At 43.2% G+C, this 144179-nt stretch overlaps 2 protein-coding genes, 1 long non-coding RNA gene and 2 pseudogenes across 16 annotated transcripts in view; 2 read left to right on the top strand and 3 right to left on the bottom strand.

Moving 5' to 3' along the window:
* Nucleotides 1-29684, top strand: part of NEXMIF (neurite extension and migration factor) — a 194663-nt gene extending 164979 nt beyond the window's left edge. For 5 of the 6 annotated variants that reach the window (XM_074200053.1, XM_074200052.1, XM_074200051.1 and 2 more), the window contains 2 exons: nucleotides 13986-14111; nucleotides 18238-29684. In XM_074200053.1, the coding sequence (XP_074056154.1) occupies nucleotides 14036-14111; nucleotides 18238-22586 (4425 nt within the window). In that variant the 5' untranslated portion in view covers nucleotides 13986-14035 and the 3' untranslated portion in view covers nucleotides 22587-29684. Of the gene's footprint in view, nucleotides 1-1647; nucleotides 1746-13985; nucleotides 14112-18237 lie in introns of those variants that run through there. The other variant, XM_074200056.1, reaches the window with a different exon arrangement.
* Nucleotides 29685-46782: 17098 nt separating this feature from the next.
* Nucleotides 46783-106219, bottom strand: LOC141497361 (uncharacterized). Of its 8 annotated transcripts, none has more exons than XR_012471309.1 (12): nucleotides 105496-106219; nucleotides 103925-103960; nucleotides 86894-87061; nucleotides 71245-71400; nucleotides 69236-69369; nucleotides 69003-69162; nucleotides 68324-68425; nucleotides 56631-65680; nucleotides 55973-56062; nucleotides 53671-53725; nucleotides 52638-52833; nucleotides 46783-52103 (listed from the first exon to the last, which is right to left on the bottom strand). It is a non-coding gene; the product is annotated as an uncharacterized LOC141497361 (long non-coding RNA). The 8 variants fall into 8 exon arrangements; XR_012471311.1 differs by lacking the exon at nucleotides 55973-56062 and having other exon boundaries at nucleotides 56631-63928; nucleotides 64058-65680; XR_012471310.1 differs by lacking the exon at nucleotides 55973-56062 and having other exon boundaries at nucleotides 56631-64230; nucleotides 65524-65680.
* LOC141497360 (COMM domain-containing protein 8 pseudogene) lies at nucleotides 54635-55652 on the bottom strand (annotated as a pseudogene).
* A 1864-nt stretch (nucleotides 106220-108083) lies between the features above and the next one.
* On the bottom strand, nucleotides 108084-108495 carry LOC141503294 (peptidyl-prolyl cis-trans isomerase FKBP14 pseudogene; annotated as a pseudogene).
* Nucleotides 108496-113331: 4836 nt separating this feature from the next.
* RLIM (ring finger protein, LIM domain interacting) lies at nucleotides 113332-141390 on the top strand. Of its 2 annotated transcripts, none has more exons than XM_074207771.1 (6): nucleotides 113332-113503; nucleotides 126585-126675; nucleotides 126801-126942; nucleotides 132714-132908; nucleotides 133951-134034; nucleotides 134662-141390. In XM_074207771.1, the coding sequence occupies exons 4-6, from the start codon at nucleotides 132740-132742 to the stop codon at nucleotides 136245-136247; spliced, it is 1839 nt and encodes a 612-aa protein (XP_074063872.1). In that variant the 5' UTR covers nucleotides 113332-113503; nucleotides 126585-126675; nucleotides 126801-126942; nucleotides 132714-132739; the 3' UTR covers nucleotides 136248-141390. The 2 variants fall into 2 exon arrangements, with proteins under 2 accessions (XP_074063872.1, XP_074063873.1); XM_074207772.1 differs by lacking the exon at nucleotides 113332-113503 and adding an exon at nucleotides 114216-114352.
* The last annotated feature ends 2789 nt before the right edge of the window (nucleotides 141391-144179 follow it).

Raw genomic sequence — 144179 nt, 5'->3', positions numbered from 1 at the left:
TCTTAGAATCAGGAAATCAGGATTTGAATGCTGTCTTTAATACTAGCTTTGTGACCCTGGGCAAGTCACATTGCTTTCTCTGAGCCTCAGTTCCCTCATCTGTAAAATGTGGACAATGATACTTCTAACACTTTCCCCCACTAGAATAGTTGGGCAAGAACATGCTTTTGCCTTTAGGAGTGATATTACTATCAAGGCTGGCGGTCTCCTATAAAAGGACAAACTATGAAACAATTAGGATCATGGAATCCAAGCCAAAAGTGATCCTAAAAGTTACCTAGGCATAGTCCCTCTCATTTTTACAAATGAAAAGACTGAGGCTCAGTGACCTACTCAATGTCATACAGGTAGCCTGGCAGACCCAGGACTGGACTCCAGGGTCTTTGACTCCATAGACAGTCCTCTTACTACTGCACTGCCTCTTCAAAAGCTTAAGACTTTGGAGATTCATTCTGGGACCCAGATCTCCGTGTCATACAACTCGAGGTCCCCTTGGCAGTTTAGCAAAAAGGTGGTTTTCAGAAAACAAGGTGGAAAACTCATTCTGCACAGCAGAGAGTGAACCTTGGGAGCATCTGGCGGCGATAGAGGGGCTAAACTGATGAATACCGATCCTTTCAACGACAATTTTTGGTTGTTGAATTATGGGTTATCAAAGAACAAACCTTTCCTTTAAGTAGTCACACTTACACACGAAATGATATGTACACATATACTCAGCACACTTAAAATTGAATTTGATTCATAGAAAATCACAGATTTTCCAAAATGTCGGAGCTGGAAGGGCCTCCCCTGGTAGAACTTGACTGTTGACTGTTGCTAAAGATGGGAAGAGCCCTCTCAATTTTGCAAACTGGATGACCACTTGTTGAGGTTACTCAAGGAGGGATTCCTGTTCAGCATACGGGGTCCCTTAAGTCTCTGAGATTCTGGGATTCTCTGTGATCACCAAAGAGACCCCAAAGCCAGGAGGCAGGTTGGACGGGACTTGCTCAAGGTCGCACAGCCCCTCGGGTGCAGAGCTGGACCGGAAGCCCCGATTTCTGACTTCTTCTAATCCTGGATTCTTTCTACAATACGCCACTTGCATGTGACTTGGCAGCACCTGAGTGATCTTGGACAAGTCAGGTCCCCTTCTCGGGGCCTCCGTCCTCCCTTCCCCCATAAACTAAGGGGGACACACTAGGTGAGCCAAGTCTGTGGCCTCTTAGAACTCAAAAAGGCTGTGATCCTGTTGGAGATGTAAAGCAAGGGTCACTGGGTTCCTGAAATGTGCTTCTACTGGGGACTGTCTGTTGGCTCTCCTTTTCTCCTGCTCACCCTGAGGTGCTGGGCCTGCCTTGCAATCTTCCCCCACCCTCCTCCTCCTCCCCTTCCTCATCTTCCTCCCCCTTCCCCTCATCTTCCTCCTCCTCCTCATCTTTCTCCTCATCCCCCCTTTCATTTTTCTCCCCCCCCACAACCCCCTTCCCTATCTTCCCCTCACTCACCCTTGGCAACCTTTCCCACTGCTGTTGCCCAGGGCCCTCCCCAGGTGCTGAGAGCCCCGCCCACTCGGGGCGGGGCGGAGGGGACGGATCTCTGCCTCTGCTGCCCCCACAGGCAGGTCGGGGTTTTTCCTTTCTTTTCTTTTCTTATCTTCTTTCAACTAGATTAACCAGAAGTAAGTTTCAGGCTCTCTGGGGCTGAGGAAGCAGCGTGGACCCGGCCACGACCACAGGTTTCTGCCGCTCGGCCTGGCCCAGGTATTTTTTCTTCCTAATAATTGGAGCTCTTCTTTCTCTAGTCCTTAAGGTTTACAAAGCATTTTCTCCCAACTGTCTCCCGGGAGGGGCAGTGATGCTGTGGGTAGGGCACTGGCCGGGAAGGCAGGTGGATGGGGCTGCAGATTCCCCACCCCCCGCCCAAGACCCTTTGAGCTGCGACATCAGCCCCACTTTTCTCATCTGCAACATCAGGTCCCTAGCCTGTTCCCCTGAAATGGTACTTTCCTTCCAGTACTATTAGAAGATCCCATTGAGATAATGTCCATAAAGCCCTTGACACGGTTACCTTTCTAGGAAGATGAAACAGAGCATGAATATTATAAGGATTCTCATCCCCAGGTTCTCAATGGGAGAACTGAAGTTCCTATAGGACAAAGGACTTGGTCAGGGTCACACACCTGTGGAGATGAACCCAGATCTCTCAACTTTCCCCAGTGCTCTGGCCATTCTGCCACTATCAAGGAGTATGAGTTTGCCTGGTTTCCACATAAGGAAATTGAAATGGTAAAGCCAGGACTTAGAGCCCACTTCTTCTGGCTTCAGGGCTCTCCCCCATTGTACTCCTGTGGTAACTTCAAGCTATCAGAACAGCCTGGCCCCAGATCCACCTTAGAGAGGAGGCAGGGAATGCTAGCCCCAAAGATCATTTCATTGCTTAGCTTCCCATCTTCCCCCATCCAAGCTCTCTTAGCCCTTGGTTTGTCTCTCTGTAGCGCCCTTGGTCTAGTCTGCTCTATCCTGGAGCTGTCCACTGTTTGTTGCTGATCCGCTTACACAGTAAGCACACAGTAGGTGTTAATTAGTGTTTGTTGATTGAATGGAGAACTCCATGCCTATGGCTGAGTTATGGTTACTTCAAGGCCCTTCCTGGCTTGATTTATCAGGATTAGTGATTTAGCCACTTTAAAGTGGCCTCTTCTACAAGTACTAAGCACTTTCAACTCAAACCAACTACAGACTCTGTCACTACTTTCTGAAAAGCTTCTGGTTTAGGAGAGATCTGAAGCAGGCCCCAAACCGTCCACCCTGAGATGCTGTTTCTGGGCAACTTCTATGCTTCTCCCCATTTCCTGTCTGACCTTTTACATAGCAAACTTCATATTGGATGGAGTACCCTGAATCTTGTCCCACATATTTGTTGGTGAGGTGATCCTGGGAGTTGCACTGTCTGACCTTGTCACTGTCTCCAGCACCACCCCACAGTTTCCCTTAGAAGGTTCAAAGTGGAATGAGGACACCTACCTCAGACCTGAGTCTTTCCAAGATCTCAGGACACAAGACTTCTTTTTAGGGACCCTTGCGCCGGCAGTTTCCACACTAGCCAGCCTGTCCCTCCTCACACTTACATAGCCTCAGTTTGTGCACATGCAATGAGCTAACTATCTAATCTCTATCTCCCTAAGTGCCATCGCAAATCATTCCAAGTCCCATTCTCCACACTTCAGACTTCTCTCTGAACATACCCTGGCCCTAACACCCAAGGGCCAGTTCCTAACCAGGCCTTTTCCCTCCATAGATTATTTCATGACCTCATGAGACCCACACTGACACTTTGTAGTCACATAAAAAATGTGCAGCTGTGGGTACCTGTGAGCCCTTGGTTCACAGCTGCCAGTCCCTTCAAAGTCTATCAGTGTGTGACCATGGGTAGGTCCTTTCCCCTCCTGGAGTCGTGGCTTCCTACTCACTGAAAGAACAGAACAAGACTAGGATCGCCAAAGTCATTTCCAGCCCCAAGTCCTGAGAGATAGCTTGTAATAATTTAAGTTAGGCCAAATAGAAATGAACAGGTTCAGAGACTGAGGAGGATGGGACTCAATTACCTGATTCAAGAGAACAAATAAATCATTTCCACAAACCACATATAAAAGCTAAGCATTCATTGGACAAATCTAAATTCCTGCTTATGTACTTGGACTGGGGGCACTGAAATGAATAAGGTACAGACTCTGGCCTTTAGGAATTTCTAGTCCAGCAGGGGAGATTCCACATGAATGATACAGAGAGAAGTTGCTTCCACTTGGGGTAACCTGGGAAGCCTACACAAGGGAGGTAGCATTTAAATTGAGCTTTGAAGATGGTGCAGTGGAAAGAGTGGATAGAGCACTAGTCTTGGAGTCAAGAAGATGAGAGTTTAAATCCAGCCTCAAATGCTTGATACTAACTATGACCTTGGGCAAGTCACTTAGTCCTGATGCCTCATATCCAGGGCCATTTCCAGTCATCCCTGATTCCTATCTGGCCACTGGACCCAGATAGCTCCAGAGGAAGAAAGTGAGGCTGGTGACTTAGCACAGCCCCTTCCTCCCCTCAGATCCAGTTCATGTGCTTGTCATGGCATCATCTCCCTGATGTTGTGGTCTTCTTCGAGAAAAAAGGACAAACATCATATCACAGAATTTTTGAGAGATAAAGTGGGCATTTCAGAAAAAAAGAGTGGGTATTGAGGTAAAGACCCAGAGGTGAGGAAGCACAAGGTGTGTTAAAGGAATAGTAAATTGTACTGTCTGGTTGAAAAAAGAATAGTGAGGAGGTAATACTGGAATGGTGGGGGACCTTGGCATGCCAGTCCACAGAATTAAACTGTCATCTTGACTGCTATTAGACTTTTCCTGTCTAGGTCCAAAAGGCAGAGTTAGAACCATGTTAGCAGGGGGCAGATTTTAACTCAGAATGAAGAATTTTGTAAATACTATATTGTATTATATTTATATTATATTATAATTTATATTATATTATATTATTATATTATATTATATTATCAAGACAATACTCTTCTTTGTGAGTTAGTAAGCTCCCATTCCTGGAAGTATGAAGGTCAAGGGAAGCTGAATAGTCAACTGTCAGGGATGCCATATTGGACTATATACCCGCCTTCTTAGAACACTCAGTTCTGAAAATTCTGCAAACAAATGAGGTGTGAAAGAGACACAAAGAAGACAACCAGGGAATTGTTAACTAAATTGTGCCCCTAAAAGAGTAAAATATAAAGGCTACTAAGAACCCCAGAAAGATTTCTCCAAAATGATGCAAAAGAGCCTTGATAAAGTCAAAAACCCAACCTTCATATCGATTATGGTCATCTAAAACTACCATTTCATGAAGTTGTAGAGATCAGAATGGGGCCCAACCGAGCACCAGTTATTGTTCCTGTTTTCTTAATAGCTTGGTTTTATTCACATATTTGGGATATAATGCCATGGTCTGTTTCGGTACCTTTTGGTTGTAGAGCCTTGCCTTCTACTTCCCAAACAGTAAGGACTTAGGGCAGCCTGCCCCATGGGAGGGAAACAATCCCACCTCTTGTCCCAAATATTAAGGACTTGGACAACCTGCCCCATGGGAGGGAAACAATCCCACCTCTCACTACTGCTGGGAGATGGGCCTGGGGACCAGCAACCGACAAGTAGGCAGCCTGTTCCTTCACCTTCACTGAATGGTCTCTTGGGCCTACATGGGAGTCATCATCTAACATTTTATTAATGTGGGACAGGAAATCCATTTTGCAAGTGTATTCTATCAGTTATGACCTGACAATGTTGACATTCCGGCTTTGAACATTAACAATCTGATGATTAATTGTGTTCCTGAAATCAGTGACGTTAGCTTGGAGGCTCATGGCTCAGCGCTCACTGTCAGTAGGCCTCAGGAGCTATGGAGTTGCCCATTGACTTTTGGTAGGATAGATCTTTTGGGTATAGGGCTTTCATGTTAATGTAGTTCAATTTAACAAACTGTTTCAAACAAACCCCAACTATTCTGATGCTCCCACTGGGCCCTTAAGACTTCAATCCAAGTCCCTTCCCTCAAGGAATTATGATGAAGTGAGGGGAAGAGATGTCCAACATGTACTCACATAAGTAAGTTACAGTTTAGCATCTTGATGAAGCAAAGAGATCCAGATAGAATCCTCTTAGGAATCAGAAAAGGCTTCCTGGAAGATCCCAACAAGCACAGAGAGAGGAGGAGACTGGCTGGTCCAGGCATAGGGGCAGGAGAGGACAAAAGGGCTTCAGGGAATAGCTGGTAGATACAATTGGCTACAAGGGAGAGAGTTTGAGCAAGAACAATGTGTGAGCAGTTAGGTGGTGCAGTGGATAGAGCACTGGAGTCAAGAGGACCCAAGTTTAAATCCAGTCTCTTAATAATTATCTAACTGTGTGACCCTTGGGCAAGTCACTTAACCCCATTGCCTTGCCAAAAAAACGAAGAGCAATATGAAATAAAACTGGGAAGGTAGTTTGGAGCCTGTCAGTAGCTAGTATTTTGCTGAATAACAAACATGCAAGTGATTCATGCCCTTAAGAAGTTACCATTTGAGTCAGTCTAAAAGTGCTAGACAGTTCATTTCACTTGTCCTCATAATGTCCTTGGAAGGAGTTGTCCCCATTTCACAGATGGAGAAACTGAGGCACGAAGAGTCCCTGTCTCCTAACTCAATGGAGCATGTTATGTCAAAACCAGCCCCACCTGGTGGACTCTGAGGAGAAGATAGTCTTGCTCTCTTGAGGTGACATAACCTGCCTAGGAGGAGGTGATAGATTTCTCCAGGCGTCCAGAGTAGGCAACCTGAGTGGTTGTAATATCTCCCATGAAAGAGCCCATGTGAGGACTGCCAGGCTGGTTGCCATCCCTCAGTTATGGTATACCATGTGGTATAGTCTGAAGAACCCCAGATTTAGAACTAGCCTCGTTTATCTCATTTCTAAAATGGTCTCTCTGCCCCAGGAAGGTTAGACAGAAGGAGCTATGGACCAACTGGTATTCTAAGCATGGAGTGAGTTACACAGCTGGGTACATATTCAATTCAGGAAGCATTTTAGTAAATGCCTACTATGTGGCAGCTAGCTGATGGAGTGGCTAAAACACTAGGCTTGGAGTCAGGAAGGTCAGAATTCAAATGCAGCCTCTGATACTTAGTAGCTGGGCAAGTCACTTCATCTGCCTGCCTCAGTTTCTTCATCTGTAAAATGGGGATAATAACAGGCCTGCCTCTTCCAAGGTGTTTGAATGATAACTGTAAAGTAGTCAGCACAGTGTTTGGCAGACAGTAAGCACTTTCCGATGTTAGCTCTTTTCCCTCTTCGGCCTCCTCCTGTTGCTGATCCCAGCTCTGCAGGCACTGTGCATGAGACAAAAGGGAAAGCAGGCTCTGCCCTGAAAGAGCTCCCATTGGACACAGAGGAAGAAACAGCACGTACAAAAGTGTTTAGATGGAAGCTGGACATAAGTAAACCCTAATAGCTCATATTATATGGTACTTTGCTAAATGCTTTGCATTCATCATTTCCATCAGTTCCTCACAACAGTCAGATGCTTTCATCATCTCTATCTTCCAGATGGGGAAATTGAGGCAGCCAAGTTTTATTATTTACTTAGAGTCACTCTATTGCATTAGTGTCTGAAGTATGATTCCAATGCCTCAAGACCAACCCTCCACCCTCAGGACTTTCTGAGAGAGCTGTACCAGTTAGAGATAGCCGCAGACACTTCTTTTAGAAGGGGGCACTAGAGCTAGAGTCCAAGAGGGAGGGATGAGAAGGGAGTGCACCCTAGGCAGAGAACAAGTCTGTGTGGCAAAGTCATGGAGGTGAGATAGGAATGGTGTGTGTGTGTGTAGAAACCAGCAAATAGGCCAGTTTGGTCAGAATGAAGGACAGTAATGTTAAATCAGTCTGGAAAAATGGAACAAGGAGCCAACCTCTAAATGCCAACTAGGGAGTTCCTATTTTCTTTTAGAAGCAGGGAAGAGGATCTGTATGATGTCCTGGAAAGGGAAGAGGGACTGGCTGCAGGAGATCCCTTAGGAAGAGATTGTCATAGTCCAGGTGACTGGTGATGAAAGCCTCAGCTTGGGGGTGGCCATGTGACCACATGTTACTCAAGTTCAGTATAATGTGTGATAAGTGCATAAGAGTCTAAGACACTATGGCCATTGGGAAGAGTGAGTTCCTTGGCACTGGAAGTGTTCAAACAGAAATTGGATTTCTGTTTCTTGGGGGGGGGGGGTCATAGGTTCATAGACTTAGAGATTTAGGACTAGACTCATCAATGACTTTAGGCCTCATTTTAGACATGGGGAAAGTGAGGCCCAGAGAATTTAAGTAATTTGCCCAAAGTCACACAGAATGTAAGTGGACAGATTCCCATTTCAGGGGATGTCCCTTCCAGCTCTGAAATTCTGTGGTTTTGTCTCTATTCAGAAGCCAATTTCTGAGCTGAGGAGAAGACCAAGCATATTTCCAATGAGGTGAATCTATTTCAGAGAGCAATGCCTTTTGCAGCCAAGATAAGAAATATGACTCAGAAAGGGCATTATGGAACTCTTTTTCCCTGTTATAATGGTAGTTCAGTTGGCTCAGAGGCTTCCCATTTTACTTCAACAACCTTCCTATATGACTTATTTCAGAGAACACCCAAGTATATCCAGTCACCACCAGTTGAGGTGATGTTGACCCTATTAGTGCGGCCCTCTGGGTCAACTTTCCACTACGAGCAGTCCCAAACTGAGTAGCTCAGATGGCGCCATTCTTCACTATACTTCCCCATTGCCTTTTCCTTGCAGAGAAAAAGGGCAAGCAGGTGTCCAAACCTTGCAACTCCCTTTGGTAGAGATCAGCAGACTTCTCCTGAAACACAGATGGAAGGCAGCAATTATCTTCCTTTAGAACTCTTGAGAGGGCACATTGTCTCCTTGAAGAAGGAGAAATTTGGTCCATACATACGGTTCTTTCTAATCATCAGTCAAAGATTTGTTCAGCTTCTGGTAGGTACACAGCACTGGGATCCAAGGTAAAGTCTAGTCTCTTCAGTTGCTGCCATCAGGGAGCTTACTGTTTAGGTGATAAGCCTTCCATCTGTACTGTCCCCCAACTCCACTGATAAAAATGTTGAGGAGGATGAGGCCAAAGTTAGATCCCTGGTGCTCTTGGATGAAGTCATTCTGGGTTTTAATGATCACTGTTCTCCTTTCAAAATGTTCACTATCCCGGCGGCTAGGTGGTGCAGTGGATAGAGCACCAGCCCTGGAGTCAGGAGTACCTGAGTTCAAATTCAACCTCAGACACTTGATAATTACCTAGCTGTGTGGCCTTGGGCAAGCCACTTAACCCCATTTGCCTTGCAAAAACCTAAAAAAAATGTTCACTACCCCCTGGATACTTTTAGACACCCCCCCCCAAGAATTAAAGTCAAGTCTACAGCTACCGATTCTGCCCTTTTCTATTTTTTTTTTTGAAAAAACAGACATTTGTCCTGTAGGACCTCCCTTGTTCTCAAAAGTCTTATCAAAGATCACCCATAGTAGTTCAGAGCCCATCATCCTTTAGTCCTCAACCCCAATCCAGAAATCCCAATTCCATTAGCATCACAGATAAATTTGTTTCATTGTTATTGTTCATAATCTTTCTATGCCTTTGGCAAATGAAATACAGCCAACTTCCAATCAGAGAACCAAAATCACAGGTTTCCACACAGGACCAGAAGTCCTCATTTCAACTGCTATTTTCATGTCCTTCATTTACCCAGTGACCAGAGCCTTCATAGAATAATGAAAAGAACACTGAATTTTGAGTCGGAAATTCTGGGTTCAAATTCAGACTCCATTGCTTAATATCTGTGTGACTATTTAAGATTTAATTTCTCTGCACCTCAGTTTTTTATTCTGTTCAGGTCAGACCAAATGACCTTGGAGGTGTCTTCTGAAGTCTTTAAATTCTAGCGTCTCTGGCCTCTTGTTAGAAAAGGACTAGGGAAGTAAATGGTAGATGATACATTGGGTGTAATCCAATCTCTACCTTCTGGAGAGGAGGAGACAGGCCCAGAGAGGTTAGAGGACTGTCTCAAGATTGACAGAGTAAATTAGCAATTCCTAATTATGACCTGATGACTAATTTCCTATCACCGAAGGGCTTCTCAGCCTTAGGGACTAGATTTTCTTCCACACATCATTCTGCAGAAGTCACTTTGATTTTTCCTAGAACTGTCTATCATATTTGGTTTGAACCTTTCTAATAGGCCTACCTTATATTGTTAGAGCTGTATCTGTTTGTACCCAGTCCTGCACTAGACTGTTAGGACAGGAAGCCCATGTCATCTAAGGACATTGGACATAGTAAATGCTTAACTCATTAGATTCTTTGAAGTCCAGCTGCCTGAGGGTGATAAGATCTGTGCTGCTTTCAGGGAAGGCTTATAGAGAGGATACCACTGACTGGCTGGGCAGAGCCAGAGAAGATGGTAGGCCTGATTCCTACCTGTTTTCCAGGCTTGACAGAGATGCCAAGGTGTGATTCTGACAGGTCTCCTCCTCCTTCCCTTCCTCCCCCCAAGCCCTGCGACATGGCACATAGTGGAAAGGGTACTGGATTGAATTCAGCAGCCCTAAGTTCAAATCCCAGCATGGTCACAAAGTATGTATCCTTGGGCTCACTTGACCTTTAGCCTCTCTCAAACTCAGTTCTGCATCTGCAAAGTGAAGGTTTGGGAGTAATTTCACCTAAAAGATGGGGATAAAACTTAGATCATATACTGCCACCAAATTGTCGGATTGTTGAGAAGAAAATGCTTTGTAAGCTTTAAGACCCCAAATCAGTGGGAATCATTGCTATTGCCACCTTCTTGCCTTGCTGAGTCATTCATTTCCTGTTTCTCCCTCTGTCTTAATGGTCCTTCTCACACTGCAGGCCAGCTCTGAGTCATTTTGTCATCTGCTTTCCTCCCTCCCACCTCCTTCCACCAGCCTCCATGGCCCCCTCCGCTTGAGTATCATGGGCAGAGGCAGCAGAGGCCACAGGCTCCTTCCACTGGTGCAGCTGCCTGTGACCAGTGGGAGTATAAGAAGTAAACTCTTGCTGCCTTGAGATCTTACTAAGACTGGAGCTATCTGGCAAGCCCATTGGTGGATTTGACCATTCCAATGTGAATTTGCAAAGACATAAATAGAATTCCCAATGGAGAAACTAAAAAACAAGGGAGATTCTGCCCTCTACTTTCATTCTTAGCATTGGTTCTGCCACTGTCTATGCATCTCCTCAGATAGCCTCGGGTTTTTCTTCTTTGTCCCTTATCCCCATCCTGCTCCTCTTCCTGACTTCATTATTGCTTTCTTTGAAAAATTGTCATAGAATTCATATGCCAGAGATTATTTCATAATACCAAGGACCTAGGCATGTGGCAGGGTCTTTTTTCACTCTATTGATTATAGGCCTGCCCCCACCCAAAACAACCCAAATAACAAAACACCTGGAACAATTCAGGCATGAGGTCTCCAGTATTCTAAGATCCATTTGTAAACACACAGTTCTTAGTATTAGAAACGAGAGTTTTACTGAGAGGAGGAAAACAAAAGAAGATTCAGCCCCCAAAACTGAGTCCCAAATATGGACACCTTTATCAAAGACTCCACCAAGACTGCTGTCTTGTCTCCCTGCTCTGTGGTTTAAGGGAGTGGTTTTTATTCTCTCTCTTTCTCTCTGTCTGTCTGTCTGTCTCTCTTTCCTTCTTTTTTTCCTCCTCCTCCTCCTGCTCTCTCTTCCCATTCCAGCTCTGTCATATTGCCAGCTAGATCTAATACCATAAAGACCTTGCAACATACTTTGTTTCCTCCAATTACTAAAGTGGAGGAGAAAGAGGGGAAAGGGAAAACATTCCAGCCTTCCATCACATTGATCAATTAACCCATGAACATAAGTGACTTAGGGAAGGACTCCCTTATTTGACAGTCACTGTTGGGGAAACTGGAAGGCAGCTTAGCAGAAATGTACCTTCTGCTATATATCATAATGAATTCCAAATGGATATGTGATCTAGATAGTTCATTAATTTTTTTTTAGTTTTTGCTAGGCAATGGGGTTAAGTGACTTGCCCAAGGCCACACAGCTAGGTAATCATTAAGTGTCTGAGGCCGGATTTGAACTCAGGTCCTCCTGACTCCAGGGCCGCTGCTTTATTCACTGTGCCACCTAGCCACTGGGCTATGTGATCTAAATAGAAAAAGTCACAGCAAAAATTTTTAAAAATACAGAGTAAAAGAAACAGGTGCCTTTCCCATCCAAGGAAAGGAGGAGGAAAATTCTTAATCCAATAAGGGATAGTAGTAATCATAACAGAGGAAAGGGGCAACTCCAACAGCAGAAAGCTAAAAAGCTCTTGTATGTATAAAATAATTGCAGGTAACATAAAAAAGAAAATTTTCAGTTGAGGAAAAAAATATTTGCACCAAATACTGCTAGAAAAAAAAAAGTCTGGTATGCAAAATATCCAGATACATTTAGCCAAAGGTAAACATTCCCCAGTAGGTAAAGTAGTCAAAGGGTATAAAGTTCTCAAAAGTATTATAAACTTTATTTTATTTTTTTTTAGGTTTTTGCAAGGCAAATGGGGTTAAGTGGCTTGCCCAAGGCCACACAGCTAGGTCATTATTAAGTGTCTGAGGCTGGATTTGAACTCAGATCCTCCTGACTCCAGGTCCAGTGCTCTATCCACTGCGCCACCTACCCACCCCCATTGTAAATTTTAAACTACTACATTAAAGATTGCTCAGAATCACTTATAAAATAAAAGCAAATTAAACAAATTCTAAAATTTCTCTCCCTACCCAGCAAATTGTCAAAGATGATAAGATTGCTATAGACAATGCTGACTGGAATGTAGAAAGACAGGTACAGTAAAGCATCATGGGTAGAGCTATGAATTGGTTCATAAATTCTGGAAAATCATATGCAAGTTACCAAGTCCTTTCTGTTCTGGGATATAGCCATTCCTTTCTCTTTGTTCTTATTTCTATCTGCTTTGACTGTTCTAATATCTCTTCTAATCTGTACCCTTTCCCACTTCCAGTCTGCCCTTCATGCTGCTGCCAAAATCAGCTTTTTTAAGCATAGGGTCAAAAACCTTCAGTGAGTCCCCATTTCCTCTCAAGTAAAGCATACCCTCCTTAAGTTGGTACAGACTCTCCATATTCTGGTACCACCCTGCTTTCTAATTTTTGATATTATTCCCTTCCCTACACTCTACTCTTCAGTACAAATCTGGGCTATTCTCTGCCTGTCCCAACACCAACACTCTCTGAACTCTCACAATTCTTTCTTTGCTCACACTGTTCTCCATGCTTGGGACATCCTCTCTTGCTCTCTTTGCCCCCTAGATTCCTGCCCATCCTTCTGAAACCTAACTTAAATGCCATCCTTCCTGGGAAGCCTCCTTTGATTTCATTCTACCTGACTTAGGACCTTGCTTTGCACCTCTCTGCTGCCTTTGTCATGTATTATATTATCTTAGTTATCTATGTTTGTATGTCCTACCTTTTCCCCTACTCTATTGGATCCATGGGGGCGGAGACCATGTCTTAGCTAAATTTTGCATCTTTCTCATATGTAAGAACATAGTAGGTATTTCACAAATACTTTTGGAGGCTGAGTTCATTTAATTGGGCCTCTGACCATCTGATTTGAATAGGGGGTTTGAACAAGTACATGTTCACTCTATTTCATCCCCATGATCCCTTGAGCTGATTAATTCTCCCTCAGGAAAGTCCTTGAACTGGGTTAACCTGGATCCTGCTTTCCCTTCCCTTCCTCATTAGGAACTTGATGAACCAGGAAGTTTCTCTTTCCCCAAGGCTAGAATAAAGAGCTGACCATTAGAAGCCATGACTAAGAAATTCCCTCTCTCTGGAGACCCATCAGAGCTTGGGGCTATCATTAATTAGGGCATAAGGTCTCCCCAGGCTTGAACTTAGGTTGAAGGATAGTACAATATTGTGGAAAGGCCAATGGACTGGAAGTCAGAAGACCTAGATCTTTTGGGTCTAGCTCTGCCACTAACTCAGTGTGTGACCTTGGATAAGTCCTTTCCCCTCTCTGAACCTCCACTTCCTAGAAAGAATGATACCTTCTCTACTTCCCTTACAAGGACTGTGAGGAACATCGAGAGAAAACATTCTTGTCAACTGTAACATGATAGCAACACTTGAACCCTAACCCAAGTTTGGGCAGGTTGCATCAGGCCTTGGAATATGAGTGGGAAGGGCATTGAATTACTAGCTTGATTTAATGGACCTACTATGGTATAGGAATCTGAAAGCACAATGATACTGAGACCCAATATGAAGGGGGGGGGGTTCCAGGTTTTATATAGAATTTTTTGTTTTCTTTTAAGCTTTGTGAGCTTCTTGCAGTCAATTTGAATGACTTTAATTTCTTGTTTGGAAACATGCAGGTTGGACAGAAGCAGCAGGTTATGGATTGAGACAATAAAAGGTTAAATTGATGGATGACCAACAAGATAAGGAATCTGCCTCAGAGGACGGAGGAACCAGGCTGATTAATGGGATGAAAGAAAACGGTAAGGAGACCTTATGAACTGCCCATCCCCATTCCTCCCCAATGCATTTTTTTCACTTCTCACCTTTTAATTCTCATGGGGCTTTTTGTCATCATGCAGTCCTGCAGAGCTGAGAAGGGGATAGGCCAGTACTGCTAATTGGGACTAGAAGGCCAAGATGTCACTGACTAGAGGCAGCATGGTTTTTGGGGAAGGATCAGGAGAGCTGGATTTAGCAATTGGAACTGGATTTGAATCCCAGCTTTGGTATTTACTAGTTGTGTGACCATGTGTCCACAGCTGAAAATAGAGATAATAATACTTGTACTAATATATGTTATAAGCTTAACAAGATATGTGAATGTGAGGAGTTGTTAGGGTGATGGTTGACAACCCTGCCCTGCAATTTCTTTTTCTCCAAATTCATGGAGTTTCTAGGTCCATTTTGGTAGTACTGAGTTCTTGATGAAAATTTTCCCAAGAAGAGAGAAACAGGTAAATTTACATTTAATTTTCAGCTAAATCCCATGACTTATACTCTATTCTTAGGCAACTTTGAAATCAAGGTTTATTATAGTTCCTTTAAAGGGTATTTATTGGTCCCAAATGAAGATAGTACCTTCTCACACACTTTCATTGATCCTAATCACTCTTCTACTTACTATCTATGGAATCTTAGGCAAATTACTCACCTAAATGGACCAAATGTGCTCTAAAATCCCTTCTAGCTTAAAAAAAAACTACAAAAACAAACCACCTCTGTGGTTGTCTTTTCTCTCATGTGCTGCCTCTCAACCTATTTTTTCATCCCTAGTTTCTTAGAGAAGCAGAGAATATGTGACTAACTGCTGAACCTCCTCATTAAGCTTACTATTGACATAATTTGCCCACCCTGTTGGTAGGATTCAGCTCAATTTTCTTTTATTCACTGTCCTGTAGTCCTTAGCAGTTGCATCTCAGAAGATATAGAGAAAGGTGTGCCGTAAGGAGAAGAAACACATATTTGGATCAGCCCTGTCAATTCTGGCCAATTCTGGCATGTGATCCATGCAGACAGACAGTCTGATTCAGTAATTGGAGGGGGGAAGGTACGAGGTTAATTTGTAATGTAGCAGAAGATCTCCTAGTGGTCCTGCCCTTTGCTAATTTACTCTAGTCAAGCAGAATTGATAGCCACCTTGTCAGTGGGGATAATTTTTCCTTGAGTATTTGATGCAGTTGCTGGGAAATATATTTTGCCAGCAAAACAAGTTTGCTGCATTGATTTTGTTTGCAAAACAAACCAACGTGTTGAGCATGTATGATGGTGCATACCTCATTACACACCTGTAATCCACCACCTCACTGCTGAAAGTATAGGAGATTTGTTTCATCAGCACTCTGGAATCAAAATTAATTTTTGTGTTGATGTGCATTTTGATATTTTCATGTCATTTCCCTTTATGTTTTTGAGAAAATATTGTGATGTTATACATAGCATTCTCTTAGTTCTTATTTTACTCTGCATCAGTTCATATAAGTCTTCTCAAGTTTCTCTGAGTTCTTCATAATTGTTGTATCTTACAGTGCAATAATCTTCTATCATTGTTCATATCCCACAATTTGTTCGGCAGTTCCCTAATCAATGGGCACTCGTTTTGACTTCAGTTTTTTGCTATAGATATTTTCGAGTGTGTGAAACACTTCCCTTTTTCTTTAATCTCCCTAGAGTCTGCAAGGCTGGTTTTGCTTTCTTTTTTGCAGACTCCTCTCTGTATGCCCAAGTAGATTCAGTGATTTGCTCAAGATTACACAAGTCAAATCCCCTGACTCAATTCACCAGTCTACTTACTCTAATGAATTTTCTAGCTATGATGATAATTCAAAGATTCATAGACCTTTATGGACGTTAGAAACCATCTGGTCCTACCTCTTTGTTTTATAGATGGGGGAATAATTTAAGGCCTAGGTCAAGATCATATCCAGTAAGTAGCAAAATCACTCCACTCCTTCCATTTACTTTTCATTACCAAGGATACCCTCTTAGCTCCTCTCCATTTATTCAAATCTTCCATTACCTTCAGGGACTATTTCTAGTTCAGCAAACATGTATCTACAAGGCTCCTCAATACTGTATGTTGAAGATTCAAAGATAGATATGAAATAGACCCTGCTCTCAAGGAACTTAAGTTCTAACTAGGAGGGCAAATACAAATATAAGGACAAGTCTGAGAAGTGCAAAGAAAAAGGACAGGCAAAATGCTCTTTGAAAGATCTAGCAGGGGCAGAAAGACCATAGGAAGAAGATGATTCCTGAATTGGGCCTTGAAGAGAGGGAAGGACTTAAAGAGTCAGAAATGATCTAGGAGAGACAAGATGAACAAAGACAGAGAAAGAGGCGAGGGCACAGGGAGAAGAGAAGCTAGCAAATAGCCCAATTTGGCTAGAATGTATTAAGTAGAACAGTCCATGATAAGTCTAGACATGTAAATGAGAGACAAATTATGGAGGTCATTGAATGCTAAAAGTTTATAACAGAGAGACACAGGAGAAACAGTGACTTGCCTGGAATTAATAGCTGGATGTCAGAGCAAATACGCAAACTTGATTTTCTGGCTCTAAATCTGTTCATTTTCCCATCATATCACAGCTATCATTTTTAGTACTTTTCTTTTACTCATAATTGTCATCCATTTTAAGTCAAGGATCAATACACATTTATTCATAGGATTAGGTATAGGAATTGGAGCTGTGTGTTCATTGGTCTGAGGAATTCTTGGATGTGGCAAACCTTTCTCCCCTACCAGTGAGGGGCAGCACTTGCTCTGCAACTTCTAGTCTTAAAGAGCAAAGTGAAGCAACTTGTCCAGAGTCACATGGCTTCTGTGTGTCTGAAGTAAGACTCAAACCCATGACCTCAGGCTTCTGAGGCCAGCTCTCTAGCTGTTATTTTGACTCCAATTAAAGAGGTCAAATGCAGTCTTTGGATTTTTTTTCCAACCATGAGTCTTTCTTCTTAGAGGGATAAAAGGCATTGAAGAGAGCAGACTGGAAAAAACATTTAGAGATCATTCAGTCCTATCCCCTGCCTTCTCAGACCCTCCTTGATGGAAGGGATATTGTTCTTCCAAACTGATGATAGTGGTTGTCCAAAACAGCCAGATTGGACAACTCTGTGGCCTTCGTCTTATTCAGATGGAATGGAAAAGCTCTCAGAGGGAGGAACCTGTTTTATCATCGCCTTTGTATCCCCAGCACCAAATAAAGACATTTCAGTCTATTGAACTTGTCAGATAGAACTAAAGTACTGCCTTCAGTCACCTAGCTTGATTTGACAGTCTGGAATACATTTGGTGGCGTACTATGCCACGAGGGTGAGGGGAGAGACTGGAGGCAGGGAGACTAGTCAAGAGGCCATTATGATAAGTCCAGGGGAAAGATAATAAGGGACTGAACCTGGATGGTTGCAGTAGGAATAGAAAGAAGAGGACAGAGGTTAGAAATATTTCAGAGATAAAATTCAATATGACTTGGCCACCAGGAGTGTGGGGGGAGAGAAAGAGAATGAGGATATCAAAGATGGCTTTGTGGTCAGGAACCTAGGAAACTTTGAAGATGGTGGTGTACTCAATTGATGTAGAGAAGTTTTGAGGAAGGGTGTGTGTGAGGGGGAGCAGGGTTAAGGGCAAAAGGTGACAATTTCCATTATTGGACATGTTAAAATGGAGGTCCTGGTGTAACATGCAGGTAGTGATGTTCAGCGCGCATTTGGAAATGCTCTAGCCTCAGGCCATAGGAGTGAAGTGATGGGACAGAGGCTCATGTTTCCAAAGGACAAGGAAGACCATCTGACTCTCCCTGTGCTGAAACTCTGGTCTTGTCATTGTTCGTGAAGATCTAGCTGCCCCTAGAAGAAGATGAAACTGAACTTCAACAAGGGTCAGATTTTATTATTAGGAGTTTTCGAAATGAATTTGAATGACTGCTCTTTAGGACTCTGGTTTCTGCTTTGAGGTATAAAAAAGCTAAGGATGACTGGATTTCTGCAGGTCAAGGACTAGATATGCTACCAGAAGGAAGCAAAGGAGACAGAAAATGAACTGAAATCATTAACTGTGTCTCTGTCTTCTTCTATGTCCATTCTCTTACCCCTACCCCATCCCCCCAGGCACAAATGACCAGGATCTGATGGTGAAGTTGGCAGCGACAACATTGCAGACCCTGACCCTGACCCCCAAAGAGAGTCTGGTGTCTACCCGGGGCCTTCTGCCTCTGACATCTAAGAAGCCCTGCCTTCCAAGTCCTCCATCTCCCCTGAGGCTGACCGATGCACCTGAGCATTCTTCTAATGACTCTTCTGTGCATGCTATTGCCCTGACATCTGGGGTAACCAAGGGCCTGAACACATGGTCACTGCCAGGGGACTGTGAGAAAGCTCCACTCACCATCATGGAACCCGGAGGCATGTCGGCCCTCACTGGCGACTGTCTTATGCAACCAAGTCGGACTTGCCTGGGCTGCTTCATTGAGTCCAAGGATGGAATTGATGCTGAACCAGGTATCAGCTTGAAGCCGGGTGATATAAATAGAGATTATGACACCTGTTCTGTCTCTGATATAGGGATTCATTGTATGAACACAGGTGAAACCATGAGATATGGGGACGAGCTGCTTTCGGACCAGCTCCTAGGCTTCCCTCTGCATAAATCCAGGGCAGGAGACAAAAGAGACCCAGAGAAATCAGACAGCGACTCAGAGGACCCCACTCAGAAAAATTACTATGATGGCCTGCTCTTAGATAAATGCAATGGCGAGGAAACTCTGCTTTCAAATACTAATCAGGAATGGGGCTACTTTGAATCTTTCATCAGTGAGAGCAAGATTGAGCTCCTTGATCTGTGCTCAAAAAATGAACTGTCGGTCAACCTGTTTTCAGAGGAAGATGTAGACAACTATATGTTTGACGATGATGACTCAACTCTGGGCAGCGATGTCTGCTCCCTGAAGATCCGCTATGAATCCTTCCAGGACAACGTGCGAGACAAGACCAACGTCCTGCAAGATGATGCCCAGTTCAACTTTTTCCCCAGTGTTTTCACCAGCTGCTCCAAGCGAGAGTCAAAGGGTGGGGGCCTGAAGCGGAGTGGAGATTCCTCCCAGTTCAAAGTTCCTACAGAGAGCATCATCTGGGGGGAGGAGGATGAAGAGGAGGAGGAGAAGAAACGGAGAGACTCAGAAGCTGACATCCAGGTGAACAAAGGGATAGGGGAAGAAGCCAAGGAGTTGGGAGGGGTATCCGCCTTAAGTAAATCATGCAAGGGAAGCGATGTGGTCAAGTATGTGAATTCCAAGCGGAATCCCTTTCTTGACTCTATCAACTCTGCAGAGGATTCTGGGGAGTTCAGCGATGATAGCTCCTGCACTGAGTCCTCATATGATGCCTTGAAGGAGATTAAGGATTGTAGCCGCTATCTTACCCGTGAGGCTCATTCTGGCTCCTCTTCATCCTCTACTACAATCCAGCAGAACTATGGCCTGAGGGCTAAAAGGAAAGTCCGGTACAGTGAAGACTACCTATATGATGTCGATTCCATAGACAGCGAGAGGATGTGTGAGAAAAAGGAGTGGCAACCAGATGGACAGAAGGAAGAAGACGATGATGAGTGGTGCCCCAAGAAGAGGCGGAAAGTATCCCGTAAGGAGCCTCCGGTCATCATCAAATATATTATTATCAATCGGTTCAAGGGTGAGAAGCACATGCTGGTGAAGCTAAGTAAGGTAGATGCCAGTGAGATGACAGTAACATTGAGTGAGGACCTTCTCCACAAGTATGCCAGGCTGGCCCCCCTGAAGGGCTTCTGGCAAGAGAAACAGCAGAATCGCCTTGAGTCCCTCAGATCCACCTTCTGCCACAAGCAAAGCTTCCATCTGAATGGTCTCGAGGCCCCTTTCCCACCTCCTCCTCGGAAAAGAAAGTGCAAACTGGCCAACCGGCATAGGATCCAGAGAATCCAAGCCATTGAACAATCAACGAACAAACAGGGCTCCTTGGCCTGTGATCAGAAGCAAGGCAGTGGCAATAAAGAAGATGGAGGCCTCAAAGGCACAGCTCACCTAGGGGCTAAAGCTACCTCCAGCTGCTCCGGGGAGTTGCGTTCAAATGACATGGCAGGTCTTGACTCAGCGAAGAGCCGATCACAAGATCGGAAAGGGGCCGAGAGGAAAGTGCTCCACAGAATCAAATTTAAGAGTGAAGCCAGGTTAAAATGCAAGAAAAACAAAGCTGTGCAAGAAAGCAGTAAGGCGGCTGCTTATCCAGCTCTGGAAGGCCAAGAAGCAGGCTCCAGTCTCAAGAATGAGAACATTCGTCGAGCCCCAGATAGCTCCCATCGATCTGATTGTCGGGAAGATAACACTGCTAAAAATTCTCTCTTCTTACCAGCCACCTGCTCGCCTGACACGCCTCTGCCATCTGCTAATATTGCCACCAATGTACCCGTTATCCCTGGAGGGTATCTGCAGACATTGTTAGATGCATCCGATTTATCAAATGCTGCTGCCATCTCCTACTTCTCCCACCATCCCCCAGGACAGCATTCTGCTGCCCTTGGCCAACCAGAAAAAGCATTCACCTCTCTCCAAACTGGCCAGAGCTGTGTGCTCTCCCCACCTTCTGAATCTGAACTACAGCACTCCCCTCATCCCCTCAAAATGGATGCGAGTCCATTTGGAAGTGTGTGGCCCAACAAGGCGATGACTGGCCCTCAGGATTTTGTGCCTGATGCCCCAGGAGAGGCAACTAGGGTCCTCTCAGGCAAGTTTGGTGGCTCTGAAACCATTCCAGCGGGAGATAGCCTCTCAGTCGCTATGTATAGCCCAATGGGGAGTAGCAAGCACCCATACCCCTCTAAATATATGCAGGACAACCAGCTGCTATCCGATGATGCCTATCAGCCATGCCATTTCAATAATGCAGAAGGCTGCTTCCCTTTCCATCGGGGCACGCTCAACACAGACAATGGCCGGCTCATTAGCTTTGATTCCGTGGGCTCGCTGTCAGTCAGCTCGAGCAATTACAGTTCCTTGAGCTTGAAGTCTTGTGAAAAGGAGGGTGACGAGGACATCAATGATGACTTCTTAGCTCACTGCAGCCCCAAATTGGTGATCCAACAGAGTATCGATGAGATCACCCCACTGAAAGAGTCCAGCGACCTCCTGGACATCTCCAACTTCACCCCAGACAAGTTCCGCCACTCATCTCTCTCAGAGATGTCCCCGCCAGACACCCCAAGCCTTTCCCCACAGATCACAGGCTCAGAGAGTGGCAAGACACTCGGGGTGCTTAAGGTGTTCCCAGAGGGCAACCCAGGCCCTTTGGGTGGTGTAGAGAAGGTCAAGTGGGACTGTGGTAGCCTTCCACACCAAGATGAGACAGGTGATGGATTTACTTTATGTAACCATCAGTTTCAGTTCCATATGTTCAATGATGAGGACTCTGTCGGCCTACTCCAAAAAAACCCTTGCCTGTCAACATTTAATGAGCCATCTGGTCAAATTAGCACCAGTAGCAAAGTGGCAAAATCGAAAAAGAAAAGTTCACCCAGCAAGAGTGGGGCTACGAACCAAAGCTCTTCCCTAAAAGGCACCAGGAAAAAGACTTCTAAAGCCAACAATAAAGGAATTGAAAAGTCATCCAGCAAAGCCTCCCGCCAGACTCCCAAGTCAACAAGGAAAGGAAAGTATGCAGCAGCTATGGCCAGTGGTGAGAAAACTCAAGTTGGAACCATCCGAGGAGGCGCTCAGCTCAACAGTGCCGCCACGGCAAAGTTGCTGGCAGGATGCGTGCACCATAGTAGTCCCATGGCTCCTGTGAAGATGACAGGCCACAAGGAGTTCTCTGGGGAGTGGGCAATGGGGAAGGACAGTAGCACAGGCTGGAATGATGTAGGCATGGGAAATGCCAACAGTCTCCTGGATGATGACCAGAGAGAATTTGAAGAACCTTCTAACATTTTGTCCAACATTGCTTCTGGCATGGCTGATGTACAGAGATTCATGATGGCCTCCATGGAGCCCCTTTGGAGTCCAGTGGGTCATCATGGGGCTCCAAACATATATCGCTCCCCTGAGTCCAACAGCCTGAAATTAAAAACCTTAAAAATCTTGGCTGGGACACCACAAGAGTCCAAGAAAAAGACCAACAGTGGTTCACCGGGAGCCAGTAAGAACCACAGATCAACCAAGAGTTCGAGCAGAAGTGGTGGGAAAGCAGTTGTTGGAGATCCTGGCCAGGCAAACACAGCAGGGTACAATTCAGACATTCACTCTCCCTTCTTGGATAAAAACTATGGTAACCTGAGCACCTTAGGAAATAATGGACCAACACACAAAAAGTTATACCGTCACAAATCCAGCTCAAAAACCCTGAGGGATGAGAATTGTAAGGGAAAACGCCAGGAGCGGGAAGCAGCCCTCAAGGACTCAGCTGGGACATCGACTTTCGAAAAACTGAGGTAATACTACACCAAAATGACTCAAACACACCCTTACCTTTCCTACTACCTGTTAAGCCTGCAGTCCCATATTTTCCCCTTCCCCCAAAACAAGTTTGCATGAAAGAGACCATCCCCTTTCCCCCTCCCACCTTTTGCAAAATTAAAAAGGAAAAGAAAGGGAAAAAGGGCACCAGAAGTACTCATACTTGCAAGCAACCTAGAAAGAATGGAAAAAAAAACAAAAACAAATAAACGAATAAAAAAAAACAAAAAATAAAAAAGCCCAAAAACAAACAAAAAAAATTCTTTTTTTTCTTGACTCAGCTGGTGTTAAACACCAACAAGGCTCCTTTTTTTTTGTCCCCCTCCAGTTTTGGCTTCAGTTTTTATTCTTTATTTCCTGAGGGGACCCCCCCCCCCACACACACACACAGTAATCAGATGTGCTCTTCTTAATGATTTAGAAAAGGGAAAGACTTCAGGGGTGGGGAACCACCTTTTGTAAAAAAAAAACCAAAAGTTTCTGAACACATACAAAAGCCAAAATGGCTTCGATGGAAAGGATCTTTAGTCGGACATTTGAAAGCTCATCCCTCACTGAGCTTCATGTGGCCAAGTTGAGTGCTTTGTGGCCCCCTCTGCTGTTTATATCTTTGCCTGCATCCTTCAGCATCCACCACAGCCGAATTAACATTCATAGATGATCCTGTGGTGGTGGGACAGCCACAAAAGCCAACGAGGATGGCATAAAAAGTTTGATTTTTCTGCAGGGAATTCAGACTATGGTCTTCTTAAAGCAGAAACAGCATTTTGGAGGATTTCCCTGTGTTGGAAGACAAGACTAATTCTTCTCAAAAAAGACATTTGGTGTTTGTTTTCTGTTTTTTTTCAATATCTGCCTTGTGGTATGTTGACATGTAAGTGCTGAAATTGAGTTTGACCTTGTGGGAATACTTCTTTAAGTGCAAGCCCTAACCTGGGATTCTCGATGAAAAACTTTTAACGAGTTAGACAGTTGTATAGTAGTTGATGTACTATGGCCCAAAAGGAAAACAACAGCAGCAAAAACAAAACCACAATTATTGGGTCAAAGTGATGAACAAGTGACTGGACTGGAAACATTTTTCCTTCTTTCTCAGCATTGGGTTATGAGTGTTTGGGGAATTTCACCCCTTCGATTAAACAAGAAACATTCCAGTGGTCTGCTATTAACCAACCCTCCTTCCTTGGGTAGCTTCAGCTCTAGGGGAAAACTGGGTTGTTCATTTACACCAATTTACCAAAACTAATGGACAAAGTTAACAATGTGCCAGATTGACTGACCTCATTTTCACAGATCCACCCCCCCCACAGTTTAGAGCTCAAAAGAATTCTCTCTTACAGACACACACACACACACACACACACACACACACATTTGAGCGTGTACACACACACATACATGCACACATATGCGTGCACACACATATACACACACACATAACACTAAACTGCTAAACACTAAATTCCTGTTTAGAAACAGGATCGAATCGACAAGGCGATGAGATCTTTTTGTTCACTCTCTCCTTGTCGAAGAGTTGAGTTATATTAGAAGAGTATAGAAAACGCACCAGGTAAGTCCAGTATAGGAACTTGAGTGTACACATTTAAAGAACATTTTTCAAAGAAATGAAACAGCTGCTTTGAAAGTTTCTGTTTTCTAAAAGCAAACTCTGTAGCTGATGATTATTTAAAGTGCAAAGTTATATTGCTGATCCTTTGTATCTCTGTTTTATATATTTTTTAAGAACCTGGGGAAAATTCTAAATATTGGCATCAAATCCATGCTAATGATGAACCAAGTGTGTTGATTGTTGCTTAAAAACATTTCATCCTGGTTTGTGTCTTCTCTGGCTTCTATGTTCTTAGAGTATTTAATTTCATAATGCTAATGTCATGTGACCTGTGTTTTGGATTTGATGAATATTTTAGTTTAGTTCTTGCCCTTTGAGTTTATGTCACGGAACACAGAACAGTTGGGGGGATGAGCCAATTAGGGCTGAACAACCTTAATTGGGGGGCAAGCATCAAGTGCTGCCCACTCAACCCAGTCCCAAAAGAAACAAAGTCTCTTTGCTTACAGTGCCACAGTTCACACACCCCCTACTATCAATCCCCTTAACCCCTAGTTTAAAATTGTTCATCTCCTTTACTTGCAGTGGAGAGCCTCCATGTCTGATGCATTCTGATCCAAAATGAGATCATGGGGGTAAAAGTACTATGAAAACTACTGAGCACTATAGAGGGATTGTTATTATTCTTATCGTCATACTTACTATTTATCTTACTGACCTAGGAGCAAGAGGGCTGGGGTGGTGAGAAAGAGGTACAGTGGGTGGGAGAGAAAGCTTAGGAGGCTAGAAAGGACCAGCATACATTTTGAAAGGAAGAATGTGATAGATTAGGAGGAGATAGAAAAGGACATTGCATATTTTGAAAGGAAGAATGTGAGCAAGGGTACCTACCTATAGAGAGGGACTAGTTAGTTGTTGCTTTTCTAACATGTTCACATGGAACTTTCAAAAGGCACTGGAAAAAATATGGAAGGAGAATCATTCAGAAGCATCGAATATCAGAACCGGAAGGGACCTTAGAGATGGCTGAATCCAAATACCTCATTTTACAGATGAGGAAACTGAGGCCCAGAGAGAAGTGAGCTGAGGTTATACCATGAGTAAACTGGCAGGGCCAAGACTCAACCCTAAGCTTCCTGACTCCTGATCTGGGTTCATGATTCATTTCAACAGTCTGCTCTGTTGACAGCTCTACAGCCAGGAAACACACAGGTAGTAAAATGAGTCAAGCCAGCTGTGCCCTCAACGTCAAACTTGATTTTCCCTGGATGAGTGGGCAAGGAGCTATTTGAAAGGCCAATGACAGAATTTAGGCTTTGACAGTCAACAAAAATTGACTCTGCTGTGTAGCTTGGTAACAATGGAATCTTGACACCAAGTGAAGCAGGTCCCTTGCTCCACAACTGTTATCCAAAAGGGGAAAAGCCCAAACTGGGGCACACTCATTCCAGCACTCTGGCAGGCACTGGGCGTGCTGACTGTGTGGAATGCTTGGGGCTGGTTCCTAGAGCTGACCAATTCAAGTTGGGTTAGCAAACTTTTCTTAATCACCTGCTGTGTTGTGAACATTGTGTCTCCCCCCAGAGAAGAGCAGAAAGTTTCACTAAGATGCGCTCTCTTCCGCCATGGAGTTCACAGTCTGGGAGGGAGATAAGACACAAATCCAGATACTATTATGGATGTTAAGAACAAACAAGAGGCTGTATGAGCTTTGATAGAGGAATCATGACCTATGGAAGTTAGCATGGAAGCTTCTTGGAAGAGATCACATTCGAACTGAGTTTCAAAGTCTAGGTAGGAAGTAATCAAGGTAGAAAGAGGTAGGGAGGCCATTCCAAGTCAAAAAGCATGAACAGAGAGCTCCAGATGTGATGGGAGCCTGGGAGAGGAGGGTGGTGGGAGGAGGGTTTGACACAATTCTGAGTCTGATCCAGAGACAGTATTGGAAATTGTTCCATAAGTAGAAAAGATTAGATTAAAAAAGAAAAGTGGATGGTTTGGGAGAATTCTCAGAGAGTTATTGTCAGTTCTACCTTGAAGTGGGGAGGATGAAGATAGGGGTTGGGGTAGCAAGAAATCAATAAATGATGAGAACATTTCCATGTCTCAACTTGTTGTTACCATGTCCTTTGGAAAGGGGTATTTTGATGGTATCTCCTGGGAACCATTGAAGGACTTGGTCTAGGGAATGACATCTCTTTCTCTCCCCAAACCACTGACATTTTAAAGCACCTTTTGCTGGCCTGTAAACTACTGCAGGTCCAAAGGTATTACTGTGACTCAGACTCAGGAAAGACATTGTATTTACCACAAAATGAAGACCTGAACACGGGAGAAAACTGCAGTAGAATTTAGAAGATAAGATTTTAGAGCTGGAAGGGCCCTTTTAGATAATGTAATAATACAACCCCTTTATTGCATAGCTAGCTAGCTAGGTGGCATAGTGGATAGAGTGCTGGACTTGAAGTCAGGGAAGACTTGAGTTCAAATCCTGCTTCAGACCCTTCCAAGCTGTGTGGCCCTGGGCAAGTCACTTATCCTCTCTCAGCCTCAGTTAACTGATCTGTAAAAGGGGAATAATATTAGCACCTACCTCACAGGGTTGTTGTGAGGATCAAATGAGCTAATTGATGTAAAGTGTTGTGCTGGATCATGCAGATTGCCATCTGCATTGTTACAGAGAGGGTAGTTGAAGCCCAGAGCAGTTACACAGCTAGAAAGTGTCCATTAGGAAAGGAACTGAAATCTAGTGTTCTTTCCAGGTGATGCAGCCTAATGTAGTAGAATCAAGCACTGGCTTTGGAGTCAAAGGACCTGGATTCGAATCTTAGCCCTGCTAATTATCAGTTGCATCACCTTGACCAAATTTCTTCCCTCTCTGGGCTGCACTTTCCTCATCTATAAAATGTTGAGAGGGTTGGACTAGCTCCTCCAGCTCCAAATCTATGATCCTATGGTCTCAGAGCTCCTAGCTCTCCATCCTATGATTCTGCATGTGTAGCATGTCTATGCATGGTCCATGCAACGTGGACCCACCAGTAATCTCGAATAGTCTTTAGAAGACCCCAACTTCTCCCATCTAGATCCTTGAAGACAAGACCTATCTTGGAATCCCTGCTAAGAAGTTGCCCACAGCCTAAATCGCAGATGAACCCAAGGGTGGAGAATTGGTTTAGTGACAGAAATAAAGACATCGATTGTATTTCTTAGATCATAGGGTCATTACTTTGGAGATCATCGAGTAACAAACAGCCTGAGCGGTGATCTGAACTTAGGTCCTCTGCCTTCAGAATCAGCACTCTTTCCAGCCCCGCCCCCCCCATGAGGAGAATGGAATACCACCTAGCTCTAGCAGAAACATTTGTGCTCTTCTGTATTCTTGAGAAATTCTCCAATTTAAGGGTTGGGGGTTGGATTCGGTTTGATTTCTCTGGTTCATTGAGGCAGGGAAGGCTATACTCCACTGCAAGTATTATTTCCTTTTTTTTTTTAAAAGAAAGACAAGGTGTTTGAACTGTGTTTTGTTTCTTTTGTTGTTCTTAATGAAGCCCATCGTTAAGAGTGGCTTACCCCTAGATGTACCCAAATAAAAAATTTCGTTAATGGGGAACCTCAAAAAAGCAGACCAGGCTTTTGAGAAGAGTTTCTCAAACAGGGACCTGAAATAAGGGGAAAAGAGAGAACTTACATTAGCTTCAGCTGACTTCAATTTGGGAGGCACCTCATCCCTAGCTGAGATGGTGTCACTTGGGGGATGATGCTCAGTCTGCCTAGTACCAAAGCACAAACCCTTTACAGCACTTACCTGGCTCAGCTGGACAGCTCCTTATATCACTAAAGGAAAATGGCTGGTTTGAGCCTGGGTTGACATTGGGACCACATGCTCAACCCTTGAGATGCATGGGGTCCACAGAGCAAGACTGGGGAAGGTTAGGGGATGCAAAAAAAGCCCACGGGAGGAGAAAAATCATACCAAGATGGTGGTATGGGCAAGACTTTCAAACGTGGTGTCTCAGGTAGACAAGTGACACGAATGGCAGTGGAGAAACAGCCCTGAAAGAAAGTCTATCTAGAAGACAAGGATGGCTACCGGGGCCCAACAAAATGGGATAGGGGCTGCCAGACAGGTTCTTAAGGCTTTGGACGATGCTCTGTTTAAAAGAGAAGACAAATGTATCTTGTTTGAATGACCCTCCCCCCTGGATAGCTAGAAAAACATCAGGTTCTAAAAGCACAATGGAAAGGCCCAAAAGAGAGATCAACCCAGATAGGTCTGGGAAACTACTTTGGTCTTTGTCACATAGTGGCTAGGGAAGAAAAAGGGAAGGAAGCAGGGTGGAGGTGGAAGAAGCTAGGCGCTCTCTTTGGATTGCCTATGGCACACTGGTTGTGCAACTGTGAATGGACCATTGCCGCTGTTCACTTCCTTCCATAGAACTTAACACCTCTGGAGTAAGTTGTTCATGTTTTATGGTGCTCTTGGAAAGGAAATGATGATTTTCAGCCCTGCTCTGACCCCCTAAGCATTCAAGGAAATTTAAAAAAACAAACACAAAAAAAACCTTTAATGGCCCTTTTTATGAATGTAACATAAACATTTCTGTTTGACATATGACACTACAATTTTACCATGTCTGAAAATTATTTGCCTTTTTTCTTTTAGAATAAGCTTTATAAATATTCTGTAGAGTCAATTGAAGTATAATTCTTAAGGATCATTCTAAGACGCCTACAAAATCTTGTATATTTTTAAGTGTGCCAATTTGTAAAATATTTTGTAAGTGTATATTTTTCTTAGGAAAGTGCTGTGAAGTGTCTGTATGTGCGAGGTTTCCTTTTTCTGCACCCCTGGGTGTGAATAAAAGGATATATACTTAAAAGTTCCTGGTTTTAAAAACCAAACTATAAAGAAAAACAATGAAACTTTTGTTGGGAATTTTGTAATAAGAGACATGTTGTGAACGAGTGTAGTGACCTTGTGTAAAGAAAACTGGAACAGTGGTGAACTTGCTGTTTTCTAGAACCTCCTTGTAAATTATTCTTGTAATATTTTTGGTTCTCTTGTTCTTGTTGCGAAGGTTTTAAATATTTGTGACTGTATGGTGAAAATGTCATATTGTTAACTTGCTGAGTTTTGTTATATTGTTTATGGAACAAATAAAAAGTTGAAAATCTTGTTTTAAGATCATATATGAAGAGATCACAGCATTTTTAATTCATTAAACGCTATCTATCTCCTGAATGTAATGAACTTCACTGTTCAGAGTATTATGATATAGGGAAGAGGGGATGCTTTGGCCACGTTCTGGTGGATTGGGGCTGGTAGATGAATAAAGTGGACTTCTTGTATGATTGATGGTCCCCATTGATTCCAGTCCCTTCATCTGCACAGCTCTAGGTCCCCAAAGCACCTAAGCTGTTGCTTCTTGTGAGTAAGGAATGTTTGGTTTATTGTATTTGTATATCCCCAGTGCCTGGATCGGAGGAGGTGCTTAATAAATATTTGTTGATTGGTTGATTGATTTCCTCATGATACTGATTTACAAGAGATTAAAAACTACTACTATCCTACTTCGAATTTCTTTGACATTTTAAGTTTACAGAAGGGACATTCAATCACCCCCAATTCCCCTAGTTCCTCCTCCCTTTCACCCCCAGACACCCCCAGTTCCTACTTTTAACCCAGCTGTCATAGGTTACCTACCTCTGTCATATGTGACCAACTCACTTCACTGCTTCTCTGACCTTCAGTTTTCTCATCCATAAAACATGGATAATATTCTCTATGCTCCTTTAACTCCCATGGGTTTTGTGAGGAAAGTACTTTCATATAAAATGAAACACTCTCAAACCACTAGCTAATTAGATGATTTCATCTTCTCTAGCTGACTCAGTTGTCTCCATATTAGAATTTTTTTTTCTAGTCCAGGCTAGTCTTATCAGACACAGACACAACTGGATGAGTTTTGCCTTCATGTATCTTCCCCTAGCCTCCACTCCCCTGCCAAGTGATCCATTCTCATTTGGAACAAGATAAGAGCTACTCCCATGTGTAGGAGTACATTCAGAGAACTCCAAAAATAAGCCATCCATCTATGAAAAGGGGTCTGCCAACAAGAGAGATGGAGAAGAGCAACATATTTCCTGGAAATCAAACCCTAAAACATGATAACCACTAGTTTAAAAAATACTTATGTTATAAACTTAAGCTCTCAGTAAATACAAACCATTTGGAATTGAACCCCAGATAAAATCAGAAAATTGAGATTTATATTTAAAAAGTAATAGAGACTTTAAAATAATAATTCTTGTATCCCCCTTTCCATCTCCACTCGACTGCATGCATGTAAGTTTTTATTGTCTTGATTTTTAGAAATGTGTTTATAAGATTAGTTGAATAAATTCAATTGAAAAGAAACTCAAGAGTTCACTTAATCCAAACCATACCCCAACAGAGCCAATCGAGCAAAGCAGAACAAGTTGAATCTCTTGCAAATGCCAATTCTTAAAATTGCTGAAGACAGTACCACCATCCTGTCACTTATTCAGCTTCCCAACCAGAGTCAGTCTCGATTCTTCTCCTTCACCTTACATATCCACTTGCTCCAGCACAATGTCTCTAAAACCATCTCCTCTCCACTGGCATGGCTACTTCCCTAGTTCAGATCCTAATAAACTTGTTTCCTGGACTACCGAAACAGCCTTCTAACTTTTCTCTTTGACTGCACCATCCTCACTCAGCTGCCAAAGTGGTCACTCCCTCACCCAAGAAGCATTTTTGGCTCCTTATTCATTCTATGATCAAGTACGAATTTCCCTATTTGACTTAAATCTTGCAAAACCTGGCTTCAACAGAGCTTTCTAGATTGATACTTTCTTCCTCTAATCTTCCTCTGGTTCTGTCCCCCATATTCAGCGTTCCAGCTTCTTAATGAATTCCTTCACATAGCTCATCCCTCAAGTATGGAATGCACTCACACTTCCCCTCTCCTAGAATCTCTGTTAAAGCTTATCTCGGGGCGGCTAGGTGGCGCAGTGGATAGAGCACTGGCCTTGGAGTCAGGAGTACCTGAATTCAAATCCGGCCTCAGACACTTAATAATTACCTAGCCGTGTGGCCTTGGGCAAGCCACTTAACCCCATTGCCTTGCAAAAACTGAAAAAAAAAAAAAAGCTTATCTCACACCATCTCCACATGATGATTTTCCACAACTCCCTGACTGCTCTCACCTCCATCTAAAAAAGTTTTTAATCAACTTTCCATGCATATGATAAACAAATGAGTCATGTAAATATATGTATATGTATATATATATATATAAATATAGACATAAATGTGTATATATCAGTCATACTTATGTGTGTGCACATGGTCACCCCACCCCAATAGAATAGAAGATTCCAGAAGGCAGAGACGTTTTTCCCTGTCTCCAAAGACAGAAAACTCTGCAATTTCACTAATAATCAGGAGATCAATGCACTTATTTCTATCATATCCTTCATGGAATCTTGGATGAGTTTGACATTGCATGGGGGCCATTTTGTTGACGGAGAGTGTTTGAGATGGAGCTTTATTATACCAAATAAAATGTTTTGTCCCAGTCAACAAAACTATGCAACAGGTTATTGTGCCCTCAGTCAATTATATGACTAAAGTTGTGGCCTAAATAAGATCAATGTCACTAGAATAAGAAACTAGTAGGAAAATTTGTTTACCTCAAAAGGATCTGAGAAAAGTCATATATCCAAGATAAAGAAATGACACACATATATGAGATGAAAACCCATTCCCCAATAGATGTCTGTTTGTGTCTCCGTCTCTCCTTTTCTTGAGCCTGGGTCTCCCTATCTTTCCCAACCTGGAAGTGATTCCACTACTGATCAACTGGGAGCTTTGATATACTCTGTTTTTCGGATCTGGCCAGTTGTGTCTCTCCTGAGATGTTCTGGCAGCCCATCATTTCTTGGGGCTCAACATATTAATTCCAGATTTAGTGTTGACATGAGATTGGCTTTAGCCCTACTGCAGCTCAGAACTTCCAAGCAAAGTTGTTCTCAGTAGCTATTTATGGGCTCCTGTGAATTCTTTACATCTTCCACCTTTTCTGCAGAGTGAAATGGTTTTTCTCTTGCTTTGATTAGAGAAATTGGAAAATAATAACTCATATTTGTGGAAACACAGATTCAAGAATATTTGAAGATTCCCAGTGTAGATTATGGTTTAGACATAATAAACCCAAAAGAAAATAACCCTTCTGAGTCTACCTTAAGATCAGACTATAGGGGCAGCTAGGTGGCGCAGTGGATAAAGCACCGGCCCTGGAGTCAGGAGTACCTGGGTTCAAATCCGATCTCAGACACTTAATAATGACCTAGCTGTGTGGCCTTGGGTAAGCCACTTAACCCCATTTGCCTTGCAAAAAAAAAAATCAGACTATGGGGCAGAAGTTACATACACAATGCTACCCAAACTCACCTTCCCTTTACTCTTGGGTTTCATTCTCCTAAATTTCAATGATACCTTTGTGATCTAATTTGCCTCCTCCTTACATTGAGGCCTCTGGTTCTAGAATTCAGAGAGAGACACATAATGAAACTTGTATGAAATGATGCAGAATGAATGAAATAGAACAAAGAAGACAATTTTCACAATGACCCCAGTAATGTAAAGGAAAATGATATCAGAGGATATAAAAATTCCAATTAAATGCAATAGCCAATCTTATTTCCAATAAAACTCTCTAAAAATATAATCTTTGGCGAAACCATTAATATAATCATATTGAAAACAAAAAAAGACATTTGAGGAGATACCTAAAAAATCTTTGAAAGATATACAATACTGATTTATACTTAAAACCCCAAGAAGCCTAAAAAAACCATTTTGAATATGAAAAATGTATATGTCATTCTAAAGCCGCCATTATTTAGAAGGGAGAAACACTGGAAACTTTTCCAATAAATAGGGGGAAGGAGACAAAGATGTCTTCTTTTTCTACTATTAACAGATTGAGAAATGCTGAGGATCACAATAAGACAAGAGAAAGCAATTAAGTAGCTAGGTGGCAGAGTGGATAAAGCAAAGGACTCAGAGTCAGGGAGATCTGAATTTGAATCCTGCCCCAGATCTGTACTAGCTGTGTACTCCTGGGCAAATCACTTAAGATCTTTGGTTTCACTTTCCTCATCTGTAAAATGAGCACCTACCTCATAGGGTTATTGTGAGGATCACATAAGTAACAAGTAAAGTGCTGTGCAAACCTTAAAATGCTTTATAAATATTAGCTATTATTAAAGCAGAAACATTAAGAAAGAGGAGGTGGCAAATACCCCCACTGGCAACCAGAAGCAAATGCAAATTGGAATTTTGGCTCTCAAAACCCTTGGCATCCTAGCTCCTTTCCTACCTTTCCAGACTTCTTACAACCTACTTCCTTACACATAATTCCCTTTTTTTGTTTTGTTGGGTTTTTAAAATTTTTTTAGATTTTTTTTTTTAGATTTTTGCAAGGCAGTGGGGTTAAGTGACTCGCCCAAGGTCACACAGCTAGGTAATTATTAAGTGTCTGAGGTTGGATTTGAACTCAGGTCCTCCTGACTCCAGGGTCTGTGCTCTATTCACTGCGCCACCTAGCTGCCCCCACATACACATAATTCTTGAATCCAGTGCCACTACCCTCCTGGCTGTTCCATAAACAAGACACTATCTTTTGGCTCCCAGCATTCTCTCTGGCTGGCCCCCCATGCCCTCAATTAATTTTAGCAAAATAGTGGCATATAAAATAAATCCACATAAGTCATCAGCACTTCTATGCATCACCAATAAAACCCTGCAAAAGGAGATAAAAAAGATATTCCATTTAAAATGACCCTAGTGGACATTATGTACCTTGGAGTATTCTTATCTAGTAACAGGAAACTATTTCCAGGGGTTCTCCTGCCAGCACACTTCTTTTATACCTACCAACTCTTCTCTTTTGTGGGGAGGTCCTTAAGGCAGGTGAGCAAGTCATCCTAAGGTAGCTAGTAGGGATCAGAGATGGCTCAGAATTGGGGGCACTGTGTGACTTCAGGTTTACTGAGAAATATCCTGGGAAGAGGGGCCAGCTAATTTAGGTCCACTTGGTCCCCTGCTGTTCCCAATCCATTTTGGTGGGTCATCCAGCAAGTAGGAAAGAACTCTCAACTGTCCAAGAGGAATGATGGGATCAGGGATAGATCCCTTCCAGTTTGATGGGAGTCTGAGCCTACAGGATCCCCACCTTTCTGACAGGCAATTCACCAATGGCTTCCCCCCCACTGTGTGACCCCCTGCTATGGGCCATCCCCTCCAGACCTCCTTTTCGGTGGGATGATCCTAAAGAAGGCTGGTCAGAGGTCCCAGTGGGAATCACAGGGTGGCCTGGGTTGGGATACTATTTCATTTTAGATTAGCCAGGAGCTGTCCCAGGAAGAGGGTTCAAGCGGTTTCAGGCCTCTTGAGATCCCCCTGCTCTGTCCCAGCCATCACAGAAGGAAATTCAGCATGGGGGATACAAACTATGGATTGGTTCAAGGGGAGTGATGGGAGCAGAATATCCAACATCATATGTAGTGGGAGTTTGAACTCCCCTTGGACTCTCAGGCCTTCATTGTAAGGAACAAGGTCCCACTGATCTCAAGCCCTTGGAACCCCCCTACTTACCTACCTGTTTTTAGTGGGGCAGGCAGGTGGCAACAACCTAGTGAACTAAGGAAACTGATGGGATCAATGGAATAGCCCCCTTCAGATTTGATGGGAGTTGAGGCCTCCAAGGCTTCCCAACTCTCTGACCTCTGTTCAGAAGAAACTTCAGCAAATCGTCTCCCCTCTTTGAGATGTCCTCATTTTTCTGAGAAATCTGGCTTTTAGGACATAATCCCATATTGGACCAAGAGAAATGATGGGAACTGGGGGATGTTCCCCTTAAGGTAGGATGGGAACTGGGGCCTACAAGGCTTCCCAACTCTGTGATACCTGCTAATACTGTTTGTCCTTCATTCCCAAAGATGATCATGATGTCAGGGAGGTGATGCCATGACAAGCACATGAATTGGATTTGAGTAGGGGAGTGCTATGAGAAGCTACCAGCTTCACTTTCTCCTCCAGAGTCATCTGGGTCCAGTGGCCAGATACTAATCAGGACAACTGGAGATGGCCCCGGATGTGAGGCAATCAGGGTGAAGTGACTTGTCCAAGGTCACACAGCTAGTATCAAGTATCCAAGGTTGAATTGGAACTCCCATCCTCCTGACTCCAAAGCCAGTGCTCTATCCACTGCCCCACCTGCTAATAAGAAACTTTACCAAGTGGCCTCCACTCTCTGGGAACCCCTGATCTGTGTCCCCACCATTTTGACTGTAGTTCCTGCAGAGAGGTCGACCTTGTGTCTCAAGAATCTAGTCTAAAATGGCAATGGTTTGGTTTTGGGAAAGGTCTTTTCCTCTAAGTTCACTGAATTGTGTCCAGGGGAAAAAAATCAGCTTTCCTGGCGATTCTGGGACCCCCCTGCTGTGTCCCATCCATTTTAGGAGGAAATGGGGGGTGTTCTAGGATACAACTACCCCATGGATCATGACGAATTCTGGGATCGGGGAGTTTCCCCTTCTTTGGCTTTCATGTAAGGAAGGGCCAATTCTCTTCAATCTTTCCTCAGAAAAGGCACTAAGCCAACTGAGATGTGGGGATCCCCTGCTGGGCCCCTTTTCCTCCTGACAGGAAATTGGGCATTCAGGTGAGGACTGCCTAGTCTGCCATGAGGAATAATAAGAACAAGGGGATATTCCTCCCTTTCAGGGGGGGCTGCAGTAAGAGCCCTTCTGGTTTACTAAATCTCTGGTCTCTAGTAATGGGAAACTGCCTCTCCTGGCAGATTCCCTGCTGTGGTGTCCATGGCACACCCCCCGCCCAACCCCACTTTGGTCAGAGTTCATGGAGGCAGGTCTGCTGGGATCCCAGAGAGTTAATGTGGATCAAAGTTGGACCAGGGTTAGAATACCTTTGCCCCTTCAAATTGGATGATAGCGGCCAGCTGTCCAAGGGCTCCTGGTATCCCCTATTATGTCCTTCTGATTCTGGTAGGACATAACTACCCAGTGCCCAGTGGGAATGATGAGAACAGGAGAATATCCCACATCCTGTGTTATAGAAGCTTAATCTCCCCTTGGTCTCTCAATGCTCTAGTGGAAAGAGGGTGGTGCCGGTGGTACCAGTGTTACCCCAACTGTTTTTAGCCAGGCAGGCAGATGGCAGTGACCTAGTGAACCAAGGTGATAGAAGCTATAGGTGTGATAGCTCAGGTTAGAGTTAGGGCCTGCAAGACCCTGACATGTGCTAAGAGAAAACTCCACCAAATGACCACTGCCTCAGGGAATCCCTGCTGTGGCTTTACGCCAGCCTCTGACTTTGTTGGTAGAATTTCATGAAGTCTGATTGGCCAGTAGTGTTGAGGACCTAGTGCGCATTGAAGACTGAAGGGGAGGTGGGGCATAAAAGTCCTTCCGGTTAGGGGAGAGGTGACACAGGAATGAGATCCATCAGTCCTGGGGCTACTGGGATCTCCGGCTGTGTTATCTCATTCAGCAGGCAATAACACATTAATAGCGAGGGTGCAGGTAGGCCAAAGAATACGATGACATAAAAGGGCATGTCTTTCTCAGGAATGGCAGGAGCTAAGATGCTCCTCTTTCTGGCCTCATTACCCTCCAGGGAAAGGAAGAGAAGCAAAATGGGCTCTGGTTTCAGGGACCCTCCCACTTTGTGCCCACCTGCCCCCAAACTACTCTTCTTGTTGGAGTCCATGTAGTCTGACTGGCAAGTGGTATTGAGGGCCTAATAATGGGATTGATGACTGAAGAGATTAGGGACAGAGCCTCTTTAGGATTATGGGAGAGGTGTCCCATGAACAGAGTTCCCTTCCTGGGGCCACCTGCTGTTCCCCAGCTATGTTATCCTGGACATGGAGCGGGTAGGATACAACTGCCTAGTGGATCAAGGTGAATGATGCTAAGGAGGGGGTATGCCCCTCTAAGCTTGATGGCAATGGGACTCCTCTGGCTTTTGACCTCTAACTTAGGAAATGGATTCTGAATTCAGCACCCCTACTGTGTGCCCACCCCGTTTACTTGGAGTTCCGGCTGACAGGCCGGAGACCAAGTGTCTCAGGAATCTAATCTGGACCAGAGGATGAATGCTTTTGGATGGGGCATTTCCTGCTTCAATTTTTGTGAGTTGTGTCCAGAGGAATAGAGGTTAGTTGTCCTATAGAATCTGGGACCCCCTGCGGTGCCCCTCCGCCTCCTGGGAGGCAATGGGACATCGGGTGACAACTACCTAGACACCTAAGGGAAATGAAGGGAGTTGGGAGATAGCCCCCTTCAAGTATGATAAGAGTTGGGACCTTCAGCCTTCTGGCCTCAGAAGGAACAAGGTGAGGATGGCCTCAGGACTCAGAACCTGTCTATACTCCAATCCAGTTTGACAGCAAATCTGGGTCTGTAGGATACGACTACCTGTTGGACCCAGGGAAATGGGATCATGAGAATAATAACCCCGTCAGGATCGATGGGAATTGGAGCCTGCTCTCTTCACAGGCCTCTGACATCTAGTAATGGGAAATTGTGCCCAATGGGTTCCCCTCTCTGGGACCAACTATTCCATTTCTATGAGATGTCCTTAAATCAGGTGAGCAAGTTGTCCCCAGGAATCTTGTGGGTAACAGAGCCTGGAAAAATATTTTGCTTCGGTTTTTGCAGACAAATATGACTGGAATTTGGGCTTGCTGACCTGGGCCCAATGAGACCCCCTGATTTGTCTCACCCATTTTATTGGAACCCTCAGCAGATAGGACAGAGCTACCTACTGGGCCAAGAGGAGGGATAGGATCTTGGGAATATCCCTCTTCAAGCGTGATGGGTGTCAGAGCCTGTAGGATTTCTGATCCTTGGATTGAATTCCCCTCACCCAGGATCCACTGCTCTGTTAGCCCTTCACCATCCCTGCCTATCACCTTAGTCTTTCTACTGAACTGTACCAAAGGAAGACTGGCCAGAGGTCCCAGGAATATAGTAGGAATTGGAGCCAGACCCAGATTGGGGTTTTAATCCACTTTGGGTTTCATAAGAGTTGCCCCAGGATGAGGAGCCAAGCCTTCTCAAGCCTCTTGAAACCCCTACTCCGTTCCACCCATTTTGTTTATTTATTTATTTATTCTTATTTATTTATTTATTTGTTTATTCTTATTTTGTACGAATGATGCTTTTTATACATTACTAAAATATTCTTGTTTAAGAGTAAACATAAAACCCCCTCCCCCTGAAAAAATATAGACCCGCATGAGGAATGAAGTAAAGGAGAGAGAAAAAAATTAAGATTAAAATTAAAAATGATAATAATAATAATAATAATAATCGGTGCTGCCAGGTGGAGCAGTGGAGGGAGCACTGGCCCTGGAGCCAGGAGCTCCCGAACCCAAATCTGACCCCAGACACCCAACAATCACCCAGCTGTGTGACCCTGGGCAAGCCACCCCAACCCCACTGCCCTGCAGAAACAAAACAAAACAAAATAAAATAATAATAATAATAATAATAATAATGGCAGCCAGGTGGCACAGCTGTCCCACCCATTTTGCAAGGAAAGCCAGCATGGGGAGACACTACTTTGAATTGGCTCTAGGGGAGTGATGGAAGCATGAGGATATTCCACATCCTGTGAGATGGGAGTTAGATTTCCCATAGGTCTTTCAGTCCTTTCCTGAAAGGAGCAAGGACCAAGTGGTGTCAGGCCTTAGAGTCATGGTACTGCTGCTTACCCCTTTTGAGCTTTACAGGCAGGTGGCACAGCCCAGGTGAACCAAGGAGACTATGGGGTTAATGGATAGCACCTTTCAAATTTGATGGGAGTTGAGACCTACAAGGCTTTTCAACTCTCTGACATCCAGTAATAGACACCTCCACCAAATGACCTCCCCTCTTATTTGGACCCTTTATTATAGGTCTATTCCCATCCCCCTCCATTTTTGAATAGGGGTTTGTGAAGTTACCCTGACCAATGACTTGGACCTAGTGAGCATGGGAAACTGCAGGGAAGGTGGTGGACATCAGCTCTTGAGAATAGGTGACAAGGTGTCCCATGAAGGTGTCCTGGGACCCCTAATGACCACAACTGTGTTTACTTAACATTACCGTAGACCACAGGTCATATGGGAACTGAGTGGATAAAGGGGACTATCCATTCAGGAATGGTGTTATTTGGGGTGTCTCTGATTTTAGGGAAATAAATTGGATCAAAGTGTCCTGTGATCTCAGTGACCCTCTGCAAAGTACACTAAAGCCCCCCTTCTACAATTTCTCTCTTTTGGGGCAGAAATTCCTACAGGCGGACTGGGAGTAGTATCACTCACCTATAGGTGATGGGAAAACGAAGGGGAAGTGGGCCATGAAGGTTAGGAAGGTTAGGCAAGAGGTGACACAGGAATGAGATCCATTAGTCCTGGGGCTACTGGGATCTCTTGCTGTGTCTTCTATCACTCAGCAGGCAATAATAGTACATTGATAACTAGAGTCCAGGTACCTACTGGGCCAAGAAAAATAATAGGATGAAAAGGAATATCTTGGTCAAGAACAGCAGGAGGTCAAATCCTCTTCCTCCTGGCCTTACGGCTGTCCAGGGAAAAGAGAAAGAGCAAAATGGGTTCTGGTCCCTGGGACCCCCTACTGTGCACCCAGCTGCCCGCAGTCCATGCTTGTTCTTAGAGTGAGTTCATAGAGTCTGACTGGACAGTGGTGCTCAGGGCCTAATGGGTATTGAAGACTGAAGAGAAGATGGGGGACAGAGCCCCTTTGGGGTCATAGGAGAGGTGTCCCAAGAACAGATTGCCTTTCCTGGGACCGCCTACTGTTCCCCAGCTATATTGTCCCGGAAATGAAGCCGGTAGGGTATGACTGCCTAGTGGATCAAGGTGAATGATACTAGGGAGAGAATATACTCCTCTAAGCTTGATGGGAACGGACTACTCTGGCTTTTGAGCTCTGACTTGGGAAATGGACTCTGAATTCAGGGTCACCTGTTGAGTGCGCATCCCATTTTACCTGGATTTCCTGCAGGCAGGCTGGTCACGTGTCCCAAGGATCTAATCTGGACCAGTGGGGGACTGTTTATGGAGGGGATATTTTCTGCTTTAATTTTTATGAGTTGTGTCCAGGGGCACAGAGACTAGTTCTCCTACAGAACATGGGGACCCCCTCCAGTGTCCCATTATCTTGGGGAGAAATCGGGCAGTCGAATACAACTATGCAGTGGACCAAGGGGAACGATGGGATTGAGGGGATAGCCCTTCTTTGATGTTCATGAGATGAGGGGTCCATCCTGTTCAATCTTTTCCCAGACAAAAGGAAGAGGTGCTAAGCCAACTGAGCTGTCTGGGCCCCCCTGCGGTGCCCCTTCTCCTCCTGGAAGAATATCGAACATTCAGGTAACAACTACCCAGACAACCAAGGAGAATGATGGGAACAGAGGAATCTCTGCCTTTAGGTGTGATGGAAGATGGATCCCTCAAACTTCTGGCCTCAGAAGGAACAAACTGAAAATGACCTCAGGACTCTGAGAATCCTGGTATATAGGATACAACTACCTATTGGGCCCTGGGAAATAATGGGATTAGGGGAATAGCCCCCTTCAGGATTCATGGGAATTGAAGCCTGGTGGCTTTACAACCCACTGACATCTAGTAACAGGAAACTCTGTTCAATGGGTCTCCCCTCTGACACAAACTATTCCATTTCTGGGGGACCTGCTGAAATCAAATGGGCAAGTGGTCCCCAGGAATCTGGTGGTGATCAGTACCCAATCAAAATGGAGGCTATTTTGTTTCACTTTTATAAGTATCCCTGGAATAAGGGCTGGCTGATCTGAATCCAATGGGACCCCCTGCTGTGACCCACCCATTTTCTTGGGACCTACAGCAGAGAGGACAGAACTAGCTATTGGGCCAAGAGGAAGGATGGGACCTGGGGAATATCCCCCTTCAAGATAGATGGGAGTCTGAGCCTGCAGGATTTCAGACACAGAGTAAAATTCATCCATGGCTTCCCCTGCACAGTGCCCCTTGTGGTGCCTTTCCCCCTGCTCTTAGCCCTTTTCCTGGACTCTCCATTAGGAAGATACGTCAAAGGTCCAAGGGATGCAGAGGGAACTGGAGGTTGACCCAGGTTGGGAGTCTACTCTATTTTGGATTTGCTATGAGTTATCCCAGGAGGAGGGGCCAAATGTTCTCAAGTGCTTTTCACAGTTGGTGGGAGTCGATGCCTACATGGCTTTCCAACTCTCCTAGTTCTACGAAGAGGAAATTCCAGGAAATGGCCTCTTTCTCTGAGAACCCTTGCTTTGACCACCCAATAAGCCACAACCACCTAATGGCCCACTGGAAATAGTAGGAACTTGGGGATATTCCTTTAAGGTTTGATGGGAGTTGGGACCCCCAAGGCTTCCCAATTCTCTGATATCCAGTAATAGGTACCTCCACCAAATGGCTTTCCCCCTTATTGAAGACCCATTATTATTATATTTCTACCTCCATCCCCCTCCATTCTGGGGGTCGATTTTGTGCAATCACCTTGACCAGTGGTGATAGGGACTATTGGACATGGAAGATTGAAGGGAAGGTGGTGTAGGTTAGGTGACAAGGTGTCCCATGAATAGGGCCCAGGTGTCCTGGAGTACCTGATAACTTGTGCTGTGTCTAGTTGGAATTATGACAGGAAATTAGGCAGGTCCCATGAAAAATAATTGGGTAAAGAGAAATATCTCTATTAAGAATGATATAATCTGTTGTCTCTCTGACCTTTAGTAAAATGAATTGGAGTAAAATGAACTATGACCTCAGTGACCCCCTGCTAAGTAGACTACCCCCCCTCCAACAATCTCTCTTATTTTAGGCAGAAATTCCTGTAGTCAGACTGGAAGTTGTATCCCTCACCTATAGGTGATGGGAAAATGAAGGGGAGGTAGAGAATAAAACTTCTTCAGGTTGGATGAGAGGTGACACAGTAATAGGAGCTACCAGTCCTGGGGCTACTGGGATCTCCTGCTGTGTCTTCTGTCATTCAGTAGGAAATGATAACACATTAATAGCTAATGGGCAGGTACCTGGTGGGGCAAGGAAAATGATGGGATGAAAGGGACTATCTCAGTCAAGAATAGCAGGAGGTGAGATGCTCTTCCTTCCGGCCCTCCAGGGAAAGGAACAGTAGCATAATGGCCTCTGGTCGCAGGAACCTCCTACTGAGTGCCCGCCTGCCCCCAAGTCACAAGTTTTTTTGGTGGTAGTTCATATAGTCTGACGGTCCAGTGATTTGGAGGACCTTATAGGTACTGATGACTGAAGAGGTCCCTTAAAGCCCCTTAAAAGTTCGTTGACAGGTGTCCTATGAACAGAGTTCCCCTTTTGGGAGCCCCCTGCTGTTCCCATGCTATTTTGTCTGATAAAAGGAGCTTGGTAGGAGACAATTGTCTATTGAATGATGGAAACAAGGGGGTGTGCCCCTCTAGGCTTGATGGAAAGGGGGCTACTCTTGTCTTTTTATCTCTGAATTGGGAAATGGATTCTGAATTCAGGGACCACCTAAGATGGGGGCCTAGCCCATTTTAGTTAGAGTTCCTACAGGCAGGTTGACCAAGTGTCCTAAGTCTTTAATCTGAACCAAGGGAGGGCTGCATTTGTATGGGGCATTTTCCCCTTTAGTTTTTCTGAGTTGTGCCAAGCATAATAGAAGCCAGTTACCCTATAGAACCTGAGACCACCTGCAGTGCCCCATTCATTCTGAAAGGAAATGGGGCAGTGGGATGCAATTATCCAGTGGACCAAGGGGAATGATGGGATTGAGGGGATAGCCCTTCCTTGATTTTCTTATGAGGAGCACATCTTGTTCAATCTTTCATCAGACCAGAGGAAAAGATACCAAGTCAACTGAGATGTCTGGGAATGGGAGCCCCTGCAGTGCCCCTTTTCCTCCTAGAAGGATATTGGATATTCTGATAACAATTACCGAAACAACCAAAGGGAATGAAGAGAGTTGGGGAATATCTACCTTCAGGTTTGATGGCTTTAGGACCCTTGGCCTCCTGACCTCGGAAGGAATAGTGAGAATGACCTTAAAACTCTGGGCTTCCTGGCCGACCCCATCCAGTTTGGCAGGAAGTCTGGCCTGGAGGCTACCACTACTTACTGGGAGCAGGATGATGGAATGAGGAGAATAGTCTCCTTCATGATGGATGGGAATCTGAGGTTCCTGGTCTTACCACCCTCTGACACCTAGAAACAGAAAACTGTACCCAATGGACTTCCCCCTCTGCCACCAACTATTCCATTTCTGGGGGACCTCCTGAAGTGATTGGCAAGTTGACCCAGGAATATGTCGGAGATCAGAACTCAAGCAGAACGGGGGTTATTTAGCTTCAGTTTTGTAGATAAGTATCTTTGGAATTCAGGCCCGATGAACTAGTTCCAATGAGACCCCCCATTGTGTCCCACCCATTTTGTTTGGACCTACATTAGTCAACACAGAACTATAGACCATGTCAAGAGGAAGCATGGGACCTCGGGAATATCCCCCTTCAAGTTGGATGGGTGTCAGAGCCTGCAAGATTTCAGACATCAACCATGTCTTCCCTCACCCAGTGTCCCCTAATGCATATTACACCCCTCACCATTCCTATCTATCCCCTTAGCCTTTCTACTGAACTGAATACCTAGAAAGGCTGACCAGAGGTCCTAAGGACATAGTGGGAAGGGGAGCTTGACTCAATTTGGAGTTTGAATCCACTTTGGGTTTGCTAAGAGCTACTCAAGGAAGATCCAAGACTTCTTAAAATCTCTGGAAACCCCTACTCTGTTCCACCCATTTTGGAAGGAAATCCATCATGGATTGGTTCTAGGGGAATGTTGGGAACACGTGGATATCGCACATTATGTGAAATGGGATTAGTATCTCAATCCTTTCTTGGAAGGAACAAGGTTCCAGAGGTCTCAAGCCTTTGAGATGCCCCACTTCTGCATGACCCTCTTGAGTCTTCTCAGCAGTTGACAATGCCCAGGTGAACCAACAAGACTGTTGGGTCTGTGGGATAGTGCCTTTCAAATTTGGTGGGAGGCCTACAAGGCTTCCCAACTCTCATACCTCAAGGAAGAGAAAACTTCAGGAAATGGCCTTCTTTTCTGAGAACTCCTGTTTTCCCCACCCATTAGTCCTCAACGACCTAATGGCCCACTGGAAATAATAGGAAATGGGGGATATTCCACTAAAGACTTGAGGGGAGTTGGGGTCCCCAAGGCTTGCCAACACTTTGACATCCAGTAATAAGCACTTCCATCAAATGACCTCCCCCCCTTATACAGATCCCTTGTTAGATATCTAGCCCTAAAGCCCTCCATATATGAGTAGGAATTTGTGCAGTCTCCCTGGTTAGTGGTGACTAGAGCCTAGTGTAGAACCCTGGGTATGGGGGAACTGAAGGGAACATGGTGGGCATCATCTCTCGAGGTTAGGTGCCAAGGGGTCTCATGGACAGGGACCAGGTGTTCTTAGGTCCCTGACAATTGTGGCAGTGTCTCATTGGCATTATTACAGGAAATCAGGCAGGTAGCCCACAGGTCCCATAGGAACAGATTGGATGAAGGGGAATATCTCTATTCCAAAAATGATAGACTTTGGGGTCTCTCTGACCTTTAGTATAATTATAGCAAGTTGACTAATGACCACAGTGACCCCCTGATAAGTAGCCTACTCCCCTCTCCTGCAATCTCCCTTTTTGGGCAAGAAATTCCTATAGTCAGACTGGTAGTAGTATCACTCACCTATAGGTGATGTGACAAGAAGGGAGAGGTGGGGGATAAAAGCCCTTCAGGTTAGGGGAGAGGTGATACAGGAATGAGATTCATCAGTCCTAATAACACATTAATATCTAGGGTGGCCACTGAACCAAGGAAAATGACGGGATGAAAGGGATTATCTTGCTCAGAAATAGCAGGTGGTGAGATGGTCTTCCTTCCGATCTCTCTGCCCTCCAGGGAAAGAAAGAGCAGGAAAAAAGGCAACTGGTCTCAGGGACCCCACTCCTTCGTGTCCACCTGCCTCCCCTTCCTACTCTCTTCTTGTTGGAGTGAGTTCTGACTGACCAGTGGTGATGAAGCCTAATGGGTATTGATGACTGAAGAGATCATGAATAGAACCCCTTTGAGGTTGTGGGAGAGGTGTCCCATGAACAGTGGTCACTTCCTGGGACCCCCTGTTGTGTCCCTGATATAGTATCCAGAAAATGGAGCTGGTGGGATAAAACTGCCTAGTGGTTCAAGGTGAATTGATGGTAAGGAGGGGATATGCCCCATCTAAGTTTGATGTGAACAGGACTACTCTGGCTTTTGACCTCTGACTTGGGAAATGGACTCTGAATTCAGGGTCACCTGCTGAGTGCACATCCCATTTCACTTGGATTTCCTGCAGGCAGACTGGTCACGTGTCCCAAGGATCTAATCTGGACCGGTGGAGGACTGTTTATGGATGGGGCATTTTCTGTTATAATTTTTGTGAGCTGTATCCAGGGGCACAGAGACTAGTTTTCCGACAGAACCTGCGACACCCTCCAGTGCCCGATCTGTCTTGGGGAGAAATCGGGCAGTTGAATACAACTATGCAGTGAACCAAGGGGAATGATGGGATTGAGGGGACAGCCCTTCTTTGATGTTCATGAGATGAGGGGTCCATCCTGTTCAATCTTTTCCCAGATAGAAGGAAGAGGTGCTAAGCCAACTGAGCTGCCTGGGCCCCCCTGCAGTGCCCCTTCTCCTCCTGGAAGAATATTGAACATTCAGATGACAGCTACCCAGACAACCAGAGAATGGTGGAAACAGAAGGATAGCTGCCTTTAGGTGTAATAGGCTCAGGATGACCTCAGGATTCTTGAGAATCCTGGCCCTTCCCACTCATTTTTGGAGGAAATCTGGTATATAGGATACAAATACGTATTGGGCCCAGGAAAATGGCATCAGGGGAATAGCCTCCATCAGGATTGATGGGAATTGAAGTCTGCTGGCTTTACAACCCTGACACCCAGTTACAGGAAATTGTGCCCAATTAGTTTCCCACTCTGACACAAACTATTCCATTTTCAGGGACCTCCTGAAATAAGGTGGGCAAGTGGTCCTCAGGAATCTGGGGGCAATCAATACTCAACCAGAATGGGGACTGTCTTCACCTTGGCAGGTAAATCCTTGGAATAAAGACTGGCTGACCTGGAACCAGTGGGACCCCCTGCTGTGCCCTACCCATTTGGTTGGGACCTAGAGCAGATAGGATAGAACTACTATTGGGCCAAGAGGTCGATGAGATCTTGGGTATATCCCCCTTCAAGGTAGATGGGAGTCTGAGTCTGCTGAATTTCACACCCTCTGACAGTACAATTCCCCCATGGCTTCCCCTCCACAGTGCCCCCTGTAGTTTGCTCCCCATCTCCCCTTACCCCTTTTGCTGGACTCTCCCTAAGGCAGACTGGCCAAAGGTCCCAGGGGTTTAGAGGGAATTGGAGCCTGATCTAGGTTGGGGTTCTATTCTATTTTGGATTTGCTAAGAGCTGTCCCAGGAAGAGGGGCCAGGCCTTCTCAAGTCAATCCAAACCCTCTTCTACTCCAACAATCTTGGAAGGGAATGCAGCATAGGGGGACACTACCATGTCTTGGTTCTAGGGGAATTTGGAGAGCAGGAAGATAGCCCAGATCTTGTGTGATGGCACTTAGATTTCCCATTGGTGTCTTACTCTTTTCCTAGAAGGAACAAGGTTCCAGTGGTATCAGGCCTTTAAAGACATCCTAATCTGTGTGACCCTTTTGAGTCTTACCAGAAGTTGGCAATGCCCAGCTGAACCAGGGAGATTGATGAGGTCAGTGGCATAGCACCTTTCAAATTAGGTTGAAGCTGAGGCCTACAAGGTCTCCCAACTCTTCTACCTCCAGAAAATGACCTGCTTTTCTGAGAAACCATGCTTTTCTTCTCCATTTGGCCTCAACCACATAATAAACCACTGGAAGTGGGGAGATATTCCCCTAAAGGTTTGATGGGAGTTGGGGTCCCCAAGGGTTCCCAACTCTTTCACATCCAGTAATAGGCACCTTCCCCCTTATTCAGACCCATTGTTATATATCTCCCATCATTCCCCTTCGTTTCTGAGTATGGATTTATGTCATTGCCTTGGTCAGTGTTGACTAGGACCTAGTGAGCATGGGAGACTGAAGGGAAGGTGGTGGACACTGACTCTTGAGGTCAGGTGACAAGATATCCCATGAACAGGAACCAGGTGTTCTGGGGCACCTGAGAACCTCTGCTGTGTCTGATGGGAATTATTAGAGGAAATCAGGCAGATGGACTAGAGGTCAAATGGGAGCAGAGTGAATGAAGGGGAATATCTCCATTCAGGAATGATCGAATTTGGGGTCTCTCTGACCTTTAGGATAATGAATTGTAGCAAAGTGCCCTATGACCTCAGTGATCCCCTCCTAAGTAGATTACTGCCGTCTCCTGTAAGGCCCCCTTTTGGGGAGCAGAAATTCCTGTAGGCAGACTGGGAGTTGTATCATTGCCCTATAGGTTATGAGAAAATGAAAGGGAGGTAGGGAATAAAAGTTCTTCAGGTCAGGGGAGAGGTGACACAAGAATGAGATCCATCTGTCCGGGGGATTCTGGGATCTCCTGTGCCTTCTGTCATTTAGCAGGCAAAATCCATTAAATCTGAGGTACAGGTACCCAATGGGCCAATGAAAATGACGTGATGAAAGGGAAATTCTGGCAAGAATAGTAGGAATTGAGATGCTCTTCCTTCTGGCCCCTCTGCCCTCCAGGGAGAAGAGGAGCAGGAAAATGGACTCTGGTCTCTGGGACCCCCTTCTGTGCGCCCACCTGTCCCCAAACCCAATGGGTTCTTAGAGTGAGTTCATGGAGTCTGACTGGCCAGTGGTGCTGAGGCCTAATGGGTATTGATGACTGAAGAGAAGATCGTGGACAGAGCCCCTTTGGGGTTGTGGGTCCCATGAACAGTGGTCACTTCCTGGGACCCCCTGTTGTGTCCTTGCTATAGTATCCAGGAAATGGAGCTGGTGGGATAAAACCGTCTAGTGGTTCAAGGTGAATGATGCTTAGGAGGGGATATGCTCCATCCAAGTTTGATGGGGACAGGACTGGCTTTTGACCTCTGACTTGGGAAATGGACTCTGAATTCAGGGTCACCTGCTGGGTGCCCACCCCATTTTACTTGGATTTCCTGCAGGCAGGCTGGCCACGTTTCCCAAGGATCTAATCCGGACCAGTGGAGGACTGTTTCTGGATGGGGCGTTTCTGCTTTCATTTTTGTCAGTTGTCGGCTGGTTGTCCTATAGCACCTGGGACCAGCTGCTGTGCTCCATTTATTTTGGAGGGAAATTGGGCAGTGAAATACAGCTATGCAGTAGATCAAGGGCAATGATGGAACTGAGGGGATATTCCCCAGGTGGGCAGAGTTGGACCCTTTGACCTTCTAACCTTAGAAGGAGCAAGATGAGTATAACCTCAGGATTCTGAGCTTCCTGGCTGCTCCCACACAGTTTTGGAGAAAATCTGACCTATAATATACAACTACTTATTGGGTGCTGGAAAATATGGGATCGAGGGAATAGCCCCCTCCAGGAATGATGGGAATTGGAGCCTGGTGGCTTTACAACTCTCTGACACCTAGTAACAGGAAATCCTCTCCGGTGGGTTTCCCCCTCTGACCCCATGTATCCCACTTCTGGAGGACCTCCTGAAATGAGGTGGGCAAGTAGTCCCCAGGAATCCGGCGGTGATCAGCAACCAAGCAGAATGAGGACTAACTTCACTTTTGCAGACAAATCCCTGGAGTGAGGGTACACTGACCTGGACCCAATGGGACCCCTGCTGTGCCTCACCCATTTTGTTGGGACCTACAGCAGACAGGACAGAACTACCTTTTGGACCAAGAGGTAGATGGGGCTGGTGGGATAGTGCCTTTCAAATTTGGTGGGAGTTGGGGCCTACAAGACTTCCCAATTCAACATTTAGGAAGAAGGAACTCCAGAAAATGGCCTCCTTCTCTGAGAACCCCTGCCTTGTCCACCCGTTGCACAGAAATCGGGAATTCCCCCTTAAGTGTTTGATGGCTCCCCAACTCTGATATCCAGTCATATGCACCTGTATCAAATGGCTTTGCCTCTACTTCACGAGCCCTTGTTTGATGTTTACCCCATCCCCTCCTTATTTGGGCAGGCGCCTGTGCAGTCACCCCAGCCAGTGGTGACTAAGACCTGGTGGCCATGGAAAAGTGAAGGGAAGGTGGTGGGCCTCAATCCTGATGTCAGGTGGCAAGGTTTCCCAGGAACAGGTACCCAGTGTCTTGGGGACAGTGATAAGAACTGCTGTGTCTGAATGGTGTTATTTCAGGATATCATGCAGGTAGACCACAAGTCCAACAGGAACTGATTGGACAAAGAGGAATATTTCCTTTCTGGAATAATATAGCTTGGAGTCTCTCTGACCTTTAGGATAATGAATTGTAGCAAAGTGCCCTGTGACCTCAGTGACCCCCTGCTAGATAGGCTATTCCCCTCTCCCCCCTCCATCTCCCTTTTTTGGGCAGAAATTCCTCATCATACTGGGCGTATCACCTATAAGTGATGAGAAAATGAAGGGGAGGGGGGATAAAACCCCTTCATATTAGGTGAGAAGTGACACAGCAATGAGATCCATTAGTTCTGGGGCTACTGGGATCTCCTGCTGTGACTTCTGGCATTCAGCAGGCAGTACACATTAAATACACATTAAATAGAGGGGGCAGGTACCTTGTGGGCCAAGGAAAACGGAATGAAAGAGAGGTTCTTGGTCAAGAATAGCAGGAGATAAGATGCTTTTCCTTCTGGCCTCCCTGCCCTCCAGGGACAGGAAAAGCTAGAAAATGGGCACTAGCATCAGGGACTTCCTCCTGTGCCCCCACCTGCCCCCAATCCACTCTTGTTGGAGTGAGTTCATGTAGTCTGATTGGCAAAATGGTGCTGAGGGATGAATGGGTATTGACTGAAGTGATGATCAGGGACAGAACTCCTTGGGGGTAATGGGAGAGTCATCTCATGGACAGAGTTCCTTTCCTGGGACCCCGTGTTCCCCTGCTAAATTGTCCAGGAAATGGAACTGGTTGGATATGACTGCCTAGTAGATCAAGGTGAATGATACTAGGGAGGAGATGTACCCCTCTAAGCTGGATGGGAATGGGTGCCCATCGCATTTTACTTGGATTTCCTGCAGGCAGGCTGGTCACGTGTCCCAAGGATCTAATCTGGACCAGTGGAGGACTGTTTATAGATGGGGCCTTTCTGCAATTTTTGTGAGCTGTATCCAGGGGCACAGAGACTAGTTCTCCTACAGAACATGGGGACCCCCTCCAGTGTCCCATTATCTTGGGGAGAAATCGGGCAGTCGAATACAACTATGCAGTGGACCAAGGGGAACGATGGGATTGAGGGGATAGCCCTTCTTTGATGTTCATGAGATGAGGGGTCCATCCTGTTCAATCTTTTCCCAGACAAAAGGAAGAGGTGCTAAGCCAACTGAGCTGCCTGGGCCCCCCTGTGGTGCCCCTTCTCCTCCTGGAAGAATATCGAACATTCAGGTAACAACTACCCAGACAACCAAGAGAATGATGGGAACAGAGGAATCTCTGCCTTTAGGTGTGATGGGAGATGGATCTCTCAAACTTCTGGCCTCACAAAGAGCAAACTGAAAATGACCTCAGGACTCTGAGAATCCTGGCTGCTCTCACTCTGGCATATAGGATACAACTACCTATTGGGCCCTGGGAAATAATGGGATTAGGGGAATAGCCCCCTTCAGGATTCATGGGAATTGAAGCCTGGTGGCTTTACAACCCTCTGACATCTAGTAACAGGAAACTCTGTTCAATGGGTTTCCCCTCTGACACAAACTATTCCATTTCTGGGGGACCTGATGAAATCAAATGGGCAAGTGGTCCCCAGGAATCTGCTGCTGATCAGTACCCAATCAAAATGGGGGCCATTTTGTTTTTCTTTTATAAGTATCCCTGGAATAAGGGCTGGCTGATCTGAATCCAATGGGACCCCCTGCTGTGACCCACCCATTTTCTTGGGACCTACAGCAGAGAGGACAGAACTAGCTACTGGGCCAAGAGGAAGGATGGGACCTGGGGAATATCCCCCTTCAAGATAGATGGGAGTCTGAGCCTGCTGGATTTCAGACACTGAGAATAAAATTCATCCATGGCTTCCCCTGCACGGTGCCCCTTGTGGTGCCTTTCCCCCTGCTCTTAGCCCTTTTCCTGGACTCTCCATTAGGAAGATAGGCCAAAGGTCCAAGGGATGTAGAGGGAACTGGAACCTGACCCAGATTGAGGTTCTAATCCATTTTGTATTTGCTAGAGCTGCCCAACCCCTGTTGTGTTCCCACCCTTTTGGAAGAAACTCCAGCATGGGGGGACATAATTGTGAATTGATTCTTGGGGAATGTTGGGAGCAGGAGGATATCCCACATCATGTGTGATGGGTGTTAGATTTTTCCACTGGCCTCTCAAACTGTTCCTGGAAAGTAAAATATCCCAGTGATATCAGGCCTTTGAGACACCTTATTCCGTGTGACTGTTGTCTTTCCAGTAGTTGGCAAGCCCAGGTGAATCAAGGAGGCTGATGGGGTCAGTGAGATAGTGACTTTCAAATTTCATGGGAGTTGAGGCTTGCAAGGCTTCCTAATTCACCCATCTCTCAGAAGAACAACCTCCAGGAAATGGCCTCCTTCTCTGAGAACTCCTGCTTTCTCCTCCTCTTAGGCCTCAATCACCTAATGGCCTATTGGAAATAATCGGAAATGGGAGATATTCCCCTAAAGATTTTATGAGAGTTGGGTCCCCCAAGGCTTCCTAATTCTCTGACATCCAATAATTGGCACCTCCACTGAATGGCCTCCCCCCCTTATTCAGATCCTTGTTCTATGTCTATTCCCATACCCTTCCATATTTGGTTAGTAGTTTGTCCAGTCACCCTGGTCAATGTTGGTTAGGACCTAGGGGGCATGGCAGACTAAGGGGAAGATGATGAACATTGACTCTTGAGGATGGTGACAAGGGACCAGGTGTTCTGGGGCATCTAATAACTCCTGCTGTGTTTGGTTGGCATTATTGCAGGTAATCAGACAGGTCCACCACAGGTCCAATGGGAACTGATTGGATGAAGGGGACTTTCTCCATTCAGGAATGATATAGTTCGGGTTAGGACAATGAATTGTAGCAAAATGCCCTATGACCTCAGTGATCCCTTGCTAAGTAGATAGGCTGCAGGTACCTAGTGGGTCAAAAAAAGATAGAATTAAAGGGAATATCTTACTCAGGAATAGCAGGAAGTAAGATGGTCTTCCTTCTGGCCTCTCTGCCCTCCAAGGAAAGGAAGAGAAAGAAATGGCCTCTGGTCTCAGAGACCCCGCTCCTGTGTGTCTACTGGCCCCCAAGGCACAATTCTTATTGATGGTAGTTCATGTAGTCTGACTGACCAGTGGTGTGAAGGACCTAATGCGTGTTGATGACTGAAGAGAAGGTCAAGGACAGAGTTCCTTAGAGTTGAGTTAGTTGAGATTGTCTCATGAACAGTGGCCTCTTCTTGACACCTCCTGCTGTTCCCATACTATTTTGTCCATCTAACATAGCTGGTAGGAATACAACTGCCTAATAGACCAGATGAATGATGGAAACAAGGGGATGTGCCCCTAGACTTGATGGGAAGGGGACTACTCTGCTTTTTGACCTCTGACTTGGGAAATGGATTCTGAATTCAGGGCCCCCCTGCTGAGTGCCCAGCCCATTTTAGTTGGTGTTTCTGCAGGCAGGCAAGTGTCCCATTTGGGACCAGGGGAGTACTGCTTTCAGACTGGGCGTTTTCCCCTTTCGTTTTATGAGTTGTGTTGAGGGGAACAGAGGCTACTTGTCCTTCAAAATCTGGGACTACCTGCAGTGCCCCATCCATTATGGAATGCAAGTAGGATGCAAGGACCCAGTGGATCAAGGGAAATGACGGGATTGATGGGAAATCCCTCTTTGATTTTCATGTAATGAGGGACTCATCTCAGACAAGTGGAAGAGGAACTGAGGCAACCAAGATGTCTGGGACCCCCTGCAGTGCCTCTTCTCCTTCTGGAAGGATATTGGGCATTAAGGTGACAAATACCTAATCAACCAAGGGGAATGAAGGGAGCAGGGGAAATCTGCCTTCAAGTGTGATGGCAGTTGAGACCCTTGGACTCCAGTCTCAGAAGAAATATGGTGGGGGGGGGGGGGCGGCGGCTAGGTGGTGCAGTGGATAAAGCACTGGCCTTGGAGTCAGGAGTACCTGGGTTCAAATCCGGTCTCAGACACTTAATAATTACCTAGCTGTGTGGTCTTGGGCAAGCCACTTAACCCCATTTGCCTTGCAAGAAAAACCTAAAAAAAAAAAGAAATATGGTTAGGGTCACCTCAGTTCTTCTGACTGTATCCACCTAGTTGGGATGGAAAACTGGTCTGTTGGACACCACTATCTACTGGGCCCTGGGAAATAATGGGATCATAGGAAAGCCCCCTTCATAGTTGATGGGAATTGGAGCTAACTTGCTTTAGCACCCTCTGACATTTAGTAACAGAAAACTGTACCCAATGCCCCCCCCCCGACACCAATTATTCTATGTGTCGGAGACCTCCTTAAGGCAATTGTTCTAGGAATATGGTGGGAAGCGGAATTCCACCAAAATGGGGCTATTTTGCTGCACTTTTGCAGACAAAATATCCCTGGAATTCAGGTTTGATGACTTCAACCCAATGGGAACCCCTGCTGTACCCCACCAATTTTGATGAGATCCAAAGCAGAAAGGACAGAATGACCTACTGGGCTAAGACTAAGGATGGTATCTCAGAAATCCCCCTCTGAGTTGGATAGGTGTCAGAGCCTGCAGAATTTTAGACACTTCAACAGGAAACATCACCCATGGCTTTGTCCCACCCACTGCTCCCTACTGGATTTACCCCCCTCACCATCCCTGTCTTTTCCCTTAGCCTTTCTGCTGGACTGTCCCTAAGGAAGGTTAGCCAGACATCCCAGGGATGTGAACAACTGAATTGGAACCTGACTCAGATTGAAGTTCCTTTTTTTATGGTACTAGTTATTCATAAACTTTTTAAAAACTGGTACAATTTGTACTTGGAATGTTTACATTAACTTGATGTATTTAGTATATATAAAATTTAGTATATATAAAACAGACACGTTTCTAAAGATTTTTCTACAAAATAATACATAAAACAAATTTTAAAAATTATAACATTATTATAATCTTTATATTTACTTTTTATGCTTTTCACATCAACCATAGTAGTTTTTCCTAACCAAATAAATACTTTCATCTTTCTAATGTGAGATTACTGTTGCTTGCTTAGATCAGTATACTGGAACAGTGTATCCCCTGGTTCTCTGAGCACACTCCCCTCTTGCTGCCATCTCTGTTGTAACAGTAAGAGGTCGATGGCTCTATCATCCATCATTTCCTGTCACTTCAGTTGCAAGATGACCTTATTAGCTGCTTCCAATGAATTTATTAAGTTCTGCAGTTCTTTATTCATTTCTACAGAATATTGTTTAATGTCACCATTTTCCTTTACATCTGGATCAAGGTTCAGAAGTGGGACTTGCAATGTAGCAATCTTATCACTAGAGAGAGCAAGCTTTAACTGCCAATCAAAATCCTGGAATTGAGTAGAAGAAATGGCAATTATTTCTCCTAAGAGGGCTTTCCTAATTTCATCCTTCCAACTTTTCAAACATTTCATGATTGTCTTCTGATGATCTGAGCTTAAGTGATTCAACTGTTCAATCACCTTTTCAAAATCTTTATTTTTACCAGTGACAGTTTTGAAAAATTTGGAAAGATCCTCCAGGATACTAATCCATTCAGTTGGATCCCAAATAGTGTCATAGTCCTTAGATTGAGGATAGGCCCGTCCACAAATGCCATCAATTACTTTATGAAGAAGCTTGGGCCTGAGTTCCGAGGGCAACTTCTCCAGGCCCCGCAAGGGCAGGTTCTCTCCCGCCTCCATGCTCGGCCAGGGCCCAGAGACCCCCCCAGACTGAAGTTCTAATCCACTTTGGTTTGCTAAGAGTTTCCCAGGGAAGAGGGTTCGAGACTGCTCAAGTGTCTGGAAACTCCTGTTCTGTCCCACCCACTTCAGAAGGAAATACAGCATGGAAGTGAACTACTGTGGCTTAATTCTAAGAGAATGTTGAGAGAAAGGGAATATGCTATATCAGGTGTGATAGGAGTTAGATTGCCCATTGGTCTCTCAATCTTTTCCTGGAAGGAAAAAGTGGTCTCAGGCCTTTGAGATACCCCACTCTGCATGACTCTTTTGAATCTTTTTTTTTTCAGTTTTTGCAAGGTAATGGGGTTAAGTGACTTGCCCAAGGCCACACAGCTAGGTCATTATGAAGTGTCTGAGGTCAGATTTGAACTCAGGTACTCCTGACTCCAGGGCCAGTGCTCTATCCACTGTTCCACCTAGCTTCCCCGAGTCTTTTGAGTCTTACCAGCAGTTGGCAATGCCCAGATGAACCAAGGATACTGATGGGGTCAGTAGTATAGTGCCTTTCAAATTTGGCAGGAGTGGAGACCCACAAGACTTCCCAACTCTCATACATACCTCAAGGAAGAGGAAACTTCAGGAAATAACCTCCTTTTCTGAGAACTCCTGTTTTCCACACCCATTAGACCTCAACCATCTAATGGCTCACTGGAAATAATAGGAAGTGGGGGATATTCCACTAACGGTTTGAGGGGAGTTGGGGTTCCCAATGCTTGCCAACACTTTGACATACAGTAACAATCATTTCCATCAAATGGCCTCCCCCCCCTTATTCAGATCCCTTGTTAGATATCTAGCCCTAAAGCCCTCCATATTTGAGTAGGAGTTTATACAGTCACCCTGGTTAGTGGTGACTAGGGCCTGGTCTAGGACCCTGGGCATGGGGCACTTAAGGGAAGGTGGTGGGCATCACCTTTCAAGGTTAGGTGCCAAGGGACAGGGACCAGGTGTTCTTGGGTCCCTGACAATTGTGGCAGTGTCTCATTGGCATTATTACAGGAAATCAGGCAGGTAGGCAGGTAGCCCACAGGTCCCATAGGAACAGATTGGATGAAGGGGAATATCTCCATTCAAAAATGACAGAATTTGGGGTGTCTCTGACCTTTAGGGTGATGAATTGTAGAAGAGTGCCCTATGATCTCAGGGACCCCCTACTATCTCCCTTTTTTTGAGGACAGAAATTCCTGTAGTCAGATAGGGAAATAGAATCACTCACCTATAGGTGATGCAAAAATGAAGGGGTGGTGAGGAACAAAACCCCTTCAGCTTTGAAGAGAGGTGACACAGGAATGAGATCCATCTATCCAGGGGCTTCTGGGATCTCTTGCTGTGTCTTCTGTCATTCTGCAGGCAATAATAACACATTAATACCTTGCAGGCAGGTACTTAGTGGGTCAAAGAAAATGATAGTATGAAAGGGAATATCTTGTTTAGGCATAGCAGCAGATGAGATGGTCTTCCTTCTGCAGTAAAATGGCCTCCAGTCTCAGGGACCCCCTACTGTGTGTCCACCTGCCCCCAAGTCACAATTCCTCTGATTGATGGTAAACTTACTGGCCAGTGGTGTGGAGGACCTAATGGGTATTGATGAATGAAGAGAATGGTCAAGGACAGAGTCCCTTAGAGAAAGTTGGGAGGTGTCCCATGAACAGAGGCCTCTTTCTGGGACCCCATGCTGTTTTGTCTGTGAAATGGAGCTGGTAGGATACGATTGCCGAGTGGATCAAGGTGAGTGATGGGAACAAAGGGAAATGGCCCTCTAGCTTTGATGGGACGGGGCACTCTGCCTTTTGACCTCTGCCTTGCGCCATAGACTCTGCATTCAGGGAGGCAGAGATTGGCCAAGTGTACCCAGGATCTGTTCTTGATCAGAGGAGGACTGCTTTTGGACAAGATATTTCCCCTATATTTTTTTCTCAGTTGTTTCTAGAGGAACAGAGACTAATTGTCCTGAAAGTTCTGAGCACACCCTTCCATTCTGTATTGAAACAGAGCAATGCGATATAACTACGCAGTGGAGCAAGAAGGATGGGTTCGAGGGGATATCCCTTCTTTGATTTTCATGTAATGAAGGGCCCATCCTTTTCGATTTTTATCTGAGCAGAGGGAGAGGTACCAAGCCAACAAATGTCTGGGACCCCCTATAGTGCCCCTTCTCCTCTTGACATGATACTGGGCATTCGGGTGACAACTACCTAGACAACTAAGGGGAAAGAAGGAAGCTTGGGAATATCTACCTTCAGGTGTAATGGTAGTTGGGATCCCCACCCTTCTAGTCTCAGAAGGAATTACGATGATGACCTCAGGACTCTAGAACTCCTGGCTGTATTCACCCAGTTTAGAAGGCAATCTTGCCTGTAGGATACCACTATCTACTGGGCCTAGGGAATCCTCATTCATGATTGGTGGGAATTGGAGCCTACTGGTTTTAAAAACCTTTGACATCTATTAACAGAAAACTGTGCTCCATGGGTTTCCCCCTCTGACCTCAATTATTCCATTTCTGGCAGAACTCCTGAAATATGGTTGGCAAGTTTTCTCGGGAATCTGGGGGAGTCCAGAATTATACCAGAATGAGAGCTATATGTTTCATTTCTGCAGACAAATATCGCTGGAATTCGGGCTTGATGAGCTAAACGCAGGGGAATTCCATGCTGTGCCCCACCCATTTTTTTGGGACCAAGAGCAGATAGGACAGAACTACCTATTGGATAGAGAAGAAGGGTGGAAACTTGGGAATGTCCCCCTTCAAGATTGACGGGCAGCAGAACCTGCAGGATTTCAGACCCTTTGACAGGAGAAGTCATACATGGCTTCCCCCCACCCCCACCACCACCTCACCATCCCTTAGCCTTTCTGCTGGATTGTCCCTAAGGAAGGCTGACCAGAGATCCTAAAAATGTAGAGCAAATTGGAGCCTAACCCAGATTGGGGTTCTAATCCACTCTGAGTTTACTAAGAGCTGCCTCAGGAAGAGGGTTCAAGACTTCTCAAGTCTCTGGAAACCCTGGCTCTATCCCACCCATTTTGGAAGGAAACCCAGCATGAGGGGGGGGACACTACAGTGAATTTCTTTTAGGGGAATTTTGGGAGCAGGAGGATAGCCTACATCATATGTGATAGACTTGCCATTGGCTTCTCAATCTTTTCCTGGGAGAAACAAGGTCCCAGTGGTCTCAGGCCTATGAGACACCCTACTGTCCTTACCCCTTTTGAGTCTTACAGGCAAGTGGCCATGCCCAGGTAAACCAAGGAGGTTAATGGGGTTAGTGGGATTCTGCCTTTCAAAGTTGGTGGAAATCGAGGCCTATAAGGCTTCCCGACTATTCCACCTCCAGGAAATTCAAAGAAATGGCCTCCTTTTCAGAGAATCCTTACTTGCCCCATCCATTAGGCCAGTTTCACTTAATGGCCCTTGGAAAACAAAGGGAAATAGGGATAGTCCCCTTTAAGGTTTGATGGGTATTGGAGGCTCCAAGGCTTCCCAACTCTCTGACATGCAGTAATAGGCACCTCTATCAAATGGCCTCCCCCCCCCGCCCCCGCTGAGTCTGATTGGCATTATTATAGGAAATCAGGCAGGTAGACCAGAGATCTGACTAGAAATGATTGGATAAAGGAAAATAACTCTATTTATGAATGATATAAGTTGGAGTTCTCTGACCCTTAGGGAAAGGAATTGGAGCAAAGTACCCTAAAAACCTCAGCAACTTCTTAGTAGCTACTCACCCCTCCTGGATCCTCCCTTTTTGGGGGCAGAAATCACTTACCTATAGATGATGGGGAAATTGCAGGTAATTGGGGGATAGGTGAGAGGTGACACAGTAACAGGATCCATCATTCCTGGGGCTACTGCGATGTCCTGCTGTGTCTTCTGACATTCAGCAGGCAATAACAACACATAATACCTTGTGGGCAGGTACATAGTGGGCCAAAGAAAATGATAAGATGAAAGGGATCTTGGTCAGGAATAACAGGAGGTGAGATGCTCATTCTTCTGGCCTCTATTCCCTCCAGGGAAAGAAGAATCAGCAAAATGGGCCCCTGGTCTCAGGGACGCTCTACTATGTGCCCACCCGCCCGCAAGCCATGCTTCTTGTTGCATGGAGTTCATGTAGTATGATTGAACTATAGTTTAGATGACCTAATGGGTATTGATGACAGAAGAGCTTCATGACAGAGTCCATTAGGAGAGGTGTTCCATGAACAGAGGCCTCTTCCTGAGAGCCCCTGCTGGTTCCCCTGCTATTTTGTTTGTGAAATTTAGGCGGTAGTAAACAATTGCCTAGTGGACCAAAGTGAATGATGGCACAAGGGAATATGCCCCTCAAGGCTTGATGAGAATTTTACTACTCTGCATTTTGATATCTCAGTTGGGGAACTGACTCTGAATTCAGGGACCCCCTGCTGGGTACCCACCCCATTTTTACTTGGAGTTCCTGCAGACTGGCTGATCAAGTATCCCAAAGATCTTATCTGGACCAGGGGAAGACTGCTTTTGGATGGGGCAATTTCTATTTTAATTTTTGGGAGTTGTGTCCAGGGGAACACAAGGCCAGTTGTCCCATAGAATCTGGGCCCCCCTGCGGTGCCCCTTCTCCTCCTGGTAGGATACTGAACGTTCAACTGACAGTTACCAAGACAACCAAGGAGAATGATGGGAGTAGAGGGATATCCACCTTCAGGTGTTATGGGAATTGGGACCCTTGCCCTTCTGATCTCAGAAGGAACAAGGTGATGACAGCAGGACTTGGAGACTCCTGTCTATAACCCACTCAGTTTGGAAGCAATTTGGCCTGTAGGATACAACTATCTATTGGGCCCTGGGAAATAATGAGATCAGGGTAATAACACCTTTGAGAACTGGTAGAAATTGGAGTCTGCTGGCTGTACAACACTGACACCTAGTAACAGGAAGCTGTCCAGTGGTTTCCCCCCTAGCAACGACTATTCCATTTCTGGAGGACCTCCTGAAATAAGGTAGGCAAGTGGTCCTCAGGAATCTGGTGGTGATCAGTAACCAAGCAGAATGGGAACAATCTTCACTTTTTCAAACAAATCCCTGGAGTAAGGACTTGCTGAGCAATGGGACCCCCTTCTGTGCCCTACCCAATTTGTTGGGACCTATAGTAGATAGGCCAGAACTACATAATGGGACAAGAGGAAGGATGAGATGTTGAGAATATCCCCCTTCAAATTGGATGGGTGTCACCCTGTACGATTTCAGACAATCTGACAGGAAAATTCACCTATGGCTTCCCCCAACCAAGGCCCCCCTGTGATGTGTTATGCCTGCCTCCAAATTGTTGCCTTACCCTCAGTCTTTTTGCTAGAATGTCCTTAAGGAAGTTTCAACAAAGGTCCCAAGAATGTGGAGAAAATTGGAACCTGACCCTGACTGGGGTTGTATTCCACTTTGGGTTTGCTAAGGGTTGCTCCAGGAAGAGGGGTCAAGTCATCTAAAACCTCTGCAAACCATTGCTCTGCCCCACCCATTTTGACAGGAAATCCAGCATGGAGGAGCACTATGGTGGATTGTTTGTAGGGGAATTTGGGGAACAGGAGGATATCCCTGATATGGTCGTGTGTGATGGGATTTAGTTTTCCCATTGGTCCCTCCATCCTTTTCTGGGAGAAACAAGGTCCCAGTGGTCTTACGTCTTTCAGACATCCTACTCTGCTTACCCCCTGTTGAGTCTTATAGGCAGGTGGCAATGACCAGGTGAAGGAAGGAGGCTGATGGGGTTGGGGAGATTGCTGGGAATTGAGGTCTACATGGTTTCCCAACTCTTCCACCCTTCAAAAGAGGAAACTCCAGGAAATGGTGTCTTTCTGAGAACCCTTGATTTTGCCCCACCCATTAGGCCCCAAGTATCTAATGGCCCATTGGAAATAATAGGAACTGAGGGGATATTCCTCTTAAGATTTGATGGAATTGGGACCCCCAAGGCTTCCCAACTCTTGGACATCCAGTAATAGACACCTCTACCAAATGGCCTCCCCCCTTATTCGGACCCCTTGTTATATGTCTACATCCCGATCCCTCCATTTTGGGGTTGGATTTTGTACAATCACCCTGACCTGTGGTGACTATGACTGAGTGGGCATGGGAGACTGAAGGGAAGGTGATGGACATCAACACTTGAGGTTAGGTGACAAGGTGGCCCATGAACAGAGACCAGGTGTTCTGAGGTCTGTTGATAACTGCTGCTGTGTCTGATTGACATTATTACAGGAAATCAAGCAGGTAGACCTCAGGTCCAGTGTGAAATGATTGGATGATGAGGAATATCTCCATTCAAGAATGATAATTTGAGGTCTCTGCCCTTTAGGAAATTGAATTGGAGCAAACTGATCTATGCCCTCAGTGACGCTCTGCTAAGTAGCTTAGTCTTCCCTCATGCAACCTCCCTTATTTAAGTAGAAATTCCTGTGGTCAGACTGGAAGTAGCATCACTCACCAATATGTGAGGGGAAAGTGGTGGTTATCTTGCAGATGAAACACCATCAGGTTAGGTGAGAAGTGACACAGTAATGGGATCCATCAGTCCTGGGGCGACTGGGATCTCCTGCTCTGTCATCTGTCATTCAGCAGGTAATGATAAGACATTTATAGCTAGTGTGTAGGTACCTTAGTGGGTCAAAGAAAATGATGGGCTGAAAGGGAGTATATTGCTCAGGAATAGGAGGTAAGACAGTCTGCCTTCTGGCCTCTCTGCCCTCCAGGGAGCGAACAAGCTAAAAGTGATCTCAGGTCTCAGGAACTCTCCACTTTCTTATCCATGGTAGTTCATGGAGTCTGACTGGCCAGTGTTGTGGAGGACCTAATGGATATTGGTGACTGAAGAGAGGATCATGATTTGAGCCTCTTAGGGTTAATTGAGAGGTGTCCCAGGAACAGAGGCCCCTTCCTGGGTGGACCCCCTGCTGTTCCCCTGCTTTGTTATCTGTGAAGCAGAGTTGGAGGAGTTGCCTTTTGGACAAATGTAGATGATGTGATTGATAGGGTATGGCTCCTCTATAAAGAGGAGAAGGGGACTTTTTTGCCTTTTGACTTCTGACTTGGGAAATGGATTCTAAATTCAGGGATCATCTGCTGAGCGTCCACCAAATTTTACTTGCCCTTCCTACAGGCAGGCTGGCCAGCCCAGTGTCCCAAGGATTTATTCTAGACTAGGAGATGACTGATTTTGTATGGGGAATTTTCCCCATTCATTTTTCTGAGTTGTGTCGAGGGGAACAGAGGTTTGTTGTCCTTTAAAATTTGGGAAAAACCTGTTGTGCCCCATCCATTCTGGAGGCAAATGGGACAATAGACTGCAATTATGCACTGGATCAAGGGGAACCACGGGATTAAGGGGATATTCCTTCCTTGTTTATCTTGTAACTAGGGGCCCAGTCTCTTCAATCTTTCCTCAAACCAGAGGAAGAGGCACCAAGCCAACTGAAATGTCTGAGACACCCTGCAGTGTCTCCACTCCTCCTGAAAGGATATTGGGCATTCAGGTGACAACTACCAAGACAACCAAGGGAAATGAAAGGAGCTGGGGGAATAGCTGCCTTCAGGTGTGTTGGCAGTTGGGACTCTTGCCTTTCTGGCCTCTTTAGGAATAAAGTGAGAATGACATCAGAATTTTGAAGCTCCTGACAATACCCACCCAGTTTGGCAGGAAAACTGACCAGTAGGGATACTACCTACTTCACCCAAGGTAATAAAGGGATGACAGAAATAGCCCCCTTCAGGATTGATGGGATTTGGAGTCTGCTGGCTTTAGAACCCTTTGACCTCTAGCAACAAAACTGTGCCCAATGGATTTTCCCCTCTGTCACCAACTATTCCATTTCTAGGGGATGTCCTGAAATATGGTTGACAGTTGTCCCAGGAATCTTTTGAGGAACAGATTGGGAGATGTGTCGGTTCGGTTTTGCAGGCAAACATCCCTGGAATCTGGGCTCACTGACCTGGACCAATGGGACCCCCTGCTGTGCCCCAGGCATTTTGTTGGAACCTACAGCAGATAGGACAGAATTGCCTACCATGAGAGGAAGGATGAGCTCTCAGGAATATCATCCTTCAAGTAGGGTGGGTGTCAGAGGCTGCAGAATCCCCTATACCTATGACTTTCCCCTCTCGGTTATCTATCTTCATCTCCCTCCATTTGGGGTTGCAGTTTGTGCAGCCACCGTGATCAGTGATGCCTAGGACTTAAGTGAGCATGGCAGACTGAAGAGAAGGTGGTGGACGTTGACTGTTGAAATCAGGTAATCAGGCAGGTAGACTACAGGTCCCTTGGGAAATGATTCCATTCAGGAATCACACAATTTGTGGTCTCTCTGACTTTTAGGAAAATGAATTAGAACAATGTGACCTACAACCTCCATGACCCCCTACTAAGTAGTTTATTCCCTCCTCCTATAATCTCCCTTTTGGGGGGCAGGAATTTTTGTAGTCAGTTTGTTTAATAATATTACTCACCTGGAGCAGCTAGGTGGCGAGTGGATAGAGCACCGGCCCTAGAGTCAGGAGGACCTGAGTTCAAATGCAGCCTCAGACACTTGATTACCTAGCTGTGTGGCCTTGGGCAAGCCACTTAACCCCGTTGCTTGCAAAAAACCCCCAACTTAAACAATAATATTACTCACTTATAGGTGCTGGTTAAATGGCAGGTAGGTAGGCGATAAAAGCCCTTCATGTTAGGTGAGAGGTAACACAGGAATGGCATCCATCAGTCTGGGACTACTGGGATATGCTGCTATGTCTTTAGTCGTCCAGCAGGCAATAATAAACACATTAATAACTAGGGTGCAGGTACCTACTGGGTCAAAGAAGATGATGGGTAAAAAGGAATATCTTGCTCAGGAGCAGCAGGAGGGGAGATGCTCTTCTTTCTGGCCTCTCTGCCCTCCAGAGAAAGAAAGAGAAGCAAAATGGACTTGTTGGAAGGGGTTCATGTAGTTTTACTGGTCTGTGATGTTGAGGACCTAATGAGTATTGACGACTGAAGAGGTCATTGACCGAGCCCCTTTGGGTCATGGGAGAGGTTTCCCATGAACAGAGGCCTCTTCCTGCATAGTTGGTGTCAGAGGGGAAAACCCACTGGGCACAGTTTTCTGTTACTAGATGTCAGAGGGTTCTAAAGCCAGCAGACTCCAAATCCCATCAATCCTGAAGGGGACTATTTCTGTCATCCCATTATTACCCATCATTCCCCTTCTATTTTGATCATGAAATAGAGGTAGTAGGATACAATTGTATAGTGGATCAAGGTGAATGATGGGAAAAAAGGGGATATACGCCTCTGGACTTGATGAGAATTGGGCTACGCTGTACTATAATGTCTCAGTTGAGAAGTGGACTCTGAATCCATGGACACCCTGCTGTGTGTTCACACCATTTTATTGGAGGTCCTGCAGACTGGGTAGCCAAGAGTTCCAAGGATCTCATCTGGACCAGGGGAGGATTGCTTTTGAATGGGGAACTTTCTGCTTTAATTTTTTTGTGTTGTATCTAGGGGAACAGAGTGCCCAACCCAATAAGTCATAGACACCTAATGGCCCCCTGGATAATCCCTTTAAAGTTTGAGGGAGTTGGGATCCCCAAGGCTTCTCAAACCTTTGATGTCCAGTAATAGACACCACCACCAATGGCCTCCCCCAACATTTGGAACCTTGTTATATGTCTGCCACTGTTCCCCTTCATTTCTGAGTATGAAACTGCGCCACTGCCCCATCAGTGTTGACTAGGACCTAGGGCGCCCCTAGTGAGGGAAGGTGGTGGATATGGACTCTGGAGGAGAGGCGACAAAGTATCCCATGAATAGAAACCAGGTGTTCTGGAGCACCTGAGAAGCCCTGCTGTGTCTGGTGGGAATTATTAGAGGAAATGAGGCAGAAAGACCAGAGATCTGACTGAAAATGATTGCATGAAGGGGAATATCTCTATTCATGAATGGCAAAATTTGGATTTTTTTCTAACCTTTAGGGAAAGGAATTAGAGCTAAGTGCCCTACAACCTCAGTGACCCCATGCTAAGTAGTTTACTCACCCCTCCTGCAAGGTCCCCTTTGGGGCAGAAATTCCTTAGTCAACCTGGGGGTAGTATTACTCACCTGTAAGTGATGGGGAAATTGGGGGTAGGTGGGAGAGAAGTGAGAGGTGACAAAGCAATGGGATCCATCAGTCTTGGGGCTACTGGGATCTCCTGCTGTGTCTCCTTCTATCATTCAGCAGACAATAATAACACATTGATACCTTGAGGGCAGGTACCTGGTGGGTCAAAGAAAAGGAGGGATGAAAGGGAAATCTTGCTCAGGAATAGAAAGAAGTGAGATGTTTTTCCTACATTTCTCTCTGCCCTCCAGGGAATGGAAGAGCAGGAAAATGGCCTCTGGCCTTACAGACCCCTCACTGTGTGCCCATCTGCCCCTCAAGCCACAATTCTTCATTTATTCTGACTAGCCAGTGTTGTGGAGGCCTCAATGGTTATTGATGACTGAAGAGAAGGTGAAGGACAGAGCCCCTTAGTTAGGTGAGAGGTGGCCTGTGAACAGGGGCTGCCCTTGTCATGCTATTAAGTCTATGAAATGGAGCTGGGAGGATACAATTTCCTAGTGGACCGAGGGGATATACCACTCCAGGCTTGATGGGAAGGGGACTCCTCTGCCTTTTGACCTCGAACTTGGGAAATAGACTCCACATTCAGGGATCCCCTGCTGGGTGCCCATTCTCATTCTACTTATGATACCTGCAGGCAGGCTGGCCAAGGTGTGCCAAGGATCACTTCTGGACTGGGGAGGACTGCTTTTGAATAGGGCATTTGCCCCCTTAATTTTTCTGAGTTGTTTTGACAGGAACAGAGTCTAGCTGTCCTGCAAAATCTGGGATCACCTGCAGTGCTGCATCCATTCTGGAGGGAAATGAGGCAGTGGGATACAACTATCCGGTGGACAAAGGGGAATGATGGCATATACCTTCTTTGGTTTTCTTGTAATGAGAGGTGCATCCTGTTCAATCTTTTCTCATACCAGAGGAAGAGGAGGCAACTGAGATCTGTGGGACCCTTGCAATCCCTCTTTTCCTTCTGAAAGGATATTGGGTATTCCAATCACAACAACCTAGACAACTAAGGGCAATGAGGGGAGTTGGGAGAGATCTGCCTCCAGAAGTTATGGCAGTTGGGATACGTGGCCATCTGGCCTCAGAATGAATAAAGTGAGGATGACCTCAGGACTCTGGACCACTTGGCTGCACCCCCAGTTTGACAGGAAATCTGGCCTGAAAGGATAGCAATACCTTCTGAGCCAGGGTGATAATGAGATCATGGGGATCCCATTCAGGATTGATGGGAATCAGACCCTCCTAACCTTGCAACCTTCTGACATCTAACAATAGACACCTGTGCCCAATGGATTTCCCTCTCTGACACAAACTATTCCAATTCTGGGGGGACCTCCTGAAATATGGTTGTCAAGCTGTACCAGGAATCTGTTGGGGAACAGATTGAGAGTTATTTTGGTTCAGTTTTGCAAATATCTCTGGAATTCCAGCTAACTGACCTGGACCAATGGGACCCCCTGCTGTGCCACAGCCATTTTATAGGGACTTAAAGCAGATAGAACAGAACTACCTATTGGACCAAGAAGGATAGGAATTCAGGAATATGCCCCTTCAAGTTGGATAGGTATCAGATTCTGCAGGATTTCATATACTTTCACAGGAAATAACACCCATGACTACCCCCCCCAGTGCCCTCTGCTGTGTTACCCACCCCCACCATCCCTTAACCTTTCTGTTGAACTGTCCCTAAGGAAGGCACGTCAGACATCCAAGGGATGGAGAATGAATTGGAACCTGACCCAGATGAGAGAGTTCTAATCCACTGTGGTTTACTAAGAGTTGTCCCAGGAGGAAGGGCCAAACCTTCTCAAGTCTATGGAGATCTGTACGCTCCCACCCATTTAGGAAGGAAATGCTGAATGGGGGGGGGGGGATTACTGTGGTTCTAGGGGTATGATGAAAGCAGGAGGATATACAAAATCATGTGTGATGGGAATGCGACTTCCCATTGGCTTCTCAGCTAATGAAAGGAACAAGGGCCCAGTGGTCTCGGGCCTTCGAGATTTGCTACTCTGCTTCTCTTTTTTTTTGAGTCTTACAGGAAGGTGGCAATGCCTGGGTGAAATGAGGAGACTGATGGGGTTAGTGGGATGGTGCCTTTCAAATTTTATGAGAGTTGAGGCCTACAAGGTTTCCCAACTCTCCCACCTCTAAGAGGAAGAAATTCCAGGAAATGGACTGAATCTCTGAGAAATCCCACTTTGCCTTACCCATTAGGCCAAAACCACTTAATTGGCCCACTGGAACTAGAACTAGGGGATATTCCCCTTATGATTTGATGAGAATTGGGGCCCTAGGGTTCCCTGACCCTGTGACATACAGTAATAGACACCTTCACTAAATGCCCTCCCAAGTTATTCAGACCCCTTGTTATATGTCTACCCCCATCCCCTCTACTTTTTGGAAAAGAAGTTTGTACAGTTACCCAGACCAGTGGAGACCACAACCTAGTGAGCATGGGAGACTGAAGGGAAGATGGTGGACACTGACTCTTGAGGTTAGATGACACGGTGTTCCATGAACCGGGAACTAGGTGTCCTGGGTTCTGTGCTAACTGCTGCTATGTCGGATTGGCGATATTACAGATAATTAATCAGGTAGACCACAGGTCCCCAATGGGAAATGTTTAGATGAAGGGGAATATCTCCATTGAGGTCTCTGTTACCTTTAGGAAAATGAATTGGTGCAAACTGAACTATGACCTCAGTGACATCTTGCTTAGTTTCCCCTTGAGCAACCTCCCTTTTTTTGGGTAGAAATTCCTGTGGTCAGACTAGAAGTAGTATCACTCACCTAAATGTGATGGGAAAGTTGTAGTTATGTTGGGGATGAAACGCCATCAGGTTAGGTGAGAGGTGACACAGTAGCAGGATCCAGGATCTCTTGCTCTGTCTTCTGTCATTCAGAGGACAATGATAATACATTAATAGTTAGCATGTAGGTACCTAGTGGGTCAAACTAAATGATGGGGTGAAAGGGAATAACTTGCTCATGAACAGCAGGAGGTGAGATGGTCTTCCTTCTGTTCTCCCTGCCCTCTAAGGAAAGGAAGAACAGGAAATGCCCTCTGGTCTCAGGGAACCCTACTGTGTGCCCACCTGCCCCCAAGGCACAGTTCTTCTTATTGGAGCTAGTTCATGTAGCCTGACTGGTTAGTGGTGTGGAGGATCTAATGGGTAGTGATGACTGAAGGAAGGTCAAGGACAGACCATTTAGAGTTAAGCTAATTGAGAGGTGTCCTATGAACAGAGGCCTCTTCTTGGAATCCCCTTCTGTTCCCATGCCATTTTGCCTGTGAAATGGAGTTGGTAGAATATAATTGCCTAGTGGACCAAGGTGAATGATGGCAACAAGGGGATATACCCCTCAAGGCTTTGGGAATTACTCGGCCTTTTGACCTCTGATATGAGAAATGGACTGTTAATTCAGGGATCCCCTGCTGGGTGCCCACCCCCCATTTTACTTGTAATACCTGCAGGCAGACTGGCCAAGTGTCCCAAGGATCCTCTGGACCAGGGGAGGACTGATTTTGGACAGGGCATTTTCCCCTTTAATTTTTCTGAGTTGTGTAGAGGCAAAAGGAGGCTAGTGGTCCTGCAAGATCTGAGACCACCTGCAGCTCCCCATCCTATCTGGAAGGAAATGGGGTAGTATGATACAACTACACAGTGGATGATAGGGAATGTTGGGAATGAGGGGATGTACCTTCTTTGATTTTCTTGTAATGTGGGACCCATTCTGTCCAATCTTTGGTCAGACCAAAGAAAGAGATACCAAGCCAAGTGAATTCTGAGATACTCAGCAGTGTCCCTTCTCCTCCTGGAAGGATATTGGGCATTCTAGAAAAAAAAGGGGGGAAGGAAGGGATATGGGATATATCTGCCTTCAGGTGTATTGGCAGTTGGAAACCTTGACCTTCTGGAATCAAAAAGAATAATATAATGACCTCAAGATTCTAGAACTCCTGGTTGTACCCATCCAGTTTGGAAAGAAATCTGGTCTGTAGATCTGGGGCAATAGCGGCATGAAAGAAATAGCCACTTTCAGGATTGATGGGAATTGGAGGGTGCAGGCATTACAACCATCTGATTTATATTAAAAGAAAACAGTGCCCAAATGGGTTTCCCCCTCTGACAAGAACTGTTGCATTTGGGGGGACCTCCTGAAATATGATTGTGAAATTGTACCAGGAATCTGTTGGGATACAGATTGGGGCTATTTTGGTTTAGTGCTGCAGCCAAATTCGGGCAAGCTGATCTGAACCAATGGGATCCCCCTTCTGTGCCCCAGCCATTTTGTTGGGACCTATAGCAGACAGGACAGAACTACCTCTTGGGTTAAGAGGAACAATAGAATCTCAGAAATATCCCTGTTCAAGTTGGATGGGTGTCAGAGCCTGCAGGATTTCATAGATTTGACAGGAAATGTCACCCATGGCTACCCCCCACCTAGTGCCCCCTGCTGTGTGTTACCCCCTTCACCATCCCTGTCTATGTCTTTAGCCTTTCTGCTGGACTGTCCCTAAGGAAAGCTGGCCATACCTCCTAGGCATGTAAAGTGAATTGAAGCCTGACCCAGACTGAGGGTTCTAATCCACTTTGGTTCTTTTGGGGTTTTTTAGGTTTTTGCAAGGCAAATGGAGTTAAGTGGCTTGCCCAAGGCCACACAGCTAGGCAATTATTAAGTGACTGAGGTCGGATTTGAACTCAGGGACTCCTGACTCCAGGACCAGTGTTCTATCCACTTCACCACCTAGCCGCCCCCCACTTTGGTTTGTTAAGAGCTGTCTCTGGAAGAAAAGTCAAGTTTTCTCAAGCCTGTCTTCTGTCCCAACGATTTAGAAAGGAAATGCAGCATGGGGGGAAACTACTGTGAATTGGTTGTGGGTAAATTTTGGCAGCAGGGGGATCTGCCACATCTTGGTAATGGGAGTTAGATTTCCCACTGGTTTCTCAATCCTTTTGACTCCGTATTCTGCTTACCCCTTTTGAGTCTTATAGGTAGGCAGGTGGCAATGCCCAGGTGAACCGTGAAGCCTGATGGGGTTAGTGGGATAGTACCTTTTAAAATTGGTGGGAGTTGAGGCCTATAAGGCTTCCCATCTCTCCTACCTGTAGGAAGAGGAAACTCCAGGAAATGGCCTCCTTCTCAGAGAACCCCTGCTTTGCCTCACATAATAGGTCACAAACACCTAATGGCCCACTGGAAATTAGAGCAACTGTGGACCTCCAAGGCTTCTCAACTCTGACATCCACCAGAGGCCTCCTCCCTTATTTGAATCCTTGTTATAAATATGTCTACCACCATTCCCCTTCATTTCTAAGTATGAGTTTGTGCAGTTGCCCTGGTCAGTGTTGACTAGAACCTAATGAGCATGGGAGACTGAAGGGAAGGAGGTGGACATTGACTCTTTAGGACAGGTGACAAGGTGTCCCATGAATATGTCCTGGGGCCCCTGAGAACCCCTGCTGTGTCTGGTTGGACACAGGAAGTCAGGCAGATAGACCAGAGATCTGACTGAAAATGATTGCGTGGAGGGAAATAACTATTCATGAAGAAAATAATTTGGAATTTCTCTGAACTTTTGGGAAAGGAATTGGAGCCAAGTGCCCTACACCTCAGTGACCCCCTGCTAAGTTGCCTGCTCACCCCTCCTGCAAGGTCCCTTTATGGGGCAGAAATTCCCATGTCACACTGGGAGTAGTATTACTCACCTGTAAGTGATGGGGAAATTGGGGGTAGGTGGGAGAGAAATGAGAGGTGACAAAGCACCGGATCCATCAGTCCTGGGGCTACTGGGATCTCCTGCTGTGTCTCCTTCTATCATTCAGCAGACAATAATAACACATTAATACCTTGCGGGCAGGTACCTGGTGGGTCAAAGAAAAGGAGGGATGAAAGGGAAATCTTGCTCAGGAATAGAAAGAGGTGAGATGTTTTTCCTACATTTCTCTCTGCCCTCCAGGGAATGGAGGAGCAGGAAAATGGCCTCTGGCCTTACAGACCCCTCACTGTGTGCCCATCTGCCCCCCAAGCCACAATGCTTAATGTGTTTTGACTAGCCAAGGGTGTGGAGATCCTTATGGGTATTGATGACTGAAGAGAAGGTCCAGGACAGAGCTCCTTAGAGTTAGTTGAGAGGTGTCTCATGAACAGAGGCTGATTCCTGGGTCTCCCTGCAGATTCCTGGGCCTGCCTACAGTTCCTGTGTTATTTTTTCTGTCAAATGGAGTTGGTAGGATACAATTTGCTAGTGGACCAAGCCCTCTAGGCTTGATAGGAAGGGGATCACTCTGACTTTTAACCTCTGATGTGGGAAAAGGACTGCATCCAGGGGATCCCCGCTGGGTGCCCACTCCCATCTTACTTGTAATACTGGCAGGCAGACCGGCCAGGTGTCCCAAGGATCTGCTCTGGACTGGGAGAGGATTGCTTTTCCCCTTTAATTGTTTGGAATTGTGTCGAGGAGAGCATAGGGTAGTTGTCCTGCCAAATCTGGGACCACTTGCAGTTGCTCCCCATCCCTTCTGCAGGGAAATGGGGCAGTGGAGCACAACTACTCAGTACACCAAGGGGAATGATGGGATTGAGAGAATCCCCCTTCTTATAATAAGGAGCCCATCCTGGTCAATCTTTCATCAGACCAGAGGAAGAAATAGGAGGCAAGTGGTGTGTCTGGGACCCCCTGCTGTAAGGATCTTGGGCATTCGGATGACAACTCCCTGAACATCCCAGAGGAATGAAGGGAGCTAGGGGATATCTGCATTCAGCTGTTTTGGCCATTGGGACACTTGGTCTTCTGTCCTCATTTAGGAAGAAGGTGAGGATGCCCTCAGGACTCAGGACCTCCTGGAAGTACCCACAGTTTGGTAGGAAATCTGACCCATAGGATACCCCTAGGGCCCAGGGTAATAATGGGATCATGGGAATCCCATTCAGGGGATTTCATCATTGATGAAAATTGTACCCTCCCAGCCAAACAGCCCTCTGACATCTAGTAACAGAAAAACTGTGTGAAACGGGTTTCCCCCTCTGACATAAACTATTCCATTTCAGGAGTTTGACCTGAAATATGGTTGGGAAATTGTAGCAGGAATCTGTGGAGGAAGGGTACACGAACAGAATGGAGGCTATTTTGGAAGTTTTGCAGGAATTCAGGCTACTTGACCTGCACCAAGGGAACCACCTGCTGTGGGACCTCCAGCAGATAGGACAGAGCTACCTACTGGGCCAAGAGGGAGAATAGAATCTCAGGAATATCCACCTTCAAGTTGCTTGAGTGTCAGCCACTGCAGGATTTCCTACACTTTGACAAGAAATGTCACCCACGGCTACCTCCCACCCAGTGACCCCTGCTGTGTCTTACCCCCATCACCATCCTTGTCTATGCCCTTCGCCTCTCTGCCGGACTCGTCCCTATGGAAGGCTGGCCAGACATTCAGGGACAGAGATTGAATTGGAGTTGGAGCCAGATTGGGGCAAGAGCTGTCCCTGGAAGAAGGCGCAATCTCAAGCCTATGAAAACCTGTGCTCTGTCTTACATCCATTTAGGAAGGAAATGCAGCATTGGATGGAAACTACTGTGGATTGGTTATAGGGGAATTTGGGGAGCAGGAGGATATCCCACATCTTATGTGATGGGCGTTAGATTCCCATTGTTCTCTCCATCTTTTCCTGGAAGCTTTTAGATACCCTATTCTGCTTACCCCCTTTTGAGTCTTAGAGACAGGCGGCAACAGCCTAGGTGAACCATGGAGCCTGATGGGGTTAATTAGCACCTTTCAAAATTGCTGGGAATTGAGGCCTACAAGGCTTTCCGACTCTCCCACCTTTAGGAAGAGGAAATTCCAGGAAATGGCCCCCTTCTCTGAAAATCCCTGCTATCCCCCACCCAAGAGGTTACAAACCTAATTGCCCATTGGCAATTAAAGCAATTGAGGAATAATCCGATTAAGTTTTTTTGTTTGTTTGTTTGCTTGGTTGGGTTTTTTAGGTTTTTGCAAGGCAAATGGAGTTAAGTGGATTGCCCAAGGCCACAAAGCTAGGTAATTATTAAGTGTCTGAGATCAGATTTGAATCCAGGTACTCCTGTCTCCAGGGCCCGTGCTTTATCCACTCCGCCACCTAGGCGCCCCAGTATCTAAGTCTTTCACAGATTATCATTGCAATATTGCTGTTACTGATTTATTGATTTACTAACTGATTATTTCATTTGCATCAGTTAATATAAGTCTCAGGATTTTCTGAAAACATTCCTTGAGCTTTTTGTTTTTGTTTTTGTTTTTTTTTTAGTATTTGCAAGGCAATGGAGTTAAGTGGCTTGCTCAAGGCCACACAGCTAGGTAATTATTAAGTGTCTGAGATCAGATTTGATCCCAGGTCCTCCTGATTCCTGGGCCGGTGCTTTATCCACTGAACCACCTAGCCACCGTCCCCTTAAGTTTTGATGAGATTTGGAGCCCCCAAGACTTCTCAACTCTCTCACACACAGTAGTAGGCACCTCCACCAAATGGCCTCCCCTCCTCATTAGGATCCTTGTTGTATGTCTACCACTATTTCTCTTCATTTGAGTATAAATTTGGCCTGTCACCCTGGTCAGTGTTGACTAGCACCTAGTGAACATGGGAGACTGAAGGGAAGGTGGTGGACCTTGACTCTTCTGGTTTTTTTATGTTGTTTTTTTTTTTTTTTTTACAAGGCAGTGGGGTTAAGCGGCTTGCCCGAGGCCACACAGCTAGGTAATTATTAAGTGTCTGAGGCCGGATTTGAACTCAGGTCCTCCTGACTCCAGGGCCAGTGCTCTATCCACTGCGCCACCTAGCCACCCCTGGACATTGGCTCGTGAGGATAAGTGACAAGGTATTCCATGAATAGATACCAGTTATCCTGGGGCACCTGAGGACCTCTACTGTGTCTGGTGGGAATTATTACAGGAAGTTAGGCAGACAGACCAGAGATCTGACTGAAAATGATTGGATGAAGGGGAATATCTCTATTCATGAATGATATAATTTGGGGTTTCACTGACCCTGAGGGAAAGGAATAGGAGCAAAGTGCCCTACAACCTCAGTGACCCCCCCCCAAGCTAAGTAGCCTACTCACCCCTCCTTTTCTGGGGCAGAAATTCTCGAAATCAGACAGGGAAGTGGATCATTCACTAAAGGTGTTGGGAAAATGTAGGAGAGGTGAGGGATAAAACCCATTCAGGTTAGGTGATGAGATCCATCAGTCCTGAGGCTCCTAGTGTCTCCTCTTGTGTCTTCTGTCATTCAGTAGGCAACAAGAACACATTAACAGCAGGTACCTAGTGGGCTAGTAAAAATGAGGTGGCGCAGTGGATAAAGCACCAGCCCTGGAGTCAGGAGGACCTGGGTTCAAATCCGGAATCAGACTCTTAATAATTACCAACCTGTGTGGCCTTGGGCAAGTCACTTAACTCCATTTGCCTTGCAGAAACTTAAAAAATAAAAATAAAAAAAAATGACTGGAAGAAAGGGAATCTCTTGCTCAGGAATAATAGGAGGTGAGATGGTCTTTCTTCTGGCCTCTCTGCTCTCCAGGGAAAGGAAGAGTAGGAAAATGGCCTCTGTTCTCAGGGATCCCTACTGTGTGCCCACCTGCCCCCCAAGTCAAAATTATTCTTATTGATGGTAATTCATGTAGTTTGACTGGCCAGTGGTGTGGAAAATGTAAGGGAGATTGATCACTGAAGAGGTGGTCAGAGACAGGGCCCATTAGAGATACTTGAGACATGTCCTATGAACTTGTTGGAACCCTCTACTGTTTCTCATGGGCATTTATCCATGAAATGGAGTTGGTGGAATACAATTGCCTAGTGGACTAAGTCGAATGATGCAAACAAAGGCATATCCCTCTCTAGGCTTGATGGGAAGGGGATTACACTGACTTTTGACATCTGACTTAGGAAATGGACTCTGAATTCGGGGATGCCCTACTGGGTGCCCACTCCCATTTCACTTGTAATACTGGCAGGCAGGTTGGCCAAGTGTCCCAAGGATCTATTCTGGACCAGAAGACTTCTTTTCCCCTTCAATTGTTCTGAATTCCGTTGAAGAGAACATAAGATGGTAGTCCCTGAAGAATCTGGGACGACCTGCAGTGCCCCATCCATTCTGGAGGGCAATGGGGCAGTGAGATACAACTGTGCAGTAGACCAAGATGGGATTGAGGGGATGTTCATTGTGATGAGGAACACATCCTGTTCGATCTTTCACAGGGCCAGAGGGAGAGGTACCATGACAACCGATGTGTCTAGGGCGCCCTGCAGTGCCTCTTCCCATCCTGCCATCCTGGAAGGATATTGTGTTCCTTGGACATCGCTGATAGGAATTGTACCCCCCTGGCCTTACAGCCCCCTAAGATTTAGTCATAGAAAAACTGTGATAAATGGGTTTACCCTCTGACACGAACTATTCCATACCTGGTGGATCTCCTGAAATATGGACGGGAAATTGGACGAGGAACCCGTTGGGGAAGAGTACACAAACAGAACAGAGGCCATTTGGGTTCAGTTTTGCAGGCAAATATCCCTGGAATTCCAGTTAGCTGACGTAGACCTATGGGACCCCTGCTGTGCCCCAGTCATTTCATTAGAATCCATAGCAGATAGGACAAAACTACCTACTGGGCCAAGAGGAAGGATAGGATCTCAGGAATATTCCTCTTTCAAATTGACTGAATGTCAGAGCCTGCAGGATTTCACACACATTTGATTGAAAATGCCACCCATGGCTACCTCCCACCCAGTGCCCCCTGCTGTGTGTTACACCCCCTCCACAGCATCCTTGGCTATCCCCTTAGCTTTTCTACTGGGCTGTCCCTACAGAATACAGGTATGACATCAAAGAAATGTAGAGTACATTGGAACCTGATCCAGATTGAGGTTCTAATTTACTTTCATTAGTTAGAGTTGTCCCAGGAAGAAAGGTCAAGCCTTCTCAAGTCTGGGGAAACCAGTGCTCTGTCCCACCCAGGAAGGAAATGCAGCATTGGGAAGCAACTACCGTGTATTCATTGTAGGTGAATTTGGGGAGCAGGAGGATATCCCACATCTTGTGTGATGGGAGTTAGATTCCCCCCCCCTTTTGGAGTCTTAGTAGCAGGTGGCAATGCCCTAGTGTACCATGAAGCCTGATGGGGTTAGTGAGATAGCACCTTTCAAAATTTCTGGGAGTTGAGGCCTACAAGGCATCCCAAATCTCCGACCTTTAAGAAGAGGAAACTCTAGGAAATGGCCTCTTTCTCTTGAAAACACCTCATTTGCCCCACCCATTAGGTCACAAACATTAATGGCCCATGGGAAATTATAGCAACTGAGAGATAATCCCCATAAGCTTTTCTGTGAATTTGGACCCCAAAGGCTGCTCAACTCTCTGACATCCAGTACTAAGCCCCACTGTCTAATGGCCTCCCTCTTAATCAGATCCTTGTTATATGTCGGCCACCCTTCCCCTTCATTTCTGAGTATTAATTTGGGTCATCGCCTTGGGCAGTGTCGACTAGGACTAGTGAGCATGGGAGACTGAAGGGAAGGTGGTGGACACTGACTCCTGAGGGCAAGTGACAAGGTATCCCATGAATAGAGACCGGGGCACCTGAGAACCACTGTTATGTCTGGTGGGAATTATTAGAGGAAATGAGGCAGAAAGACCAGAGATCTGACTGAAAATGATTGGATGAAGGGGAATATCTCTATTCATGAACGGCAAAATTTGAACTTTTTCCTAAGCTTTAGGGAAAGGAATTGGAGCAAAGTGTCCTACAATCTCAGTGACCTCCTGCTAAGTAGCCTGCTCACCCCTCCTGCAAGGTCCCTTTTTGGGGGCAGAAAATCCCGTAGTCAGACAGGGAGTAGTATTACACATCTATAAAGGAGGGAGACAAATGAGAGGTCACAGTGACAAAATCCATCTTTTCTGGGGCTACTGGGATCACCTGCTGTGTCTTTGGTCATACAGGAGACAATAATAACACATTAATACCTTGCGGGCAGGTACCTAATCGGCCAAACACCATGATGGGATGAAAGGGAATATCTCGCTCAGGAAGAGGTGAGATGTACTTCCTTCATCCCTTTCTCACCTCCAGGGAAAGGAAGAGAAGGAAAATGGCTTCTGCCATTTGCCCACCAAGCCACAATTCTCCATTTATTCTGACTAGCCAGTGGTGTGGAGGCCCTAATGGGTATTGATGACTGAAGACAAAGTCAAGGACAGAGTCCCTTAAAGTTAATTGAGAGGTGGACGGTGAACAGAGGGCGATTCCTAGGTCTCCCTGTTGCCATGCTTTTTTTTTTATCCATGAACTAAATAGATTGGTTACAATATCCTAATGCACCAAGTTGAATGATGGGAACAAGGGGATATAGCACTCTATACTTGATGGCAAGGGGATGACCCTGACTTTTGATCTCTGACTTGGGAAACTCTGCATTCAGGGATCTTCTGCAGGGTCCCACTCCTATTTTATTTGTGCCACCTGCAGGCAGGCTAAACAAGTGTTCCAAGGAACTATGTCGACCAGGGGAGGACTGCTTCTGGACAGGACACTTACCCCATTTAATCGTTCTCAGTTGTGTCAAAGGAAACAGAGACTAGATGACTGCAAAATCTGAGAACACCAGTGTGGCCCTCTCCATTCTGGAGGGAAATGAGGCAGTGGGTTACAACTATCAAGTGGATGAAGGTGAATGATGGGAAGGAGGGGATGTCCTATCTTTGCTTTTCTGTAACATGAGGCCCATCCTGTTCAATCTTTGATCAGCCCATAGCAAGAGGTACCAAGCCCACTGAGATGTCCAGGGCCACCCGCTGTTCCTTTTTCTCCTCCTTAAAGGAAAGTGGATATTCAGGTCACAGTCACCTAGACAACTAAGGCGAATGTGGGGATCAGGGAGATATCTGCCTCCAGGTGGTATGACAGGTGGCACTCTTGGCCTTTTCTGGGTCAGAAAGATTAAGGTGTTGAGGACCTCAGGATTCTAGTACTCCTGGTTGTACCCACCTAGTGTGGATGGAAATCTGGAGTGAAGGACTCGAATTCAGGCCCTAGGGCAATAATGGGATGACAGAAATAGCACTTTTCAGGAAGGAAGAGAATTGGAGCCTTGCGGGCTTTACAATGATTTGATATATAGTAACAGAAGCCTGTGCCCAACTGGTTTCAACTTGTGACACATACTATTCTATTTCAGGGGGGACCTCCTGAAATATAGTTAGCAAGTTGTGCCAGTAAGCTGTTGGGGAACAGATTGGGGGCAAATATCCCCAGAAATGTGGTGAGCTGCCCAGAACTAATGGGAACCCCTGCTGTCACCTAGTCATCTTATTGTAATCTCTAGCAGATAGGACAGAACTACCTATTGGGCCAGAGGGAGTACAGGATCTCAGAAATAGCCCCCTTCTTGTTCGATATGTGTCAGAGCCTGTAGGATTTCATGCACTTTGGTAGGAAATGTCACCCTTGGTTACCCCCCACCCAGTGCCTGCTGCTGTGTGATACCCCACTCACCATCCTTTTCTATCCCCTTAGTCTTTCTGCTGGATTGTCCCTAAGGACAGCTGGCCAGCCATCCCAAGGATGCAGAATGAATTGGAGCCCTGAGCCAGATTGGGATTCTAATCCACTTTGGTTTGCTAAGAGCTGTCCCTGGAAGAAGGGCCAAGCTTTGCCAAGCCTGTGGATACCTGTGTTCTGTCCCACCCATTTTGGAAGGATCTGTAGCATTGAGAGGCAACTACTGTGTATTAGTTGTTGGTGAATTTTGGGAGCAGGAGGATATCCCACATCTTCTGTGATGGGAGTTAGATTTCCCATTGTTTTCTCCATCCTTTCCTGGCAGCCTTTGAGACACCCTATTCTGCTTACCCCCTTTTGACTCACAGAGGCAGGTGGCAAAGCCCAGGTGAACCATGAAGCCTGATGGAGTTAGTGGGAAAGTGCCTTTCAAAACTGCTGGGAGTTGAGGCCTACGAGGCTTCCCATCTTTCCCACATTCCAGAAGAGGTTATCGTTCTTGGAAAACCCTTGCTTTGCCCCACCCAGTAGGTCACAAACATCTAATGGCCCACTGAAAATTATATCAACTGAGGGATCATCCTCTTAAGCTTTGATGGGAATTGGGGATCCCAAGTCTCATCAACTCTCCAACATCCAGTATTAGACATTTCCACCAAAGGCCTCCCACTAATTTGGTGGCTGGCTGTATGTCTACCCTGAACCCTTCCATCTTTACGTAGGAGTTTTCACAGTTACCCTGGTCAGTGTTGACTAGCACAGAGCGAGCAGGGGAGTTTGAAGGGAAGGTGGTGGACATCGACTCCTGTGGATGGTCACAAGTTGCCCCATTGACAATAACCAGGTGTTCTAGGGCACCTGAGAACTTCTGCTTTATCTGGTTGGCATCATGACTGGAAATCAGGGCAACAGGAAATCATTGGGAGAAGGAGAATACCTCTGTCCTTTAGGGAAAGGAATTGAAGTAGGATTTCCTGATGAGCTCAGGGACCCCCTGCTCAGGATCCTGATACCCCCCCCCCTTCTACCAGCTTCCCTTTTCTGGGAAAAGGAACTGGTAGGATACAAATACTAGTGGACCAAGTTGAATGATGGGCACGAGGAGATATACTCCTTTAGGCTTGATGCAAAGGGGATTACTCTGGTTTTGTCCTCTGACTTGGGAAATGGACTCTGCATTCAGGGATCCCTTGCTGGGTGCCCACTTCTATTCTACTTGTGCCACCTGCAGGCAGGCAAAACAAGTGTCCCAAGGAAGTATTTGGACCAGGGGAGGACTGCTTCTGGACAGGACATTTTCCCCATTAAATGGTTCTCACTTGTGTCGAAGCTAACAGAGGCTAGGTGACCTGCAAAATCTGAGACCACCTGCATGACCCTATCCATTCTGGAGTGAACTGAGGCAGTAGGTTACAACTATCCAGTGGATGAAGGTGAATGATGGGCAGGAGGGGATAGCCTTTCTTTGATTTTCTGTAACATGAGGCCCATCCTGTTTAATCTTTGATCAACCCTTAGGAAGAGGTACCAAGCCCACTGAGATGTCCAGGGCCACCTGCTGTTCCTTTTTCTCCTCCTTAAAGGAAAGTGGATATTCAGGTCACAGTCACCTAGACAACTAAGGCGAATGTGGGGATCAGGGAGATATCTGCCTCCAGGTGGTATGACAGGTGGCACTCTTGGCCTTTTCTGGGTCAGAAAGATTAAGGTGTTGAGGACCTCAGGATTCTAGTACTCCTGGTTGTACCCACCTAGTGTGGATGGAAATCTGGCCTGAAGGACTCGAATTCAGGGCCCAGGGCAATAATGGGATGACAGAAATAGCATCATTAAGGAGGGATGAGAATTGGAGCCTTGCAGGCTTTACAGTGATTTGATATATAGTAATAGAAGCCTGTACCCAATTTGTTTTAACTTGTGACACGTACTATTCTATTTCAGGGGGGACCTCCTGAAATATGGTTGTCAAGTTGTGCCAGTAATCTGTTGGGGAACAGATTGGGGGCAAATATCCCTGGAAATCTTGTGAGCTGACCAGAACTAATGGGAACCCCTGCAGTCCCCTAGTCATTTTATTGTAATCTCTAGCAGATAGGATGGAACTACCTATTGGGTCAGAGGGAGTACAGCATCTCAGAAATAGCCCCCTTCTTGTTCGGTATGTGTCAGAGCCTGTTGGATTTCATGCACTTTGGTAGGAAATGTCATCCTTGGTTACCTCCCACCCAGTGCCTGCTGCTGTGTGATACCCCCCTCACCATCCTTGTCTATCCCCTTAGTCTTTTTTTTTAGGCTTTTGCAAGGCAAACGGGGTTAAGTGGCTTGCCCAAGGCCACACGGCTAGGTAATTAGTAAGTGTCTGAGACCGGATTTGAACCCAGGTACTCCTGACTCCAAGGCCGGTGCTTTATCCAGTACGCCATCTAGCCGCCCCATCCCCTTAGTCTTTCTGCTGGGTTGTCCCTAAGGAAAGCTGGCCAGCCATCCCAAGGATGCAGAATGAATTGGAGCCCTGAGCCAGTTTGGGATTCTAATCCACTTTGGTTTGCTAAGAGCTGTCCCTGGAAGAAGGACCAAGCTTTGCCAAGTCTGTGGATACCTGTGTTCTCTCCCACCCATTTGGGAAGGAATGTAGCATTGTGAGGCAACTACTGTGTATTAGTTGTTGGTGAATTTTGGGAGCAGGAGGATATCCCACATCTTGTGGGATGGGAGTTAGATTTCCCGTTTTTCTCTCCATCCTTTCCTGGCAGCCTTTGAGATACCATGTTCTGCTTACCCCCTTTTGACTCACTGAGGCAGGTGGCAAGGCCCAGGTGAACCATGAAGCCTAATGGAGCTAGTGGGAAAGAGCCTTTCAAAATAGCTGGGAGTTGAGGCCTACGAGGCTTCCCATCTTTCCCACATTCCAGAAGAGGTTATCTTTCTTGGAAAACCCTTGCTTTGCCCCACCCAGTAGGTCACAAACATCTAATGGCCCACTGAAAATTATATTAACAGAGGGATCATCTTCTGAAGCTTTGAAGAGAGTTAGGGACCCCAAGCCTTATCAACTCTCCAACATTCAGTAATAGATACTTCCATCAAAGGCTGCCCCACTCGTTTGGTGCCTTTGCTATATGTCTACCCCCAACCCTTCCATCTTTAGGTAGGAGTTTTCACAGTCACCCTGCTCAGTGTTGGCTAGGGCCGAGTGAGCAGGGGAGTTTGAAGGGAAGGTGGTGGACATCGACTCCTGTGGATGGTGACAAGGTGTCCCATGAACAATGACCAGGTGTTCTCAGGACACCTGACAACCTCTGCTGTCTCTGCTTGGTATTATGACAGGAAATCAGGCAGGTAGATCACAGGGTGAGAGGAAATGATTAGATGAAGGAGAATATCTGCATTCGGGAATGATATAGTTTGGGCTCTCTCTGTCCTTTAGGGAATAGAAATTTAAGTAGGATTGCCCTGTGCCCTCAGGGACCCCCTGCTCAGCATCCTATTAACCCCCCCCCCCCATCTTCCCTATGTCTGGGAAAAGGAACTGGTAGGATATAATTTCTAGTTGACTAAGTTGAATGATGAGAACAAGGAGATGTACCCCTTTAGGCTTGATGGGGAGGGAATGACTCTTGTCTTTTGTCCTCTGACTTGGGAAAAGGACTCTGCATTCAGGGATCCCTTGCTGGGTGCCCACTCCTATTTTACTTGTGATACCAGCAGGCAGACTAAACAAGTGTCCCAAGGAATTATTTGAACCAGGGGAGGACTGCTTCTGCATAGGACATTTTCCCCATTTAATCTTTCTCAGTTGTGTTCAGGCAAACAGAGCCTCGGTGACCTGCAAAATCTGAGACCACCTGAATGGGCCTGTCCATTCGGAAGAGAAATGAGGCAGTGGGTTACAACTATCCAGTGGATGAAGGTGAATGATTGGAAGGAGGGGTTATCCTTTCTTTGATTTTCTTGTAATGTGAGGCCCATCCTATTCAATCTTTGATCAGCCCATAGGAAGAGGTACCAAGCCCACTGAGATGTCCAGGGCCACCTGCTGTTCCTTTTTTCTCCTCCTTAAAGGAAAGTGGATATTCAGGTCACAGTCACCTAGACAACTAAGGCGAATGTGGGGATCAGGGAGATATCTGCCTCCAGGTGGTATGGCAGGTGGCACTCTTGGTCTTTTCTGGGTCAGAAAGATTAAGGTATTGAGGTTCAGTTTTGTATACAAATATCTCTGGAAATCTGGTGAGCTGACCAGAACTACTGGGAACCCCTACTGCCCTCTAGTCATTTTGTTGGAATCTCTAGCAGATAGGACAGAACTACCTATTGGGCCAGGAAGAGGTACAGAATCTCAGAAATAGCCCCCTTCTTCTTCGATGGGTGTCAGAGACTGTCGGATTTCATGCACTTTGGTAGGAAATGTCACCCTTGTTTACCCCCCACCCTGTGCCTGCTGCTGTGTGGTACCCCCTTCACCATCCTTGTCTATCCCGTTCATCTTTCTGCTGGATTGTCCCTAAGGAAAGCTGGCCAGACATCCCAAGGATGCAGAATGAATTGGATCCCTGTCCCAGAATGGGATTTTCATTCACTTTGGTTTGCTAAAAGCTGTCCCTGGAAGAACGACCAAGTTTTCTCAAGCCTGTGGATACCTGTGTTCTGTCTCACACATTTTGGAAGGATCTGTAGCATTGAGAGGCAACTTCTGTGTATTAGTTGTTGCCGAATTTTGGGAACAGGAAGATATCCCACATCTTGTGTGACGGGAGTCAGATTTCCCACTGCTCTCGAAATCCTTTCCTGGTAGCCTTGAAGACATGGTATTCGGCTTACCCCCTTTTGACTCATAGAGGCAGATGGCAAAGCCCAGGTGAACCATGAAACCTGATGGAGCTAGTGGGAAAGTACCTTTCAAATTGCTAGGAGTTGAGGCCTACAAGGCTTCCCATCTTTCCTACATTTAGGAAGAAGCTCTGGTTCTTGCAAAACCCTTGCTTTACCCCACCTAGTAGGTCACAAACCTCTAATGGCCCACTGATAATTATGCCAACTGAGGGATCAACCTTTTAAGCTTTGATGGGAATTGGGGACCCTAAGCCTTATCAACTCTACAACATCCAGTAATAGATACTTCCACCAAAGGCCTCCCACTAATTTGGTGCCTTGCTACGTGTCTACCCCCAACCCTTCCATCTTTAGGTAGGAGTTTTCACAGTCACCCTGCTCAGTGTTGTCTAGGACCTAGTGAGTATGGAAATTTGAAGGGAAGGTGGTGGACATCGACTCCTGTGGATGGTCACAAGGTGTCCCATGAACAATGACTAGGTGTTCCGGGGCAGCTGAGAACCTCTGTTGTCGCTGGTTGGCATTATGACAGGAAATCAGGCAGGTAGATCACAGGGCAACAGGAAATCATTGGATGAAGGAGAATATCTACATTCAGGAATGATATAATTTAGGCTCTCTCTGTCCTTTAGGGAATTGAGCTGAAGTAAGTTTGCCCTATGACCTCAGGAAGCCCCCTCATTAGTATCCTATTACCTCCCCACTCCTACAATGTTCCCTTTATCTAGGAAAAGCAAATGGTAGTATACAATTCCTAGTGAATCAAGTTGAATGATGGGAACAAGGAGATATACTCCTTTAGACTTGATGGGAAGGGGACTACTTTCCCTTTTTACCTCTGACTTCGAAAATGGACTCTGTATTCAGGGACCCCTTCTGGGTGTCCATCCCATTTTACTTGGATTTCCTGCAGGCAAATCTAATCTGGACAGGGGGGATTGCTTTTGGAGGGGGTTTTTTCCCCTCTAATTTTATGAATTGTGTTCAAGGGAAGAGACGCTAGTATTCCTGCAAAATCTGGTACAACCAGCAGTGTTCCATTCATTCTGGAGGTAATGCACACAGTTTACTACAACTACCCCATGGACCAGGGGAATGATGCGATTGAGGGAATATCACTTCTTTAATTTTCACCCAATGAAAATCCCATTCAATCTTTCCACAGAACAGAGGTAGAGGTACTAAGTCAACTGATATGTTTGAGACCCCCTGGAGTGGCCCTTTTCCTCCTGGCATGTAATTGGGCTTTTCAGCTCAGGACTACGTAGACAGCCAAAGGGAATGAGGGGAGTAGGGAGATATTCCCCTTCAGATATTATGGGAGTTGGTGCCCTCGAATTTCTCACCTCAGAAGGAATAATTTGAGGATATCCTCTGAAGTCTGCACTCCTATTTATGCCCCACCCAGTTTGGCAGGAAATCTGGCCTGTAGGATTCAACTACCTATTGGACCAAGGGAAACAGTGGGATCAGGGGAAACCCCCCTTCAGATTGATGAGAATTGGAGCCTGCTGGCTTTACATCCAAACTTCTGACATCTAACAATAGGAATCCAGGCCCAAGCATTAAGTATTCAGTTTATGGGAGATATCTTGGAATAAGGTGAGCGAGGAATCTGGTGGTGATCACATCTCAACCAGAATGGGGGCTCTTTTGTTTCACTGTTGCAGACAAATATCCCTAGAATCCAGGCTCACTGAACTGGACCAATGGGACCCCCTGCTGTGCGCTCCCCATTTGGTTGGGACCTACAGCAGATAGGATAGAACTACTATTGGCCAAGAGGTAGATGGGATCTTGGCTATATCCCCCTTCAAGGTAGATGGGAGTCTGAGTCTGCTGAATTTCCTACACTCTAACAGAAAGTATCACCCATGTTTTCCCCCTACCCAGAGTCCCTTGCTGTGTGTTACCCCCAGTCCCATCACTGACTGTCCCCTTAACCTTACTTCTGGAGTCTCCCTTAGGAAGGCTGATCAAAGATCCCAGGGATATAGATTGAAACCTGACCCAAATTGGAGTTCTATTCTACTTTGGTTTTACTAAGAGTTGCCCTAGGAAGAAGGACCAAACCTTCTCGAGCCTCTTGAAACTCTTCTCTGTTCTACCCATTTTGAAAGGAAATCCAGCAGGGGGGGAAATTACTGTGATTTGATTTTTGGGGTATGATGAAAGTAGGAGGACATAGAACATCATAGGTGATAGAAACGAGATTTTCCAGTGGCCTCTGTCTCAGGCCTTGGAGATTCACTATTCTGGGTGAATCAAGGAGACTGGTGGGGTTAGTGGGATGGTGCCTCAACTTTGATGAAAGTTGATCTCTACAAGCTGTCTCAGCTCTTCCATCTCTAGGAAGAAGAAACTCCAGGAAATGGCCTCCTTCTCTGAGAACCCCTGCTTTGCCTCACCCATTAGGCCCAAACCACCTAATGGCCCACTGGAAATAGTCAGACCTGGCAGATATTCCCCTTGTGATTTGATGAGAATCGGGGTCCCCTAGGCTTCCTGACTCTCTGACATCCTGCAGTATATGTGTCTCCACCAAATGGCCTCCCCCATTATTCAGACCCCTTGTTACATGTCTAGTCCATCCCCTCCATTTTGGGGTAGTAGTTTGTTTAGTCACCCTGGCAAGTGGTGACTAGGACCTAGTAAGCATGGGAGACTCAAGGGAAGATGGTGGACATCTCCTCTTGATTTTAGGTGACAAGGTGTTCCATGAGCAGGAACCAGGGGTCCTGGAGCACCTGAGAACCCCTGCTATGTCTGTTTGGAATTATAACAGGTATTCAGGCAGATAAACCACAGGTCTGACAGAAAATGACTGGATGAAGTGGAATATCTCCTTTATACAATGATCTAATTTGGAGTCTCTTTGATGTTTAGCAAGAGGAATTAGAGAAATGTGCCCTATGACCTCAGTGACCTCTACTAAGTATTCTACTGCCCCTTCCAGCAACCTCCCTTTTTGTGGAAGGACTAAAATAACTCACCTATGGTTGACGGGGAAATGTCAGATAGGCGGGGGATGAAAACCCTTCATGTTAGATGAGAGGTGACACAGGAATGGCATCCATCAGTTCCGGGGTTAGTGGCATCTCCTGCTGTCTTCTGTCATTCACCAGGCAATAGTAATGCATTAATAGCTAGGGTGCAGGTACCTAGAGGGTTAAAGAAAATGATGGCATGAAAGGGAGTATCTCAGTCAGGAAAAGCAAAAGATGAGATGCTCTTCCTTCTGACTTCTCTTCCCTCCAGAGAAAGGAAGAGAAGGAAAATGTTCTCTGGGCTCAGGGACCCTCTACTATATGCCCACCTGCCCCCAAGCCACCCTTCTTCTTGTTAGAGGGAGTTTGACTGACCTGTGTTGTTGTGGCCCTAATGGGTATGGATGACTAAAGAGTTTGGGAATAGAACCCCTTAGGGTTAGGTGAGACCTGTTCCATGAACAGAGGCCTCTTCCTGTAACCCCTTGCTGTTCCCTTGCTATTTTGTCCATGAACTGGAGATGGTAGGATACAACTGCCTAGTGGACCAAGATGGATGATGGGAATAAGGGGATTTGCCCCTCTAGGCTTCTGGAGAATTAGAATATTCTTCATTTTGACCTCTGATTTGGGAAATGAACCCTGAATTCAGGGAGCACCTATTTTAGTTGGAGTTCCTGTAGGCAGGCTGGCAGGGTCCCAAGGATCTAATCTGGACCAGAGGAGGATGTGGCATTTTATCCTTTAACTTTTCTGAGTTATGTCCAAGGGAACAGAGGCTGGTTGTTGTACAGAATCTGAAATCACTTACAGTGCCCCATCCATTCTGCAGAGAAATGGGGCAGTCGGAAACAACTACCTAGTGGACCAAGGAGAAAAATGGGATTGAAGGGATATCCCTGGTTGATTTTCATGTAATGATGCACCCATCCTGTTAAATCTTTCCTCAGATCAGAGAAAGACGAACTAAGCTACCTGAGATGCCTTGGATCCCTTGCAGTGCCCCTTCTCTTCCTAGAAAGATATTGAACATTAAACTGAAAACTATCTAGACAACCAAGGAGAACGATAGGAGCAAGGGGATATCCCCCTTCAGGTATGATGGGAATTGGGCCTCTCAGATTCTGACCTCAGAAGAAACAAGATGAGGATGACCTTAGAACTCTGAGACTCCTGGCTGTACCCACTCAGTTTTGGGGGAAATTTGGCCCATAGGATTCAACTATCTATTGGGCCCTGGGAAATAATGGGATCAGGGGACAAGACCCCTTCAGGATTGATGGGAACTGGGGCCTGCTGGCTTTACAACCTTCTGACATGTAGCTACAAGGAACAGTCCGATGAATTTCCCCTACTGACCCCAATTATTCCATTTCTGGGGGACTTCCTGAAATAAGGTAGATAAGTATTCCCAAGAATCTAGTAGGGATCAGAACCCAACCATAATGGGGGGTGATTTTTCTTCATTTTTGCATAGAAATATCTCTGGAATTTCAGGCTCCCTGACCTGGGCCATAGAGGACTCTTTGCTTTGCCCCACCTATTTTGTTGACCCATCCAGCAGGTAGGACAGAAGTACGTACTGAGCTAAGAGAAAGGATGGGTTTTCAGGAATGTCCCCCTTCAAGATTGATGGGTGTCAGAGCCTGCAGGTTTCCTTACATTTAGCCAGAAAATGTCACCCATGGCTCCCCCCCCCGCTCCAGTGCTATGACTGGTTATGTATGTACATGAAAGGCCAGAAGATAATGACCTTATTTCCTGGGTTCAGTTTTTTCTGTGCCTTTTTCCTGTCCTCTCCAACCATGTGATCTCTTCCAGGTATACAATGTGACCTGTGTTCTTTATATATCTGTCTGTTCAACATGTGTGCCATGGCCACATGTGTTACCTATGTATCTAGCTCTCCATGCATATTTCCTGGTTGTACATGTTTCATGCATTGTGGTTCTCTCCACTTGTGTTCCCTACATAAGACTCTAGTAAATACAGACCCAATTTTGAACCTGGTGCAGACTCTTCTGGAAGACTCACTTTGTGAATTGGGAACTGTATTCAGATGTTAAAACTGAACCTTTGGGGGCTTGAGTTTCCCATAATATGAAAATAATGATTCTTGGACTAGTAATGACACTGAGATTCAGACACATGAGTTATTTTTAGTCACATTTAACCTCAGCTCAGCTCACTCTCAACAAAGTCATGTACTGACTCCATAGATTGGCTTTTCATAGATATAGACAAGTTTCCCTGAACCAAAGGTCAGGGTTTCCTGGTGAACTTAAAACTGGCAAGCCTAAACAACATTCACTCCCTTTAAGGCCACAGAAAAGTTTGCTGCTGTTCAGAATAACTTTCCTCTTATGCCTACTGAATCTCAAAGGCCTTATCTCACTTTCTTTTTCTCTGATAGGCAGGCTAAGACAGAGTAAACTTGTGTAATCTGACCACTAAAAAAAAAAAAACCCAGACAAAAGGAACCTGTAGCCCTTAAGTGGGTTCCTGATTATTGGATAAAAAATGAATTTACTAGGCCTTTGCCCTCAAGGAAAAACAAAATACAACATCCTGTTCCCAGTCCTGAGTCATAACAGGTAGGTTTCTTTTTTCTTTTCTTTTTTTTTTTTTGGTAAGTTTCTTTGACATGCAGTTTCATTTCTGAGATTTTTAGTGTGAAGGAAAAAAAGAAAAGATTTGTGGGTCTGGAGAGACATGATCACTATCTTTAAATATTTAAAAAATGTTCATGTTGAAGAGAGATTAGACAAGATCTGCTCGACTCTAGAGGACAGAAATATTAACAAAGAAGAGAAGTTTCAGGGCCACAGATTAATGTTGCATATGAGGAACAAATTCTCATTAGTACTATTCAAAAGTGTAATTGGTCTGTCTGGGCCCATCACTGAAGCGCTTCAAAGAAAGACTGGACAATCACTTCTTTGAAAGGAAGTTTCTATTCAGTTGTGAGGTGGATTACAAGTCTTGAAACTCCCTTCCAATTGTGAAAATCAGGGAACCTGGGATTTTACCAAGGAGTTTTCAGGCCTTTACACATGTCATAGAGGATGCCTTTTCCAAACAAACAGGATCACCCTTCCCTATAGTGTATATAGTTGTCATGAATGCATGAAAAGTCATTCTCTCCCATCTGGTTTCACTTACATGAAAGTTTTCACTTCTATATGAAAAAAGGCAGGTAAATCATTTCTTTGACTTGCCCAAAACCTAAAATTACATAGTACTCTGAATACTTTCCAAGACCTTTAGAAGGCAAGAGTACAGGAAGCTGTAGACAACTTCTTCAGAAGAGAAAGGGGAAGTAATACATTGGGGAAAACTCCTCTACTAACTGGAATCATTGGAGAACCAATCACTCTAGATGACTGACTTTTCCAGATAATTGAGAGTTTACCTATGTAAGCCACTTAACTTCTTTGACCTTCAGATTCTTCTCCTTAAAATGAGAGTAATAATTCTCATAGGACTGTGGTGGCGAAAATGCTTTGTAGTAGGGGAGGAGAAAGGAATAAATACATTGTACCTATTATGTACCAGCCCTTTGCAAATATTACCTCATTTGATCTCACCACCAGCAAGGTAGGAACTGTTGTTATCCCCATTTTACAGTTGAGAATACTGAGACAAACAGAAGTTAAATAACTTGTCCAGAGTCACATAGCTAGTATCTAAGGCTTTATTTGAGCTTAGCTCTTCCGGACTTCAGGTCCAAAGTTCTCTACCCTCTGCCATCTAGCTCCTTCTGACTCTTTATAATCATTAAAATGCCATAGAAATGGAAGTAATTATTAAGTGGTAAAGTTAAAGATTATTTTAAAAAAACAAATCCTTTGGATGAGGCTTTTTTTCTCAATTATATGTAAAATTTTTAAAAGTTTTTTAGCATTCATTTTTAAAAATTTTGAGTTTTACATACTCTCCCTCTTATCCCTCCACCCCTTGAGAAGACAAGCAATTGGATATAGATTATACATGTGTAGTCGTGCAAAACATATTTCCATTTTAGCCATGTTTCAAAAGAAAACACACAGACCAAAAAACCCCCAAAATCAAAAAAACTCAACCCCAAAGTAAATAAAGTTAAGAAAAAGTCAGCTTCAACTTCCATTCAGATTCCATCAGTCCTCTCTCTAGAAGCAGACAGCACTTTTTTAGCATGAGTTCTTCAGAATTGTCTTATCTCTCGTCTGGGGATTTTCAATTCTTCCCAGATGATATTTTTCTTATGTTTTTTGTTTTGTTTTGCAAGGCAATGGGGTTAAGTGGCTTGCCCAAGGCCACACAGCTAGGTCATTATGAAGTGTCTGAGGCTGGATTTGAACTCAGGTCCTCCTGACTCCAGGGCCAGTGCTCTATCTACTGCGCCACTTAGCCACCCCTCAAGATGATATATTTTAAGAAGAGATATGGTCACTGCTCCTGGGCTGTGCTCTGGTTTGTGAGTGATCATAAGCATTTTTTGCCCCCCTGGAACGCTGACCAGGGTCCCTGCTCCCCTGCAGCTATATGCTCTGATATGCTAGTGCTCTTCCTTGCCCTGGGACTATGACCTGGAACTACATATGGATAATGTGAACAAGTTCTGCTCCCAGTATTGAGAAAGGGTCTCCTATCATCTCCCTCTTACCAGCTGTCCTACCCTCTTACCATCTTTTGTTTGGGAACTCCAGAAGTCACTACTGTCTCTACAGTAACCTTTGCCCTCACCCCCCTACAAGGCCTGCTTCTGGCTTACTGAGGCACTGGCCTGTGCTGTGTTGGATGGTACTCCACTCTCACCTCGGGGAGACAGATCTTTTCCTGCTGACCTTCTAAGTTGTCTTCTGCTGGAAAATTGTTTCATCCCATTCTTTTGTTGGTTCTGCCACTCCAGATTTCATTTTGAGGTAACATTTTATTGGAGGGGCATTTTGGTGCACCTAGACATGTCTCTGCCTTTACTCTGCTATCTTGGCTCCACCCAATGATGAAACTTTTTCTAAAAGCATGTCCTTGATTTCTAAAACATAGAATACTGAGCACAATTTAACTTCTTCCAAATGTTCAAGGTCATTGTAGAAATATTCTAAGACTGAACTGTTATAGTGGAAGATGGTCTCAGGTTCTACTTAGCTATACCAAATCCTTTTACCTTCCCTACATTAAATGACTCTGAAACACTGGGCTTTTAAGATTCATATTTTTTTGTGCATACCCTTTGACCCAGCAATACCACTACTGGGTCTATACCCTAAAGAGATGATGAAAAAGGGTAAATACATCACTTGCACAAAAATATTCATAGCAGCCCTGTTTGTGGTGACAAGGAATTGGAAATCAAGTAAATGTCCTTCAGTTGGGGAATGGCTTAGCAAACTGTGATGTATGTATGTCATGGAACACTATTGTTCTATTAGAAACCAGGAGGGATGGGAATTCAGGGAAGCCTGGAGGGACTTGCATGAACTGAGGCTGAGTGAGATGAGCAGAACCAGAAAAACACTGTATACCCTAAGAGAAACATGGGGGCAATGATCAACCTTGATGGACTCGCTTGTTCCATCAGTGCAATAATCAGGGACAATTTGGGGCTGTCTGTGATAGAGAATACTATCTGTATCCAGAGATGAGCTTAGTTTTGGACATGATGAGATTACAATTTAGGTGAAAAAATCCTATTTTCTTACTATGTAACTTTGCTATTTTTTTTAGGTTTTTGCAAGGCAAATGGGGTTAAGTGGCTTGCCCAAGGCCACACAGCTAGGTAATTATTAAGTGTCTGAGACCGGATTTGAACCCAGGTACTCCTGACTCCATGGCCGGTGCTTTATCCACTACGCCACCTAGCCGCCCTTCTTTGCTATTTCTTATACTTTGTTTCTTTCTAAAGGATATTATTTCTCTCTCATCACATTCAACTTAGATCAATGTATACCAAGGAAACATTGTGAAAACTAACAAACCACACTGGGGGGGGAGGGAAGGAAGATTAGGGGAAAAATTGTAAAACTCAAAATAAATAAAATAAAAAACAAATACAGACTTTACCTTTCAAAAAAAAAGATTCATATTTTTCCCATCTTTCTTCTGTCAGTTGTCACTTCTTACTGATATCAATAGTATGAAGTAAGACCAGAATGCTATAGTTGCCTCCCTTTCGCAGTTTGTTGCATTTAATATGTTATGTGCTTGAAAACCAGATAACCTAGCTTCCTTTATTTATTCAACAAATATTCTTTGTACATGTCCCAATTTTTAGCTATGTTCCAGATAAGGGAGATATTGTAATATATAACATTGTAATATTGTAATATAATATTGTAATATTGTAATATAAAGAATGTTTTCCAGTGTACCTAAAATGGACTATTCCCTGCTTTCCTTTTAGAGCTAGAAAAACTGAGACATGAGTTTGACCACAAATGCACCATTTTGTTGTCAACATGCTTAAGAGTAGTGTCAATGTAAATGTGTCCTCTGCTCAGCTGCTTCTCTCTAGAGGTGTGCTATTCTTCTCTATGCTTCTGTTTCACAGATCATTTTTGTGTTATTCACTGTTTTGCAAACTAGCAAATTCTAATAAAATGAGGGTCAGTGCTAGAACAATAATAGCTCAGATTTCCATAATACTTTTTAGTTTGCAAGGCACTTTCCTCACAATATCAGTGAAGTAGGTAGTGCAAGCATTATTATGCCCATTTTATAGATAAGGATACTCAGAATGATACAAATAGAGCAATTTGTCTATGGGTGCATAGTGCATGAGGCAGCATGGTAGGCACAGCCTCTGAAATGTCTATAACAAACATTGTGGGTCAGCGCCTGCTTACAATGCCCCACTGATATTTGTTTTTACTAAGTCAATCAAAAAAGATATGATTCAAAAGATATTTAATTAGACAGTACAATAAAATTAAGTGAGCATAATAGGATCCCCATATACACAGGGGAATCCTTTTCCACAGGTTAATATACATGGATGAAGAGATATTTGCAGGTGATACATGTCCCACCCTGTGACCACTATGAGTTCACATGTCCATGTGTGGCCAGAGTAATTTGTATCCCTGATACTATAGAATTATTGTTAATCTCTAGGAATGTGCTCTTCTCTCTATTTCTTGTTGGCTATCATGTCTCCATTCTCTGATGAAACATCATACCTCTATTAGGCAACTTCACTGAAAATGTTGACTGACCTACAATGGTTATATGGGAGGACTTGCTCTCTGTTAACATCTGCTAGTCTTCTTATACTTGGGTTCAGTTCCTGGTTACTGCACTTTTAGCATGGAATCTTGGACATGAACATTCAACCAAACAGTTGGCAGAAGCCCTGTGGTTAAGATGAATTTCATCTTTTGACTGACTCTGTTGCTTGAAGTTTTTGACCCATGCCAACAATATAACTTGGGATTAAAAATTCCTTTTAACATTTGTCAAATTCTGCCTGTCAAATTGCCAGCCTATATCCCCTCATAAATTTTAGGGAATGTACTCAACAAAACCACAAAAGAACTGCATAAATATTGGATACTAGGGGCGGCTAGGTGGCCCTGGACTCCTGGCCTGAGGTCAAATTTGACCTGAGGTCAAATCTGGCTTCAGACACTTAATAATTATCTAGCTGTGTGGCCTTGGGCAAGTCACTTAACCTCATTGCCTTGCAAAAAAAACACTAAAAAATAAACAAATAAGTACATATTGGATACTAAATACAATTTAACCTTTTGCTGATGACCAAAGTCATTGTTATTATATTCAACCATTAAGCTAAGCTATAATGCAATAATGACCTCAAGACCTACTAGATATGTTGGGGTTCTTATGTAAGAATAGCAAGGAACTTATATTGTCCTGGGATGGAAATCGAGTGCTTGTGTTGGAGGGCAATGGTAAACAATCTGTACACAGATAAACATAATAAATTACTCATTTAATTGCTTGAACTATCAAAGATAGTTTCTTTTTAAGTAGAGGTTGATGATGTGCACGAATGATTGCAGCCTCCATTTAAACATTAACAACTATACAAAGGAGACACAGTCATTCGTGCACATCATCAACCTCTGCTTCATTATGATTATGAGTCCATACCCTCTAAATGCAAGTCCTCTCTATGTAACAGGGTAGACCTTGTCTACTTCCTGTGCTAGCTCAGTATTTGGGCATTTTGGGGGTGATAAAGTATCTGGCTGCTTTCAGTGATCTTATGATAGCACTAAAGAACTAGTGACTTTGGGGCTCATGGAGCAATCTTGATGGTTCCTGGGTAAGAAGCTCTTTGCTTCCCAACTGCAGATCACAGCAGTCTATTGAAATCTATCTCTGAAAGGGTTGGGGGAAAAGGCAGAGAAATGACTATCATTCCCACATGGCAGCCAGAGTAGACACACAGCTAGATGATTTGAGTCCCAGCCTTAGATCCTTGGCTACCTTTTTTACTTTGTGTTTCCTTTTCTGGGTATAAAAAATTGAACATTGTCCAATTGTGAAAACAACCTTGAGAAATCAAGAGGTCGAGATCCTAGATCCCCAGTTGGTACTGGCTTCCCTTTGGGGAAGTTCCTGGAAACTATTCAAGAGCTCTTGAAGAAGATGACAACTGGCCAGTAAGTGAGCCCAAAGACTGAATACATGGATTTCAATTAATATTAATTTCAATAGCAGTGCTACAAGGTGAAATGGAAAGTGCCTGTTCAGACGTCTCAGTTTTATGCTCTGATGTTCAAGTCTCAGTCTCCTAGGATAATATACCAGATGATCTAAGACCCCTTCAAACTCTAGATTCCATAATTATATATATATATATATATATATATATATATATATACATACATATATATGTATGTATATATATACATATATGTTCAGTGTCTTAGACATAGTCATAAAGGTTTGTTTTATGAATGAATGAATAAATTGTCATTCTCCACTAAAGTTCATTTTAGAAACAGAAAGCGTACCGTAACAAATGTTCTAGAACAGATAGTCAGACAGTAGAAATGAAATTTGTATTGTCTGGTTACTGTATACTCCTTTAAGTCTTTTAATAAAGATGTGCTTCTAGGTCTCATGTGTGTTAAACATTTCTTTAATGTGTAGGAAATAAATAGCTGTCCCATTCCTAATTAATACTTTACACTACATACCTTTCAATACTTCCCTTTGGGGATACCCTAGACTTGAACTAAAACTAAATTTTAAGTTGATCTTCTCAGAGCAGAGGATGGGGAAGGGCGGGGAGGTAATAATGAGCCAAAGAATGTGAGAAAAGGCATTTGATTTCTTTTCTACATGGCCAGTTACTGAACCTGGTCTGGATCATGTCCAGAGCTGAAAAGGGCTCCTTTTTGGAGAGGGAGAAAGAATTCAGTGCCCCAGCAACTTGGGCCCAGCTGTGGTTTATTACTGTTAGATATACCTCTCCCTCCAATTTGTTATAGGGAAGTTTTGTTGTTGTTCAGTAGTTTTTCAGTTGTGTCTGATGCTTCATGATTGCATTGGGATTTTTCTACGCAGAGATACTGGAGGGGTTTGCCATTTCCTTCTCCAACTCATTTTACAGATGTGGAAACTAAGGCAAATTAGGGTGAAATGACTTATCCAGGGTCACACAAAAAATAAGTGCCTGAGGCTGGATTTGAACTCAGGAAAATGAATCTTTTTGACTCCAGACACAGCACTCTCTCCACTGCACCACCTATTTGTTATTATTATAACTATTATTGAAGGAATTGAAATATTGTCCTGTGTGTTCTAAGCCAAAACATTTGAAATCTGAGTTTGGACATGTAAGTCAGGATTGACTTCAATACTCAGAATTGCTTCATTAGCCAGGTTATTTTTATATTCCCAAAAAGAACAGAATGATCTTTAATCTTTAAGGAAGGAATGATACTTAATGATCCATCACTGTTCCTCTAATATCCAAAGCACACACAGTGCAGTAAGTCCTGAGTTCCCCCTGCTCACTGATGTAATTAACCAGACAATACAAATTTCATTTCTACTGTCTGACTATCTGTTCTAGAACATTTGTTACGGTACGCTTTCTGTTTCTAAAATGAACTTTAGTGGAGAATGACAATTTATTCATTCATTCATAAAACAAACCTTTATGGTTATGTCTAAGACACTGAACATTTAATATGTATGTATATATATATATATATATATATATATATATATAAATTTATGGAATTTAGAGTTTGAAGGGACCTTAGATCATCTAGTCCAGCTCTCCATTTCACCTTTGTGGAACCTGAGGCCTGGACAAGCACAAGACCCTAGATTTAGAACTGGAATGGGCATTAGAAGCCAGTAAATTCAGTTCCTTCATTTTAGAAATGAAAAAACTGAGGCAGAAAGATATTATAAGTGGCTTGAACCCCTTCTGAGTCAGGAGCTCAAGCTATGGGCATTTAGGAATATAGGAACCCTAGCTATGTGCTACAAGTAACCTAGAAGTAGTGCCTTGAGGAGCCCTGCTTCAGTGGCTTTGGTGATCAATCTGGTGGGGAACCTTCCCCATTTCCCCACCAAACTGCTATAGGAGAAATTATGCCTCCAAAGTGTTAGGAGAAATAGTTGCATATTTGTTCTGTCTGTTGTATGTTTGTTTACTTAATCTGTGAAGTAAATAGTTCTTTGTAAAAGACAATCTTGTGCATCTTAAAAAATGTTAAATAGTTAAATGGAAATGGGGTTCACCAAATTCCTAAAATGGAAGAGAAATTCCTCAAATCCCTCAGGGTACCCTGGGACTTGAACAGGCCTGGCAGTGAGGAGTGAGACCAGAGTCAACCATATTACACTTATTCCTAAAATGAAAACTTCTTTTAGGTATTGAGGGTGGTGTTTAAGCTAAATAAACTAAGCAGATGCTTAGTGGGTGTTGATTTATAAAGAAAGTACAGCACAGCCTCTTGGAGAAAATGGGACTGTGAATCCTTAAAACACTGAGTTCATCTAAGGAAAAGAGAAAGCATTTAAGGGAATAGAAGCTTTTAAAAATTTTTTTTCCTACTGACCCTGCCAGAGATACAAATGAATCAGCAGTAGCAAACAAGTAAAAAGCAAATTAATTTGGTTTTTTATTAGCGTAATATAAAACATTCAACCCACATGCTTTTAAAATTAATGACAGCAGACCTAAACCTTTATTCAATCAATCAGTCCTTAATATATATAAACAAACTGAAAATGGCAAAGTTTTTTCCTCAGGGATGGTTAAGAGAGAAAGAAGAGAGGGCATAAGAGGAAAAGAGGAAGGGGGGAGAGGCAAAGTAAGCAAAAGAGAGGAAAAGAAAGGGAAATATAAAAAGTACACAAATGAGAATGAAAAGTTTCATTAAATCGTCTTTGATCTTGTCATGTTCACTTGAGTATCCTAATAAATTAGCAGCTGTTAACTCTATAGGGCCACTAGGTGGCATATGGATAGGGCACTGTGCTTTTGATCAGGAAAATTCATCTTTATGAGTTTGAATCCAGCTTCAAACACTTGGCAACTATGTGACCTTGAAAAGACACTTAACCGTTTTTGCCTCAGTTCCTCATCTGTAAAATGAGCCAGAGAAGGAAATAACAAACCTCTCTAATCTGTGCCAAGAAAACCCCAACTGGGGTCATAAAGAATCGGACATGACTGAAATGACTCAACCACAATAAATTATCTCTACCCTTTGACATATAGTTTACATGGTTCATCTATTTGGACTACTTACAATCTCTGTCACCTTGGGCAAATACATAAAACCCTAATTGTACTTGTGAATGTCAGCTCTACGTCTTTAACTCCTTGCTAAGCCATTACCTGGATGTCCTAATGGCACCTCAAACTCAATATGTGCAAAATGAATCAATTACCTTTCCCTCTAAATCCACTTCTTGGGATACGGCAATACTGGTATTCTAATGCATTCCTGGTGGAATTGTGAACTGACCCAAGAGTTTGGAAAGCAATTTTGAATTATGCCTAAAAGGTTATAAAACTGTACATACCCTTTGACTAAGTAATTTTACTACTAGGGCTCTTTCCCAAAGAGACAAAAAAGGAAAAGGACCTCTATGTATAAAAATATTTATAGCTGCTCCTTATGTGATGGCAAAGAACTGGAAACTGAGAGAATGCCCATCAACTGGAGAATGAGTGAACAAGCTGTGGTGTATAATTGTGATGGAATCTTATTGTGCTTTAAGAAGTGATAAGCAGAATGTCTTCAGAAAAACCTGGAAAGACTTACATGAACTGATGTGAAGTGAAATGACGAGAACATTATATACAGTAAGAGCACTATTGTACAAAGGTCAATTGTGAATGACTTCACTATTCTCAGTAAAACAAAAGTGTAAAAACTCTTACTCTTTGCAGATGACATGATGGTATACCTAGAGAATTCCAAAAAATCATCTAAACTAGAAATAATTAGCAACTTTAGCAAAGTCGCAGGATATAAAGTAAAGCCTCATAAATCCTCAGCATTTCTATATATGACTAGCAAAATACAGCAGAAAGAGCTAGAAAAAGAAATCCCATTCAAAGTAACCTCAGAGGGGCGGCTAGGTGGCACAGTGGATAGAGCATCTGCCCTGGAGTCAGGAGTACCTGAGTTCAAATCCGACCTCAGACAATTAACAATCACCTAGCTGTGTGGCCTTGGGCAAGCCACTTAACCCCATTGCCTTGCAAAAAACTAAAAAGAAAAAAAAAGTAACCTCAGACAATAAAAAAGTAACCTCAGACAATAAAAAATAGACTGGGAAGTCTACCTGTGAAGGCAGACTCAGACTCAAAAACTTTTTGAAAACAATTACAAAACACTTCTCACGCAAATAAAATCAGATTTAAATACCTAGACAAACATCAACTGCTCATGGATAGGTTAAGCTAATACAATAAAAATGACAATTTGACCAAAACTAAATTACCTGTTTAGTGACATGCCAATCAAAATTCCAGAAACTTACTTTAATGATTTAGGAGAAAATGTAAGTAAATTCATATGGAGAAATAAAAAGTCAAGAATTTCCAGGGATTCAAGGTAGCTGGTGGCACAGTGGATAAAGTACTGGCCCTGGAGTCAGGAGTACCTGAGTTCAAAAGTGACCTCAGACAATTAACAATTACCTAGCTGTGTGGCCTTGGGCAAGCCACTTAACCGCATTTGCCTTGCAAAAAGAAACAAACAAACCTAAATTCCTCCTTATTAGAGAAATAAATATTAAAGCTTTTCTGAGATACCACCTAACACCTCTCAGACTGGTCAATATGACCAGAAAGAACAATGATCAAAGTTGGAAGGGATGTGGGAAATCTGGGACGCTAATACATTGCTGGTGGAGCTGTGAACTCATTCAACTTTTCTGGAGAGCAATTTGGAATTACGCCCAAAGGGCAACAAAAATGTGCATCCCCTTTGATCCAGCAATACCACTACTGGGTCTGTACCCTGGAGACATGCTGAAAAAGAGTAAAAACATCACTTGTACAAAAATATTCATAGCAGCCCTGTTTGTGATGGCAAAGAATTGGAAACTGAGTGAATGTCCTTCATTTGGGGAATGGCTTAGCAAACTGTGGTATGTGTATGTCTTGGAACACTATTGTTCTATTAGAAACCAGCAGGGATGGGAATTCAGAGAAGCCTGGAGGGATTTGCATGAGGTGATGCTGAGTGAGATGAATAGAACCAGAAAAACACTGTACACCCTAACAGCAACATGGGGGTGATGATCAAACTTGATGGACTTGGTCATTCCATCAGTGCAACAATCAGGGACAATTGTATGTGATGGAGACTAACATCTGTATCCAGAGAAAGGATTATGGAGCTTGAACAAAGATCAAAGACTATTACTTTAATTTAGAAAAAAAATCTGTTATCTTATGTAATTTTGTTATGTCTTATATTTTATTTTTTTCCTTAAGGATATGATTTCTCTTTCATCACATTCAACTCAGATCAATGTATACCATGGAAATAATGGAAAGACTAACAGACTGACTTCTGTGGGGGGCAGGGGAAGGGAAGCAAGATTAGGGGACAAATTGTAAAACTCAAAATAAAATCTTTCTAAAAAGTAAAAATAAATGGCATATTTTACAAAGATTTACATAAAAAACAGAAACACATAAAAGAAAAATGTATCTGAAAAAAATACCCCAAAAAACAAAAGTCTAAGAGAATTCCAAAAGATTTATGATGAAAAAAAATCTACCTGGATCTATATCTGGAGAAAGAAGTGATGAGTGAATGCAGATTGAAGGACACAATTTTTAAATTTTGTGTATGTGTGTGTGTGTTATTTTTTAGTCTTTTTTGTTTTATGTGAGTAATATGGAACTATGTTTGGAATGAATGCATATGTAAAATCTATATCAAATCCCTTGCCTTCTCAATGGGGGGGAGGAAGAGAATTTGGAGCTCAAAATTATTTAAAATGAATGCTAAGGGGGGTTGAGCCAAGATGGTGACAAGAAGGGATCGAGTCTTAGGCGCTCTCTGATAAAACTTGAAACTAAGGACTCTAACTAAACTTTCGAGAGACAGAACCCACAAAGGGACCCAGTGAGGCAGTTCTCCTATTCAAGGTAACCTGGTAAAGAGCAGAAAGGCTCTGCTCCCCGGGGTCAGAGGGGCTGCCTGCCAGAGGGGTGGCCGCCAGAGCGAAAGAACATCAGCCTCCCCGAGGCAGCCCCAGGGCACTGGGAACCGTGGCTCACAGCAACGGGGGAGTCTCCTGAGTTGCACCCCAGGGAGCATGGGGCACAAAGTGGGGGAACAGCAGGGGACTTCTGCCAGAACGAGCACTTGGAGTTCAGCCCTCAGGGCACGGCAGCCCAGATCCAGGAAACAGAAGCAGGCAGAGCCAGTAAGCAGGAGCCCCCAGGGCATGAGCCCATTGAGCTGAGGGAGGGGAGTGAAGAGAGACTGCAGAGCTCTGTCCTCTGCCCCTGGAACAGGACTCTGGGGTTCTGACCACATTCAGATCCTGATAGCAGTCTAGGCCCACCCCCCATAGAACAGCAGGCCCCCCCACCTCAGCCCTGTGGCAGAGGGGGGCGCATATGGTCATTCACAGACCAGGAGGGAGGACAGAGCCTCACACACTGAGATTCTTGTGGGAGTGTCCCAAAAGCTCAGGAAGCACCCCAAAACCAGGCCCAGGCTGGGAAAATGAGCAAGCAAAGAAACAAGAGGAAGACCATTGAGAAATATTTTGCATATGAGCCCAAGAAGGATCAAACAGTCTGAAGATGAGGAAGCACAAGCTCCTGCATCTAAAGACTCCAAGAAAAACAGAAATTGGGCTCAGGCTATGACAGAGCTCAAAAAATACTATGAAAATCAAATGAGGGAGTTGGAAGAAAAACTGGGAAAAGAAAGGAGAGAGATGCAGGAAAAAACATGAAAATGAAGTCAGCAGCTTAGTCAAGGAAATCCAAAAAAATGCTGAAGAAAATAGCATACTAAAGACCAGCTTAGGTCAAATGGATAAACCGTTCAAAAAGTTATTGTGGAGAAGAATGCCTTAAAAAGCAAAATTGGCCAGATGGAAAAAGAGATAAGAAAACTCTCTGAGGAGAACAAATCCTTCAGACAAAGAACAGAATTCAGGGAGATTGATGAATTTACCAGAAATCAGGAATCAAGACTTCAAAACCAAAAAAATGAAAACTTAGAAGAACATGTGAAATATCTCATTGAAAAAACAACTGATATGGAAAACAGACTTAGGAAAGATAATTTAAAAATTATTGGAATACCTGAAATTCATGATCAGGAAAAGAGCCTTGACATCATTTTCAAAGAATTACTACAGGAAAATTGCCCTGATATTCTAGAAGCAGAGGGCAAAATAGAAATGGAGAGAATCCACCAATCCTCCTGAGAAAGAGATTCCAAATCACCAACCCTGAGGAATATTATAGCCAAATTCCAGAACTCCCAAGTCAAAGAGAAAATATTACAAGCAGCCAGAAGGACATAGTTCAAATATCATGGAGCTGCAGTCAGGATCACACAGAACTTAGCAGCAACTACATTGGAAGCTCGTAGGGCTTGGAATATAATATACCAGAAGGCAAAAGAGCTTAGAATGCAGCCAAGAATGAACTACCCAGCAAGGCTGAATGTCCTCTTCCAGGGAAAAAGATGGACTTTCAATGAACCAGGGGAATTTCAAATGTTCCTTTTGGAATGGCCAGAGCTGAACAGAAGGTTTGATCTTCAGATACAGGACTCAGGTGAAGCATGGAGATTGGAGGAGAGGGGGAAAATATGAGGGACTTAATGAGGATGAACTGCATGTATTCCTGCATAGAAAAATGACACTGATAATACTCATATGAACCTTCTCAGTTAATCGAGCAGGTAGAGGGAGCTTTTTTAGTTGAAGCACAGGAGAAAGCTGAATTCGAAGATAAAATATGGTGTAAAAATGGAGTCAATAGAAAAAAAGGGAAATGTAATGGGAGAAAGAAAAAAGAGAGGGGGAATAGGCCAAGATATTTCATATAATAAGATTTTTTTATTACAATGAGCTATTGCAATGATATGGAAGGGGGAGGAAAGGGGGAATGAGGGAACCTTTGCTCTCATCAGAGATGGCTAGGAGAGGAAACAGCATATATACTCAATGGGGTATAGGCATCTGGAGTAAGAAGGAGAGGGGGGGACAGGGGGAAGGGGGGATGTGAATAAAGGAGGAGAGGATGGACCATGGGGGGACAGTGCTCAGATATAACACATTTCCTTTTCTACTTCTTGCAAGGGGCTGGGATTGGAAGGCCTGTCCAGGACCATGGGGCCAGGTGGATTCTGGGCCTAAGGGGTGGTATGGGGGCTCAGGGCTTCTTGGCCCCAGGACCAGGGATCTGTCTGCTGTGCCACTCAGCAACCCTACAGCAGAGTCAGAGTGAAAGGAGAGAGAAAATATAGTACACGGTAGTGGAGAAATAAGAAAAAGGAGGGAGTTGCGATCAGCAATGGCAACATTGGAAAAATATGGAAGTAACTTTTGTGATGGACTTACCATAAAGAATGCGATCCACCCATGACAGAGTTGTTGCTGTTGGAACAAAGACCGAAGCACATTTTTTATTATTATTATTTGGGGGAGGGTGCAGGGCAAATGGGGCTGGGAGGCCTGCCTGGGGCCACATAGCAGGGTGATCTTTGGGTGTCTGAGGCTGGCTTAGGACCCAGGTACTCCTGGCTCAAGGGCCAATGCTCTGTCTGCCACCCAGCCACCCCTACTATGATTACTATTTTATTTTATTTTGGGTCTTTTTTTTCCCTTCTTTTTGGTTTTTGCAGGGCAGTGGGGATCAGGTGGCTTGCATGTCACACGGCTGGGTGATTGTTGGGTCTACGGGGCTGGATGTGGGCTCGGGTGCTCGTGTCTCCAGCGCTAGTGCTTCATCCATTGCACCACCTGGCCATACCTACAATTATTACTATTATTTTTTTTAATTTTAATTTTTTTCTCTCCCCTTTATTTTATCACCCAAGCAAGTCTATATTCATGGGGGGGTATTTTGTTTACTCTTAAACAAGAATATTTTATTAATGTAAAAAAAATTTGTACAAAATGAGAATAAAAAAATGAAATTAAAAATTAAAATAAAATAAAATAAAATGAATGCTAAAAAAGTTTTACATGTAACTGGAAAAAATAAAATATTTAAAAACAAGAAAAAAATTTTTTTACAAGACAAATGGGGTTATGTGACTTGTCCAAGGTCCCACAGCTAGGCAATTATTAAGTGTTTGTGGTTGGATTTGAACTCAGGTCCTCCTGACTCCAGGTCTGGTGTTCTATGCACTGTACCACACAGACACCCCTAACAAAATTTTTTTTAAAAAAATAAATTTGGGGGGTGGGTAGGTAGTGCAGTGGATAGAGCTAGCTGTGGAGTCAGGCGACCTGAGTTCTAGTCATTTAATAATTATGTAGGTGTGGCACATTGGGTAGGTTATTTAACACTATTGCTTTTTAAAAAACCCCAAAAGAAACGAATAAATAAATTTATCCCTTCTTCTTTTAGGTTTTTGCTAGGCAAACAGGGTTAAGTGGCTTGCCCAAGGCCACACAGCTAGGTAATTATTAAATGTCTGAGACCGGATTTGAACCCAGGTACTGACTCCAGGGCCGGTGCTTTATCCACTGCGCCACCTAGCCACCCCGACGTAATTTACCCCTTTTCCCAAGTCTTGTGTTTGTCTTGATGGCATCACTGTATCCTCAATGATCTAGCTTTAAAATCTAAATTTCATGTGTGCCTCTTCCTTGTTCAATTCTCGTCTGCACAAGGCACGCCGGGATTTTTTGTCTTTTCCCTCATACGTGTATACTATTTCCCTCATCTCTGCTTTGTCTAGTCACATAAGGCCGGTCATTTCGGGCCTCATCATCTCTTGGCTTGGATCACTGTCATTTTCGCTTTCCTGGTCTTCCTGTCTCCTCAGTCTCGCCTAGCTTTCAAACACGGCCTTTATACGAATGTCCAAATCACCTTCGTCATGTGCCTGTGGCAAGCCATGTTATTCCCGTGTTCAAAAAGCAAGCCGCGACTTTACCTCTAAGTCTAAAAGATTCCTCACCAAGATGGCCGAAGCGGAGCCGAAGAAGAGACGGACGTTCCGGGAGTAGCGCGGCGCGGCCTTAAGCTCGTGGTTCTACCGCGATGGAGACTCGCGTGGGCTCTGAGACCCGACCAGAACTCTCCCGAAGCTCGAGAGGAAGGGCCGAAGAGAAGGCGCCCCCCGTGGAGAAGCCGGAGGTGACGTGACCACCCTGTTGGAGGAGGGGCGCGTGTCTGTCACCTCCGGACCTGCCATCAGGCCGTCAGTCACCCTAGAGGATTGGACTCCCCCGGGAAAACCCGACGTCACGGACACGCCTGTGAAACGCGGCTGGCCGGAGCATGGAGCCACCCACGCCTCTCATTCCATCCCCCAAATTATCCCGATCGGAACGTTAAAAACCAGGTTCTTAGTGGAGAAAAACAACATTCCTCAGTCTGGTCTTTGAAGTCTGCGAAAGAACTTAGCCTCCTAGCCCAGTGCAAAGTCCAGGTTTCGCGATCATCTGCATCCTCGGTCCTTTGCACACAGCACCCGGGCCACATGCGTGACCCTCTTCTAGCAGGGCACTTGTTCCGCTGAAGGACTTTCTGTACTCCAAAGCAATTCCCTGACCTTTTAAACTGAAGTCTTGTTTGCGAAAACCTTTTCTGCGTCCAGGGGACAGAGATGCCACATCCCCACCGGCTCCCCTTGCCTAGCTCCTGGTCCGCTCTGCCCGCAGAGATAGGAAAGCCCCGAAGTTTCCTTGGCTTTCCCAAATGGCCTGTTCCATTGAACTGTCTCGCCACCTCAGACAGATACCACCGAGGCTGAACCCCAAATAAGTTAACCTGAAAAATTCTCTTGACCTTTTTGAGCAATGATTAATCAGCTGCAGTCCAGTCATACTCTCCTTGTCCCAGGGATCCTGACCTGCCGTTGTATCAGCCCCATTCACCATCCTCCAGGGGCTGTTCCCTTCTTCCCATCTCTCCCATTTTATACTTGCCTCTCCATAAAACTCCTTCCACAGTTCTCTGGAATGGTTCTCTAGGGCTATCAAACTTACTTTCATCTTGCTTTCCCTTTCCTTTTATCTTCTGGCTCTCTTTGAGATCTGACTGCTTCCTGATGCCCTAACCTCCCTGTTTACCCTTTCATGCACTGTGGGTGCATTTTCCCTCAATTCCCTTGACTCACTGGCGAACCTGGGGGAGTTTCAGTTCTCTTTGCTGGCCATTGCCACCCTCAGATTCTCCTTCTTCCTCTACCAGTCAGGATATTTTGCCTCCACTCAGGAATTTTCCTCCTCGGAGGTTCACTCAATGCATACCTAGCTACCACCTAATTAAAAATTTGGTTCTCCCCTCCTTTCCTGATGACAGTGCCTGGTTCACAAATCTTTCCTTCTCACCAGTTCTTGACATCTTACCAAGAGACTTTGAACAGACCTCCCAATTCTCTCTCAAACACCTTTACCTCCCATTTCCTTGACATACACATTGCCTAGGACCTACTCCTTCACCCCTCAGTTCTGTGCAGATACAGTCATACTGGATCTTGCCACCACGCACAGGTGCTCCACCTCCTTGTCCATAGATTCTAAAATTCCTTCATATAATCCCAAATCTGTCTCTTCAAAGGTCTCTCTGCCTTGCAATCCCAAATTCTTTTTTTTTATCCTCAGTAAGACCACAAATCCCTTGACCTGCTTATTCTTTCCCAGATCATCACCCTGCCTTGGGCTATACTCTCCTCCCTTCCTTTGGTTAAACTCTCAACTTTTGGCTGCCTTCTCTTGAATACCTTACACCCTTATCTTATCACTGATCCTTCCCTACCAAGACTCAGTCCTGGACTATTTCCACAATCCATTGCCTTTCTTTCTGCTTACCTACTGCCAAACTATAGTGGAGAAAATAATAAAACTGCACTAACTGAATCCACCACAAATTTATATTGTAGAATCTCAACTGGGCCTTTACTGCAGCAAAGCGATTCTTTGACAATTCCTTAATAGACTCTTTTTTTTTAAATAATATTTTTTAATATTCAAAGATGCACAGAAAGAGACAATGACTTCTTTCTTATGAATAGATAACAACTCAACAGACAGAATCAACATTGCCAGAAAATAAGGCTCAAAAATTCACAATCCGGGGATGAGTTTTGATGGATGCAGCTCCTCTTGGCAGTTCAGAGAGATGGGATTTCCCTAGCAGACGCGTTATAGACAACATCATCCACATCCAGATGAGGAAAACAAAACAGAGCAAAAAAACAAACTACAGAGTCTACATGAACGCTATGCCACTTGAAAAATTTTTCTCTTATGTTTTTCCTTCCTATCCCATGGTTTTCTTTCTTTTCCTTTATTCCTAATTCCTCATAAAAAAATGACTTATATATCAACATGTTAAACACAAATGTACATGTAAAATTTTCACTAGACTCCTTGTTGCTGAGGGGAGGGGGGTGGAAGAAAATTGTGTAACTTATAAATACGCATGTGAATGAATGTTGGAAAATTTTCATAACACGTTATTGGAAAAATAAAATAAAATACCAATAAGAAAAAAAATTCACAACCCTCCACGTGCTGAGCCTAACAGAGGGATGTTTCTTTATAGTTCATCATGTCTGCATGTAAATTCCCTGGCAGTTATGAATCCATCTTTGTCCTCATCTTCTCTGTCAAAGATGTCTTCCACCAAGTCATCGTGGCGAGTCTCACTGACCACGGCCCCGTGGTTTTCAAACTCCTCCTTCAAATAGACTTTAACCTCTTGTTTAGACAGTTTCCAGTCGTCATTGAGATGCATCTCTTGGAACGACTCATGGGATCGGGGTCCATTTCGAATTTCCAGTGTGCTCTCAGGGGGGAATTGGACCTTTGCCCTCTTTTCCATAGGCGAGGGCAGGGGGGATGGTGAGTGTCTTCTTCTCCCCCGCACACATGTCCTTCAGGCCTCGGTCCCAGCCTCTGAGGGCCTCCAGGATGCCCAGGGTGAACCAGATGGGCTGGCCGTTGTGGTGCTTGTGGGTGCAGCAGCAGCAGGTCCCCGCCCTTGCTCCGGCGGTGGTGGCCCAGGAAAGGCTTGTGCGGCACCCTCGGGCTCCGGGATCAGCGTGCCAGCAGGCCCTCCAGGAGGGCGGCCTCCAGCAGCGGCCGCATGCTGCCCGCCCGCACCTACAGGCACCGCGGCCCCATTGGACTCTTTTTTTAGGCTATTTTTAAGGGTTTGTTTTGTTTTTTTGGCAAGGTAAATGGAGTTAAGTGGCTTGCCCAAGGCCACACAGCTAGGTAATTGTTAAGTGTCTGAGGCCTGGGGCGGCTAATCCCATTTGCCTTGCAAAAACTTTAAAAAAAAAGTGTCACATTTGAACTCAGGTCCTCCTGAGTCCAGGGCCCGTGCTTTATCCACTGTGACACCTAGCCACCCCTCCTCTCACCTTCTAAGCTTTATGACCCCATCATTCAGTTGAAATTCTTCTCATGTTGGAAAGGGATGACATGGTCAGATTTTTGTTTTAGGAAAATTAATAGTCAAATAGTAACCAAAGTTACTAGTGATTTCTTAATTGTTCGATTGAATGACTTTTACCGGATCCTCCCATTTCAGTACCTCTTTGCAGCTTTGGTCGATCACCCCCTCTTCCTTAGTATCTCTTGTTGTCCTAGGCTCTTATGATACTGCCCTCCCACTCATCTAACTTCCTTCTCAGTAGCTTGCACTAGATTTTCAGTCAAGTCATGCCTGCCACCCCTGAATTATCCCATAAATCTCTGTTCTAGGCCCCCTTCTCTTCTTTGTCTATATTCCTTCACTTGGTGATTGAAGAAGCTTTCATAGATTCAATTATCATCTCTATGCTGACGATGCTCCAATTTATTTATCCAGCTCTCACCTCTGGTTTCCAGTGTTACATCGCCAACTGCCTATGTGACATCTTGAGCTGGAAGTAGATATCTTAATTAAACATGTCCAAAATTAAGTCATTCTCAGTTACTGTTGAGGGTATCTCCATCCTCCCCAGACTGGGAATACAGATGGCATCTCAACTCCTTACTATTTTTCACCCTGCCTCTAATCTGTTCCCAAAGCCTATCAATTCTTTCTTTTCATATTCTTTCACATATGCCTCCCTTTCTCTTCTAACAGTGCTACCACTGTAGTACAGATCCTAATTACCTCATGACTGAACTATTAGAATAGCCTGGTGGTTGGTCTCCATGCCTTAAGCCTCTCCTCAACCCAATCTATCCTCTATTTGACTATTAATTTTCCTAAAACAAAAATCTGACCATGTGATCCCTTTCCAACATGACATTCCCTATACCGCCTTGGTATTTGGGGAAGGATTAGGTACTCAATCTACCTCAGTTCTTTCATGTCATTACTCCCATCAAGTTCCTATCCAAAAGTTACATTATAGTTGGCCTCCGTGTTCTTTGAGGCCTTGATGCTGGGCTTTTGGCTCAGATCCATGGCCTTTGAAACTTCCCTTTCCTTTCCCTTTCCCTTTTTTGGGAGCATATGAAGGTAGCATGTTCATTGTCTATTTAAGAGAGCTTTGATTTTAAGACAAAGACATTGAAAAGATTCAAAAGTATCCCTTCATATTTACAAGTTCTCAGAGATTTCTAAGTAAGTGGTGCCAAGGACCCAGGATCCAAGGGACCATGGAATTCTTGAGGCAGAATGTGCAAGAATAAAGTTATTGGCAAGTTCTATGACCCTAGGACATAGGGGAAGCCAGTCACAAAGCAGGGACCAGCAAAGCTTCCCCCAGGCTCCTCCAAGAATTCTAAGGTGGTGAGAGATGGCCAGAGTTGATTTGGGTCCTTCTGAAGACACTAATAGATATGACTGCACAACTAATCAGTCAGTCAGCTTAGTATTTATTAAGTGTGTACTCTGTTAAGTACTGTGAGAAGTGCTACGGGTACAAAGAAAGGCAAGACATGCACATAAGATTAGCTCTTAAGGATTTTATAGTCTAATGGAGGAGACAGCACACATATCTGTATAAACCAGATTATATATACATACATAAATATATATATACATATATATATATATATATATATATATATATATATATATAGAGAGAGAGAGAGAGAGAGAGAGAGAGAGAGAGAGAGAGAGAGATAGTATCCACGTATGTGCTAGTCATCAAAATTCTCCCTAGTGCTCTCCACATAGAGATGCCATTTTAGTAAGCTGATATAATCCACTCCTATACCAGTTAAACCCTGTTAAACTACTATTCAGGACATTTTCCAGAAACTTTCTGCTCAGATCACCCAGCAAGCATCTTTGCCTTGTGCTTCATTCGTAGTCATTAAGAGAACCCTGGAGGTATGAGATCTCCCCACCACTCCACACCTATTGCTTGGTTAGGATATCTTCCACAGAAATGCAGAAGGGAAGAGGGAAAAATGGGAAACTGATCTACATGGTTCACTTAACAGGCCAGGTCAAAGTGTGGCTTCTTCCCTAAGAGTCCATCCTCCCAAGATGCTGAGCCAAGCAATTCATCTGAGGGGCAGTTTCTAGCACTGAGACTTAATCAGAATACATCTTTAGTCCTCTTAAAAACATGCATGATTATAAGGAGAAACTTTCAAGTCCGAATATGCCCTAATAAGCCCATCTTTAAGGGAAATTCTTTGATCATGAATGTATGCTGGTACATGGTGCTGCACACATGTATGCATAACATAAACACAGAGGAATTTGCAGCAAAATATTTCTTTTCATAAAGGATTATATAAGACATTTGTGGAACCAGTGGAAATTTAAAGTAGTTACTTAGCAATTCAGTATTAAATGACACTGAATTTATGGTGATGAGGAAAGTTTATATAGTGCTTTTAGGTTTGCAAGATACATTACATACATGATCTCATTTGATTTAATTCTATTTTGTTGAGTTTTTAGCTATAACAGAATACTGGATTGATATTTCTGGCACAATCATTGTCATCAACAATTTTATGGATTAGGAAATTGAAACTTTAAAAATTTATGTGATTTGTTGATACAGCTAATAAATAATAGAGACAGATTTTGAACTGAGGGTTTCCTAGCAACAGCTGCAGCACAGCTTTCTATTACATCATATAACCGAAGGAGGCAAGGTGATAGGGGGAAAAGTGTGCTAATTTTGAAGTCACAGGAATTGTGTTTGAATTATGTTTCTGTAATTAATTTATCTCTGTAAATTAAGCTCTGTTTAAAAAAAACACCAACTTCCATAAAAATAAAATTACTTTTGGGGTCCCTTCAAACTCTAAATCTAATTAAGTGTTGCCTTCATGAAATATATAGATTTTCCAAATTAAAACACTGTAGTTTAATGTGGCAAGATAATCTTTTCCTTTCAAGTGATTTTACTTGGTCAGAAATTTCTTCATGTAAAATACTGTATTTATTTCTGAGCTAGGAAGCCAGCTGGCTCATCATATAATGTCTAAGTCTAAGGTAGTTTTTTTCCTTCTGGAAAAAACTGTTGGTTTGGTTACCTCAGCTTTGGAGAGTTTTTTACTACAAGGTAATAATAGTTTGTGATAGTCTGGGTTGTGCCAGGAAAGTCAGTGGCCTGGAATGTTATTGACAACCATAAAACTGGCTGAAGTGGCAGATCTTTAATGTGAAGCTATAGGATAGGGAAAGGGGCTGCTGAGGGGCAGGTTTCAGCCAATTCATTTACTGCTGGGGCTGAAGAGCATCCCCCTTTGGCCTTGTTCCTACTGTATCACAAGTTAATAATAATAATAATAATAAAATCACAATCAGATAGCTGAGAATTAGGTCCAAAATAGGTTTCAGTATAGTATTTGCATACTGGAGTATACTGGCAAGTCACTTTTGGAGCTTATTTTCTCAGGTATAAAATGAGCTTCATAATCTTTTCCCTCCACATAATTGTTCTGAGGAAAGAACGTTTAAATTGAAAGCACCACGGCCATGGACATTATTATATTTTGTACTTCAAGGCTTAGTGGTACGGTACTATGATAGATTGTAGTCCCTAAATAATTTAGAATCTAGGTTTCAGGACAAAAGAGTTCATCCCCCTATGGCTGATGTGCTGAACTGGATGCGGCTAGGCCTGTGCTACCATGGGTTAGCTGAGAGGTCTTCAGCGGCCCATCATTGTACACTTCCCTGCTTCCTTTGATGTCCCCGAGCCACTTCCATGGCGCTGGGGGGGGGGGGGGGCTGATAAGGGTTGGGGGAATCGGGAGGTTGGATGGGGGGGGCGTTGCCCAATCTAAATATAATGTTAGTGAGCCTCATGCGTTTAATATGGGTCTTCCATGTCATGCCGATAGCTTGAAGAACACTTTCTTCTCCTTTTGCTTCTTGCCATAACATACAATGGTTTTCCCCAATCATTTTGGGGGCAAGGTTTGGAATTTCACGTTTTTCTCCCCTTTCCCTATTTGGAGAGCTCTCTCGGCTCCATGTCCATAAGGGGCTAAGAGAAGGTTCGAGGTGGGGGGGCTGCAGGGCGGGGAGGGCCGGGACGCCCGCATTTTCTAGCCCTGAGGTGGCGGTGGCCCGCCGTGAAGACCGTGCAGTGGGTGGACCACGCGGCTGGGGAGGGGCAGGGGAGCGTTCGTCTTTTGGGGGGGGGGGCGCGAGGGCAAGGTTCTTGAAGCCTCCGAGGGCTCGAGGGTTCGAGTTCCGTTCAAAATGGCGCGAGAAGCCATCACATGAAGGGCGTGAAGCGTCAGAAGGCTTGCGCGTCCTTTTTTTCAGACGGCAGGTCTCGCGAGAATGCCCAGGCTGGGGCCCACGGCCGCGGGGTGGGGCCGTGCGTCAGTGGGGCGCTGTGCCGTCACTTTGTGTTTGGTGGGAGACGTTTCCGGCGGTTCCCTGGTAACAATGGAGAAGGAAATGGCCGCCTGAGCGACGTGCAGGGCAGCGGCTGCCTTCTCCCGGAGTCTCTCCAGCTGGACTGGGCCGCGGTGGCAGGAGGCGGGCCCGGCGCCGCCAGCCCTGCAGGGAGTCGCGTGCCAGCCACGACTAGAGTAAGGCGGGCAGCGGGGGGGGGAGGAGCGGGGGCCGGGCCAGCCCGGGCGGGAGTCGGGGACCCGGCGGAGGAGCCGCCCCGGCCGCCCCGCGCCTGCCCCCGGGCCGGGCCGGCCGGGCGGGGGGGAGCGGGCCGGCCGGGCGGCGGCGGCGGCGGGCCCGGGGGGGGGGGGGCAGGGCGGCGGGGCTGGGCAGCGCGGCGCAGGGGAGGGCAGGGGGCGGGCTTCTCCTCTCGGCCGATGCCATTTTGGGTTGGCGATGGCGGCCGAGGCCGGGAGCCCTCGGCCTGGGTGGCGGCTGGCCGCTGCAGCCCTGCTGCCCGGGGCCCAGCAAGCGCCATCTCCGGCCCGGGGGCGGGCTCCCCGCCGGCGGCCTGGCCTTGGGCAAGTGGGAATCGAAAGCGGGCGGCGGGGCGCCGCGGGCCGCGAGGTGTCAGGCCGGGCCCGGCGGCCCTCGTCCTGGGCCCCCCCGCCCGGCCCCCCAGGATCCCTCCCCGGGGCCTTTCGAACGGTCGCCCCCCCCCCCCCCCCCCCCGCGGCCTAGCGGAAGCCGCGGGCTCCGGGCCTGGGAGGGGGCCGGAGTTGCCTGTAGTCACTTAAGCTTTCCATTTCTTGCAAAATTCGGCAGGGGGCGGGGGCGGGGGGCGTTGCGCACGGAGGCTTTACGCAGGCCTTGTTGCTAGCCAGCTGCGTTGCCCGTCACGTCACAGCCCCCGCTTATTGGTGGCCCTGCCGGCCGCCTATATAATCTCGCTCTCGCGGTTGCGCTTCTGCTGATTAATTTCAAGATGGAGGAGGCAGCAGCTCCGAGTCTGCTCTAGCCCGGCTCCCCGCCAGCGCGCCCCGCAGGTTAGCCCCGGGCCCCGGGCCCGGGAGCCCCGTTCCGGGGACGGGCACCTGTTAGCAGGCTGCTTAGTCCCCGGACGCCGGTTCTCGGGGGGTGGTTCCCCGCCGTCGGGGCCTGGAAACGGCGAGTCTGGGAAATGCGTTTGAGTTGGGGGGTTGGTCTGGGGGGGGGGCGGGGGGGGGAGGGCGAGAGAAAGAATTTAACTGTTGAATGGCTTCTGTGCTCGGGCCTTTGGGGAGGGATCGAGGGCCGAGGTGTCGACTCCGGAGCGGCCGCGGGAGCGAACACTCCCCGTGCAGGCTGACTCATGAGCGATTGCAGCCTGGGAAGCTAGGAAAGTCCAGTGGGGAGCGAATTGCAGCCATATTGGGCCCGAGGAAAATGGAGCTTTGGACCAAGATCCTGCCGGGCTTGGGAGGGCACATCGCCACCGGGCACCTGGGGGGGGGTGACACAAAGGCCCCCGGGTGGGCAAGATTCGGGCTCGGCTGCTCAGCTGGACCACTTCATCCTCGCCTTCCCACTGAGGGACAATACCTTAAAGAGCCTCTTCTCGCCTACTGTTTGGGGGGGCAAAGCTTTTTCACATACGTTAAGCTCCTGAAAGGTAGCTGCCTGAGTCTCGAGAAGCTTGAATGGTAGCTCTGGCTGTTTTCTATTCAGGATTTCTCGGGGCTTCTTTGTGGAATACTAATGAGCAGTGGGCTCTGCTCTTTCATTACTCACCCTTAAGCTGTTGTGTGGTTCGAATGCTCTGAGTTCTATGGCAAAGAATTGCATATCTGGGAGAAAGAAGGAAGACGAATTCGTTTTGCCTTCGAATTCAAGGAAAATCGGCTCCTAACGATTGTGTTTCAGTTGTGTTTTAAGATGTGAACAATTCATTAAGCCTTTTTGGCATAGAAAAAGGTTTATAAGGTAGTCTCATAAACGTATTTCAATTGTATTTTAATATGTTTTAAGAGCTGATTATTACGTTTTTTCGGTGTACAGTAATGTTTAGAGAGTAGTCTCATAATTGTATTTCAATTCTGTTTTAAGATGTGGGTAATTTTATCGTCTTTTTGGTGTAAAATACAGTTTACAAAGTAGTCTTAACTTTTGTATTTTAATTGTTTTAAGATGTGAATAATTTATCATTGAGTCTTTTTGGTGTAAAATACAGTTTAGAATGTAGTCTCAACTGTTGTATTTCAATTGCGTTTTAAGATGTGGATAATTTATTAAGTCTTTTTGATGTAGGATAAGGTTTAGAAAATAGTCTCATAACTGTTGTATTTCAATTGCGTTTGAAGATTAGATGATTTATTAAGTCTTTTGGTGTACGATAAATTTTAGAAAGTAGTCTCATAATTATTGTATTTCAATTGTGTTTTAAGATGTGGGTAATTTATTATTAAGTCTTTTTGATGTAGGATAAGGTTTAGAAAGTAGTCTCAATTGTATTTCAATTGTGTTTTAAGATGTTGAACAATTTATTAAGTCTTTTTGGTATAGAATAAGGTTTAGAAAATAGTCTCATACCTTGTATTTCAATTGGGTTTTAAGATGTGCATCATTTATTAAGTCTTTTCGATGTAAAAATACAGCTTAGAAAGTAGTCTCAACTGTTGTATTTCAATTGTGTTTTAAGATGTGGATAATTTATTAAGTCTTTGATATAGAATAAGGTTTAGATAGTAGACTCATAATTGTTGTATTTCAGTTGTGTTTTAAGATGTAAATAATTTATTATGAAGTTGTTTCAGTGTAGAATAAGGTTGAGAAAGTAGTCTCATAATTGTAATTCAATTGTGTTTTAAGATGTGGATATTTTATTAATTTTATGTTTGGTTGTAGAATAAGGTTGAGAAAGTAGTCTCATAATTGTAATTCAATTGTGTTTTAAGATGTGGATAATTTATTAAGTCTTTTTGGTAGAATACGTCTTAGATAATAGTCTCATAACTGTTATATTTCAATTGTGTTTTAACATTTGGATAATTTCTTATTAAGTCTTTTCAGTGTAAATTAAGGTTTAGAAAGATCTCAACTGTTGCATTACAATTGTGTTTTAAGATGTAGATAATTTATTATTAAGTCTTTTCAGTGTAGAATAAGGTTTAGAAAGTAGTCTCAACTGTTGTATTTCAATTGTGTTTTAAGATGTGGATAATTTATTATTAAGTCTTTTTGGTGTAGAATAAGGTTTAGAAAATAGTCTCATAACTTGTATTTCAATTGTGTTTTAAGATGTGGATAATTTATTAAGTCTTTTTGGTGTAGAATTAGGTTTAGAAAGTAGTCTCATAACTGTTGTTTATCAATTGTGTTTTAAGATGTGGATAATTTATTATTAAGTCTTTTTGGTAGAATAAAGTTTAGGAAGTAGTCTCATAACTTGTATATCAATTGTGTTTTAAGATGTGAATAATTTATTATTAAATCTTTTTGGTAGAATAAGGTTTAGATAGCCTCATAACTGCTATATAGCAATTGTGTTTTAAGATGTGGATAATTTAATAAGGTTTAGATAGTAGTCTCAGAACTGCTATATATCAATTGTGTTTTAAGATATGCATAATTTATTTTTAAGTCTTTTTGGTGTAGAATAAGGTTTAGAAAATAGTCTCATAACTTGTATTTCAATTGTGTTTTAAGATGTGGATAATTTATTAAGTCTTTTTGGTGTAGAATTAGGTTTAGAAAGTAGTCTCATAACTGTTGTTTATCAATTGTGTTTTAAGATGTGGATAATTTATTACTAAGTCTTTTTGGTAGAATAAGGTTTAGAAAGTAGTCTCATAACTGTTGTTTATCAATTGTATTTTAAGATGTGGATAATTTATTATTAAGTCTTTTTGGTAGAATAAGGTTTAGATAGTAGTCTCATAACTGTTGTATCTCAATTGTGTTTTCAGATGTGGGTAAATTTATTATTAAGTCTTTTTGGTAGAATAAAGTTTAGGAAGTAGTCTCATAACTTGTATATCAATTGTGTTTTAAGATGTGAATAATTTATTATTAAATCTTTTTGGTAGAATAAGGTTTAGATAGCCTCATAACTGCTATATAGCAATTGTGTTTTAAGATGTGGATAATTTAATAAGGTTTAGATAGTAGTCTCAGAACTGCTATATATCAATTGTGTTTTAAGATATGCATAATTTATTTTTAAGTCTTTTTGGTGTAGAATATGGTTTAGAAAGTAGTCTCATAACTATTGTATTTCAATTGTGTTTTAAGATGTAGATAATTTATTAAGTCTTTTTGGTGTAGAATAAGGTTGACAAACCTTAGAATTTCTTCAGTAAGATTTTTTTGAGTTTATTAAAAAAATATAAAAGGCCAGTCCAGTTCCCAAATTCTAAGGTTTGTTTTATGGCAGACTGTTTGAATAATTCAAAATTCTTTTAAGATAAAAGTATACCAAATGACTTGCAGATTGTTGGACATTAATGATAAAAGTACAGAATTGTTCATTTGTGCGAATCAGTGATTTTCGAGGCACAGGGAACTCCCAGGGGAGGATACTCCCAGTGCATGTTGGCACCTTCTCCAAAGATAATGGTTTTTAGTTGCCTTTCAAAGTTGGAATGTAAACTTGAGTAATTATAAAGTAACGGGTGATTTGCTAATACTGATAAATGTATTTTAACTGAAGGTCTTTTGTGAGAAAATCTGCTAGGGGAATGTTGACTTTTGTCAGATTGGCAGAATTTGATTCTCAGAATCCCTTATGGAAATTGTAGTTTCATCTTACATTGGTTACATTATTTCTGGATTAAGTAAACATATATTTTAAAATTATAGAAGCAATGGTTTAGTGAATAGACTGTGCTGGGCTTGAAAACAGGAAGACCCAGAATTAAGTTTTATTTCTGACTTATTAGCTCTCTGATTCTAGACAAGTCATTTAACAATGTCTTAGCTCTCTAGGACATATATCATAAATCATAAACAGTTTAGATCTGAATCTGCTGGGAGCTCCCATTCTGGGAGTGTAGGCGCAGTAAAATTCTTTATCTTGCTTAATTTATTAATTCATATTAACTTAAAATTGCCAGTTGTCAAATTTATTGATTCAGATATTCCAGGTTGTTGATTTACTCTGACTTAGGATTTTATGGTATTGTTTCATAGTACTACCTTCAGAGTAAAAATGTATCATCTTAGTCTACATTGTAGTTTCCTACACAATGGAAGATACACTCTTTTTATGTGACCGAGGTGATTCTCTTTTTAACACTTTGTGACAACTGTGATAGTTATTTTCTAATTTATACTAGTGGGTGAATCACCTGTGTGTGATGTTATAAAGGTAGATCGGAAACATTCTATTCTTGGATTCTCTAGCTTTCAACCTGAACATGCTAAAAATTTCAGATTACAGAATGACCTGTAGAATTGTGAACATTGATTTGTTTTTCACTGTTCTCAGCTCTGCCATTTAATACTTGAGTGACATTTTGCAAGTTACTTATTGAACTTCAGTTTATCTGAAAAATTTAGGAGGTTGGATTATATGACCTCAAAGATCCTTCTCTGGAACTCAACTCAGCCTATATATATATATATATATATATATATATGTGTATATATATATATATATATATATATATATATATATATATATATATATATGATCCTGTAATGTCTTTTGTTATCAGTTCTTTAATCTATTGACTCTCTCTTACAGGAGCTGGATGATGAACCATTTTGGTATTTCACCTCCAGAAAAAAAATTTCAACTTCAAAGATAACTGTGATGAAAATTAAGTGATCCTGTAGCTTTCCCTATAGACTGTGTTCCCAAAGTAGAACCCTCTTAAAAAGCACTTCAATAGTTGCTCAGTATATCACTTTAGTGGAGGTATGAAATGTATATAATTGCCATTGTGAACTTTTACTTTCAAAGTATTTATTTGAGGGGCGGCTAGGGGGCGCAGTGGATGGAGCATGGGTCCTGAAGTCAGGAGAACCTGAGTTCAAATCCAGCCTCAGACAATTAATAATTATCTAGCTGTGTGGCCTTGGGCAAGCAAGTTAATAACCCCAGTGCCTTGCAAAAAAAAAAAACTAAAAAAAAAGTATTCAGTTGATATTTTACAATTTTTTATATCTTACACAAAAATGTCAAAATTAATTCGATATAGTAATATCAAATTAAAAATTCATTTTCTACTGAAACTTTAAAACATTATTCTTTTGTTAACTTTTATTTAAATATTTTATTTATTTTGAATTTTACAATTTTTCCCCTAATCTCCCCTTCCCCCACAGAAGGCAATTTGCCAGTCTTTACGTTGTAAAACATTATTCTTTACCAGAGAAGACTAATGTGATTTGATGCAACTACTCAGCATTTTTATAGTACTTCATGGTTTACAAAATATTTCCTTCATAGCAATTTAATAGTATAATGGACAATAGTTATCCCCACTTTATTGATGAGGAAACTGAGGTTTGGAAAATTTGAGTGATTTGTTGAATATCCTAGACTTAAGTGGCAGACCCACGTTTCTTTTTTTTTTGTTTGTTTTAAGGTTTTATTTATTTTGAGTTTTATAATTTTTCCCCTAATCTTACTTCCCTCCCCCCCACCCCACACAGAAGGCAATTTATCAGTCTTCATATTGTTTCCATGGTATATACATTGACCCAAATTGAATGTGATGAGAGGGAAATCATATTCAGACCAAGGTTTCAAATAAGATTTCCTAATACTCAGGTTAGTATTCTTTCTGCATATTAGGAAGTTCATTTTAAGTCCTCTGGAATTATTGTTCATTTGTGCTTTTTAAAATAATTTATTTTTTTCCGAATTGTACTTAAACACAATTTTTAACATTCACTTTTTAAAATTTATGAGTTCTAAATTTTCTCCCTCCCTTCCTGAGATGGTAAGCAATTTGATATAGGTTATACATGTGCAGTCATGCAAAACATATTTCCACGTAAGTCAGGTTGGATAAAAACTACTAAGATCCTTGTTCATTTCAGGTTGCGTCTTCTCACTTGGACATTCTGTAAAATTGTCTAAAGTTGGAAGTAGACAGCAAGCTCAGTGGAGACGATTCCAAGAAGGTTGTGTAAATGAATGGGGAGAAGATTGTGATTGTTCTTTGATCTAAAAATAGCATTTTGTTGTACCGTGTCCTAAAAGATGTACCATGATAACCGTGCTTTTATTTGATTATGATTTCCTGTAGGATAATCTTTCAAAGGAAAGACTTTCCTTAGTCCCTCTTTGGGTTACAGTAGGTCACTCTCAAAGTACTTAATTATTCAATGTTTAAATTTCAGGCAGGGGAAAGAAGAAGCTAGGCTTTTCCATTTTATTTTTCTGCCATTCATGTACCAGTCAGTTTTTCTCCTTCCCTAATCCTCCTTCAAATATCCCACAAACACACAAGCTTAAAAGAACTAAGAGGTCATTTATATAGGAAATCTGCATTTCCCTATGATTGCAAGCTCATTCATTATAAAAATGCAGTGTATCAGCCATTTTTTTCTCTGCTCTTGCATATAATTAATATTTGTTGAACTGAATCATGCTGTTCAGTCTCCTCATTTTATTTTATTGCATTTTTAATTCAATTTTATTTTCAGTTCCAACTTCTTTCCCCCTCTCCACCCTTCTTCATCCATTGAGAAGGAAAGAAATGTGATACCCATTACACATATGAAAATCATGCAAAACATTTCTAGTTAGCCATGGGGGATTGAGTGAGGGAAAGGGACAAGAAAAAGAGGAAAAAAAACGTTTCAATGTGCAGTCCTCTAAGTCCATTAGTTCTCTATCTGGAGGAAGATAATATTTTTACCATGTGTCCTATGAAATTGTAGTGATCTACTTTAGAGTTGTGAAGCCTTTCAGAGATGATTATTTTTACCATATTTTTATTATGTAAATGGTTTTTCTGAAATCATTTCCCTTCATTTCTTCTAGCATAATATTTTCTATCAGAGAAACTTGTTTCTTTTTTTCTAATTTTTGTTTATGCAAAATCTACTTTTATATAATCAAAATTATCCACTTTACCTCCTGTGAACCTCTCTATCTCTTATTTCATCATGAACTCTGCCCCTATCCATAGACAGGTAACTTCTTCCATGCTCCATTTACTTGTTTAAATTATCCAGTATGTCTAAATCATGGACCCATTTTGAGCTGATCTTGGGACACTGGGAGATGTTGGTGTATGCCTGACTGCTTTTCTAGTTTTCCTAGCAGTTTTTGTCAGATAGTGAGGTTTTAAATTTTAAATTCACTTTCCATTTACATGGCAAGGTAGTTTTTAGCATTCATCTATTTGCAAGTTTTTTAGATTCCACATTTTTCTAATACCTACCCTTCCCCCTTCATGGCCTTGAACAATCTGATAAAAGCTGTTACATGTACAATTATGTTTAGCATATCAAAGGAGGAGTTCTTGCCCCAGTAGCTGGAATCTTAGTTTTTCAAATGCTAGTTTGTGCTCCTTTGCTTCTGTAAATTGTGCCCTCATTTGATAAATGAGTAAACTGAGGCTCATGAAAAATCACATGAGCATGAAATGGCGGAGCTGAAATACAAATCTAGGTTTTCTGACTCTTAAGTCAAATACTTTTTTCCTTGTACTATTTATTCCACACTGTTTCTCAATACAATAAAAGGTGATGTTCAGTAGAGCTTGTGCTAATGGAATTTCACTTATATTAATTTTATTGTTTTCTTAATACAGCTTGTTTCCTTAATCATAGCTAAGCTTCAACAACTAAATCAGGAACAGATTGTTTATCTTTGCAAATTTTTGGTTAAATTTAGGGCTTTGGGGGATTACTGAAAAGGGAAGAAATGATGAAAGTATTACAGTGATCCCCAGTGAGTGATGAAAAAACCATGAAGGTACTGTATTTAATTTTTATAGCATACAGATTAGTGTGCATAGTTGCTCCTGGATTAGATAGATTAGGCAAATAGAATGTATTTGAATAGTATATGCAGTTTATAAAATGGCTAAGAAAACAGATCCTACTTTTGCCTAAAAACTTTTTTTTTGCTGTAAAAATTTTTATTATGGTACCTTTTTTAAAATCCGTATTTCAAATTCTTTATATATAAAATTTTGTTTTTAGAAAGGTTTTATTTATTTTGAGTTTCACAATTCTTCCCCCAATCCTAACAACTGTTTTTAACTATAGAACTTTACTAAGTTGGCATGCTTCATCTACAGTTGTTTTCAGGCACATTTGTAGAAACTTAAAATTTGAAATGGTAACCACATATTTGCTAAGGTGAGTATTGGGGTTGGTTTGGTGAATTCACTTATAGACAAGCAATAATACATCAAATTCTATTATAACAAACTCCATGAAACACATCCACTTTTTTGTTAGAATTTTATAATTACATTTTATTTTATGAGTTTTTAGCTTTCCCTCTTAATTTCCTTCCTCCCCTACCCACATTGAAGGATAATAACAAACACAGTCTAACAAATCTCCATGTCTAAAAAATGTATGTTTCATTCCTCATTTTGGGTCCATCATTTCTCTGGCAAGAGGTGGAAAGTATGATTTGTGGTTTATCATCAGAATTCTCAAGTCTTTGGAAATTGTTTTTCTCTTTACTGTTATTGTATAAATTATTCTCCTGGATCTGCTCATTTCACTCTGCATTAGTTCATATAGGTCTTTCTTTGAAACTGCCTGTTTCATAATTTCTTACACACACTGATATTTCATTATATTCATATACGTGCACTGTTTAGTCTCCAATAGGTACTCCTCTAGTTTCTAGTTCTTTGCTTCTATGAAAAGAACTGCTATAGAACTTTGTCCATGTCACTGCCTTGAATGTTTGAGTTGGAGTAGGCCATGAGGAACTGAAAGACAGTTATTGCTGATTAATCATCTGTGGAGACCAAAGACAGGACTGGGAATAGACCTGCACTCCTTAGCTGCCTGACTACCAAAGCATTCTGGGATGCTTGACAGGGGATTTGATCATGTTTTTGTTTTACATCATTAACATTTTCCTGTTACCAAGGTTTTCATGACCTACCAGTTCCAAGAATTGTCTCCAATCTGTCCAATTCCAAGAATTTGTCCTACCCCTTGACTTTATCACTTAAGATTTCACCTTTGTGAGAAACAGCTAGCATGGCTAGAGTACTTGTACTGGGACTTAAGACACCCCAGGTTCAGATCTCTTGCTGTATGACTGGTCATATATCCTGATCTCTGTGGACCTCAGCCAACTCTGGAAGATTAAGTCACTGATATGTCCTGATGTGAGAAGGGAAGAGGAAAGGAAGGGAATAAGCCTTGAAATATAGAGCACCTACTAAGGGCCTGGCAGGCAATAGTGTACACATAAACATCACATGTGATGATTACAACCACCCTATGCAGGGAGTGAGTATTGGGATGCCCCTAAACAGCTAGGGGGAGAGACTGGTCATGGGCATAGTTACATGTCCACACTATCTTCATAATAATTTCCCCAGAATTATGATTACTTCGGGTAATGTCATAAATCAAACTGCCTTTCATTGATGGGTCAAAGCTTGCTTTGAAAAGAAAGTTGGGCAGTTTTGCATGTTAGCAGTAGTATTTTCATGCCTTCTTTTCTCTTCCGACTTGTCTACTCTGGCTGATGGTTATTTGTACTGGTGATGGAAATGGAAAAAGAGGAAATGTTTATGGGTTTTTTTTTTAACTTATCTTTTTTTTTTTGAGAGGGGGGAAAAGTTCTTTAGGAGATGAGGAGGTAGAGGGAAGAACTTGAAAGAGAATAATTGCTAACCGATTTTAACAAATGATCCAAGGTCTCTTTAGTGTCAGTAGCTTTCAGTTCTTTGTAAGGATAGTGTTTCAGGAAACAGGAAAGAGTCAGCACAAGCAGTGTAAAATTAGGAAACCTTTCCCCTCTCAGCAGAATCAGAACATTTATTGATATGGAGGCTAATGTTAATTTAGGATTTGGTTAGAATTAAGATGGCTTTTTTCCCCCTTGGCTCTTATTTGTTTTTTCTTTTGGGAAGATGTTTTGTTTAGTGTTTAGGTACATCTTAACGCCTCCTTGAATGCAATTGATTTAGTTACTAGTGTCACCAAAAGGTCCAGGAACCATTGTGTTTCTGTGCTTGATTCAGTGACTCTCACTGCTTATTGCCATTTGGGGTTATCCTCTGTTGTTTTGGGGGAAGAAAGAAAAACCACAATGAGGGTTCTTGGTTAAGAACAAATACTAGTTTAAGTTGTGACACAAATCAGTAAAAGGAGAGAAGCAGAGCACTTGAAGATGAACCCTTCCGTGTGACTTTGAATATTTGGGGAAGTGGCCTGTCATCCATATATCAACTTCTGCCTATGAGTTGGCAGCATTTTGTCATGGTGGGTTTTTTTATGACTTCAGTTTATCAACTCAAATTTGTTTCAGTTTACTTACTTAGTGTTAAGAGAGCAGCAGACTAGTAGCTAGGGCCAATAGTTAAAATGCTGAAGGACATCCCTGATTATTGTTGGCAGTTCCTTTGTGTTTGTCAAGTGTTAAAAGTTCAAGGAGTACACTGTTGTCAGAAGCGTCATTGGTGTACCTGTCCTTGGCTTCTGTGGGGTTGGGGTTGGTAGAAGGTAAGTGCTACTGCCTAGTAGGAGGTAGAGGGCAGTGGTGGAGCATTAGTCAACCAATTTTAGAGAGCAGGAAGAGATAAAAGCAGAGAATGAGAGCAATGACAGTCAGAGGGGCTGCGTGGTATGAGGGTGACATTTGTACTTAGTCATCTTGTTTGGGGAGCTTGATTTTCTTGACACATACTCTGGTGATTTGGGGTCTGTTTTTTCATCAGGAAAACTGAAGGAAACCTTACAGATAACATCTCTTCTGTGTCATACAAATAAGGAAATTAAGGCCCAAGGAAGGAGGTTCAGTGAATGTACTTCTGACTCACAATCTAATTTGATTATTTTTTTTTAAAAAAAAAAAAACCTTTTCTATTGAAAAAAAGAACACAAAGCTATAGAAATATTTAGTTATCAGGGCAGCTAGGTAGCACAGTGGATAGAGCACCAGCCCTGGAGTTGGGAGGATCTGAGTTCAAATGTGACCTCAGACACTTAATAATTACCTAGCTGTGTGACCTTGGACAAGTCACTTAACCCCCACTGCCTTGCAAAAAAAATTTTTATAAAAGATTTAGTTTTCTTTTGGAGAGGGGTGTGGGAGGGAATCGAGAACTGTTCTTTCATGGGGGGAGGGAAGGGAATGCCTGGTGTAGAAACACAACTTCCTTGGAAACAGCAGCTCCCATTGACATAGTGTTAGGGAATTGCTTGAGACAGAGGTTATGTGTCAGGTGCTGGGCTTTGAGCCAGGGCTTCCTGACTCCCTCTAGCCATTTTGCCATGCTGCCTAAGTAGTAGAAATACTCAGTAACATAATCAAAGCTAAACTGTTATCATCTGGGTATTGAACCCCCCCCCCATCATAATTGTCAGATAATTTTTGCATTGGACATGTTTTGCTAACATTTGAGTACTGGAAGTTAAAAGATGTAGTTTCATTAAGTTGCCATGGGCAGCTGGTGGAACAGCAAATAGAGCAGTGGGCCTGCCTTGGGAGTCAGGAAGACCTGAGTTCAAATCCAGTCTTAGACACTTCCTTGCTGGGTGACTCTGGGCAAGTCCCCTAACTTCAGATTGCCTGACAAAATGAGTCCAGTGGATAAGGAAATGGCAAACCACTCCAGTATATTTGCCAAGAGAACCTCAAATGGTATGGAAGGTTTGGACACAGGTGAACAACAAAAACAAGTCATGAATTGTGTTAAAAGGTTGAGTCAGATTTCAAGTTCATCAAAGTTTCAGGTTTTTGTGCCTTTTTATTTTAAGCATTTTATGTAAGTGTGTAACAGGTTCTCTTAAAGGGCACTATTCATTTCTATTCTAGTCACTTAACACAAGATAGTCTTTCCAATGCTGCCACTTGAAACTCATCCATGTTTGCCCACCCTCTCTTGTGTGTACCCTTCCAGAAGTTTAACATGCGGATCCACTCAACGTGCTCACACTTTGTCCTGCCATTTGTAAAGGCCCCAGGAGACCACTCAAGCTATCTGCATAGCTTTCTTAATTCTTCGTTGTTCCCTTCTGAGCCTCTGTTACAAGTAGAATATTGTAGCTGATGAGTTAACTTTCATGTTTTTTCCCTGTGAGTTTTTTTTTTTTATGGCAACTCTGACCTTTTCTGTTTTGGAAAAATTCCAGATTTGAAGCTTGGAGAAAGAGAAGCAAAGTGTACAGTCTGTTGTGGCAGTTGAATGATGCTAAGATTATCTTGACCTCCCTAATTTCAAAGGTAATTTCTTCCAGACTTAACAAATATGCTCTTCTCTAAATGTTTTATGAATTTCTTTGTCTGTTTTCAAATTCGATTTAATGAAGACTTGTATGTTTTTATATTCCTGTTCTATTTCACAACAGCTTTGAAATGTTTCCTGAAATTTTGAGCTGGGATCCAACAAGCCTACTGAGCATGCTGAATGTGTGTGCGTAAAACAGCTACCAGGTCTCTCCAAGGCAGTCATTGTTGAAGAGCCCTAAAACCCACTAATACTTGCAAGAGGTGGGAATGCTAAATGCTATGCTATCAGCCATGACAAGAAGTAACATTAATTGGTATTTTTGTGGAACTCTTAAGTAAAATTATGGTACTGCCAGGTGGCACAGTAGACAAAATGCTGGATTTGAAGTCAGGAAGACCTGAGTTCAAATTTGACCTCAGACATTTACTAGCTGTTTGACTCTGGACAAGTCACTCAGTTTGTTAAATCTCTCCAGTGTCTTTGCCAAGAAAACCCAAAACAGGGTTAATGAAGAGTTAGACATGACTCAGAAGAAATTAAGATCACTAAGCTAGAATTTTGAAATTCAAAATGAATTAAATTTGCCCTGAGATTTAGTTATAACATTGGTATAATTTCATTTGATTTTATTTATTTATTTAAATTTAAAAGGGGGTAGCTTAAAAAAGGTGCATGCAGTGGTTGGAGCAGTGGTCCTGGAGTCGATGACCCAAGTTCAGATCTGGCATCAAGCACTTATTAGCTGTGTGACCCTGGGCAAGTCACTTAAACCCTGATCCCCCCCGCCCCCCCCCCCCCCCCACATTAATGAATTAGCATAGCATTTTGATAGTAGCTCACTTTTATGTATGTCATTTTCTTTACATCAACCCTATGACATAAATGGTATGCCCATTGTTTCCTACTAGTAAACCTCAGAGCTGAGTCTTGAACCCTAGACCTTCTGCTTTTTCTGTTACACTAGTGTACTTCACATAACAGGGTTTGATTTAATCATGGAGCCAAGTATTAAAAGATTGTTCATGAATGAGAGATAGACACTGATATGGCAGCTTGTTCTCCAGTGAATTCTATTTATAAAATCGTTCTGTTAAAATATACAGAGACAACTTCAAAGACTCATTCCCCAAAGAAACAACAGGTTTAACAAACTAAGAAAGTCAGTTTTGGATTGCTCAGCAAGACTCTCTCTTCCCCCCTTGCAAAAGTGTTTTAGTTCTTTGAATTATATGTGTAAGAGTTCTGTCATTTGTAAACTCTCTGCAGGAGTTTAAAACATGGAAAGACCACAAGGAAAAATTAAGGGAACAGTGTCAATTAATAATTGTGAGGAAATGCCTTTCATAACATTTGTCTTATTTGTTGGTTGTTTCCATCATTATCATATAATAGCGATTTTTTGAGCACTTAAGTTTTTTCAATTTACATGTAAAGATCATTTTCAACATTCATTTAAAATTAATTCTCATTTTCCCAATTAAATCTAAAGATAGCTTTCTATATTCATTTTCTATAAGCTTTTGACTTTTTCTCCACCCCCCCAACAGCAAGTAATCTGATATAGGTTATACATGTATGATCATCAGCCTTCATTTTTCTGATTCTCAGTTCCCAGTTTTGTTCTTCTCCTTTTCCTCTTCCCCAAGACACCTCACAAACTGATATAGGTTATACATGTAAAGTCATGTTAAGCATATTTTCACATTAGTCATGCCGTGAAAGAATAAGAACAAAAGGGAGAAAACCACAAGAAAGAAAGGAGGGATCAAAAGTGAAAATGCTATGCCCTTGGCCTGCATTCAGACTCCATAGTTTTCTCTGGATGTGAATGGTATCTTCCATTACTAGGCTTTTGGGAATTGCTTTGGATCATTGTATCACCTGAGAAGAGAATAGCTAGCAATTTGAGAGTTCTTTAAGGTTTGCAGAACAAGTTACAAATATTAACTTCATTTTATTCTCCCAACCACAGAGAGGTAGGTGCTATTATTATGATCCTTAAATTGAAATGGGCAGAGGTTAAGTGACTTTGCCCAGTGCCACTTGGCATCAGAGGCAGGATTTGTCTCCTGCTCTTGTCTCCTGAATCTAGCTGCCTCTCTTCTGATCTCATTTCCTTCACTTCAGTGTTAACCTGGTAGCTCACTAATTCAACATCATATACCATCTTCTAACCTTAAGTCCGTTGCCCCTTTATCCTATCACCAGTTATGCCTTGGAAAACTCAAATCCTAGGTTCCACCCACATCTCCCTTCTCATTTCTTACTCATATACTGCTGAATGTCATTACAAATTAATACCCTTCAACTGGGCAGTTTCAACTGCGACAATTCTTTTATTTTTCTAACCCTGTAAGAGATAGAGAATAGGTTTCAGAGTTTGAAGGAAAGGATGACAAAAATCTGAGACTGAGGCATAGTTCTTCATTTATATCTTACCTGCCGTTTATAACCCGCCATTGCCCTGAGCGATCCTCATTTTTAATTATTTTGAGACTCTTGATTGATCATAGTTAAATACAACCACAAGTAGAATATTGATATTAAAAAGATGAAGCCCTGTTTCACAGAACAAGTTGGGGATCATTCAGTGAGTTTTGCAGGTCTCCTGAGGCAAGATCCAGTTGTCTCATCTTTGATTTTTGGATCCAATTCTCCATTGTCCCTTTTCTAAACCTGTTGAATATATAGATAAGACAAACTGATGGATATGCTCTGTATGTTTCATAACAGGGAAAACGTATACTCTTTTTCTTACTTTATTTTGAACAATTAAAAAAAAATTGAGTTCTAAATTCTCTCTCCCTTTCATTCCTCCCCCACCCATTCAGAAGGCAAATAAGATGTCAGATACATAATTGAAGTCATGTGAAGCATTTCCATATTAGTCATGTTGTAAAAAAATGAAAAGTAAGAAGCATAAAGAAAATGAAAGTCTGTCTTCAGTTTGTACCCAGAGTTCATCAGTTTTCTTTCGAGGTGGAGAGTATTTGTCATCCTGAGTTCTTTGGAATTGTCTTGGATCATTGTCCTGATCAGAGTAGCTAAGTCATTCATAGTTGGATCAGCATTACAGTATTACTGTTACTGTGTACAATGTTCTCCTAGTTCTGCTCACTTGACTTTGCATCATTTCATATCAGTCTCATCAGATTTTTTCTGAAAGCAATCCTGTTCCTCATTTCTTGTAGCACAGTAGTATTCTATCATAGTCATATACCACAACTTGTTCAGCCATTCCTCAATGGATGGTTGTCCCCTCTATTTCTAATTCTTTGCCACCACAAAAAGAGTTGTTAGAGATCTTTGTGTACATTTAGATCTTTTTCCTTTACTTTGATCTCTTTGGGTACTAGTGGTCGACTGTGCATTCTTGAGAGTGTAGGAGCAGTTAAGGCCACTTTTTCTAAATGATCAGGAGCTTATTGAGGAGGCTCTGCGATCTTTTGGTGCCCACTAAAATCAGGAAATACTGCCTCATCCCTAAAAGGGAAGATCTAGAGAAGTTCATTTTCAAGCTCACTCCTCAGCTTGGATTCCAGCAGAGTTCTGTGAACTCCCAAGTAGTAAACAGCTTTAGGGAGTATACATTTCCTTGTTTTATACTTTGCCTGATACATATGCCTCATTAAACAGAGTTAGAGCCTCTGTCATTATCATATTTTCAAGGAATCTTGCCTTGTTTGGATGATGCATGGGAGATAACCTTTTGTTAGTCATCAAACAGGCCCAGTGGGATCTTATATTATGTTTATACCTTGGTTGTATGATGATTAAGTTTTCTACTGTGGGAATATTCCTTAAGAAAGCCTGCCTATTCCTCTAATACTCTCATCAAGTATGCCTTGAAATGCATATATATTTTCAAAAAAAACTTTATAGATAGGAAAGAGTAGGTGTGTGGATAGGTAACTGTTAGAAAATCTTTATTATTCTTTAAAGAAGTCCGGGATTTTTTTCATGCCTTTAGTATTTTTCCTTCCTTTGGCTACCTTGTGAATCAATCTCTTAAGCATCCTCACATTTGTGTTGTTTCCAGCTTCTATTGCTATTTTCATTAGTACCACTTCTTCATCTGTAGGCACTTAAAGGAAAAACCTGTGATGTTGAGTTCTAGGGAATTGGTCCTACTGTTTGTTCTTAGTAGTGATGAAAAGATTTTTGGGTGATAATCTTTGTTTTTCATCCTTAAATGCCCTTGGGATGACTTTAATTAGGGTCAGATCTTTTGCCTGGCTTCCTTTAAATTCGTTTTAACCTGCAGTTTTTGTTCTAAATTGATGTGGTCTTTGGCTGCCATATGTCTCCACTGGGCAAAGTAAGTCATGTGTTTGCCAGCTGGAGTAATTTTCAGGATCTTTTGGTTTCCTTTTTATGGCATTGGATTTATATTGTTTATACTTCTATATGAAGTTAATTATAATCAGTAATTAAATCCCTCCATTCCTATCTTATATTTTATCACCAATAATCTGCTTAAATCGCTCAGGGAGGAATTTTTAAAATATATAATATACTTCTCATTTTTATTCTTCTAGAATTATACTAATTTTGGTCTTTGCTGTGACAGATCCAAGCAGCTATCCATATGATATCGCTGTGCAATTTTGTGTTTGAGGTTATTAGACTTTATCCCTGTGTCTAGCACCTTCAAATTCTTTTAACTTAATTATTCTGAATATAACAAACCCAACAGACATAAATATTTCCAGATATAAAGAATAGAAAAAGACTACATGTGAAACTTTCAAATGTATCATAAATTCATTAAGTTAACTTTAAAACTGTCCTACTTTTGTCTCCCTCTGAACTTCCTTTTCTTTGTATTTTTGAAGTACTTCACTGACTCCTTTATCTTTCTTTTTCTTCTCACTTGGCATCGCTTTCACTCAACCTAACTTTATGTAAGTCAGGTACTCCCAAGAAAAGATTTCTTGCTCATTTTGGTAAAGGCAAGTTTTTATCTAGTAGTGACTGTTGCCATGTGATCTTGAGACTTACAAACTTCTCCCATGTTCACATATACACAAGAAATGAAATCCTTTTTTTCCCTAATGTTTTGTCAAATATTTCAAAAGCACTTTCCCCCAGCATTTCTTATAAATTAAAGGAAACCTTAATAGTAAAATCTTTTAGTTCCATGGCTGTTGCAGATTTGAAATCCTACCCTATCCCCTCCCTGCCATTGTTGGTTGCTTGTGGAATGCAGGCTAATTTTAATGTTGGATTAATCCAAATATAATGAAGAGGGAAGATGAGAGGGGGAGCATAAACCAAGTAAAATTAATTTTTGTATCATTCACAGTCTTTAGAGTTCATAAAATGTATACTTTCATTAGCATGAAAAATTGTAAGCTGACCACATAGAAACCTGGCAGTATATTCCTTTAATTTAAGTTCTTATAGTTATTGAATTTTCCTGGAGAGCTTCTCTATTTTCTGAACACTTAGAAGTGTGGTTTACCTGTGCTTCTCAAGGGTTAGCTGTTAGATAGCTTGTTGTATACTTAAAAATTTGTTAGCAGGGTGGCTAGGTGGCATAGTGGATAAAGCACCGGCCTTGGAGTCAGGAGTACCTGGGTTCAAATCCGGTCTCAGACACTTAATAATTGCCTAGCTGTGTGGCCTTGGGCAAGCCACTTAACCCTATTTGCCTTGCAAAAACCTAAAAAAAAATTTGTTAGCAAACTTAATTTCTTACTATAAAATTTTGAGTCAAAATTTTTCTTTTTTTTTTTAGTTTTTTTTAGGTTTTTGCAAGGCAAATGGGGTTAAGTGGCTTGCCCAAGGCCATACAGCTAGGCAATTAAGTGTCTGAGACCGGATTTGAACCCAGGTACTCCTGACTCCAAGGCCGGTGCTTTATCCACTACGCCATCTAGCCACCCCCGTCAAAATTTCTAAGACTATATTTAGCTAACTGATAAATTCTGTTAACTTAATGGTAGAAAGAGGATAGGGAATATTTTTTTGATTGATCTGTATCCTGCTTTCTAGATGAGCAATTTCTTTTCCTCCCTCCTATTCTTAGATTTTTTTCCCCATCTATCTTTCACAATGGAAAACTCTGACCCTAACGATAAAGGAAGCATCGATCCATCGGAAGCACAACGTCGGCGTCAGCTGGATCGGTTGGATCGGGAGGAAGCTTTCTACCACTTTGTAAATAATCTCAGTGAAGAAGATTATAGACTTATGAGGGACAACAATTTGCTTGGTACCCCAGGTATGTTATATGCAATTTTGAGGATTTACATGTATAAATGATTGACTTTGAAATAGTCTAATTTGATTTTCAATCAATTTCTTTAACCTTTGTATTGCTGTGTTTGATTGCAATAAATTTAAATCCGGAAGGGACTTCCAAGACATCTCTCCTAGTTACCTTATTTTAAAGATGTGGAAGCTGTGGCCCAGAAAGTTTAAATGACTTGCCCAAGGTTACATGGGTTTATGTACAAATAATAGTATGATTCTTTAGTTGGCTAACCATTGCTTTGAGTTATCTGATCTTATTCACAGCTATATTATCACTTGTCATATACTGACTAGCAAGGAATAGTGCTTAATTATCATCTTACTATCTTCTTTTTTTGGAGGGTAGTAGTAATATGGACGTTGAATTTGGAAACTACAGAACCCAGAGTTCACATGAAACATTGCTTCTTGAGATGGACTTTAAATCTCTTTAGACTCTCTCTTAGGTCTGTGAATGCAGTACAGATAGGCACAAGTTGATAATACTGTTTTCTAATAGCCATTTCTGTGAATGTGTGAATTACATGTGGCAAACCTTACTTATGTTTAGACTTCACTATATAGCAGCAAGTGATATAGGTTAGGCAAACAGTTTATGAGCACAGTCTAGGAGCTGACACCTTGAGGCACATACTGAAGTTTGTGGAATATTAGAGGTAAGATGGGAATAATGTGTTCCAAGATAAAATTGTGAAGTGGGTAAAATTTTGTCTTTGATCCCTTCTATCTTTTCCTGATGTGCCCAGGGCCTTCCCTCTAGTTACCTCTCTGCTATGTTAACTGATTCATAGTCTGCCAATGACTTTCTTCCTTGGGTTATTTGAATTTAATTCTCAAGGTCTTCAAGATCCAAAAGAATGAAATGAGTGTTTCCTTTTTTTTTTTCTGTCCCTCCCCCCTCCAGAATGATTTTTTAAAAGGTTACTAACCTCAGTCTCATTCTTTTTAGGATTAACATTCATTGCCTCTCTTTCCTCCATAATTTAGAAACATTTTCAAACTGTTTTCAGGTGAAATAACCGAAGAAGAATTACTGAGAAGACTGCATCAGATTAAAGAAGGTCCCCCACAACAAAACAGTGATGAAAATAGAGGTATATAATAATTGGGGGAGATTAAAAAAAGGGGGGACTACTTAAGTATTGACTAGGGACCATAAATCATGTGTAAGTGGGGGTAGGTGAATCTGAATTCTCAGGCAAGTTGAGATATTTGTTGTGATATTTAATGGTCTGGTTCTATTGAGAATAGAATAAGATCTAGATCATTTAAATGAGGACTTTTTTTCTTGAGTTCCCCAACTACACTGAATTTTCCCTTTTTTTACCAGTTCCTTTTCACAGAACAGTTACTTCCTCTCCAGCAAATAAAAATGTTCTGGCCTCTGCATCCTCAGCTTTTATTGGTGTTTCCCTGCCAGTGGGAGGTAGGGGTCTCAAAAGGGAAGGTCTGACCTCAGAAGCCAGCAGTCCATTTTTGTTCCTGAGCTTGTCCTGTTGTGTGCTGTGCTCGGGTTAGGTGCTAATACTGTGTGTGTAAATCATTACCGTGTCCCTTATAAGTTCTTGAAGTATTATTCCATCAATGTGAAGTCTATTTTGAATCTTTTAAGTTCTCATTTTGTTGTTTTGGAGTCTTAGAAAAGTTAAGGAGCAGTATTTTTTTTTGGTAGTCCTAATTTTGTAGTTCCTGTTTTTCTTTCTTTTTTTTTCTCCTTATAGAACCATCAGATGATGTGTCTAACAGCGATTCCATCATAGATTGGCTTAATTCAGTCCGACAAACTGGAAATACAACAAGAAGTGGACAGAGGGGCAATCAGTCTTGGAGAGCGGTGAGCAGGACTAACCCGAATAGTGGTGATTTCAGATTCAGCTTGGAAATAAACGTGAACCGCAACGGAACACCAAATTCAGAGAACGAAGATCCTGCTGAACCTTCCATCAGTGAAGATATAGAAAACAATAATCCAAGTGACATCGAAACTCCAAGAGCTGATTCTCCATTTATAAGACCTCATGGATCTGAAAGGAACGTCCTCGAAGAACTGACTGAAGAAATATCTCTTCCCAGAGGCCAGAGAAGGGCAAGAAGCCGAAGTCCAGAACAACGAAGGATCCGAGCGAGGACCGATAGAAGTAGGTCACCTTTGATATCAGTAACTGAGCTTCCCCGAAGAGGCCATCATGGTGTCGCATCTCAGAATTTCGATCATACTTTAAGTGAGTCTGAGGGGAGTTCTAGAACAAGGCAGCATGTGACATTAAGACAACATATGATGGGACCCGAACTGTCAAATGATAATGCAATTTCGTTTTCAGCCTCTGAGATGAGAAGCGTCCCTCAGACATCAGGCTCTTCAGAAGCCAGTGGAAATAATGAATCTTTAGCTCCTGGGCAGAGACCTCCCACTATAGTCCTCGATCTTCAAGTGAGAAGAGTTCGTCCAGGAGAATATAGACAAAGGGACAGTATAGCTAGTAGAACTCGGTCGAGGTCTCAGTCAACTAACAACACGGTCACTTATGAAAGTGAACGTGGAGGGTTTAGGCGCACATTTTCACGTTCAGAGAGGGCAGGTGTAAGAACTTATGTCAGTACCATCAGAATTCCCATTCGTAGAATCTTGAACACAGGTTTAAGTGAGACTACTTCAGTTGCTATTCAGACAATGTTGAGGCAGATAATGACTGGTTTTGGCGAATTAAGCTACTTCATGTACAGTGATAGTGATACAGAGCCCAATGGCCCATCTTTAAGTCCAAACCTAGAAGATTCTGAAATTCAAAACCCAGGATTGGGTAGTAGTGGTAGTGCAGGTGGTGTTAATGCGAGTACTAGTGCTGGTGGAGGTGCCAGTAGCAGCAGCAGTAGCAGCTCCAGCATGGAAAGTTTAGATGCTAGCCCTGATCTATATGATGGTAGCATCGAAGGAAGTTCATCTGGTATTCGTCGGGAAGGTAGGAATAGGGATAGAAATTCAGCCACTTTTGAAGAAAGTGGATCCTTGCCTTTTCTTAGTCTAGCTCAATTTTTTCTCTTAAATGAGGAAGATGATGACCAACCAAGAGGACTCACCAAAGAACAGATTGACAACCTTGCAATGAGAAATTTTGGTGAGAGTGATGCATTTAAAACCTGTAGTGTTTGTATTACTGAATACACCGAAGGCAACAAGCTTCGAAAACTGCCTTGTTCTCACGAGTACCATGTTCACTGCATCGACCGCTGGTTGTCAGAGAATTCAACTTGTCCCATTTGTCGAAGAGCAGTCTTAACCTCTGGAAACAGAGAAAGTATCGTCTAACTAAGATCTGGACTTTGAGCAATTTAGCTGTTTAGAGTGATCGGCAGAAATTGAGAAAACACATGTCATTTGCTTTCAAATGGCCACTTTTTGAGTGGTATTAAGTGTAACGCTATCCTGGAATAGTGCATCTTTGCTTCCAATAAAATGTTCATCCCCTTTCCCAACTCCAATTTGAAATAAAAGCCAGTTAACTTTAAACAGCAACATTTTAGGGCCTGGAAATCTGACTTTGAATATCTATAAGTATCTATTTTATTGAGCAAAATTTTATCATAAGTATTTTTGGTTTCTCTTAGTTATTTTATAAGCTATGTCTTAGTGATGATGGTTCTTCTCAGTTTCATTTTGATCTTGAAAGATCCACCCCATCCCATCCAGGAGAGAACCATGTGAAATGGAAACCCAGTTTGGAAATTAGAAATCGTGTAAATTTTTTTACATTCAAGCTCTACCATCTCCAGCCATTAGTTTAAATTCACCTAATCTGATCATATAATTTGATATAATTACAGATTAGATGGGCATGTCAGTGTAAATAACACTAAAGGGTAGGGTCTTCTAATTGTATAGCTGTCTCCTAAGCCAATCACTGGCACACACTGTAGAGTGAGCTATGATAGTTTAATTGGAATATTTATCTTGTGGAAATAATAAAAATACCTATGCTTGTTTAAATAAAAATCACTTGGGGGGGAGGGTTAAAAATGTAAGTTTTTTTTTTTTTTGGTAGAGGCTCAATACTCTTTCCAGTACAGTGTTGTATTAATTGAAAATTTCAAAAGCACTATGCTTAGATGTAAAAAAAAAGATGACTTTTCAAATGAGGGCCAGTATCTGTAGAAACACACACAATGATACAAAGCTGTGTGTGTTTTATATATACATGATTGTCAAGAGCAGCTTATCTAGAATTTTGTTTGAATAGCTACAGTAACTTGAAATGAGCAGGTTAAAGTTCAGAACTTAGTCCTATAATTGCATTTTAAGACCATGAACATTTTTGCCATGACGATTGAAGCTTTCAGGAATGCCCACATAAAGATGGGTAGGTTGAGGTAGAAGGAGTGAAAGCTCTGAAGAGCTTAACTTGCCCTTGGTCAGGTGTAGTCATTCCAATGTGCCAGTCTTACACAAAGAAGTCAACACAGGCCAGATGCCATTCTATTTGAGGAGGTGAAAGTTCTGTGTTGAATTTTGAACAATTTTGATATTGTGGTTTTGTTTTAAGCAAAAAAACCAAACCACACAGGACAGAACTGAAAATTTCACAACTCTCTCAATGTTACAGGCTAATCTGCCCCAAAAGTGATAGAGAGGTACAAGACTTCAATATATTTTAGCAGAATTTTAGCTGCTACATATGCTCTGAATGGAAGAGCTTGGAGGTTTTGTCATTTCAAAGTTTTATTTAAATTATGCTCAGTCTTACTGTCCCTTTAATCTAGATATACCATCTTACATTTCTAATTTTAAAGTTCATTTAAAGAAATCTAAGTGACCCCTCCCCCAATTTGTTGATAGTATTAGTGATATTGGGCTCTATTTGATATTCAGAGTTTAAATGTGCTATTCTTTCCTGTAGTTGAAGCTGTCACTATTGATAATTCCCTTCCTCCACCCATAAGTAGTAGAAAACAAGCACACCTTTAGCTTGTTTCCTTGGTAGCAGGGAAGGGTTTGTGATGGTGCCCAACCACTTGTGACCAACAGATGCGCCTGAGATCTCTGCCTTTGGGGGAGCTTCTGAAACAGGATTTTTGCTTGTTTGTTAAACAGAACAAACCAACTCAAATTGTGGGTGAACCTATGTCTTTGGCCTTATTTAAGCAGCAGTTGTAACCAGATTTTGGCGGGGGGGGGAGGTCAGGCATATTTAAATGTCCTTCAAAGTAATGAGTCTGCTTTGGACATTATCTGGGTACCTTAACCAGCTTTTAGCCTGACAGCTTACTAAGAATTTGTGCTGCTCTTGCAATGAAGGTCCAAAAAATCCAGATTCTCATTTTAAAAAGTGAGCAGAGATCACTTTTATGCTGTACTCATGATGAATTTTATCTTTGACCATACAGATGTTGAAGATTCAGAATTCTATTCCATCTTGGAGCACAGCCTTGCTTTTCTTTTGTGAGAGTATGCAAGCCACTCTTTGCAAATCCACAGGGGTGGTTTTCTGATTGGCTAGAAATGATCTCTCTGGAACATTCCATTGCATGGGGAGGAAGTGGGAAACATTCAACCTCATCTGGCTTTGAAACAAATGAGGCCCATTTTAGGCATAGAAGCAGTTTTTATTGAGGCCAAGGCACCTCTAGCCATCTATCTTTACCTTCTATGATGTATTAATTTAGCAAGTATTAAAAAAGCAGGTCATATAGAATGTTAACACTAAAGAACATGGGTATGAGTGCTGTTCTCCATAGGCACTGGAAACAGAATTTTTATTTTGTGGTAGAATGCACATGATGCTTCTAACATGCATGTTGGAGGCACCTTTTTCAGAAGCACTCATTGTGAAGTGGGGTTTACTACTTAATTATAAATACTTTATTTTTTAACTTTACAAAATTTGTAACTTAATGTATCTTACTGGGAATATGGAGATTGTCTTAAACCCCGATCTTTAGCAGGGGTCAAGGTGTACAGTGGAGAGCAAAAATTTATATATATTTTCCCAAGTAGCAGCTTGAATGCCTATTGTTTTGAGGGCCTGTTCTCTTTTTAAGAGACTATGCTTCATTGTGCATCTCTAGTTTTAGTTAATTGCATAACAGTTTGTAAAATCTGTATGCAATAATAGCAACAATAGAGGCAGCATTATCTAGTGGACAGAGAAAGAGCTTTGGGGCCAGAAGACTTGGGTTCAAGTCCTCCTGACACACACACACACACACACACACACACACACACACACACACACACACACACACCACACACACACACAAACACATTGTGATCCTGGGCAAGTTTGCTTAACTTCTCTCTTGGTGTCCAGGGCAACTCTCTTTGACTGTTACTGAGGAGTTGCAGTTCTGCAGAGTAAGAGAACCTGGGAGCTCCCCAGACCAATGGAATCAGAGGTCTTTGTCAGCCAACAACAATAAAGCACCCCAATAAATGTGATATTTAACTCAAAATTTAGGGGAATACTGAAAAACAAAGAATTTTATGAAATGTTTCCATTTTAAATAATGAATGTGTTGGAGGCTTTTTGTTTTGACTAAGCAATTGATAAAAATCAACTGAGATTTGTTAGCGTTAGGTTCTAAAAGTGCAAGCTTTCTCAGTAACATTTAATAATGAAGCTCCCTCAGTGTAAATGGGATTCTGGAAGGTTCACCTGGTGGGAGGGAGATAGAGTGTTCCTGTTACACTGGTAACAAGATATTTAGGCTTTAGAATTTCATTTGACTCGATCTTTTTAAGCTGTTTTCTTCTCAGATGTTAACCTTCATCTGAATCTTTAGAAATTGATCAGTTACTTGAAGTAATTTTTGTTGTCTTTCCCATGCCCTACTCCCTGCCCCCCCCAACCCCCCAAACAACCAAAAAACCCCTTTTGGTGCTCAGTATCATAATGTCTGAAATGATACTTAATGATTGGACTATGATTTCTATTTTCCAAATGGTGATGATTTGAAGAGGGTTGTCTTTAGACTTAGTCATTTTTCCAAATGCCTGTCTATTAGGGAGGGTAAAAGCATCACAAAGCTGTTCTCTATGGTCAGTTCTTTATTGAACTGGCTTACAGCGACACCTTGTGGCCATTTACATCCTCCAACAAGGGAGGATTTTCAGTCTCAAAAGTAAGATAGGTTTTTTTGCCTTAAAAGAAAAGAAAGCTGTTAAACGATTTTCCCTTCAATGATTTCCCTGTCAAAAATCATTATTGATTTTTAAGTTCAAAGAAGCCAAAATATGCCTGGCATGTCTCTTGGCATGGAACTAATTGATGACTATATCATCTTAAACATACAAAATACAAGGCACCTATTTTTGAGGTATAATGCATTTCAGTATTTTTTGATAAACAATGCAGTGCTGTTATCTATCTGGTTATGGGTAGATCAAACATAACTTGTGATTGGAGTTGGGAGGGGTGACCCTTTGGGACAATGAGGCAACAAATCATACAGTGATTGGAAAGACCAGAGCCAAAAGATTGGAGTGTAACCCTTTGACTCTTAGAATCCTAAACTGGTGGTTTGCTGCCTGCCCTTTAACTTTGCAGTTTTGAAATCAAGGGCCTTTGGTTTCACTGAAACTTTTTCTGATGATTATCCTGAGCAAGTTGTTTTCACCATTTTATTTAGGTGAGAGCATCCCAACAGTTTCTGGAGTTCGGGTTTGGTCATCTGATGCATGTAGTGCAGCCCCATTAAGGTGATGGTGCAATGCAGAAAGCATTGTGTTTCTTGAACCTTTTTGATTAGTCTCTTGTCCTTTCTACAGGCACTAAATCAAGTGTCTAAAATCTGTTCCCAAATACAATTGCAGTGAGGATTTGTTTTTTGTTCTGAAAACAACTTTCAGAAAGCACACCCGTAGGTTGCATTATAGCCACCTGGGGTGAGAGAGAAATGTGTGAATGTGTGGGGGTGTGTGGGGGTGTGTGTGTGTGGATACATCTACACGCATACACACACACATACACATTTGTACACAAACACATATATACATACATATATATAAATATATACATATATATATTTGATTGAGATGCAGAGGTGGTTAACAATCCTATTATGCCACACTGTGCCTTGGTGTTTTCAAGGCTCCTCTAGCAGTCCCTGTCTTGTATACTTACTGCAGTACCTTGCAAGGTATGGCTGCCTCAGTTCCCCAGTCTTCATTCTAAATAGTTAGTGCGCCTTTACTAACACCCTTTTACTACTGTTCTTTGGTGTGGGCACCTGCAGAGCCCTGGAATTTTAGCTCCTATTAGCTCCTATGTGCTGGTGCTGGTGCTGCTTTAGGGAGTAGGCTCAAGTCATACTATCAAAGTATTTAGTCCAGTAGGTGTGCAATTGGCTTCTGTATCTGCCTGTTTTATCTTCTCCTGGGACGTGCTGCTATGGGTAGATGTTTACTTGGGTCTATGTTAAAAAAAAAAACAAAAAAAAAAAACAAAAAAACTGGGTGACATACCCAGGAACTTTCTGAAGCCCATGAGAACCTGGGGAAGGGGTTGGGAAGGGAAAAGCAACTAACACCGATTTTGTGTCTGTGTACACAAAGTGTAGAAATGTCTGTTGTGTGAAGACTAACCAGTGCTTGCCATCCCATGGCTTCCTGACCTGCAGGAGAGGCTTTTCCTTCTTTCATTCCAGAAACAGATTGGAGCTCAGAATGATTTTATTTGGCTGCCTTGCTTTCTCTGGTTTCTCGTTTTTCCTTCAGTTTGACCTGAACTCAACACTCTCCTCCAGCAGACCTTTTTGGTTGGGAAGTCCTGTGTTTAAATGAGATTGTATTGCATTTCCTTTTTTGTACAATGTTTTAAATCTGTTAAAAAATGGACTTGTTTATTTCAAAGCAAAACCCTAGAGGGCCATATTAAAACAGTTTATTCTTGATAGTTATCTTTTGGGAGGAGTTTATTTCCTATGTAAATGTCATACTGCAAATTTAAATTATAGTCTATCAATAAAATGCATGAAGTGATTGTTTGTGCTTGATCATCACTCCTTGGGCTTTAAATTTTATTTTTATGTTAAATGGGAACATTCCATTTCAGTTCAACAAATATTTGTTGAATGAAAGAAAGCATTTGATTGGATGTGATAGCAGTTATATTTTATAACTTCCAGTTCAGTTGACTTGGTTTTAAACACTTCAGTTGAATCACAGTGCAATGTGGGCTTGGATTTTCTTCCCATTGGGTGTTTCAGTGGTACAGAAGGGTAGGAAGGTCCCAGTTTGTGTGCCCACATAATTTTAGTTTTCTTTGTGAATTGTATAAAATAAATAGTTTCACTTAAACAGTTGAAATTTTTCTCTGATTTATCAGGGGTTCTTGAAACATTTCTGCAGGTGTTATAAAATGTCCATAGTCTTGTCTTTTCCAGGTGTTGTCTTTTCCCTCTTTCAGGGTGTTAGCCTTAGGCTTCATCTCCTGAATCCCTCTCTCTCCCTCTATATGCTCACCCATCCTTGCTCTGCCAAATGTGTCCGCTTAATCTCCTTAGCCTTTCTCTTTGTGCATATTTGACTGTTACTGGTTTTCAGGGAATATCCCAGAGGAAGAGAGAGTTGGATGGGGTCTCAGAGATCATCTCCTTCAGGGTTTCTTAACTTAGATTCCTTGAACTCATCTTTTTAATATTTTAATGACCCTTAATGTAATTGTTGTCCCAGCTTGATGGGACAGTAATATGCCAGGCCTAGAATTAGGAACAATTGACTTCTAATCCATCCTCAGTCACTTAAAATAACAGGGTTGTTGTGAGGACCCAATGAAATAATATTTGTAAAAAGCTCACCTAATAGGCACTAGAGAAAATGCTGCTTCCCCCACCACCACCACCACCACATTGTAGTCTTATGTGTTTCCTACATTTGAAAAAGATTCTGAAAGGGGTCATGGCACAAAAAAGGTTACAGATCCCTGGTTTAATTTTACAGAGAACAAAAGAATTGTATGCCAAAGTCAGTATCCATCCAAATCACCATGTCACAGCTGCCTTCCATTTTGAAGCTGCGATGGGGGAACCTTGTTTTGTATTGGGGTTTAACCAAGCAGGGAACTCTGATGGCCTTGAGGGGGCTCTCTTCTTTGTGTGACTGGTGGGAAGATCACATCTTTTCACATAACCTACTGAAAAGGGATGTGTATGTGTGGCTTAAGCTGAACTTAGTCCACCTGACCACTTAGGAACCCCCGCCTGGTAAATTGGGCTGTGGCTCAGTGCCCATTTTCTCCAATAAGGAGTAGTTGCAGATTTCCAAAAGTCAGTTGAGTGGCTTATGAAGGTGACGTAGAGCAGCTCAAGCCTGTCAGGAAGTCTCAATGGTCCCTTCTTGGTGTCTATGCCCGAACTTCCTGATCAAATGAGAACGTTGAGGTAATCCCAACTTTTTCCCTTTGAAGTTTTCAGCCCAGGTAGGTTTTTAATCCTTGATTGCCAAAAGTTTGGCCCCCATCTTTTCAAGCATATGTGTGTGTGTGTGTGTGTGTGTGTGTGTGTGTGTGTATACATATACATATATATATATTTGACTTATAGGTGCTGTATATGCACTTATAGGTGATATATATATACTTAGAGGTGATATATATATGTGTGTGTGTATATATATATATATATGTATATATATATATATATAAATATATGTATATATTTCTTTTTACTAATAGGCGATAACTCCTGAGAACAAATTACTGCTTGAGCAGTATTTGGTGGCAAAAGCTTATTCAAAAATAAGAAATTTAGAAAAATGCTTTTGAGAGAATCGAATTATTGGTTCTTTGAAGAGCTGGCTATTCTTATTACCTAAGTGCAAATAGCTTTGCTGAAAATACTATTCTGCTGTGGATAGGGTATAATCCAATACCTCCTAGAACCATAAGAATACCAGCAGTAGGAGGTCACACTTCTAATGTTTTCCTTACAAGAGTTTAGGCAGGGACTGGGATGATTTGTCCTCATTTTATAACTGAGGGAACTTCGACAGGTGATTTGATTTGCATAGGCACACGTCTAGTAAGAGACAGTCAAGTTTTCCATTTGTTCTTTGCCACATTCTGCTCTATTCCCTGATCTCTATGCTCTCAGAGGGATAAAGCCAAGATAGGTATTTGGAACATGTCTTTTCCAGGAGCCCTAATAAATGCTATATTTTAAATAGTTCAATCGAACGGGTATTAAGGACCTGTGCTAGGTGCTTGGGTTACAGCCAACATTTATCTAGTATGTTATGATTTACAAAATA

The sequence above is a fragment of the Macrotis lagotis genome, chromosome X, assembly GCF_037893015.1.
Source record: "Macrotis lagotis isolate mMagLag1 chromosome X, bilby.v1.9.chrom.fasta, whole genome shotgun sequence".
NCBI classification, from domain to species: Eukaryota; Metazoa; Chordata; class Mammalia; order Peramelemorphia; family Peramelidae; genus Macrotis; species Macrotis lagotis.
Note: the sequence above shows the minus strand (reverse complement) of the source record. Positions and strands in the feature narration are given on the sequence as shown.

What these genes read in the sequence shown, in the direction of transcription:
- RLIM (XM_074207771.1), top strand. Translation starts at nt 132,740, where the DNA reads ATGGAAAACTCTGACCCTAACGATAAAGGAAGCATCGATCCATCGGAA. An exon ending in CAATTTGCTTGGTACCCCAG is followed by an intron (nt 132,909 to 133,950) that starts GTATGTTATATG and finishes AACTGTTTTCAG; the next exon opens with GTGAAATAACCGAAGAAGAA. An exon ending in AAACAGTGATGAAAATAGAG is followed by an intron (nt 134,035 to 134,661) that starts GTATATAATAAT and finishes TTCTCCTTATAG; the next exon opens with AACCATCAGATGATGTGTCT.